At 46.3% G+C, this 144179-nt stretch overlaps 1 protein-coding gene across 1 annotated transcript; it reads left to right on the forward strand.

Annotated features, from left to right (window-relative positions):
- Nucleotides 1-3189: 3189 nt before the first annotated feature.
- fat4 (FAT atypical cadherin 4) lies at nt 3190-103085 on the forward strand. Its single transcript, XM_068592037.1, has 17 exons — nt 3190-8292; nt 53341-53472; nt 58879-59140; nt 59806-60156; nt 63114-64036; nt 65384-65558; nt 77186-77366; nt 79798-80048; nt 80302-84651; nt 86170-86274; nt 86637-86944; nt 90961-91046; nt 91987-92166; nt 92673-92797; nt 94831-95048; nt 97422-97683; nt 99901-103085. Exons 1-17 carry the CDS (start codon nt 3190-3192, stop codon nt 101814-101816), a joined length of 14928 nt encoding a protein of 4975 aa, XP_068448138.1. The 3' UTR covers nt 101817-103085.
- Nucleotides 103086-144179: the final 41094 nt, after the last annotated feature.

Raw genomic sequence — 144179 nt, forward strand, 5'->3', positions numbered from 1 at the left:
ACGGAGGTAATCACCAAAGACTTTGTAATCTATCGTTTGAAAAAAACTAAACCCTGCACATCCACCACAAGAGCTCATTACAGTATCCACCGCTGTGTGCGTATTCCTTCCTCCTCTTCGTCCCCCTCTTCATCCAAGTCCACTTTCCCAGGCCCCGTCAGTCTTTTCCTGTCCACCAGATGCCCTCTTGACTTTTCTCCTTTGCACCTTATTTTTTGGCTGTCATGGTCCCACCCCTGTTGCCCCCCCAGCTCACTCCAGCTGTGAAAACAGATTTAATAGAGTTATCTGATGATGTATTTCCAACGTATTGCCTGCGTGTTAAATAGAGCGTTTTCAAGAGACGGCGGCGCCGGGCGAACGGCCAAGAGTGTCAGAACCCAAAAGTGATGAGGGATTCACCTCTGGCGACCGTGAACATGATCGATACCCCGGCTCCACATGTCCAGATGTTTTGCTCTGGACCAAAAGTGACTGACCCACTGATTCACTGAGAGAGAACGAAGGGCCCACACGGGTCCAGCTGGCAGATAACAGGGTAAAGCTTCCATTTCGCTACTGTGTCGGTCGGCGGGGCCCATCGGGGCGACATCTCCATCAGTCAGCGCGAAAGGGAATTAAACTCCAACATAACGACATCTTGATATTTATATCAGAAGCTTCCTGAGAGCTCCTGGCTCGTGATCAGGTTAGCAAAACGTCTCCCGAGGGGGGAAGTAATCTACTTTGATGTTCTGTCTGCAAACCAAAACATTGCATCTGCGTCAGGCCGCCGACCCGTCCAGCCCGCTCTGTAACTCCATTACAGTTGACTCATGTCCTACTTACCGTCCAGGCCGCCGCCGGCCTCATCACGGAAGCCACCGATGGTCAAATCCCAAAAAGACAGCGTAAACACTTCTGTCCCTCTGTAACTGTAAGCATCTCTGTAATGTTGTTCCACAGGACGGAGGAAGTGCAGCGCAGGGGTTGACTTCCAGATCCATCTGCGTATGAGATGCAATGAACTCATGTGACCCGGGCCTGTCGATTGAAATATGCTTCTGGAAATTTTTAACGTGATGTCTTGTCCACACATTGCAACGAGTGGAGGCCGTGCAATTACTGCAGGCGCTTCATTCAGACGTCTGTGTTTGGTCTTTTGTGGGAAAGTGACTGGATATTAATATTATCTGCCTTAGTTCTGCTGTTTGAAAGCTGGACTGGGACGTGAGCGCTGCTGAAAACGTCATGAAGAGTGAATATGAAGCCATATTGCTCTAATGGGGATATTCTAACTGTATCAAATCATATGAAGATCTGCTCATCGAGCAGAAATGGAAATAAATATTTATGGAATTTGAGGTAAGTTCAAGCTTTGCAGGACTTGTCTCATTTTAGGAAGTGTTGGTCTCTTCAGACAGCTTTGTAAAGCCATAACAAAACAAAACAAAAACTAATTGTCCAAATACTGACATATAATATTGTATTCATATCAACCATGTATTTCTTTTCTTCCAATGACAGTATTGTGTATTTAAATTAAAGTAAAATGGTGACACAAAATCTGAGTGAAATTAGCTTTTATTCACATTTTTAATCAGCTATTTTCTGGTTTTCATAGATCAGTAACTATGACAGAGGACTCTGTCATTTCATGTTGATTGAATGTTTAAGTTGAGAATATGATGCTGAGTCAACTCAACATGAAGGATGAAGGAACGTCCGCTTGTGTTTTGCAGGGAGATGATTTGTGTTTTACTGCCAAGTAGTTTAGAAACAATTATTTTCACGTGTCGATACGTTTCCAGTAAAATATTGATCAGATGAGATATGGCTCCCCTCACCTTTCATCTCATGCAGGAGGAAGTAAAACTTTGGCAAGAGTAAAGATCATACTCTTAATCTTCACATGATATTGTTCTCATAACTTTTTGTTTCCATCCTTTAATGTGAACATGGTTCACACATGCCTGAAGACAAACAAAAACTACTGAACACGACACCAAAGTGTTTAAATGTACGGCCCTGCGCTTCACACTGAAATATGTGAAAAATGTAATTACCCCCGTTTGGCCACTAGATGGCGCTACTTACCAATAAATGAAGCGTCCTGCAACTTCCGTTACATGCAAATATCTAAACGATATTAGGAATTCTGGAGATTACACTAAACATTGAACTTCATTAGAAACCTACATACATTAAGAAATACATATCTATAAATAGTAATAACTTTTAGCTCCAAAACACCTGAAGAGACCACAGTGAGCACATTTTCAGCATTTCTTCATTGTACTAATAACATTCCAAACATGACTTTTTGCTACTCAAATTTGATTTCAAAGTAACTTCAAACATTCAATGTGAACGGACCACCTTCATTTATTCATAGTATTATTATATATGTATTGCGAGCATGATTTGTGTCGCAGGATGTGTGTGTTTCTGTAGGTTTTATGAATGAAAAACCAACAAGATCCTTAATCCTGAGCCTATTGAGAGCTTTTTAACACACATGAAGCTGTCAGAGCAGCGATTAGGAGCTGTGGGCATCGTTACCTGTCTCTTTTGATTGACACCCTCTGCCCCACTGGACACAATGGGGAGCGGAGGGGGAGGCGGTGGGAGGGCGCAGGAGCGCCGCCATCCAATGGGATCAGCGATGGGAGGGAGTTTGAGCAACTCCAGCTTTGTCCTAATTTACAGGAACTCCTGAGCGCAATATGACTGAAGCGCCGTTATTCCACGGGACGGTGCGTAACGGCTCTCCACGCCGCTCACCCCGCGCGCTCACTTTGGATACACTTTTTTAAATTCTTTTTTATTCCTTTCAACATCATAATTGGTTTTCTTTCTCCCACGCATCTTCCCGGAGCGAGGAAGTTTAGTTTGTATATCTTCCAAGGGATCACCAGTTGTCCTGCCTGAGCTCAGTGCGCGTTGGTGTTGCTGCTGCGGAGTTAAATTGAAACTTTGCAGATCTGCAGGAGTCACTCTCTCCATCCGAGGAGGATCGCTGCGGGATAAAAAAAAAAAGAGCACTTGTGGACTACTTTGGGGCACTTTGTGGAAAGAGACGCTGCTTTCTTTTTTCTTTTTCCTTCTCTCCCGCTGCACATTTGCTGGATTACAAATGCTCGAGTGAGTGAAGTGGATGCATCACAGGCATGGACTCAGTCTGAGCAGAGCTGGACCGGCTAACTGACCATGGCGCTCGCAGGTAGGGGCTCCGGCCGGCTTCACTTGATTCTCCTGGCTCTGTGGACTCTGTCGCGGCACTCCGCGTCCAGCCAGGTCCGCCAAGAGTTCCAGGTCCTGGAGGAGCAGCCCGTCGGCACCTACGTGGGCACGATCGAGACCAAGCCCAGCTTCTCGTACCGCTTCAGCGAGAGCCACAAACTTTTCGCCATCAACGGCACCAGCGGAGTCATCTACACCTCCGCGGTGATTGACAGGGAGCTCTTGCAGAGTGATGTCATTAACGTCGTGGTGCTGTCCAGCCAGCCCACGTATCCCACCGAGGTCCGGATCGTGGTTTTGGATATTAACGACAACTCCCCGGTGTTTCCGGACGCGTCCATCGTCGTGTCCTTCAAGGAGGACGCGAGCAGCGGCCGGCAGGTGATCCTGGACACCGCCACGGACTCTGACATCGGGAGTAACGGAGTGGATCACACCACGTACAGGATCGTGAAAGGCAACGAGCAGAGGAAGTTCCGCCTTGATATTACAGTCAATCCGAGTGGAGAGGGGGCTTTCTTGCACCTCGTCTCCACCGGGGGCCTGGACAGAGAAGTCACTCCCTTCTACCAGCTGCTGGTGGAAGTGGAGGACAAAGGAGAACCGAAAAAGTTTGGCTACCTGCAAGTAAACGTCACTATTCAAGACATAAATGACAATCCCCCGATGTTTGACCAGGATCAATATCAGAACAGTGTTTTTGAGGACGCGGCGGTGGGCTCCAGTATTCTGCAGATCACAGCGTCCGACCAGGACGAGGGGGCCAATGCTGAGGTCAGGTACTTTCTAGATGAGGGCACGCCTTTCCAAATTGACCCCAAAGCCGGCACTGTTGTTATAAAAGAGGGTTTGGACTACGAGAGCAAGAGAGAGTACTCCCTGACTATCCACGCGGTGGACAACGGCGTGCCCGCTCTGTCAGGCAGAACAGAAGCCACCGTCAAACTTTTAGACGTGAACGACAACGACCCCGTGGTGAAGTTTCGGTATTTCCCCACGACCTCTAAATTTGCCTCCGTCGACGAGAACGCACAGATCGGCACGGTCGTGGCTCTGCTCACGGTGTCAGATTCGGACTCCCCCACGGCCAACGGCAACATATCTGTTTCCATCTTAGGGGGCAACGAGCAGCGGCACTTTGAGGTTCACACGTCCCCCGTGCCCAATTTGAGTTTGATCAAAGTGGCCAGCGTGCTGGACCGGGAGAGGATTTCCTCGTACAACCTGACCGTGTCGGTGTCGGACAACGGCACGCCTGTTGCCAGGTCCTCCTTCGCCAGCTTGGTGATTTTTGTGAATGACATCAACGATCACCCGCCCATATTCCAGCAAACGCTGTACAGGGTGGATATCAGCGAGGACATACCGAAAGGCAGCTACATTAAAGGGGTTTCTGCAACCGACGGGGACTCCGGGCAGAACGCCAACCTGCGCTACTCCCTGGTGTCTGGAAACGCTTTGGGCTGGTTCTCCATCAGTGAAAACAGCGGTCTGGTAACCAGCTCCGCTTTGCTGGATCGCGAGATAGCCTCTGAAATTGTGCTCAACATTAGTGCCAAAGACCAGGGGCTGCAGCCCAAGATGTCCTACACCAAGCTGATAGTGAACATCACCGACGTGAACGACCAGGTGCCCACGTTCACACAGGGCACGTACCACGTCTCGCTGGTGGAGCACGCCGCCGCCGGCACCGAGCTGCTGCTGCTGTCGGCCCTGGACGGCGACGTCGGGGCCAACGGAACGGTCCGGTTCTCGTTTGACGCGGAGACTCCAGCCGGCGTCCAGGAGCTGTTTCGCCTGGACGCCGTGTCGGGGCGATTAAGCACGGCTGCAGAGCTAGACAGGGAGGAGCAGGCCTCCTTCTTGCTCCACATCCAAGCAGCAGATGCAGGCAGCCCCCCTCTGCACTCTGTGGGGAAAGTCAACATCACCCTGAGGGATATTAATGACAACAGGCCGGTTTTCTACCCAGTGCAGTATTTTGCCAACGTGAAAGAGAACGAGCCTTCGGGCTCTTATGTAACCGCCGTTTCAGCCACAGACCCCGATTTGGGTCGAAATGGCACACTCAAATATATAATTACGGCTGGAGATGCCTCCAAATTCCGCATTAATAGCAACACGGGGAGAATTACCACGCTCGTTCCCCTGGATAGAGAGGAGAAGACCGCTTACCAGCTGCAGGTGACAGCGGCAGATGGTGGCGGCCTGCGCTCACACACACAGGCCATAGTGACTGTGACCGTCATTGACACACAGGATAACCCTCCAGTCTTCAGCCAGGAAGTGTACAGCTTTGTCATGTTTGAAAATGTGGGCATCGGGACAGCCATAGGAACCGTGTCAGCCACGACTGTCGATTTGAACACAAACATTTCATATCTCATCACCTCGGGCGACCAGAGGGGGCTTTTTTCAGTGAACAGCGCAGGTCAGATCACAGCGTCGAGCCAGATAGACCGGGAGGAGCAGAGCTTCTACCAGCTGAAGGTCGTAGCGAGAGCAGGGGAGATCACAGGAGAGGCCTTGGTGAACATTACGGTGAAGGACTTAAACGACAACGCCCCCCACTTTATTCACGCCGTGGAGCATGTGAGCGCAGTGGAAAACTGGAGCACGGGCCACGTCATCTTCCAGGCCAAAGCGTCGGATCCCGACGAAGGCACGAACGGCATGGTGGTTTACGGCCTCCGGCAAAACCCCAAGGGCCTGTTTCACATTCACGAGAAGCACGGCCTCATTACGCTGACCGGGCCGCTGGAGGTCACCACGAGCTCCTACGAGGTGGAGGTCATCGCGTCGGACACCGGGGTCCCCCAGCACACCTCCAGCCTCGTCCTCATCATCAGCGTCTACGACGTCAACGACAACTCGCCGGTGTTCGACCAGCTCTCGTACGAGGTCATCATCCTGGAGTCTGAGCCTGTCAACAGCCGCTTTTTCAAAGTGGAGGCCACGGACAAAGACTCCGGTCTCAACGGGGAGATTGTGTATGACATTGTCGGTGGCAACACCGGCGACAAGTTTGGCATTTTTCCAGACGGGCAGCTGTACATCAAAGCAGAGCTGGACCGAGAGATACAGGACCGATACAACTTAGTCGTTGTGGCCAAAGACCGGGCGGTGGAGCCGCTGAGCGCCACCGTCAATGTCAGCGTGATTCTCGATGACGTGAACGACAACCGCCCCCTCTTCAACAGCACCAATTACGTGTTTCATTTTGAGGAAGAGCAGAAGAGGGGCTCGCTGGCCGGCCACGTTTTTGCCGAGGATAAGGACTTTGGGCCCAACAGCGAGGTGAGATACACATTCGAGGCTCCGCAGCCCAACTTTGAGCTGAACGCCATCACGGGGGAGTTGACCAGCACGCTGCAGTTTGATCGCGAGACGCTCGTGAGGCAAAGAGGCGCCGCCGCGTTCAGCTTTGTGGTCGTCTCCTCGGACCAGGGTCTCCCCAAGCCCCTCAGGGACCAGGCCAAAGTGCAGGTTTACATTCAGGACATCAACGACAACCCGCCTAAATTCACAAAAGACATTTACCAGGCCTCCATCTCGGAGTCGGCTCAGAACATGACTCAACTGCTGCGGGTCTCCGCCTCCGACGTGGATGAGAACAAAAATGGTCTGGTTCATTATCACATCTCCGAGGGCAACGAGGAAGGACAGTTCACTATTGATAGCGGCTCCGGACAAGTTACTTTAGTCGGAAAGCTGGACTATGAATCTACATCCTCCTACTCATTAAAAATCATAGCTGTTGATGCTGGAGCCGTGCCGCTGTCCTCATCCTGCATGCTGAGCATCAGCATCCTGGATGAGAACGACAACTCACCTTCCTTCCCTAAATCCTCCGTGTCTGTGGACGTCCTGGAGAACATGAGGATCGGGGAGCTGGTGGCCTCGGTGACCGCCGCGGACGCAGATTCTGGTCCGAACGCGGACACGACGTACAGCATCACGGCCACAAACAACCACGGCACGTTCAGCATCAGCCCCAACACCGGCAGCATCTTTTTGGTGAAAAAGCTGGACTTTGAAACTCAGTCCCTTTACAAACTCAACATCACCGCAAAGGACAACGGCAGACCGCCCCGCTCCTCGTCCGTCCCCGTGCTCATTCACGTCAGGGATTTTAACGACAACCCTCCCATATTCACCCCCGGGGACATTTTCAAATCCATCCCCGAAAATCTTCCCCTCTCAGCTTCAGTCATGACCATTACGGCCCACGACACAGATGCAGATATAAACGGGGAGCTGGAGTACTCCATTGTTCAACAGATTCCCCGGGGAGGCCACTTCAGCATTGATTCAAGCACCGGGCTCATATACACCAGCAAAGAAATCGACAGGGAGTTTTCCAATCTGTTCGAGCTGACGGTCAAAGCCACTGACCAGGCCGTTCCGGTTGAATTTCGCCGCTTTGCCCTGAAAAATGTCACAATTTGGGTCACAGACCTGAACGATAATATCCCCACTTTCATGTCCCAGAATGCGCTCGTGGCGGAGCCCAACATAGTCATTGGCTCCATCCTGACAACGGTGTTGGCCTTTGACCCCGACGAGGGCTCCAACGGAGAAGTGGAGTACGAGCTGATGGAAGGGGACTCTGACACGTTCATCATGGACCGATACAGCGGAGATATCCGCCTGGCCTCCCAGCTGGTCCAGTCCCGACTCATGTACACGCTCAGCGTGTCCGCCACCGACCACGGCAGCAGCCGTAAGACCTCCAGGACTGAACTCACCATCCTCCTCCAAGGGCTAGACGGGCCGGTTTTCTCCCAGCCGAAGTACATCACCATCCTCAAAGAAGGCCAGCCGCCGGGCACCAACGTCATCTCTCTGGGGGCCTCCAGCCCGCGAGGCTCAGCGACCAAAGTGGAGTATTTCATCGTGGCGGTTCGCAGTGGCGGAAAAGCCGTGGGACGCCTTTTCACCATCGGCCGGCACACTGGAGTGATACAGACGGCTGCAGAGCTGGACCGAGAACAAGGCTCCGACCTCTACCTGGTGGACGTGTACGCCATCGAGACGGAGGCCAGCCAGCCCAGAACGCAGCGTGCTGAGGTGAGTACACTGCTGACTTTACTATTCTCTGAAGGTACTGGAAAGCCACATTGTACGTAGCTATTGGTCTATCTGATCTGTTTGGCAGGGAGAGGGCATGAACTCACCCACTGGCACTAGTGAGAGAAATTTGGATGGAATAAGTGGGAGAGGAGGGGGGGAGTGAGGCTGTCCAAGTCACACATAAAACAGAGCCACCTATTGCATGTGCCTGTGCATTGATTAAATTCCTTTTTCATGCTTGGATCTGCATTGGATTAAATTAAAATCATAGTTTTCTAAGACATGTGTAAGAAGGCCCTCGTTGGCAAGATATCTTTATTGTTCCCGTTTCCAACAACATGTGAGCCATAACAATTTGTCCTAAATGTGCCTACTCTCATATTCAAGCAGTTTTGGAAAAGAGAAATGAGTGTTGCATGTCTTCTGCATAAGCTGCTCTCCTGCTATTGTGAAGTGAAATATTCTTATCAGCGGATATGAACTGCACAATTCAACAAAAAAGAAAGGATCACTTTTTAATTTCCCCACTGTGGACGTAAATCATTCAAGGCTGCTGTTTCAGGTTCGAGGCCCCTTGATGGTTTCCCCAGTTTCTCCAGTTGGAGAGTAATTCATAAGGTCTTCCTGTGCAGGTATGCATCATCATTGCCAGTATTACTCTGAGCCCTTGAGCCCGAGGCTGTTTTGGCACTGGGGTGGTCTTGGGGTACCATTTTATACCACAGGGAACTGCTCCACAGGCAATAAGTGACCATTAAAATTGGGTGACCTCTTAAGACTCTGTGAAAAGACGCTGAGGTCAGAGTGAGTGAAATTTAAGCTGTCCACTGAGTTTGCATTATGCGATGCACCTTTTTCAGGCTTTCCCTCCAGAAAGAGGGAGTTAAATTCTCTGAAGTGTAATGCAGGAACCCTAAACCCACATTTGGGTGGCTAAGGCCGCCAGTGAAATGAAAAACAAATGTGAGTCTATATATATATGTTTTGGAAATTTTAACCGGGACTTGAAATGCCATATTATTACAGGCTTGGTGGCACACACGCTGCATATAAAATTGACTTCCCAGAGCAAAAACAAAAAGGTGTAAGCTTCTTCTTTTTTTAAAGAAATGTGTTTTGTGTTACTGCATTTTTTTTTTTTTAAAGTCAGCAGAATGTCTTTGACAGTTGTTATTGATGCCTCCTCAGCCACTGCAAATGTTGAAGCTGAAATCTAATACAGCAATCAGTTATTTGGAGACAAACTCAACACGTTATAGAAATCAAGGATTACTTGGCAAAATCGTGTTAGCTAAGTTAACTTAAAGTTTTTTTGCTCGGGCCAAATGGGAATATCAAATGTTGGCTCGCTTCGCCTGCAGCGAAGATGGCAATCTGCTTTCCTGCAGAGTCTACTGTCGGGCTAATGAGAGAATATACAGCGCTCCAGTGCTCCAAACATTAAACTCTAGATTGGTTTCATGCTAAGCTTGAACTTTCTCACCCCGTGGAGAGATGACTTTACCATACCACCTGGCTGAGTCTACAGTTTGAGAAGCGTGAGATCTAATAACTTGGAGGAATTCAAATTACCTTTCACATTTTGGAAATGTGGGCCGGTTTTGTGCTGAAATGCAACACCCTTTACGGCCGGCGTTTTTATTAGCAAAAATTGCACAGGTCACATTCATACTATTTGTATCCCCTCTGTCAACGGGATCTCAAAGGACTGTGTGGTACAATAGTGTAAACCTTCAGACTTAGACTAATGTTTTTCCAGTGCAGTGTTTATACACCAGATACCCGGTAGCAACTGGGGGATCATTTCCACCCCTGGGGTTGTGACCCTTTCACATTCTCCATTTCCCATTCTCCCCATTGATTGCAAGCATGAGGGAAAGCTGGCATTTTCTCTCCTCTTGCACCATGTGTGATGTTTTGGAAATACTCAAACAAAGAGAATTTGGCTGGACATGCGTTATCGACAGTCATGATCTTAAACAACTCTGGGCCGTGCAGTGGAAAGATTTTTTTCTTCTTTTTCCTGAACCTTCTTGGCTTCTTAGAGAGTTTCATTGTCAGTGATTGTTGATTCGATCTGTCATTGCATGACTGATGGGACTTTTGTCTCACATCTGGGTAATATGTGATGTGTGCTGTGGGCATTTCTTTTAGCCAGACAGTGTTTTCAAATTCTTACTTCAGCAGCTTCTAAGTGTTAGCTTGGAATGTCGTGAAAATGACTTCATCACCCAGAAATCTTTGTGTTTCTTCCTTTTAATAGCTGCTACAATTAACTCGGCTGAGAGAAAACCTCCTGGCAGCAGAATAGTCTATTGTTGTGGGAATCCAGATTCCATTCATGAGAGTTCAGGAGGATGTTTTTTTTTTATTTATTTCACTCAAAGTTTTGATTCATCACATCCTGCAGTGTTTGGAGTTGTAACCCTTTCCCCCCATAACTCAACAATCTATTCCATGTTTTGGCCTCAACGTAATCAGTGATGTGACAGCCGGTGTTTCCCATCAGCTGCTGAAGACAAAACACCTGCATGTCACAGATTGGGCAATAAGCAAAAGTCTAATAGAAAGCAATTACTCTTTTTAAAATGTCCATACGTTTATTTCCAAGATGAATGATCTTAAGTTGGGGATGTTACTAGAAAGACAAAGCACACAAAAGGCACATAGAGGACTTATATTTATAATGTGTTTCATGTATAATGTGCTTTAAAGCTGCATTCTCTCTACTGACCACCAGGTGGTGACTCATCTGGTTGTATAGAAGTCTCTATAAACGACTGTCCTCTCTTGATTTATTCCCTCAGTGAACATTGTTAACATGAGTTTATGGTCTCAATCTCAGTTTTGAATTTTCTTAATACAGCATGATGTTCATTTAGTAAATTATGTCCATTTAATATCAAATAACACCATAAAGCAAGTTAAGCTTTTAGGGGGGTGGCTACCTTATGATTGACAGGTCGCTATCACAGCATTGAGAGCGCTCTGACAGAGAACAAAAAGAAAAAACCTCTCTCATCTACTCTCTCCTTTCCTCTGCTCCCTCTCAATAAATCCCTCCAGCCTCTCAAGACCAGACTGCTACAACTGTTTTCTTAAACTCACTGTGAATAAAAATGAAGTGCTGTTTTTTTCGGGGAGGCCCGCAAGTGCCACATCAGTCCTCGTCCCCTCCTCTTAAAGGCATTGTCCTCCCCAGAAAGTAAACACAGTCGGAGTGTTCAACAGGCCTTCCTTTGTTTTGCTTTCGCAGATAAAGTGTTGCGCTGCCCCGGCCGCGGACCGGGAGGCTTTTTGTTATTTTTTTTGTCTGTGCCAGAGTCTTGCCCTGGCGGATTTAGGAGTGTGTATGGATGCCCCTGTCAGCCAGCTTTCCTCCCCTCCCATCACCAGTGAGAGACGTATGGCAGGGCTATTTTGTGAGATTGAAGAAAGAAAAGGGTTTGGGAGGGTTCTGCACATGTGAGGTGATATTGGGAGTTGTGGGAATGAAGGAAAAAGGGGGAGGAAGGCATTTTTAGGAGGGTCCTGGAAGGGCCAGACGCAGGCCGGTGTTGCAAGGAATCATGGGAAGGAAGAGGCAAGGACAGAGCTCTTGATCATGTCCACAGACAGGTGGGAACAAGAGCGCTGTAGCCTAAAGTCTGTAGCCTTTAGCCTGTAGTCTGTAACCTGTAGCTTGTATCCTGTATTTTGTATCCAGCATCCTGTGGCCTGTTGCCAATAGCCTGTAGCTTGTAACCTGTAGCCTGCAGCTTGTAGTCTGTAGCTTGTAGCCTTTCACCTGCTGCTTGTAGCCTGTAGCCTCTAGTCTGTATCCTGTAGCTTGTATCCTATAGTCTGTTGCCTAAGGTCTCCAGCTTGTACGCTGTATCATGTAGCTTGCATCTTGTAGTCTGTAGCCTGTAGCTTGTATCCTGTAGTCTCCAGCTTGTCACCTGTAGCTTGTTGCCTTTAGCTTGTTGCCTGTAGCCTGTAGCTTGTAGTCTGTCACCTCTTGCCTATAGCCTGTAGTCTGTATCCTGTAGTCTGTATCTTGTAGTCTGTATCTTGTAGCCTGTTGCTTGTAGCCTTTAGCTTGTCGCCTGTAGCTTGTAGCCTTTAGCTTGTTGCCTGTAGCCTGTAGCTTGTAGTCTGTCACCTCTTGCCTATAGCCTGTAGTCTGTATCCTGTAGTCTGTATCTTGTAGTCTGTATCTTGTAGCCTGTTGCTTGTAGCCTTTAGCTTGTAGCCTGTAGCTTGTAAGCCCGAGCTTTTTGGACCTCACAGTGAGGGAATGCATGATGGCCAAGGCAGATATAGAGGCAGATATAGAAATAAGTGTTGCTCTGCATGGCCTCAGCTCTGTTATATCCACTCTCCTCTTCATTAAGTTGTATATCTCGATGTCTTTGTGTCTCTTTTGTGTCTGCCTGCCTGCTCTTTGCCTGTGGGACTCTGTTTGTGTCTATCTCTGTGTTGTGGATCCGTTTGATTCATAAATCTTGTCGTCGGCTAACTTCAAAGTCTGCTTTTCTTTCTGCACTTCTTTCATTGAGTCTTTTGCTCTCCCCGTGTTTGTGTGATGCTGAACGTCCTCCGACATGAAGGGAAGATTAGATTAGGACATCAAGAGGCGGTAATGGAGTTTTTGAGAAGATGGAGGGCAGGGTGAGATGAAACGCCAGTCGGGTCAAAGAGGCAGGAAGGAGAAGGTCATGAACGGCCGGACAATACGATACGGATGCTGGTTTTTGTGTTCTGGCTGTGTGTGTGTGTGTGTATTAATACAAATTGAAATATTGATGACTACAGTTCCCAGAGAAAGGTCATACAGAGACACTGATACCCCCCTGTGCAGCATTTACTGTTCTTTCTCCAATGAAACTGAACAAAAAAAAGAAACGCTTTGACTTCATTGGATTCATACACAAGCTCAGCATTAAAATTTCATGTTCCTCAGAAGGGACACTTTACAACAACTGGATGAGGAATGATGCAGAACAAACTGCCTCCTTGTGTATTGTAATTCATGGTCTAATTGGGATTTGTGTGTGTGTCAGTAAGTGTGCACATGTGCTTGGGAAAGGGTGGTAACAGTCTAGTCCGGCCGTGACCAGGATAATAATTCACAGAGTAATCTGTCTGGACACGCCTATTTTTCTAAATGGTCATCGAGGAGGTGAGCATCTGCTCGGCCTTCCTGGTGGGTGGTCGCTCCGGGTGAACCTGCCGGTGAGCGCAGGTTGTCCCAGAACGGCCGTCCGTTTTTACGAGACAATCGCCATAAAAGTTGGATAAACATTCGCTCATGCATAGATGCGTGCAAGCAAATGTAGCCAAATACACGCACACGCACACACACACACACACACACACACACACACACACACACACACACACACACGCACACAAAGTTCAAACTCCCTCTCAAGTGCAGGAAGACTTTGAATGGCAGCCAAAGTCAAAATGATTCAGTTCCATTTCGATTACTATGATTATTTGTCCTTGTCCTGAGATCCTTGGGATACTTTACGACTGCTTTTCTGCAGACTCAAACTGAGATTTCGTGTCTTTCTTTTGTTCCATAAGACTGCGTGTTGGTTTTTGTCTTTTACAGCTCTTATAGTCACTAAAGTTTGAACTGTAGTTGTTTCACATTTCACCATCTTTGCCTTTTGTTTTTCTCATCGGAAAGTACTGCCTGGCATCGGGTCACAGTGCACATTTGTCAAACTCTTGGGAGCTGAGAGGTCGTGAGCAGGGTCATATAGTCGTTCTACCGTGTTCTTTAAAGTTAAGCCAAGTCACGCTAGAAATGAAAGAGCAAAACTAACTTTTGTTTTGGCCACAAGCCATAATGGCTGTTAAGTCAGTTTTGGATATTTGACAAACCGGGCCGAGCTTCAGGAGAGATTAAGATCTTTGTACACGGCCGGTTACCTGCTCGAGTGACCGAGGAGTCACATTCATCATCCATGACATTGTTTCTCAACATCAGCTGTTGTGTTGCTTTGAAAGAAGCCTTCATTGTGTGAAGCTGACCTGGACCAGGCTGGGTCGTGTGAGAGGTTTCTGTTAGCACCTTGCTACTGTAGCGATATGACGACTGAATACTGATACTAAAACAACTTTTTCTCATTTGTCATACTATTCAAATTATGTTTATTTGGAGACCTTAATTTGTGACTGTTTTTTAACAATGTTTTTATAACCACTTAAAGAGCAGATACAACCCAGTCGGCAGTATTTTTTGCGTTGTATGTTTTTAGAAACTATTGGATATGCTGAATCTCAATGTTTTATAACTATGTTTCATATTAGCTTTCAGACTGCTGAAATTATATGTAACGTTGCGTAACAACGTAGCGTAACAACGTAGCGTAACAACGTAGCGTAACAACGTAGCGTAACAACGTAGCGTAACAACGTAGCGAAACAACGTAGCGTAACAACGTAGCGTAACAACGTAGCGAAACAACGTAGCGTAACAACGTAGCGTAACAACGTAGCGTAACAACGTAGCGTAACAACGTAGCGAAACAACGTAGCGAAACAACGTAGCGAAACAACGTAGCGTAACAACGTAGCGTAACAACGTAGCGAAACAACGTAGCGTAACAACGTAGCGAAACAACGTAGCGAAACAACGTAGCGAAACAACGTAGCGAAACAACGTAGCGAAACAACGTAGCGTAACAACGTAGCGTAACAACGTAGCGTAACAACGTAGCGTAACAACGAAGCGTAACAACGTAGCGTAACAACGTAGCGTAACAACGTAGCGAAACAACGTAGCGAAACAACGTAGCGAAACAACGTAGCGTAACAACGTAGCGTAACAACGTAGCGTAACAACGTAGCGAAACAAGGTAGCATAACAACAATAAACATGCAAATAATGTAAATGTTAATGTTCACTGTTGGTTTATGAATGATTCTACATGAACAGCGGTTGATGCAAAGAGAAACATATTTTGGGGGGCCCACAAATATAGACTTTGCTTCATGGAATAATGTTAAAGAGTCAACATTTGGTTCAAATGGAGGATCTACTGGTTTAAAAGAGTCGGTGAAGGAGATTATGTATCCGACCAGACATTCAATCCCAGCTGCGCTGCTGCGGACACGTTTCTGTCCCATGTCACAGCCTGGAATCAGTCAAAATCTAGATATTGTTAGATCTAGTAAAAGTAAACTAAAGTAAAAGTGCACACAATTACCTTTGAGATATAAATCTCTCCGTCTCGCCTTTGTAGCACTCATTGTCTTCTGTGGCAAACTGAATTGTCTTGTTGTGGTAGCTCCACCCTGCTGCTACTCTAAACAGGTTAAAACTGAAATTATTTACACACTCTATTTTTATACTCGGTATACCGCTAAATTATGTTTATAAAGGGAATGTGCATGTATAATAAAAGAAAAGTCTTTCAGCTCTGCGGTTGGCTGTCCGCAGACTTTTTTTTTTTTTTACTTTCATTTTTTTGCCCCCTTCCTGCCTCATGCAAAGTCAATGCAAAGACCTTGGGTTAGAATAATAAATGAATGTGGCCGGAGCTGTGCATGCTCCGCAGAGTTTTGCATCATCAGGTTTATTTTCACATCGGAGATACATTTCCCTGGTTCTGCGACATCGATTGTCATGCTTCATTTGGGGAGGCGCGATTCCTCCATCTCAAGCGTGCACATGCTCGGCCCAAATGTGCCACTAAAACAGTATTACGCTCCGCTGGAGGATGCCTTTCCTCTTTGCTGCCGCAGATTCAGGCGCCATCAAAAACGGGGAGCGCCGGCAGGCAGAGAGTCCTTCAAGTGCAATCAAAGGACTTTATCGGAAGCTGTGATTGAATGTTTCCAACCTTTGCAGCCTCTCGACCGCAGCAAGGTTGATTGGGGAGTAGTTGAAGTGGGAATGATCAGGTGTAGTTATGATTTGGTTGGTACGTTTTCCTCGAACAAGAGCTACGCAGGGAAATAAATCTTTGCCTCGGTATGACTGCATCCCAGAGATTTCTTCATCACTTTTCTCTGCGCTGTGAAGGGACCATAAAATATGCCCAAGTCTGTCCAGCTTTTGAGAAAAGAGAAGAAATGAAGAAAAAAAAGTAATGTTCCACTACTTTTACTTGTAAAATGAAGGGAGGTAGGGAGAAGGAGGGAGAGTGGAGGGTTGACTTTGGCACAAGCGCTCGGCGGTAATAATGGATCCCAGCTACAGAATGATTTGTTCTTCCACGTGACTCACCGAGCGCTCTAGCATCAACAAACACTGCAACACATCCACATGCACATCCACATGCACAAACACATGCACATGCACATGCACATGCACAAACACATGCACAAACACACGCACATGCACACGCACAAACACACGCACAAACACACGCACATACACAAACACATGCACATGCACAAACACATCCACATGCAGTGCTTTGCTATTGTGATCAGAACTTGAGCTTCTCGCGCTGCCTCTCTCTCTCTCTCTCTCTCTCTCTCTCTCTCTCTCTCTCTCTCTCTCTCTCTCTCTCACTCTCTCTCTCTCTCTCCCTCTCTCTCTAATATTTATATCAAAAACAACAAAAAGAGCTCCTGCTCTCACTTCTCGCGGGTCGTCCATCAACGAGCGCCTCCATAAGTGACATTGAGTGCGGTCGCCTCCTTCACAGATCCTCCCTCCTCCGGGGACATGCAACGAGAAGGAGAGAGAGAGTTTCTGCATCGTGTGCAGAGTTCTCCTCACACACACACGCATGCACACACGCATGCACACACGCACACACACAGAGAAACGCGCATACACACCTCATCTGGTAAGACGAGCGACCCCGTGGCAGGAAGGGGTATCTCCCACAGCCCGGACAGACAATTTAGGAGCTAGATGGGAGATGGAGGGAGGAAAAAGAGGGAGGAAAAAGAGGGGGCAAGGGGGCTGGAGTAGGGCTTTAGTGTCAGAGGCAGGAGACAAGCAAAGATAGACTGGCACCAGCGAGCGAGAGCCGTGTTATTGTTATCTCCCCTCTTATTTTATGAGTTTTCCATCAGGAGATCCACTGCAGCTCCGGCTCCCGCTTTTATTAGGAGGTTAACCATGTTGTGATTCAGCATCCGTACCGGGCTTTTTTTGCATTTATTGTTAATGTTTTCAAGTTGTTTTGTTGTGATTTGTTGCTTTTTCAAGCTTTCAAAAGTCCTTCCCTCGCTTGTGAAGGTCCTAACTCGAAAAGGTCCCAACTCAAAATAAAAACATTTAATAAGCCAAGCCGCAGTCGGATCGCAGCTGTTTTCAATTTTGGAATTGAAATATTTCTGCTTTCAAAATGTCCCAGCGTGACTTTTCCGGCACTCGATTTCGATGCAAGTTGTGAGATTTTAAAATCATGCACGAGTGTCGGTCATGATTCTGTTCAGGCTCTCCGTCAGGCAGCTCGTGACCTCTACAACGCACTGACCTCATGTTTGTTATTCATCCATAGCTTCTTATTTTCATCACGCTTTGTTCCCTTTGTTTTCAAATCTTTTGCACCTTTCTTTTATAAAGAGGCTTTTGTGTTGTGTTATTTACCTCTAAATCCCATCAAGCCAGCAGCGAGCAATTAACTCTGAAGTCCTGCTGTGCAGACACACATTGTTCAAACCCGCAGATCCATTACCAATTCTACTGGAGGTCCAGAAAGTTCCCAATAAATGCCAAACACATGAGGCACCATTGTGGGTCAGAACAGTGAACTCAATGATGTGCTAATCATCTCAAACTTTTCCCTGCACTTGGATAATGCAGCCGGAAAATAGTCTTCAATGTTTCACTGTGAACATCCCATATCTTCATTGAAGAGCTGGAACAAGTCGTAGTGTCTCAAAGCTACAGAAGATACAGAACCAGAGAACCTAAAGTTAAAGGGTCCATTCACCTGAATGAAAAATAAAACCTGTCTCATTCACCTCCATGCCTGCAGATAGATTGGTTATATTTTTGGTTGCATCTGTCTCTGAGATGTCTCCCTCCAAAACTGGACAGATTATGCAAATTTGAAATGCATTATGAAATATTATTCATATAATTTTGTGTCAGTTGGGTGCACTGACAGTTATTGAAGCGGCAGGTGCTTCCCGTCAGGTGTTTCTGTGCAGCGTGTTGACCTGCAGAACCTCTCCGGGCTTCACCTCCTCGTGCGCATCATCCTCCCACGGGCGGTTCTGCAGAAAGGTTCTGCGGTTGTTTGAGCACGTAGTTGAGGGGAACGTCTCGGGGGGGAAATAGCTCGTGGTCCACCAAGACAATAACTGCAGAGCACGAGCCTCACTTTGCAGGATTATTATCTCATTCGAGGAGATTCTTGGATCACAGCTCTGGCGCGGCTCCACTGTGTTTCCGAAAGTGTATTTTGTGCTTTTCAGTGAAATGACATGGGGTGTGTGTGTGTGTGTGTGTGTGTGTGTGTGTGTGTGTGTGCGTGTGTGGGGGTCTTCGATGGCAAAGACAAAACACTGTGTTTGGAGCAGAAAGAACTCCTGGCTCCACACCAGAGAGACCGTTTTGGTGATGGCGGCCTTCCTCTCTCCTCTCTAATTGAAAACAGCTGCTTGAGGGTTCTGGGCAGCGATGTGCGGGTCCAGTCGACGTGACTCAGGCCCTCCTCACGATGGGGGTGTGCATAGGGGGTGAATGGGGTGAGGAGGGTGTGGGGGGCACCTGAGCCGCCCTCCCCCTCGTCTCTGTTGCCAGACCTGTTTTTATTAAAGCTGGTGAGATCTCAAGCTGCAAAACGAAAGGAAAGTGTGACAGTTTCTGAGCTCTGGGCTGTGGCTCTGGTTACACTCTTCTTGTGTCTTCTTTCCTTTCTCTTCTTTTTAGCCCACTCTTGTGATTTTCTCTATGCAAATGCATGCAGTGGCCTAATTCCAGCCGGCTCTATTGTGTGTGGATGTGGAGGTGTAATTTAACGAAGTGCGGTCTCCTCTGAAAGTTGACTTTATGGTCTCTTCTTTCAAACACGGGGCTCTCCTGACTCCGTCTGCACCGCTTGTGTTTGTGCTCACATTCGTATCCTATAACGCCGCATGCGTTCAGCCTTAAACGCCACAGCTCTCGCATACCTTTTTTGCACAATCTACTAAATCTTGGCGCCCTCTCCTCATTTCTCTGCAGTCATCACGCTCGGCGTCTCTGGCACCGACGCGTTGCTCCCCGAGATAGAACAAAAAATTCCAAAAAATAGCAGTCCACCGAAAAATGATTCATCCAAAAACTTTCTCTGAACTTGGCTGGCCGGCTGCTGACAGACAGGTCGTAATGAAGTCTCCCTCCCAGGACATTGTGTTCTTATGGTATTACACGGAGGGTGATCAGATATTACATCTCCTCCAGGGGGATGCTCATGCTCTGCTCTGAGGTCTGCAGCCGGAGAGAGAGAGACGGCAGCAACTCAACACGTGACTTTACCACCGAGAGGTTATGAATACACACATCTCTTCAAAGTATTTCAACTTGTTTTCAATACAAATATGTTTTCCCTGGAAATGAATGAAAAAGACTAACTCAAGAAAACATTTTTTTTAATATAAAATCCTGAAACAAATATGCACTGAAATCATTTTGCATTTTTTTAAATTTTAAATAGAAAGCCCAACTTAAAAATGAAAAATACGTAACGTTCCTCTTGTGTGATGTGCTATTTTGTCTGGTTAGATTTAAAAAGCACTACAGGTGAGAGGAAGAATATATTTTTTTTAATATTTTGGGGTGAACTGTCCCTTTTAAAGGGAACCCGCACTGACTCATCATGGGGAGTATTGCTCATCCCATAAAAACATTAGTGTTTGATGGCATTGTTATGATGTCTTCAGCGGCTCCAGAGGAGCTTTGTCAAGTCTGCCAAAAATAACCAGAGTGATGTCATTGGGGTCATGGCGGCTTGGACTTGGGAAACTTCAACCTTTCTAACAGAAAGATGGCAGAAAGAGAGCGAGGCAATAGCAGAAGAGAAAAGCCAGACGTGTGAGTGAGTGTGTGTGCGTGTGTGAGAACGCCGCCATGTGTTTCTGAGTGTGTTTGTGTCGTCCCTCCTCAAAAAACCGCTGCAGTCGTCCGGCTCGCCAGCTGCCTCGGCGCTAATCCCTCCTCCCGCGGATTCGCACACGATCTCTCGGCGGCTCCGTGCCACTCGTTGCCGTTATTCGATAATGAGCGAGCGATCCAACGGAAAGCGACCACTCTCAGGCCCTTCCCCAGTGAAATCGCGTGACCTTTGACCCGGCTTGGCAGGGCTTGAGCGGAAGCGCTGCCTCTCGCCTTGGCAGCGAAACAACCGCGCTATGTGTGTCTCTTTAAGTGTGTGTTGGTGTGAATATGCTCTTTGAGGGGAAAGCGCGATTGTGTTTCATCAGGCCGATGAGTGTTTGTGCGTGTGTGTGTGTGTGTGTGTGTGTGTGTGTGAGCGCATGCGTGACCGGGTTTCCGACAGCGCGGCAGACTGGCAGCCCGAGTGTGAACTCCGCATGCTTCCTTTATCCCCTTGACGTCTGACAAGGCCGAGGCGCAGTCGGTAATGATGTGGTTATTACTTCCCATCATGCCTCGCTGCAGGCCGGGCCGTAAAACAGCGCGGCGTGTTCTCTTTTTGTCCCGCATGGGCGGCCGACAGGAGACCGGCGCTCTGCTGCTCTTTGCCTGATGAAACGCACACCGACGAACGAGGCGCGACCTCGTTCGCCAAACTGGTGTCCAGGCCCCTGATGTGTGAGTTTCATGACGTTATCCTGTCAAAGGTTGTGAAATATCGCCCTGTTGACCCTTTCGCAGGTCTTGGGACAACGATAGTGTTTTTTAGCAACAACAAAAAAAAATTGTCCACATTGTCGCTTTGATGTTGGAGATCAAGTGATCGAGTGAGGGATTCAAACTCTCTTCATGGGAATCAATCCGTAACAGGGCGTGGGCGTCGGGTTTCGAACCGTCTTTGAAACTCAAGATTTCTTCTCGGGCTTTACACGCGGGCTCCGCCCCCCTCCCCCTCGCCCCCTCCCCCTCACTCCCTCTCTCTCACTCCCTCCCCCTCACTCCCTCCCCGCTGATGGGTTGGCGCGGCCCTCTGCTCGGACCGCTCGTGCTTGCTGCCCCCCGGGCCCGGAGTGATGCCAGCTGTGGTCATATGGAACCAGTTTGAGCCCCGGACTGTCAAAATGTCTTGCCCCCGGTGTTGCGCTCCATACGGAGGCTGCGTGGACATGCTGCTGTTTGGTATTACCATAGCGAAGAAAAAAAAAGACGCCAGTCTCCGCAGGGGGGTCGGAGGACGACGGGGGGAAACGTTGTAGCATGAAGTGGATGTGACACCGACGCCGAGTATATATTCTGATTCACGTTGACTGGAGAGGCCTGCTGGTGCTGTTCTCATCGTTACAATAGACGTCACTTTAATGCAAACACATTGTTATTGATATCGTCTGTCAGCGCTCTGTCACTTTAGTGTTATAGTTTCTTGCAAAAACGTTGCCATACATTTTAAAACAGGCGTTGTTTGGATAAACTGATCACATATTGTGAATCTAAATGATTACTTTCTCATATAGAAAATATTAAAACCTATTAACAGCTTATTTTTAAGCTTAAAGGGTTGTATTGGGGCCAGTTAACGATGTTAAAGTGACGCTAAGCAAACTATTAGCTGAGGTAATATTACAAACTGAGTGCAGAAGTGCCTCGTTCAGGAGAATAATAAGGTGATTAGAAAAATTAATTACAAAATGACAGTGACAATGGTTTTGCAATGTTTAGCTAATTAACTACAAACCATTACACATCATAGCTAATCATTTAGCTAACCGTTCCAGGCCATCAGTTTGGAAACATCTATGTGTGAGTCTAATTCAACACAAAACCTCAAGTCTGGATACATCTGTGTCAAAGTGACACAGTTCAATTATTAGTAAGGAAATGCAAGCGCCACATGAACTGCAACGCAGTAACTTAACGCTGGCAGACATGAATGGATTCATTGATGGATGACCCAACTTGAGAGAGCTTGAAGAGTGTGTTTAATAGTGCAGAGAAACATATGAAAATGCATAGAATGCAAAGGAAAAACATCCTGAAAATGTGAAATGGTTTGCAAACCTGTAAAGTACATAATGTACACATGTACATACGATACATGTGTTGTTAAAGAGTTAAATAGTGAATACACGTAGTAAAAACTGTGATATTGGTCGTCAGATTTTCTTTTCTTCTTCTTATGTCTGCAGAGAAGAAGAAGAAGAAAAGAAAAGCAACCTCTCATCTTCAAAAAGCACTTTTGTTTCCCTCATTAAATCTTCTCAGTTCACAAAATCTAATTCATATCATTATGACACAATTAACCCGCCGCATTCATTACCGCATTGTCGGGGGTTGTTTATTATATTCATATTGTTGTTTTTCCACCGCTCTGCATACATCAGTTCGCTCTGGCGTTAATTAGTTTGTGCACTGATATTAACTTGGGAGAACTCCCGGGACGATTCACTTGGGGTGTGTGTATGATTAGGACCGGCCTGGAAGATCACAGGCTCTTTTTCATCCGCAGCGCCCATGCTAATTCATCCTCAAGCCCCTCCCCCTTCTCTCAAGCCATTCCTGTCGGGTTGCAGTTTTATTCTTTCTCCTCCTTGGTGTCGAATGGAAATGAGGTTTACCCATTTCTTTAGGGATGGAGAGGATAGATCAATGGATGGATGGATGGAGGGAGAGAGACCCCAACACCCCTCCCTCCCTCCCCATGTCTCCATTGAGTGGAGATTACATCGTCGGTTGGTGGCTGTAAAACGCAGCCCTCCGCTGGCAGACACCAAGCAGGACTCACAAGAGTCCTTTCAAACCTCCCTCATTGTTAGCGAGGGATTATTCTTTGGGTTGTTATCCCATTACGCTGTAATGGTCGCAATTTTCTGCTTAGGAATTTGTCTTTTTCGGGGGGATGATGCACGCCAGAAAGTTTCTGAATCACGCATTTATCATCTGTGATTTGGAATAAAGTGTTAGGTTACTTTTCTACGGCTCTGGACTTTTTTTTTGATCTGAAAATACGTTTATGTATCCTGTATTTTAGGTTAATAAAGCACATTGTGCTTTATGTTGGTTAAAAATATGCAACTTAAAATAAAATAAAATGACAAAATGCGAGAAGAGGCCGTTATTACGGGATTGTTGTTATAACCAGCTCGACCAGAAGTCCTCAGCGCGCTGCTGAAGTCAAATTCTTGAAATATTTGAGGTATTAATTTTTCCCCTGACGGGAGCAATGGTCTTTTCTCTCTTATGGGACATCAGCAAGGCTTTTCAACGTAATGCTCTTAACAGGTCATTACGTTTTTTTTCCCGTTTTTTTTTTTTTTTTGCTTTTTCTGTACGTTTGCCCAAACACTAAAACCTTGTGTCTCCCTCGTCTGATTAGTGACACTTTAATAAAGTCGTTTAAAGTTCAGCGGACTGAATTTTCCACCTTTTCTAGTGTTTCTATGGTCACGGGGGGAAACGACCTGCATTCAGGCCCTGTACGCCATCTTTTAAATGCAAATCCTTTAAAAGTAACTGTGTAATTCTGTCTATGGGGACTCTCCCGACTTGGCCGCGAGAGAAAGTGTTTTTTTATATAAGGCAACCACGGCTGTTTTCCTTTCTGTCTTCTTGATCTGACAGCAATTGACTAAGCCAGTCCTTAAAGCGTGACAAAAGCTTGGCAAAATCTTTACATTTCTTTTCCTCCCCCCCTTTCCTTTCCTTGGCTAACTTTCCTTGGATGGGCCAAGGTGGACAAAGCCTGTCTTCTCTTCCACTTGATTGGGTCAGAAGGCTGAAGTTAAATGTTTGGTTCAAAATTGTCTTAGCATTCCCGGCATCATGTTTTCTCTTTCTTTCCCTTTTTTTTTTTTTTTTTTTTTTTAATGGCGCTCGGGGAAGCTCGGGAAAACTATGTCGAATCGGCCACAATCGAATCATTTACGGTGAGCTCACAGAGAAGGAATTAATGCATTTTATATGAGGATGCCGAGTCCAACGCAAAGTCCCCTCAGCAACATGTGGGAAAGCGCCCTCTCTCTCTCTCCATTACTCTTTACTTGCTCTCTCTCTCTCTGTTTTACTTATTGAAATTATAGCTGTCACCCACTTCACGAGGAGGAGAGCCAGGGGAAGCAGGTCATTGACTTGATTTTCATGGGAAGGCTGATTCGGCCATTCAGGGTCTGATAGGTCCAGTATTGACAGCCCTTTTGCGGCGAGGGGAGGGGAGCATGCCGCCTTCATTGTACCCACGGTTTGCTGAGGAAAAACAAGAGAGCGCCCGGGAGACAAAGACCTCAATGGGAACAGTAGCCCCTGTGTCCCCCCTTGCCTCTGACTGCTGCTGCTGGGAGGCTTGTGTCTCCCATTCTGGCCTCAAGTGCTACTCCCACCCTCTCTCAGACAGCCCGCCACCCCTCGTCTCCCGCTCTTTTTTCATCCTGTCAAGTGGCTGCAGAGGTGTTGCCGTTTCATTCCCTGACCCCCGCCCCCTCCTCCCGACACCCTCCCTCTGAGGCCCATCGCCTCTGAGTGCAGAGGCTGTTTGTCATCTTCATTTGCAGGAGAGCGCTCTTGTCTCGTATCCGTGGCGAGCCGTACGGGACGTAGTGGTGAGACTCGCCCGCTATGTCTGTTTCTGTACCACGAGCTGATCCCATTGGTCTCCTGCGATACAGATTTCAAACTCCAAAAAAGTCCTGTTCTCTCTCTCTCTCTCTTGTCTGCTGTCAATCAAAACTGTGACACAATCCAAACCTTTTGTTTTCTTGCAACCTGATGAAATGTCCATTTGAAACACTCTGTGAATACAAATATAGTGCAGATTCTAAATAATGGGTGAAAATAGGAGCATATTGCCAGTTTATATCCCCCCCCTCCCCCCCCAACCTAAAATAGCATGTGTCTAATCAACATTTTTGTATGTCAAGTCCTGCCTTCAAGTGCTCGCTCTTGTTTTTACATGCTCATGAGTGTGTCGTACAGCGGTCTAGGTTGAAGGTTATCTGGTCACTTTTATCAAGGCCTCTCTTTGAAGTAAGCCCCGTCTCTGTTTCCCTCCTGATAAATGCTGCATGTGGGCCGAGTCTGGGCGGACGTCCAGGATCCGTGGAGGATGGAATCATTTCTGCTATCGTATTTTCCAACCTTGTTCCAAAACACCAACTAATGCGTCGCCGAGGATTGCCAAAAATAGTTTAAAACCTAGTTTGATGCTGAGGAACTCGACGGTCCAGGTCTGGACCTCAGAGCGTCATCGTGTTGCTGTTTCTGCAGACCCCCCAAAAAAGCCTGACATGATCACGAGGGCTGACAGTCACCGTCAGGCTTATTTATATTATCCCTCAGATTAAAAGAACAAGCTAAAGCAGAAGGATTTAGAGATGATGTGGGGTGGAAAGTGATCCTGCTAGTGTGTGCAGTTAGTGTTTTTTAACAGGGGGGGGGGGGGGGGAGGCATCCCTGTGGGTTTATGGGGAGGAAAAAGAAATACAACTGCGGGGGCTGAACTCTAACCTCTCTCCTGACTTGGCTTCCAACCTTTCTGAGCGCTTTCTGACCTCTGACCTTCGAGCTAACCCAGGAAACCGCCTCCCCCCCGACCTTCTACCACCTTTCCACCGTTTTTGGTGAAAGAGCCGTTACGAGGAAACAAAAACAATCAAGAGTTCACAACTCGGAAATCCCGCGTCGTTGACAGTAGGAGATCACAGTCCATGATTTTTTTGGGGGGGTTTGGATACATCAAAACGACGATAAGCCAACTGGTAACCATTAGGCCATTTGAACCGCGGCTCGGATCCTTCAAAGAATTTCCGTGAGCGCACATTTAGATTTTTTTCCTTTTCCTTTCTACTCCTCTTGGTGACCACAGTGGATTGGCATGGCAGACTTTGTCGAGGGACTCTATCCTCTTTACATCCCACACACCCAAACCCCCCCACCCCCCTCCAGTCTAATACCGGTTCCTTTTGAAGTGTGGATTTTTCTGGAGAAGTGCTTCGACGCCACCCCACACCCAAATCTGTTCTATTGATGTATCAGGGCCCCTGCTTTCATACGCCGGAATATGGTCCCTCCATTTTTTTATTTTTTTTTTTGGGTCGTGAGCTCTTTATCGTAATTTACTGTATCAGGGAGTGCTTCTCTCCTGGTATGTGGGGATTGAAAGGAACGGTCATGTGCTGAACTGATTAAGAAGTTGGTGGTGACCCGAGGTTAAACCCTCGGAGAGGAGGGGCAAGAACACAAAAGCAGTCGGAGCGAGCGCAGTGGACAGATTGAGGTGGTAAAGTGGGTCACACAAAGAAAAGGTAGACCCCCCCCCCCCCCCTTCCCACCTCTCCTCTCTCATCTTGTCCCACTTGAGAAGAAGTGAAACTTTGCAGACTCCGGGGGTCAAGGATTCATCTCGCCCACCGCTGCCGAGGCCTCCGCCCAAACAGAAACCCATTAAAATGAAACCTTTCCATTGTCATCTTGACTTGTTTTAGTAGAGACACTTTCTTCCTTATCATATTCCATTAACTTTGAGATTACCTCACTCCCGTCTCTCGGCTCTCCGTCCCCTCGCTCCTCCTCGTGGTCCCAGGCTCCACCAGACTGTTTTCGTAGCTGGCTTGTCTCTTCGGGAGGACTGGTGCAAACTCAACGGTGACAGCTTTGCCTGCCAGGCGAGTTGTGTGGTGCAGTGTCTGCATTGAGTCGAGGCTTGAGTTTCTTCTTCTCCCCCCCCCTCCTCTCTCTGTGTTTGGTGAGAATCAGAAAGATTTAGCCGAGGTCTGTGCAGCGCCGCTGCTGCCATGCTTCCAGTGGCACAGCCTGGGACCGCTGAGATTACGTCTTACCAGGCCGGGATGTCACAAGCCCGGGGGGCTTTTGTTGCCTTCAAAGGGACGCCGGGTCCGTCTGTTCCACCATTAGCTATCTCACTGCCTCGGATGAAACAATGCAGGGGCAGAATTAAGAGGAAAAGGAGTCGTGAACTGTGACACATCAGCTGGGCCAATGCAAGTCCCTTCTTTCTTTTTCTTTTTTTTACATCCCAATTTACAGCCTATTGACAGGAAAGTCCTCTCGAAAGTCTCATTGCAGGATTTCCGCTCTCCTTTTCACAATTAATTGAGCGCCCTTGTCCTTCCTGGCAACACCAGTCACATTAAAAAGCACAAATATCCTAAAAGCACTGAACCGTTCTGATGGTTAACTCGACCCAGCTGAGCAAAAAGCCCACACCAGCGATCAGATGTAGCGACATATTGCGTTTAATTTGGAAAAAGTGTGTCCGGGACGTCTCTTTGAGCCGTAGTTGCCGTAAAGAGGGCGGGGGGAGGCGGATCGGAAACTTTCTCTTTGCCAAATTGGTGGTCAATGCGGCGGCTCCTCTGCTGCGGCAGCGTGACAGTCGTCTTATCAAAACTTTTTGAGCGACTCTCGACACAGAAGTGAAGATGTCTCAATGCCGTCTTTGTGGGGGAAACTCTGTCACTCAAGCGCTCATTGGAAAGCGTGCAAAATGGCGCTAAGTGGAATTAATGAGCGAGTTCTGCCCTCGAGACCCGAGGCCGCCTCTGTCTTTGTTTGTTAAAGTGAGCGTTTTTCACCGCGGCCCTCTTGGCCGCTGGCATCCAGGCTCGCGGAGATCTCTCGGCTCCAACAGGTAATTCCCAGGCATTTCCCCCTTGTTTGGGCTAAAGGGGAAGACGAGGAAAAAAGTAGCGTCTACCCCAGTCTACCCATCCGTGAATGTTAAAGTCATCAGCCAGTTGGGGGAAAAAAAGACTGAAAAAGATTGAGGTTAATGTGCGCAAGAGCGTCCTTAATGTTCATTACTTCATTCAGAAAAGATGCGTTCCATCCTGGGAAATGTTTAAAACAGAGACATGGACACAAGAGCCTTGTCATCTCAATGGTACATTAAGTTCAGGATACATTTAGCTCCTGGTAATGGGAATAAAGTTTACTCAAGGAGGAGACGTGTACATATTAATTGCAAGCGTTTCCATTTAGTTCCGTGTACATCTGAAGAATAAACATCTCTTTTGATTTTGCTCAGATCTATTTCATCTGAAGGATGACCTCTCTGCAAATGAATAGTGCCATCAATTCCCTCTGTCTTCTCCAGAGGCGTACATCCCAGTATTTGTTTGCATGAAGCTTTTTTTGCGGTTTGGCTTGTTGCTTTGGCAATTTTAGTTTCCAACTAAACGTTCTTATCCCATTGCGGATCCGGAGAAAAGACAGAAGAGAATAACATACAATGTACTTTCTGCTCGTGTGTTTCCCGACATCGTCAAGTGCACTTGAAAAAAAAGGGATTTGATCATTTTGTGCGTTTCATTTGTGAACGATTACAGGACTGCGAATACAAACAAAGTTGTATCTGCCAATTATTTTCTCAACTAAGGAATTCATTATTTTGTCTTATAAGTGTAAGAACAGTACAAAATAAATGAATTACAGTTTACCAAAAGCTTTAATCAAACATATTCAGTTTACCATCACTTTAAGCTGAAAGTAAAACATATTGTTTTTAATTTTTGTTTAAAAAATGACATCAGCAATTAATTGATTGTAAAAAATAGTTGCTGATCAGTTTCCTAGCGATTGATTTACCGATTAACAAACTTATCATTTTAGCTCTAAAAGCACACAAAGACTGAACGTCTTGGTTTAATTCATCTGAAAGTAATCTTAATGTTATAGCAACCGTCATATCTCATGTGCGTGTGCGCGTCTGTGTCTGTGTGTGTGTGTGTGTGTGTGTGTGTGTGTGCTTCTTTGTGGGTCTTAGTGGGGATCCTCGCGGGGCCCAGTGATGAAAGCCTTGTGTGACACTGAATCACTGGCCTTTAGAGGATTTCCACGGCCCTGAAAGGCAACTGTGATAATTCAGGGACAATCCTTCCCCGGTGGTCCGCCATTTGGCATCCCCTAATAACTGTATTAGCAATTAAGAGACGCGACTGGAGTCGCAGCCCGCGGCCGCCTCTCGGTGGATGACGCCGTCTCTCCTCATCTTGCGCTCGCGGCCGGGCTTGATGGGCTGTGAGACGACATCATCCATGTGCGCGTCGCCCCTCGATCATTACGGCCTCACCATGAGAGATAACCGACTCCAGATAAGTTCACTTGACGATAAGACGCCGTGTTTATTTTCAGTCGCCGCCCCTTTCCACAGTTGCACCAGATAATGAATGAGCGGATCAGAACAGCTGAGCCCGGCAGAAATTTAGAGGTTGAGCTTACAGATACGGGATTATAACCCCCGGTTTCAACACCTCCGGGCCCCGGTGAGGGATGTGGGGCCCAGGCAGGAGCCCCTGAAGGATTCTGGGTAACATTCTTTCAAACAGGCATTAGCGCGGTTTAGTTTTTGAATAATTCCGCTGGGACACACTAACATTTATTTTAGGATTTATCTCTATTTAGATTAACTTTAAAGACATTTATCAATGTTTTACTAATGTGTGTGTATGTATATATGTATATATATATATATATATATATATATATATATATATATATATATATATATATATATATATATATATATATATATATATATGTATACATATATATACATATATACATATATATAGATATATATATATATATATATATATACATATGTATATATGTATGTATATATATATATATATATATATATATACATATGTATATATATATATGTATATATGTGTATATATACACATATATACATATGTATATATATATATGTATATGTATATATGTGTATATATATACACATATATACATATATATATATATATATATATATATATATATATACATATATATATATATATATATATATGTATCAGTTCATTCTTGTTTTTCATTCATGATCTCTTATAAATATCTGTTACATTATAAAAAACATCTTGAGGTAAAGTAATAAGTTTAATTTTGGCGTACATTCTTTAGAGCTTTAGTTGTTTCTTTGCTCCTGAAAGAAACATACTCATAATAAAACCAGCAGAACACACCGCAGGAGTCTGAATGACTTGGTTCCCTTCTTCTTCTTCTTCTTCTTCTTCTTCTTCTTCTTCTTCTCTCCTCTGTATTTCCTCCGTGTCACTTTGACTCTCACGGCGTCTCACAGACCGTGTGGTCAGCGAACGTTACTTTGTAGTTCTGGATGAGCATACTGATTCCTCCTCCGATCCGCCGTCCACCCCCAGAGGCCCGTGGTCGGAGATGTGTACGGTGGGGAGAAACCAAGGATGACAAATAATGGCTGAACCCTTGAATGGCGAGGTTCTGCTTCCCGTGGCTCTGTTTGCAGCGTGGACCCCGGAGGCCGTAGCCCCTCCGCCCGGGGGGTTGTCAGTTACTGATGGCACTGTTGTTGGTTCCAGCGTGAAGGGGCCCGAAGAAGCCCCACCACAATCCTGCTTGTTAAATAGCATGAATTAATGAAGTGGCGGAGCTGGGAACTTCCTACCCCTGAGCGGCTCGGGGGGGGGGGGGGGGGGAAGAGAGAGAGAGAGAGAGAGAGAGAGAGAGGGAGAGAGGGAGAGAGAGAGAGAGAGAGAAAAAAAGAGTGCCACTTCCTTAGCATTTCTATGGCCCCCAACTTCTTTTCATCCTGTCGGCTTTTTCCCCTCGAAACTCTCCCCCCCCCCCTCCCCCCCCCTCCCCCCCCCCCTCCTCGCCCTCTCACACCCTCAAAAACGAGTCCTTTAATCCTCAGGATTCATGCCGAGTCGGGAGCAGCGACTGATAAGCGGCCTCAAAACGCACAAACATAAGATGGCTGCTGCAGAGTGCTACGAGTCAGCGCTAATGTGAACAGTGTCGCGGCGAACGGCACGGAGAGATGAGATGAGGGGCAGGTGAAGATGTTTCGTGTCATTGTTTTTGCTCCCTCACTGAAACACACACACACACACACACACACACACACACACACACTGCAAACGACTTTTTTTCTCAAACCGTCTTCAAACCTCAATGCTTTTAATCCTAAATCACGCTTCTCATGAGCGTCTATAAGGGATACCAAAGCTGCCTCAGCAGCAGGAAAGAATTCCCATGGTGCACCAGTCTCCTTTGTTTTATTGCCACCTTGCGTTATTTATGAAACTTCTTCAGTTTTAGTCGCTGCTTTATTGGTCTTATTTTACGTGTGATGTCAGCTTTCCACGCACCTGATTTACAGACAGGCAAAGACACAGCAACACTTTAATAGATCTGGAGATGCTGATGGATGGCAGCAGCAGTACAGTACCTCTAGTGTTGCACATGAGGGGTCCATTCGAAACCCCCTTGAGTCCCAAACCCAGGACAATATTTATCAACCTTTTAAATGGAGCAGCCCAAAGACAGATGCCACCGGAGGGAAGCGCTCCTCTCAGCGGCTTCATGACCATGCTGCACTCGCAACGCCCCACCAGGCTCATACGTGTTGATTTAATGCACGCTTCGAAAATGCAAAGTTCACACGTAGCAAGTTTCAAACTACTCTCTGCGAGGAGATGCGCGAGGATCCAAGCACGCTGACGCCGCTTGTTCTTTGGTTTTGGACCGAGGCGAGTCCATTTTTATGGAGACAGATTGGCCTTCAGCGCGGCAGCAGCAGACCTGGCTCGTCTCAAAGCCTCCGCAGGTCGCTGCAGTGAATCAGTCGGCCGCAGAGCGAGGCCGCTCGGCAGATAACGCAGATCCCTTTGAGGTGAGCGCTGGTTGGCCGCCAGTTCCCTAATGGGAGCTTGTTTATACTTTGAGGGTTTTTTTATATATCAGCCGTGAAGGGCCCTCTCCGCCGTACAGAGGCTGGGATTCCTCTCGTAAAAGCTGGACGGGAAAAAAAATCACGTAAATAAATAAAGGAAAGGAAGAATCGGTCAAAGCAGGTGAAGAGAGAAGAGGCCGCGGTGCACAACGGGGCGGGGCCTGGACGGTATCTCCTCAGTGGACCAGCGTGCATGCTGGGTCTCGGGGCAAAAACACTTTCAACACTCTGATCCCGAGCTTTGATAAGCAAAGTTTCCAAAGGGTCTTTATTTTCCAAAAAGAGCATTTCCACAGCGGCGAGTAACTGATGCAGACGCTCCGACGACGGCCGACTGCCCCGCTATCACGGGGCGGCCATTTAAATCCAGTTATTCTCTGGCTGGTTTGTGGGTAACGCACAATTATGCTTCACTCATTGGACGTCATGTCAAGCGTGTCACGTCCATTTTCAGCCTCATGGAGAGGAAACAACTTCCTGGCAAATGAACATTAGCACAAATGACTCCCTTGTATGGAAATGATGTGGTCGTGCCAGAGCGCGTTTAAATCCGAGTCTCTTCAGCGAGTGAAGCGGGCGGAATAGACCTTCTCTGTGGCGACGGCGGTGAAACGAACACATATAGTCATGTGTAATTTGGCGTTTGAGAGAAATTCAGCAGAGCGGCTCACGCGCTCGGCGACGAGGAGCCGAGTGTATTTCAAAACGGTCGGTGTGGCGTCCAAAAGCCCGGGCCTGCTCTGTCCCCCCCCCCAAAAAAACCAGCTTGTTAGCCATGATACCGCGGCGGCGCCCCACGAGGACATAATGAGCAGGTCATAGACTCTTCCCGCGGACAAAACACTGGGAAGTGACCAGCTCCACGCCTCCGATCCCAGTCTGGCCCCGAGCAGCTCGCCCATTATCTCCCTGCGGTGTCTCACCCCCCCCCCCCCCTCCCTCTCACCCCCCGCCCCTCTGCTACAAAGGTGCAGTGGCTGCAGGTAGCGATGCTAAACCGGGGTCCTGCTTTTTGTTTTTTTTCACTGAAAAGGGGGGGGGGGGTCAGTGAGCACCGCTTTGAAAAGTTTATGAAATTAACCAATTAGGACCTGCAGGGAGAGAGATAGAGACAAGAAAGTGGAAGAAAGACCCTCTCTCGTTCTTTCTTTCTGTCTTTCTTTCTTTCTCACACACACACACACACACACACACACACACACACACACACACACACACTGCACACTGTCCCAAAGCCCAGCATGGATTAATCACTCTGTCTGGCTGAATGAATGGCCGTTCACATGGCTGAGGCCTGTTATTTACAATTAAGTAGTTAAACAATAAAACTCTGGCCGTGGAGTCTGCTCAGTCCTTCACGGCCGGCTCTCACCGCGCTATTTTTTTCTACCCCCACCTCCTCCTTTCTTTCTGTCTTTTCTCACTTTGTATTTATTTTTCTTCTTGTGTCACTCTTCTTAATCCGTTGCGTCTTCTTACGTTATCTCTGTTTCTCCTCTCCCTCGTTCTTCTGCTGTTTTCTTCATTTGTCCTCCTGCTTTCTCTCTTTTCCCTCGACAGTTCTCTCCATACCACTTCCAACTTTTTCCGACCTTTGTGTCCCGTCTCTCTAACTCCCTCATTCTCATTTAAAAAAAAAAAAAAAGTATCCCCCCCTTCTCTCCCTCGTCCTCTCATATTCTGCTGAGAAGGAGCAGGAGCAGATAATGAGGCGAGGAAAAGGCCGCGGCCCATTAGCTTCTGCTGGAGGAGAGCGGCCGACTTGTATGACTCTGTTTAATGCAGCGAGGTCAGATCACTCTCTGGTTAGCGCGCTGATATCCCGACTCACTCCTCCAGCGTGGATCTGCACAGGCGGCATTCGAGGTCGCGGCCGCTCGCCGTCCGCTGATACGCCGCTGGTCGCTCTGCGTCGCGCGCTGGAGGCGTTTACTTTCATCACATTGTTAGAGTGTGAAGAAGCCGAGAGAAAAGAACCGGAGCTTGTTGGCGTCGCGTGAGAAGTCCTCTGTCATAGGCCACACCCACACTGCTACAACTTCCTTCCGTGCCTTCTGTACTTCAGCGCCTGGAAAGGCACATCACGTGACCATGCGGGCACGCCGCGCGTGCACATGCACTTAGCTAGTGGCAGAAAAAACACGCGGAGGAAGAGCAGCAATGGCGCCAACACGGACCAGAGGTCTCTGCACTGCCGGGTCAAACTGCCGGCGTTGCATACGTTACATACGTGGCAGCACGCCATCCGTTATTCTGCTGTTCTGACAGCGAGGTTGAGCCAGCAACGTGACTTCCACTCCAGCGTCGCCTCAGTCGGTCTTAATTGCTCCGAAACAGTGAATCGAGGGCCGACACGAGGGCCGCTAACTCAGTGCAGTCACACTCGCACTAAGCCGGGCAAGACAGCGGCGGTCAGAAGGACAGACCGCAACTTGTGTCCAGCAGTTGTGGTCCTTCCCCCCCCCCCCCTCCCTCCTCCACTCCCCAGAGTCAGCATTTACTACAAAACAAACAACAGGACGTTGCGCTGGCTGCGCTGCAAGCATCCCAACAATCGCCCCCCTTGTGTGGCGCTCCTTCCCTTCTTCTGCTGACTTGACTTTACGACCTCCTGCGGCCTCGCTGGGGTCTGGCCTGAAGTGGTTTGACACGGAGCAGTGCAGCGGGGTATTGTTTCCATCCCATTGTGACTCAGGGGCTTTTTCCTTTCTTTCTTTTTGCCCTTATTTAGAAGCGTTGGGTCTCGCATGTGCAAACAATCTTCATGCGAGAGACAATCAAAAGGAGAGGAAACGTATCTGTTGCTGCAGGGCTGCAGGTTTATTCAGCAGCGGTTCAGCCTCGGCTGCTCTTTGTCATTTATTTTTCTTTTTTCTCTCTCCTCCACGCTCTTTATTCCAAGTCGCAGAAGAGTTTGGAAACTCTCGGTGCCATCTCAGAGCTCCCCCCCCTCCGGTCTTTTTTTCCACGCAGATTTCTTCCAAGTCATTTGTAAAAGTGGTCTGCTAAAAGCTTCTCTTCCTCTCAGGCATCTTGTTCTGAAATGGAGAGGAAGAAAGAAAAAAAAAGGGTCACATGTCCTGTGACTGGATTGCTGTCGACATCACGGTAAAGGATGACTTAGTGGGCTGTTCTGTCCGCTCTAAACATTCCTCTGATTGATAATCAAGCCAGCTGTTGGTCTCCAAACCGGCTCAAATGATATTTTCTTATTAAACAAGTGTGGAATCGTCGCGTTGAACTTTTTTTTTTATCCTCCGCTGTTAATCTTCACACGTATAGAATGTCTTATACGAGCATATAAGCGTCCAGCGGTGAGTCCGCATTGGTTTGGTTGTAAATCGCACACACAAGTTGTAAAGTTGATTTACAGACACGACGGCCGCAGTCGATTGCAGCTTGAACTAAATCTGGCTCGGCTCTGTTTATCTTCTAAATCTGGACGCTGGAGAACGTTTAATTAGTGTCAATAGCGGTTTAATGATCCCATTCGTTTTCATGTCGGAGGTTACGGGCGGCGTGCTGCGCAGCATAAATACACTTGTGTTACACTCGAGGAATGCGTGGAAAATCACCAAAATGTAGTCCTCTTACATTTGACGTTTGAATAGATCTTTATCATGCCGGAGGAGAACGTTTAGTTTAATACTTTGTATATTTAATTTGAACAAAACGCAGACCTGTTCTGACAGTTTCTTTTTTTCTTTTCTTTTTACTATAATCCAGCAGCGTGGATTTGGAAGTCCTGATGAACCCAACTTTGGACAATGTCATGGAGATAGAAATAAACAGCCGGGCTCCAGCTTTTAGACAAACTGATTACAGGCCTTCCATATCGAGCCCACACTTGACCAAAAGAATCAACATATTTACTGGATAACATTTCAGGAATAGATGAGAAGAGAAACCAGACCAAAAGCAGACAGAAAGCGTGTTGGGCTCTTTGGATCGCCAGCTGCAGGGCCAGTAACAACACGGAGGAGAGCAGCGCTCTCCTTTCTGGATGGATCACCTTCACAATCTCTGTTGAACTCCGCCCAAGAATAAGAAGACATAAAATCAAAAAAAAAGAGATGGCTGTCACCCTCTTGGAAGCCAAGACGTCTCATCTCGCTTCGTTTCTCCTTGAAGCCGACATTTAGGGTATTTGGCTTGAAGGTTGTTGTTTTTTTTTGGTTCCCTGCCCTCCGTTTGACTCACGGAGGATAAATGGCATCTGTGAGCCGCGTTTGTTTTCATACGCGCTCGTGTGAGTGGAGGTGAGATAATGCAGAATGCATCAGCCGGGCCTTAGATTAGCCGGAGACCATGTTGAGTGATTTACTTCTGGGTTATCTTAATTCTTTAAGATAAGGCGGACAGCTCTCAGACTCCCTCACTATTTCACCGTCGTCACCGACTTGGCTCCCACCTGAAGCCTGGACGGGACTTTTAATGTCGTCGATGGGAATTTGGCATCGAGGCAGATAATTGGTTGTGTTCCAAGCGACCACACACGCACCGCACATACACATACACATACACAGACACACACACAGCGACGTGACCCATTCAGTGCGTGGCGTTCCCGTGGCGTTCCCGTGGCGTTCCCGTGGCGGCCAACGCTGCGTCCGCATTTGGGTCGGGGTGCCGAGCAGCTCACAGTCGATGCCTCGGCCAAAGATCTCCGAAACATCGTAAAACCATTTATTTTCCTAAACCTGGCCAAAGTATAATGAACATCTGCAAAAATGACACGTCTTAATAAGATTTTCCAAGCGGCGCTCCACCGTTTTGCTTGACGTCACTTCAGCCGCTCTCTCTCTCTCTCTCTCGCTCTTTTTTTGCCCCAAAAATTCACATCGTGCTCTTAACAACTTCCCCCCGGCTCCCACCGGGCGTCCCGGCTCCCAGTGACAGACTCCCATTCATTAGCGGGCTGTGTTTGTCCGGGCTGCTCAGCCCTCTCTAAACAAAAGGAGATGGAGAAAACACCCCGGAGTGTCTAATGGGCTCCCCAGCTGCTGACGCACTAATTGCGAGAGGCCTCCGAGCGCCGCGTTCCTGTCGCGTTGAGGCCGTGATGGATCCCCGAGAGCGGGCGCACGGCCCAACGCGGGCGCGGACGAGACGTCGGGGTTCGCATACATCACTCCTGTTTTCTTTTCTTCTTTTTTTTGATGAATAGCTTCCTTTCCCAAACACAGCTGCCTGGTCAGGTTTTGCATCCTTTATCCCCCCTCCCCCTCCCCCCCAACACTAACCCCACCAAGAAGAAAAACCAAGACAATCTGTTCGGCAGTCCCGTCCGCCCTGCATCGTCCTCCTCGGCTCTCATGTTGTATGGAGCAGCGGCCCTTATCGGGTGTTTTTAAAGCCTTGAAGTTGGTTGAAAACAGGAAGCGGTTCCGTCTCCGCGGAGCAAAATAACTTTATTTATAATTGAACACTTAATTGTGTCTTGTCACGGAGCGGCGTTGCACGAGGCGCACACGATAACCACTAGCCCTCCATGCTAACACGCTAACGTGGGTTTAGCTCCACGCTCTCTGCATGCGGGTCACTGCTGCATAGCAGACGGCCGGCAGCAGGTTTAAAGTGCAGCACTTGATGCCATTTGTCACTGTTCAAGAGATTAATGCAAAGCACCTCAAAGCACCACGGGACGTTTATGAACCTGCCAGTGTGCATGACGTACACTCATAACTAACGCGGCCGCTCGTTCACATGGACGCAGCAAACCAACGCTTTCACATTCATAACATGAACATTAGTCATCCTGGATCAGTAGTCAATTATCAGTTTCTGTCAAACTATTTCAAAGGTCAAGAACAAACTCACATGAAGTTCATTTGTATATTTAAATGTGATATTCATATATATATATATATATATATTACGCCACACCATATTGAGTTATTGTATCCATATTTAGGTGTGTATTTGTGTCTTTGTCAACAGCTAAAAGTCAGTAACAGGATGCTGACATATAGACGATAATGATTGACAATAACAAAAAGAAGAAAAAAAAATACAAAATATGTATATCCACAGGAAAAGTTGTAATTGTTAACAAATACTTTACATTAATAAATACTTCACACGTCAGTGTGATATAAAGCGTTTATGAAATGTTTCATACGGCTTGCATGAATGCCAAGTAGCCGGTCACGCCCCTGCAGAAGTGTGTAAGCCGCATCGATGCATATTCACGTTTCATACTTTCACACACTGCGCTGTGAGCGCTGTGTGAGCCCAGACCAAATGTCCCGCTGTTGCATTGATGTGACCAACATAAATGACATAATCTTGCCATTTTCTTGGCGAACAGGATTGTCACCAGAGCAACGAGGGAACTATTTGCACATTTTTGCCGATCAGCGCCGCTGGCGTTCATTAAGACACGTCGCCGCCCCTCGGTGGGAGGAGCTAAGAGCCACGGAGGAAGAGAGACGGTGAGGCGAGGGTACCGTCGGGTTTGCGGGAGAAAGTGTGTTTGCCTGAATGCAAACGATAAGAGACCAAATAACCCTGCGTCTGCTCGGAGACCGAACAGCTCTCCTTTACCACCCTGATCTCTCCTCAGTTTGTATCCTCAGTGGAGCAGAAACAAGCAGTCGCTGCTGTGAGATTATGTGGAAACCTTCTCACGGCGTGACAAAACCCCTCCTGTCCGCCGGGTGTTTGTTTCACGTGAGCGTGTTTGGCTTCCTAGTAATGAGCCAGATCCTTAAAAAAAGGTGCCCAGCAGGCCCGGGGGAGCGCTTTTCACAACTCCATCCCCCCTCCCCCCGTCTGGCCAACCTTAATCTGGATTAGTTGATTTTCTTTCCTCGGATTAAAAGCTTGCGGTTCAATTAAACTTCGCGCAGCCCAGCGAGCTTGAATTGCAGGACGCGGCGCGGAGCTTCGGGGGGCAAAACTGGAAAAAGGCGCCGGCTTTCCTTGGTGGGCAGCCTCTGCCATCTGGCCCGGGGAGCTTCTTTTTTCGGGGGCCTAGCGAGTCTTAAGGGCTACCGGGCTATGAAAAGGCATTCCTAGACAATGTGGAGACATGCAGAGCGGCGGTAGCTGCAGAGTCAGAGAGGCTCTCTCTGAAATACACTTAACTATGAAAACATTCCTCAAAGGTAGATTTTCAAAGCTGCATGCGTTGAAACAAAGAAGCATTTCTTTACACTGGATGTGTCAGACGAAAGCAGCGGAGCGTTAGCGCGCTTTTGAGATAGTTTCTGATTAAATGTAGGTCGCTCAAACAAGCCACGAGCTCACAGCTGTGAAGGTGAAGCGGGTACCGAACCCATCGATCCAGAGTTACAAAATGCCTCAGTGTTCCCAGTTAGCTTCTTGCACTGAGCTTCTCTAACGGCACAGTTAAGTTTTAGGAAAAAAAACTCAAAAAGGATGCATTCATCAACCGTTTTATGATGTCAGAATAACAAAAACTGGTGTGAAGCTCATCCAGTGACATGATAATGTCAATCAAAAAGGGTAAAAACCAGAGAGTGCACATTTAGTTTGATTCCTGGACGTTCTGGATCCACATGGAGAACTTGAATGAGAGACACCTCCTCAATAAACAGCGTGTCGGAGCCCTTCAGGAAGCCACTTAGCAGCTCATTCGAGACACTTTACTGCTGGGATCAAGAGAAACCCTTCTCCCCCAGGTCTGACGATGAGAAACCTTCAGCGGTCCAGACTGATGAACCAGATTCAAGTCAGATGGACGTTACATCCACCGTGATGGAGAATAAACATCTTGTGTTAGCGGTGTCTATCTGTCTTCACTCTCGGCTATCGGTGGAGCAGAATACGAGGATGAACGGCGGCGGACCGGAGGCAGACTCACGTGAAATCTGAGCCACACGTCAAATGAAAGAGGAGCTCTGGCGTGCGGTGGAAAAAATAGAAACAGGAATTAAGACCCACAGAGGGGGAGTGGAAGGACCAATCAGTGGTCAGAGAAGAACCAGCTCTCAGTGGTTGTTGAAGAGAATGAGCCCAACATGAGCCGTCACTCGATGGATTGAGTGGATGAGTCTTTATTCAAGTTGGACTCATTCACTGAGTAACTTCCACAGTAAATAGTAGCACTTCCTCACGTGATCTACTTCCTGTTCCAACAGGATGTGCAGGCGCTGGGTAATACAGCGAGGGATGGATCTCAGTGGTGAACCAGTCAGTGGGACGTTTCAACAGAGTTTTATTAAGTGTTTTTTTTGCCACGCCAGCAGCGTGGCTGCAGGGGCTGAATGGTCCATCACGGGAAGAGGATTGAAGTGTGATGGATTGCCATGAAATTTGGCACAGACACTCCTAATCCCCGGAGTTTAAATCCTACTGACTTTGGCGATACGCTGACTCTTTGTAGCTTTGTCCGGAGAAAAAGGAAAACATCCGTCTTATTGATTTCTGAACACTGAGTGAGAGGTGTGACGTAGCAGTCCATCAGCCAACAAAAAGCTCAAATAAGAGAGAGGAGGTGTGTGTGTGTGTGTGTGTGTGTGTGTGTGTGTGTGTGTTGGGGGGGATAAGAAGAGGGGAGAGTGAGGACAGAAAAGGAGCAGACGGGAGAGACAAGAGGCCCAATTGACTTTAGGGCCTCTTGTCTTTCTCTAGTCTCTCAATTGCTGCCCTCCTTCCCCTTTTCCACTCTCTCTCTCTCTCTCCTTCTTCCTCCCCCCCCCCCCCCCCAACCTCTTCTCTTTCTGCCCCGCCGTGCCAAGTGGTTGGTTTCGTCCATGCATACCGGGCCGGTGCGGTGAAAGGGGAGGGGCTTGAGGGGGTGGAGCGTCGGTCAGACGGGTGGTGGTGGAGGTGGTGACTGTTCCCGTCGGTGACTAGATCGTATGTGACACTGTAAGCCCTTCTGGCCCCGGCTTGAATCCTTTTCTCTGCACTGACTGACACCAGACGTCCTCCAGCTTATCCCCCCCCCCTCCTCCTCCTCCACTGCCCCAGATGACGCGCAACCGTCAAACCGATGTTTTGATTTCTTTTGCCTTTGCGTTGCAGCGTCCAGGAACCGGCCGCACGGCAGCGTTCTGCCGGCGGTTGGTGGTCAGACGGGTGTTTTTTTGTTTTCTTTTGGGGGGAGTTACAAGTGATAAAAGTGGCTCCGACAGTTCTGTGGGTAAATATTGGTTTAATTATGAGGGCTCATCGAAAACATCCCGTTAAAACATTCCCCCCAAAAACACTGTGACAGGGAAATGAAAGCAGACGGAGCACGAGCTCGGAGTTCTCTGGCTTGTATTTCCTGGTGTATTTGTGTTGTTTAGTCCAAACATATCTCGTAAAAAAAACATAATCCGCTTTTTCCTGGATGCATTGTTTAAGATTTGTGTAAATGTTGTATTAATATGTTTACTCTGTTTGCGTGTGGAGCGATACGATCTAAATCTTGTGTTTCATCCCCACGTTGTCTGCCAAAGATATTGATCATTACTTTTTATTTTGGATTGTTCCCAGACTAAACTATTTCTTCACTAGTAAACAGCAACTTTGTCAGACTTTAGAGTTCACTGTTTTTAAGAAGGCCTTTGTTGTTAAGCGTATGCTGATTGCTGGTTTCCCTTCACTCAGGACAGCGCTGCTCTTTTGTTGTCTGAGTATTTCAAATGCCCACAAGTCTTGTTGTCTGGGCGGCTTGTCCTTTTTTTCGGAGGTGAAAGTCTGGAGAATTTATTTAAACAAGAAGCGATCGAAATGAAGTACAGAAGTCGTCCGCCCCGCCGTCTGCTTTTCTTTCCCTCCAATCCACAAAATACATGTCAGAGCTGCAGGAAGAGGTCAACTAACAAATGACACCCTTGTGCAAAACTGAGGGTTTTGACCCCCGGAGTAACCGAGGGCTCCCACAATGCAACAGTTCGCGAGGAATTAATCATCACCTTCCGACCTCGCTGCGCTGACCCCTCTAAACCCGGGAGGGAAGCTAAAAGGTGTTATGGATGACGGTCGAGGCCGAGAGAGAAGAAGAAGAAAAAAAGGAGGCCGGGAGTGAGAAAAAAAAGCCTTCCTCTCACGGGGGGCGTCTATGGAGCCTTTATGAGTTGACAATTAATAGTCTCTGTAGGTTCCCTGAATGGGGAATTGAGACGAATTGTCTGTTGGCCATTCAGCTGCGTTCAAGCGTGCCGCCGGACAAAAAGTAAGAAAAGAGAAAAGGGGAAAAAAAGTGATGGCTGTGAAGGCGAATTACCCATAAGGCTGTTTTTTTTGAAACATTTCCTTTTTGTTTTGCAGACACTATGGGCCCATCCCCCCACACACTCACACACAAGTGAAGGGACCATTTCATTTAAATAGACAGAAATCTGCCACTCTGAAGCATATTTAACCCTTGCATGGTGTTCGGGTCTGTGGGACCCGTTTTCATATTTCATCAAAGCAAAAATAATATGATTCATTCATTTTTCAAACTCAGACTTATTGGCCTTGGCTCATTTTCTGCTAAGAACATATATCAGACAACATGCTCATCGACCGCACAACTTCACCCTCCTACACATTTATATTACACACAGGGTGTTCGGGTCCACTGGACCCGGGACAATGAAAGTGGGGAAATTGTGTACCTGAATTAAATTAATAACCATATTTGCTTTTCATATTTCTTCAATTGGGATGAAGAGAACATCTGTTGAGTATTTTAACATAAAATTGATTGATTGTGTTGAATTAAAAAAAAACAAAATACAGCGGGTCCAACAAAATAAACACCATACAAGGGTTCTTCTTCTTCTTCTTCTTCTTCTTCTTCTTCTTCTTCTTCTTCTTCTTCTTCTTGCGAGCCGCTCCTCCGCTGGCCTGGCGAGGTGAAGCAGAGCGCACTGAGGCTGACATTTTGTTTGTCCGCGCTGAGCGTCGGGCGGCAGAGCGGTCGGCGTTCGCTCATTTCTCGGGGGCCGCGGAGCGACATGCTTTATGCGTCGTCGGTCGCTCCGGCGTCACAGGCAGCGAGGCATTGATGGCACGGCCGTAAATCACCAAGAGAGTGCCTCATATTATGTGGAACTCCAAAGGAATGGGAAGCGAGGTTTCTGGATCGCGTCCGTTCAATTGCAAAGGGATGAGGCTGGGAATCGCCAACAACAGTGGGAGATAATGAAATGTGCAGGCAACATGGGAAGGCCCATTGAATTTGTTTTTCTTCCCTTAAGCCGCTAATGATGTCTTAGAGCCCGAGAGTCCGGCCACGGGATTTCTTCCCATGCTATTTCGTCTCGGAGGCTGAAGTGCATACAAATGGCTTGTTAATTAAGATGGATGGTACTTCCAAAAGGCCCATCTTCATGATAATAAGAGGAGAGTTAAACATGTGAAGCCTTGTAAGACCTCGTTGTAGCGACGAAGTGCATGTGGAGATATGTGCGCTGTGTGATGGGGCCGGGGGGGTTGGGAGGAGGGGGGCGGGGGGGTCTTTACCATCACACATGTATGAATGAACATGTCATAGCCTACCGTGTGATTGGTGCACAGTTTAGCATTTTCATCCATTTGTATCTGTGTGTGTGAGAAAGAGGAGAGAGGGGCAGAGCTCCAGTCTGTTTCCATGAATGGCCCTCAGCGGGGGAAACTGTCCCTCATTGTCAAGTCATTTGGCAGAAGTCCTTTTTTTTACGCCACCTCATGTTAAATTCATCAACATTTCTCCTTTTGATTTTTTTGTATCTTTCGATTGCCCCTCCGAATGTCTTCAGACGAGGTTTTCTTGCCAAGCTAAATGACCGCGGCAGATGTACCGCGCGCCAAAAAAAGAGCAAATTCTTTCATGACGATAAAGCAAAAACAAAAAAAAGAAAAGGTGATTTCTTTGCTCAGGAATAACCAAGTTGACTTTTATTTCTAAGAGCGTGACTAAGCTGCATTAATCAATGTGGCCACTAGGGGCAGAACGGCTGCTACGAAGTTGTTACGGATAACACATCAGTCAGTAGCTATTTATTAAAGAATAGAGTTCAGTTAGCTCAAGAAACATCTTGTTTCACAATAATTCGCTCCAAAAAAAAAAGCCAATGGGATTCCTTAAAATTATTATAATGATATAATTATTATAAAAGGATATCAAATATAAGCTCTTTGGCAAACAAGTGTATGACATAATAATCGCCACAAAAAAAACACCATGTTTATAATTTTTGAAGCGTGATTGCAGTCGCAGGAGTAAAAAGCTGAATAAGACTATTTCCTGCAGCACTCCGTTGCCTATTTGGATGTTTCCATTTCTTTTTATTTCATTTTAAATATATGAAAATCAAAATGCATCAAACTGCATCTCAGCCTCCGTGTGTTCTCTGAAGCTACTTTCTCACTTTCAGCCCGATCAGCGGGAGCTTCTGGTGGCAGTTGGGCTTCCTATTGAAGCACAGGTCAGCCACAATATCAACTACTGCATGACCCTCCCCACACACACACACACACACACACACACACACACACACACACACACGCCCTTCCCTCACCCTGTTGCTCCTCCCCCACCTTAATGTTTGCAGGGTTTTCACATCAACAGGCTGCTGGGGGTTTCGCACAACAATCCGAGGCCTGTTTTGTATTAAAGCTGGTTTCTACACCACACAAACACACAAGCGCTCACATTCCTGACTCGCTGTCCTGCACTCATGCTTGTTTAAAGGAAGTAAACAGCAGTTAAGTATCATCTTTTTTAAAATTTCTTGTTCTTCTCACCTCAGAATGTGTTAGTTAGGTCAACTTCAGTTCAAGAGCTGGATGGGAAACTGAACTTTATTACGCTCTTCTTTCTCTATTAATGTGCAAATAAAGTCGACGTTGGAAACCCTGACAAAACAAATGTTTTGTGTAACAACAAAAAGAGACAAAAATCTCAGATTTTGTCAACAACCCCCGAACCGTGTCAACAACAAACAAGCAGACGAGGGAAAGTCTGGGAACGCCGTTTTCTTTGAAGCTCTCTGAACTTCCAACATATCCGCGCTGGAACCCAGATCTAATGAATTGATAATCAAATCAGCCACAAACAACGTTACAATCGGCTAATTATTTAACCTTCCTTCATTTCTAGGTTAAGGAATGTGCTCACTTGCGATGGGGGACGGGTGTGTGTGTGTGTGGGTGTGTGTGTGTGTGGGGGGGGGGGGGTTCTGGGATGCTTTGCTAATGCGTCTTTTCATCCTGGAAATCTCGTGCATTCATCACCGTTCGACAGCAGTGATGAAATGGATGCCGTGATAGTCTTTAAAGCCTCTCGCGGATCTTCCAGAAGTCTTGGAAAGCAACGTTGGCTCCAGATGAAGATGCCTGATATTAGCATTTATATGTTCAAATCCCAGTGACGTACATGCTGGGCCCTGTGGAACAATCCCCCCAGTTGTATATACATGTATTCATGATGGCTACACACACACACACACACACACGTCGCGTCACATTTGCATCAAAAGAAGACAATACTTTCTTAGACATCACCAGCAAAGACTCAAATCTCTTATTTCAGTACGTAGCTGTAGCCCAGTGGAAACACAGGCCATTAAAAGTGAGTGAAATGCACTTTACTCCCTTTCAGTCTGTTAAATTATAGGTGTATTATCCTGTTAGCTACATATATATGTATAATATATATGTATATGTTTTATGCTACGTGGGCCAGGTGGCGCTGAGTCTGACTACTTCATTATACTTCTGGAGGGTTTAAGCTGTCGGATGAAAGACGACGCTTGTATCTCCAATTTTGGGGGATTTTCCCGTTCCTTCTGTATCGGTTGAAGGATGACACGCTTCTCTCCGGGCTGGAGACGCTCTCTTACCTCTTCATCAAAGGTTTAAGGTATAAAAAAAAAAGTCCTTTAGCTTCAGAAGTCGGAATAGAAGCAGAAACTTTAAGAGCTGTTCCAAAAATGCTAATACACACTGAATCTGTAGGTTTTCAGCCGCAGACATTGTTAAAAAAATGAAAGAATTGCTGTGTTCTCTGATCTATTTTTAGGGGTATTAGGGTCTAGGTTGCTCCCCTTTCCATGGTCGGCATGGTTTTGAGAGCCGTAATTGGAGGTAATTGAGGAGCGAGCTGGCCGATAAGGCCGCAGACTCACGCAGAGTCAGTGGCACCAACGCCGATAGACGGCTGACTCCAGTTATGGTCTCCTTCCATTCTTTAAAGAAGTCTCCCCAAAAAGAGAGATAACTGATAGGAAAAAGAAGGAAAATACATTTCCCTCCCTTGCATCTTCAAAGCATACTTTTCACAAATAAGCTAATTATTTTGTTTTTTTGTTACCTTTCATCTCACAAGAAGTAGAGAAAATGCTTGTTTTGATGTTCCCGTAACCTCTCGATCCGGGGATACCGAGCGCGATGCGTTTAATGGGATATGGTAATTTGGTGATGGCTTTGAATTGTGCTCGCGCTTCAAGGAGAGCTAAATCTTGTCTCGCCTCCATTAGCTCGACTCTGATCTTGCGCAAGGTCTAATTAAACTTTCCGTCCGACTCTCTCAGGTAGGAATACGAGAGGAAAGATTTACGGCTGTTTATAGTGAAGAAGAACCCCGGTGTGCCCCGGATGCTGGCGCCATTAAAAACACACACAAAAAAAAAAAGGCAATCCATCACGATTAGTTTCCGCTCCAGAACCTCGACCGGACAACACGCCGGGGTTGTTCCTCCTGCTCAGAGGGAACCTCGCTTGGCAAAGGGCTTCTCAGGGCGCTTGAAGAGGCCCGCTGTAGACAAACAATCCTTTACCAGTCGGTGAAGTGGTCCGCCGAGAGGACAGTGATCCCCTTTATTGAAACCACTTGTCCCGACATTGTCTCCCCTCTCGCCCCCCTTTGTTGGTAACATACGGCCGAGGTGCTTTGTGATCGCTTGCAGGCTCTCCCGTTTTGTTTTGTCTGTCGCTCTCTCTTACTCACTCGAGCTGTGTGTGTGTGTGTGTGTGTGTGTGTGTCTTTCCATGGGACTGCAGATGGTTTTCGGGGTGGTGGTGGGGGTATGATCGTATCCTGACTCCTCTCTCGCACAGTGAGGTTTGGCCGACGTCCAGCTTTGTCTGCTTTTTTCCCCCCTCCTTCTTATTCCCGGGCACATTCCCGACCCCGGCACGCTCAGATTCCTGTCTCGAGAGCGCGCACGCTCGACGCTCACACGTACGCACTCGTACGCACAAAGATGAACCGCCCCGCAGCCAGTTAGCCGCTCGACGCGTCGAGCCGGTCGCGATCACACACGTGTTTAGAGAAACCGTCCATAAGAGACCCGCATGACCTCGTCTCTATGATTCAGTCATGATTTTTTTTCTTCTCCCTGAGATGGCACTTCAGCGGCCTGCTTGACCCTCCTCGAAACTCCCCGCGAAGAGTCAACGACGTCCCATCTAAACAGTCAAAGCGGGGGCGGGGGGAAAGGAGGTGAAGATGAAGTGAAACCGTGGCGGTCTTTGTCTGCTGGTCTCCGGCGCTCGCGGGGGAAGTCACTACGCTGAACGCGGTGCTTCATCACGCGCTTTACATTTCTCTCCTGGTACAGCAGAGCATCCATCAGGCGTGCACGGATCACGCCATGCGGGCTTCAGATTAAGCAACGCAAACACAGGCGCGAGAGTCTGGGCTTCCTCGAGACGCTCGGTAATCCATCTTCAACGTTTATACGCTGACATAAACCTCCGTCCGACACGGAGCAGGGACTCTGCACGTCCGTTAGTTCATGCTTTGCTGAAGCGGCCGTGGGGATCCTCCTGACCGGCCGGCTTGGGTTTGGCTTTCTTAACGTTTTGGAGGAAGTAGGTGGAGATGTCACCTCTCCGTCTGCATACGAGAGGCCCGGCGATGACTCTCTCTTCTTTTTTTTTTTAGACTCACAGCAGTTGCAGCTTTTGTGTTTCTCTGCTTCTGTTGGATCGCTCTGCTAACCAGCCCAAGCTGTCCCGGCCTGCGCCGCGGCCCCGAGGCCTCACGTTACACGGGGCCCCCGCTGAGCACGTCCGGCCCGCGTAACCTTAGATAACCATCACGTCATTGTAAACAAACAGCACACTCGTACCTCAGATTGGATTATATTTGGTTATTTACTCTCTCTCTCTTTTACGGCATTGCAAAAATGCCGCCGTGCCATTGAGCGGTTTGTGCCGCGCCAAAGTCTGACTCACACCTTCTCACAGCAAACCCTTCTGGCCGTGGCTCTGTGATGAAGTGTTGCAGTTGGAGTTGCTTCGTCATCCCGGCTTCTTTGGCACGTTCGGGTGCTACTCGGCCTCACGTGCACATCAATGAAAATCAAATCAAATGTGAAAGCCCGATGTAAAAAGGGGGAACCGTTCAATCTCTGAGGCCGAGCACAGCGAGAGCTGGAAGTCTCGACCCCCGACTCGTCAACAGCATCTAATGAGACATTTAATCATTTTTGAAACGACGGTTTCCTGCAGGAGGCGCACCCTGCTCCGGTTTTTACGATCAGATGAGCTCAGCATTTACAGGCCAACTGTTGCATCAGTCCACTTCTTCTTTTTCTGCTTTTTGGAAGAAATGTCTGCGTTAATAACGTGCATTTCCAGCTTTTCACTCAGAAGTTGGAGGTGCTCGGCGTCGCGCTGTATTACTCATCTGTAATGCGAACCAGTCCTCTCTTAATTAATCAGACCCTCGACCGGTTATTAGAAATAACCGAGCGGGTAACTGACCAAATATGTGCGCAGTGTTCATGGGACCGTGCTCGGCGATGGATCCCCGCCCGCCTGTCTGCAGAGGTTTTGGCAGAACTGAGACTTTTTTTTTAAAAGCTGGAAACATATGAAAACTTTTGTTACTTCCTCTTTTTTTATTTTTTTTTTAGGACGTGGGGTAACTGGCGATGGTTGTTTGCGCTCTGGGACGCAGGCGATGCTTTTACCTTCAGCTGCAACCAGAAGTGCTTCTCCTCACTCACGGATATCACAGTGTGTCGGTGGATGGAGTGGGTTTTTTGTTGGTGGATTTCGTTACTCTTGAGGTGAAAGTGTCTGCACTTTGATGTCTGCTTCACTTCCACAAGCGAGTCCCTTTGACAGAGCGCAAGCGATACGCCGATACTTTTTGTAGTTTTGAAGGTCAGCTGACCCAAATTACAAAAACACACATAGCCACGCAGATACTTTTTGGTATTGTGTGCCTGAAACCTCCATCCCCGATACAGTGGTTGATGGAATTTCATTTGTACTCCTCAAAGCATTAAAAATGACACTTTTCAAAACTCAACCGCATCATGTCTTTCCAAAATCAATGTTTTGGTTCCTCTCTGGTCATAATCCGCAATATTAAAACCAACCGGGTCGTTTTCTTTCTACTGCAAAGCCAAGTTCTTTCCCCGTGCTTTGAGCATAACACAAATTAATTATCCGCTCTTTTGTATTGAGGTCACTGCAGAAAGCCCCGGTATCTCAAAATGCCGGCACATGAAAAAGCGAAGCTGTGTGTCGAGATACGAGCAGAGGTGAGTGGAAAAAACATGCCCTTCTGAAAAAAATAAATAAGGCTGAGCTTTCAATTTAAAGTCTGGGAAAAGCGAGAAAGGAGACGAGATTCCACAACATAACCTCAGACAACTAAATTATCCCACCTGTCAGTCTCCGCGTTCATCATCTAAGCTCTAGTGAATTTTGTGACACCATTAATTTATCGCCGCCGAGTCTCCGGCCCCTTGGACAAATACCTTCCATCACTTAAGGTCTCATAATCGACAGCGCTCAGGAACCGCTCCACGCGTGAATCATTCATACCGCCCCATAAATAATAAAACTCTGGCAGCCAGTTGGAAGCGACTGCAACTCGAAACAGTAGTTTGTGAAACACAATCTTTTACCTTGTAAACTAATGTGTTTCACCTGCCTCGGCCGGGGCGTCGGGTCGGCAGGTAGAGGGAGCAGAACCGCTCTTCCCCCTCACCCAAACCCCATCCTAACCTTCCTCCTCCTCCTCCTCCGATGCATGTTTCACCAAAGCTCTTTGATATCCCTCCGGTCCCGTGGGATTCTGGGTAATGCAAACTGGAAGTGTGAGGCGTAATTATTTCTCAAAACTGCACTTCTGCCCTAATTAGTTCACTCCTCTGAAGTGGGCCTTGCATTATTTACACATCAAGGGACACACACACACACACACACACACGGGGCGGGAGATAAATATTCATTGTTTGTTGACTCTGCCCTCGGCCCCTGGGCCCGGGCGCCAGTTGAGTGGAGAGCCGCTGTCATTGTGGCTCGTTCGTGTGCGACTTTTGTGCGTCGCCGGTGCCCGGGACATAATCTGTCTTGTTCTCCTGTAATTGTCTCCACTCATGCAGACGGGGACCTCGGAGTCGGTTTAATAAGTTGGACGACGTCCTCGGCACAAGCGGATCAGATGAACGCGTGTCGGGCGACGGGTTTTAATCTGTGACCCTGCGCATGTGTCATCACGGCAGTAAACTGCAAGGAGCATATTTTATTCAGCCTGACGCTGACACCATTTCAGCTCCCTCAAGCTTTTTGTTCTGGGTCATCTTTAATGAACTGAGCTTTTTTTGTTTTTTTAACGGAGTCTGTGGCAGCTCTTACGAAGAGTTTCCTGCTACTGTTTGGCTGTTTTCTTGTTTTGTGTGGGACATGTGAAGTCTGCTTTTCCTGTCAATAGCCGGGTTTGAATAGGCTGCTGTATCGGACCCCCCCCCCCCTCTTCTCCCCTCACACACACACACACACACACACACACACACACACACACACACACACACACACACCTCGGTGGTCATACGGCCTTGAGGCCTATTGTCTGCTCTATAAATGCCCGCTGGGAAACTCTTGTTGCCTCAAAAAGTTGCACCCATTGTGGACCTTTGACAACTGTTCTTTCCCCATTTCCTATTTCATCTCACACGTAGCTTCATCTGTGTGTGTGTGTGTGTGTGTGTGTGTGTGTGTGTGTTTCATGGGGTTGGGGGGAGTGGATGTTAAGGCATCTTGTGACGCCTGGCACAAGAATTACCATAATCACTGTCAACATTAATGGAGATCCTATCGCTGGGGAATTGAAACACGGCTTTTCCATATTTATAGAGTCAATAAACAGAGAATGCGCAGCAAAATGTGTGTTATGATTCAAAAAGCGAGCCGTGTTTACCGGCTTTGAAATGCATATTTGGGTTAGTGGATGAGGCGGAGGGGATCACAGTTTAAGTTGTGGGATATGAGTGGAAATGTAATATCGCCACACGAGACACCGAGCATCTGCAACCGTAAAGGTCTCACTGTCTCTGAGGTTTCCACTTTCCCTCAGACATTTGCACAGCTGAGCGACACGGCCTCCCCGTCCCGCGATAGGTGGCCGGTTGAAGTGAGTTGGTGGGACTCCAGTTGGGACTGTAGCAGTAAATGCATACAAAGCACTGCTCTGTCGGGTGCAGGGCCGTGTGCAGGCCGGGCCAGTTCCTACAACCTGGGCAAGTCATTCCCCCTGAGGACCGGGCTTTGTTGCATTTGGCTCATTGTCATGTTAAAACCGGAAAAGGGCCTCGAAGTTGGAAGCACACTATTGTCTAAAATATGTCATGCTGGAGCATTAACATTTCTCTTCATCAAAACTAAATGGCATCTTTGTCACGGTGAAAAGGAAAAGCACAAATAAAGGGATGTGGGAAAGGGCCGTGCACATATCTTTGGACTTCTAGTTTGTAAACCACAAACCAAGAGGGGGCGATGAAGGGTTCTCCAAGTGTGGTGAAAGAATCGTTGGGGATCCGAGAGTTGGCTCGTCTTATCTTTTTTTTGTAAAATGAGTAAAATTGCAACGCCACTTTGATTTACTGGGAATCACATTATTCGTAGAAACAATCAATCTAATCATAGGTTTCACTCTTCCCACCGCTGCTTCTGTATTACATTTAGGTTCATCAGCACGTCTCACTATACAGGACAAAGTCTATCCTCATGGGGGGTCTGCGGTCGACAGTAATGTGTGTTTATTTTGGTTTCAAAGACATGAAAGTGAAAATCCCAGAGCTGCAGTTAGTTTGCTCTACTGTTACACTCGCTGTAAGTCTCTATGGAAATAAGCCTCCAGTCAATTTGTAAATTGTACAGTTTCCATGATCTCCAGTGACAGTGGGCCATATGAGCTCTACCCACAATGCAGTTATCTTGATATATTGGTTTACAGGAGTTGAACATGTGGGCTATTGTATCTGGAGCGGTGCGACTCCTACGGTAGCCTTTCAACACACATGTTCTTGTTCCCTCTTCAGCTTCCTTTTCTCATGAGTTAGTTTGAGACATGTTTACGTATGTGATTTATAACTAGTTTACTCCCTCAAACCACACGAATTCAATAGTGTTTAGACGGAGATGTAAGGGACTGCTACTGCGCTAAGCTAGGCTAGTAACCTTTTGGTTTGTCTGGCGTTACTTTTTCCACCATGTTGTGATTATTTTTAGTCACGTATTTGTTAATATAGTTCAACAAATTCTAGAAGTTATGGTGACCAGACGTCCTCTTTTTCCTCGACATGTCCTCTTTACGAGACCTAAATAATGCGTCCGGCAAGTTTTGAAACGGTATTTTACGTTTCACCTTCTTGCGCGAGCTCTGACTGCAGAGAGAGCTGTCATTGGTCGACCGATCTCAGTGCTGCCAGATGCAGGATGATTATCCTCCAAATACGACCACCGCCCCGCGACGAAGTGTCCTCTTTTTCACAAACTCCAATCTGGTCACGCTATAGAAGTAACGTGTTTGACCATTAATCAAAATTGATGATTCAGTTACAGGAAACGAGTAGGAAGTGGGTAAATTAGCTTTAGTTAACGCTATCTTACCAGCTAGCCTTAACTAGCCGGTGCACTTAACTAGTCCAGTCTGCTAAGCTAGGCTAGTTAACTGTAGCTACTACGATCGATATTCTCTTTTTTTCACGATTATAACTATAATTTCAGTAGCTACTGCTGTTGTTGTTTTGGTATTTCAAAGGTGTAATTGTTAGTAAAAAACAAATGTCAAAAGATTCTGGTCTATTTGACTATTAAGACAAAAATAATGCATCTTTAGGAAAAATAATAATTCTGTCTCTTTAGTTTTGACCTTTTAAGTCAGTATAGCACACTTCATCATTCCCAAGCTCTTCCTCTCCAGGCTCCCTCTCAATCAGCTTCTTCATCATCCGAAATCCAAGAAGATGGACACGTTTTTTTTTCTTCCTTCTTCTCTTTTTCTTCCATTCTTTACAGCGATCTTCACAGCTGCACAGGCCAAGTGAGGCAGAGCGCTGACGGAAACTGTGGTGTTTATTCTCTTCCTCTGCAGGTGGAGATCACGCTGCAGGACGTCAACGACAACCCGCCCGTTTTCCCCAATGATATTCTGGATGTGACCATTGAGGAGAACGTCGGAGACGGCTTCAAGATAATGCAGCTAACAGCCACGGATGCAGACAAGGTAATGGCTCCCCCAGTTTCTATTCCGTCTGACCGTGTTTTTGCACTTTCCTCTGCCCGTTTTCCACTCCGCTGCTTTCCGAACAGATATCCTGGGAGTGATTTAAATTGAAAATAAGCTCTGGTTTTTTCTTCCCTCTACAGTGTAGAAGCCACTACGAGATTCAAATGGGATTTAGAAGCCAACACAGCTGTCAATAATGGAATGAAGTCAACATTTAGTATCTTTAAGTAAAAAAAAAATAGAAAAGCCTTTGAAACAACATTTAGACATCACGAAAGGAATGATGTGCACATGAGTGATAGAATTTATTCCATGTGGGAAGAGAAGGGAGTTTAAAATGTTACAGTTCCTAGTTGGACACGAAGCAAAGGGTGGAGAACACATAGAAGTAGCCCAGGGGTGAAATGATGAATTAATTGAATGATCAACAACTGTGTGCAGGAAAAACATCGGAGGAAATATTCTAGTTAAAGAAGTCCTGCCTCTGGGAAAATGTTCAGACAACTTGCAGACTAAACAACACGTTTCGTTGCATTAGCAAATGAGAGTTCAGTGCAATTAATTGACACAGTGAGAGAGTGTGTGCTCCTTTCACCCTCACACACAACACAAACACACAGACCACCACTTGAATCAATCTGTCTTCATACATTTTTCTCCTCCAGACACACACACACACACAGAATTGTCTCTGTCCGTCTCATGTTGACGTTATCTGAGACGCGTTGAGGCGCCGGTGTCACAGAGCCTGGAGGAGAACGGCCAGCGATTGATTTTTTTTTTTTTTTTTTCCGAGGCCTGCCGCTCCGATAGTCCCTCCGCGGCCACCATAGTTCACATTACATCAGCAGGATCACTCTCAATTAGTTAAAGGCTCCATCTCGAGCTGCTCGAGGCAGGATGTGGACATCAAAACCTGCAGCGGGCGAGAAGCGCCGGCCTCTCCGGAGCCAAAGGACACAGTTGAAGTGAACGCAAAAAAGTACGGCCGTTGAGGGAAGAGAGATTAGAAAGAGAGAATATGGATTTAAATTGAACGTTAAGGCAGCGCGTCTTTCACAGCACAGCTGTCGCCTCGCCCTCTTCTCTCTTCACCCCGAATGTGAGATAAAGTCGTACAAAGTCTCACTTCTAGTCTTTTTGTCAGAGTCCTATAGTGACTGTAAATCTCATCGGGGGATTTTAAGGACATTATTTGATTATTTATCTCTTTTTTTTAAGCGTCAAAGCATCCACAGCTTTGATCTCGGCACACAGATGGTATTGAAATCAAGCCGCGCATTCGTTGACTTGTTCCTCTGTCGGCCGGAGCCGACGGGTCCGTGAGACGAAACTTTGCTCCTCGTTTCAGAAAATGAAGCGTTAATCTTTGCATGCGCAGGTATGAATGTAAGTCTTTCTCGATCGATTTAAAGAACTCCTAGCGGAGCAACATTTTGCTTCCTGGATTCAAATGCAAAAGAAGAGCGTACAGACGCTTGAAGAGAATGTCGAGTAGCTTTTGTTTTGTTTAAGAATTACAGATTCAAGAGATGTTTACTCCAAACTTCAGTTGCTAAATAGAAAGCTGTACTTCATTCCAGCTCCCACTGGCAGCCAGATACCAGGCCGGCCAAGTCTTTGCCCACATCCTTACGCAGGAAACTTAAGTTGCGCTGACACGGAGCGTACGGAGCGCTCTGCAGCTCCTCGCTGAGAAAGCCACATGTGTGAGCCAGCGCCAAGCAGCCAAGAGTGCAAGCTGTTGGCCAGCTGACGGGCTGAAGTCAGACATCATAATGATCCCTTCCAATTTAACAGCGCTACATGTGGGATTCATGTGTGAGGGTATTAAAATGCTGTTTCTCGGCATCCGGTTTTCCGCCATAGGTCCGATTTCCAGCCCCGAAAGAGGAGGAATCAATATAAAAGTGAAAGCTCTTTTGTCTCGTGCAGGCGAGGCCTCGCTGACAAATGTTTCTCACCTCATTTGAAAGAAAAGACTGGGAATGTTTTATTAGAATTCTGACCTTATGTGGAAAATATGTCACAGGTAAAAGAAGAAAAAAAACGTACTTAATGAAGAAAAGTGCAACAATGGCTGTTGTAGGAGACTCTGAAAGTAAGAGTAGCCCTCCAAATGAACGCTAATGTGTTCCAGAGGCTGGTTTTTTTTGTTTTTTGTAGCAGTTGTGAGCCGGTTGGTCCACCCTCTTCCTCTTTTTTCTTCGGAGCTTCGTGTTTGAGCTCTCGGTGACACGGCGTTGCTTGTTTTTCAGGAGTCTGTATTATGATTGGCTTGTACGCGCTCGCTGCTGTTGCCTCCAGGAAGCCTCACTATCCCTGCCGGCGCTGTCTGCTTCGCACTTCTCGCTCCCAAAAAACCCCTCATCTGCTAAATGAGTTTCCTTGCCCCCACCCCACCCCAAACAACCGAAGCTGTAAAGTAGTCAGACCCTTAAGTGGAGGTCAAGAGGTCAACCAGTGTGTATGTAAGTGTGTGAGTGTTTGTTAGATCTTAATTACTTATGTTAGTTTAGTAAAGAGAAAGAGAGAGAGAGGAATTAGTGCATTGACACACAGATTTATGTGTGTGTGTGTGTGCGTATTAATGCATCCCTGTGTTAATGTGTGTGTGTTGGACTGTGGTCTAGATGGACCCCCCGACTCGGCCTCCCTTGCTCTGCCTTTGAACCCTATCAGAAAATTAATTGGCAAAACCGCGGGTGTTGGGTTCCGGCCTGCGGCCCAGGTGGCTGATGGGATTGCCAGATCTGGAGCCACTGATTGATGACAGCAGGGTAGCTCGATGAGCGGGGCCTCGCTCCTTTCCTCCTGCCCCCCCCCCCCCCCAGCTCCCTCTCGATTTTACTGGGCCTGGATCTGTGACCGGGTCTCTGGAAATGCAATGAGAGACGGGGTCAAGGAGACCGAGGTTTTATTCGTGGTAAAAAAAAACGGCCACGGTAAAGAGATAAGCCCGAGTCATGAACTGGGCCTTTACGATATTGACTCCCCTCTGCAGCTTTGTGTCTAGACTTGTTGGTTTACGCACAAAGTCTGACAGAAAATATTCATTTTTTCCGTCCCGTCCCAGAAATGATATGAACCAGTAACACCTGTCGCCATAAACTAGATTTTTGTGATCCTTTTTTTAAAAGAACCCCTTGTCCTAAATCAAATATAAGTGTTCAACGACAATTTTTCCATTTTTTTAACGGATACCTTCCACAAAAAGATGCTCCGACGTCAGAAGCGGGCGAAGATGCGGAGCAGCGCGGCGAAAGAGTCGAGAACTTTACGCTCACGTCCTGAAATAGCACCAGCGTATTGATGGCCGAAGAGCCAAACCTCCTCTCTGGAGAAAAAACACTTTTGAGAATACAAAAAAAAAAAAAAAAAACATTTTCTTGCAAAATGCTATTTGTTGATGATACTCAATACAAAATTCCCAAAATACAAAAAATACAAATACACAAAGTGCAAATGGGATCATTTTGCCCGAGTGCTTCAGATTGCGTGGTTAGTGAGAGACAACATTACCTCACACACTTGATGTCAAAAGTAGTGTGTTGTGCGTTAGCACTGTTTTGTCCTCCGAGGCCGTAAATGTGTGGAGTAGCAGACGCAGCGAGCGGCTTGCGGCAGCGCCTCTCCGCGTAGAGCCGCTCCATTGTCCCGGCCCGGATCAAAAAGCACCTCGCACACACGGGGCATGGCTGAAAGAGTCCCTTTTAGCCTCCGCTCTTAACCAGCTTGTAACCAGAGCTCCATCTCGCTGAAAAGCAGTTTGCTTTTTGATGTTGCCTTTTTTCTTTCTTTTTTTTTTTTTTGCCATAGAAGTCACCGAGTGAGACAGTTGTCTGATCTCCGATTGTCCCGGACACAAATATAAACGTCAGGCTCTGTCGCCGGGCCCATTCAGTTGTCATATCACGTTCGGTCATTCCTCTCCTCTTCCAAAGCCTCCCGCCGTGGCCGGCGCATGTGTCACGGCGCTTGTGCTCGTCCAGGGGAACAGGGGATCTATTAGCTGCATTTATAGAGGAACCCTATAGCCCACCAAAAAGTTCAAAGGCTCACCAGAACATCGCCGTTCAGCTTCTGCTCTTCTTCAGCTTCAAGCTGGAGAAGTGGTGTGCTTCTGACATGTTTCAGAGGTTAGCTTATTCTAGAGCTGCTGCACTTCCAAGAGTATTTATTTTATGACTTTTATGACTCACATTTTCCCAAAACATGCAAAGAAATGTATAACTTTGGCGACATAATCTCAAGCTCAGTCCCACACAAACTAGATCCTTTTAGATCGGCAGTTTGAAGTTGGCATTGTTCGCTTTTTTCAAACCACGGATCCATTGCTCATCAAAGTTTCTCCGTCCGCCTGGATTCAGTTTAGCAGAAAGACGCGCTGCTCACTGACGTTCTTCTTGCAAGGATCATAGTGTGTTACAATCACCCCATTTGTAGTTCATTGTAAATGCATTCTGAAGGGATTATAGTTAGCATAGGGTGCATGAAGCGGCGTAATATAATTCCTGTGGTGTGAGGCAGATAAAGCGCAGTGCAAGCTGCTGCTGCGTCACCATGCTGCGTGAGTTCAGGGTCCATTGGAAAGTTTACAAACATCATCAATATATGCAAGAACACTTTGATCATGAATGTATTTTTAACGTGTTGTAACGGAAATGAAATACTGAATGATGAACAATAACAGTTCAATAAGTCAGAAAAAGTTTCAGGTATTTTTATATTTTGAGTCAATTGAGTGTTGAGAGAGTAAAATTACTTTTATGACACTTCACTTTTTGAAATGCTTTGTATTGTGTTATAACTTTAATCATACAAGTATGTAAGCATCAACATATGTGTATAATGCTTTTAAGACATGGATGCCACAGAAAGCATATACACTTTTAAAAAAACAAAAACTAAGTGTAGGGGTCGTAACACACATAAGTGACTCGATCAGATGATGAGTTGAGATTCCTGTCGGTCTAAACGTTTGAGTTTGTGTGTTCGCCAGTATCATTCTCTTGTTATGGTGTTTTATTCTCGGGTTCTAGTCTGCCTCTTTCTGTGCAGGTCAGCAGGGTATAGGTTCACATCCGTTTGTTCTCCGTCTTCCTCTTTCGACGTCTTCCTTTGTGATCTTTGTGATCTGCTGTGAAGTGAGCTTCCGTCCGGGCTCGACACGCAGGCCGTTCGATCTGCAGACGGGATTTCCTGCCACATTAGAGTCCATTTGATGCTCGTGATCACGCCGCTCCTCCTCTTCGTCACCCGAGTTCAGCAAAATGCGTCTAACTCACTTGCAATGAGCATGAAAGCACATTATTCCGCTGTTCACTGGGTGGTTGTGTGTCAAACTCCTTTCCTCGCAGTCACTTACCGTAACGTCACTTTTCCCCCGGCCGTTCCCCTCAGGGCCCCAACGCTCTCGTGACGTACACCATCATCAGCGGGGCGGACGACAGCTTCCGGATTGACCCCGAGTCCGGCGACCTGATCGCCACCAAGAAGCTGGATCGGGAGCGGCGCTCCAAATATTCCCTCCTGGTGCGCGCCGACGACGGGAAGCAGTCGACCGACATGCGGCTGAACATCACCGTCAAGGACGTCAACGACCACACGCCCAAGTTCTCCCGGGCCACGTATTCCTTCGACATCCCCGAGGACATGGCGCCGGGTGAGGTCTTCGTTGCAAATTAAAAAAAAGGCCTCAGACAGGCAATGTTTTGTCTCAGAGCGAACTTCAGCCGCTCTGGTAAGCTCATCAGGAACTCAAATTATTAAGAGCAGCGTCTTTGTAGCAGTTTATAAGAGCACTTTTTGAAAGGTTTCTGAGAACACTTTCATATGAGCGTGGTAGCTTTCCCACAATCCTCTGTACTTTCCTTCAGGGGGAAATTAAAAGAGTTTAAGAGGTCGAAGGGATGGTAACTGATATTTGATTTATATGGAAATCTATCAGCGACCGGCAGGATTTACAGTGACGCTGACAACCGTCTGGCTCGGCCCTTTCCTGTCCCTCACACCGCCCCAATCGCAAGAAATAGAACAAAAAACAAGTTTGGAAAATGACAGAAGAAGGTCAGGTGAGGGTGTGGTCAAGATGCAATGATGTAAACACGAATAAAAAACACCGAATCACTAGCTGTGAGGCATTGTTGTCATCTGGACATCGTCTGGTTTAGTACCAGGGATGGGCTTTGGGTTCGGGCCAAGGGAAGCTGGCAGGGTGATCCCAGAGTCACTGGTGTTATTAATACACAGCCCACACCATAATAACTCCCTGTGGATGTATTAAAGTCATTTTGTTCTGTCTAACTTCTCGCCTGTGACTCGCCGCAGGCTCCATCGTGGCGGCCATCCTGGCCAGCGACTCCGACTCGGGGGTGAACGGCGAGGTCACCTACTCGCTGGAGGACGAGGACGAGGACGAGGCCTTCCTGCTGAACCCGGTGACGGGCGTCTTCAACGTGACGCGCCCGCTGGACTACGAGACGCAGCAGTACTACATTCTGACGGCGCGGGCGCGGGACGGCGGCGGCCAGGCCAGCGCCGTCCGGGTGTATTTCAACGTGCTGGACGTGAACGACAACCCGCCCGCCTTCAACGCCAGCGCGTACAGCGCGTCGGTGTCCGAGAGCCTGCCGCCCGGCTCCGCGGTCGTCGCCGTCGGGGCGAGCGACGCCGACGACGGTACGTCCGAGGGATTAAAACCACGAGGGACGGATGCCTGTGTTGTTAGGGAGGATATTTCACCGCCGAACAATACGGTCAGAAATGACTTTCACCGTCATTTTCAGATCACAACTGATTTAAAAAAGTAATTAAAGTCAAGTGATGGAGGGAGTAGCACCCAAACGCCGCAGAACAGTTCAAAGGATATTTAATTTCAACAAAAAAGGGTTTTCAAGAACAAACCAGATTCAAACGGAAAAGGAGAAAAAAACAGGGACAGGACCACGCAGTACACACAGTACACAGTACACACAGTACACACAGTACACAGTACACAGTACACACAGTACACACAGCGGGGTTACACAGTACGAACCGACAAGGAGACAGCAGACAAACAGGGTGTAAATCCAAGAGGGAGGTGACGAGCAACAGGTGGACACAACGAGGGCAGCACAGGTGAAGGAATACACAACCAGGAACCAGGAAGACACACAATCCCAGACGTTCACCAGGGCAGGAAGTGCAGAGACACAGAGGACACAAGACTACAAAATAAAACAGGAAACAGAAAACTGAAATCATGACAACTAAACTGAACTAAGAAAGAATGAAACTTGAAGTTTGTTAAATGTCAACCAGCTGAACGTGCAGCCTGTAAAACCTGAGTCACCGCAGATTATTTTGATACTGATGCAAACACTTTGGCTCATCACGAGTAGACATATGTGAACAAATAGATCTATAGTCAATAAATATATAGAAGCAATATTCCACTATATAATCAATCTTGTCTTATTTTCTTACTTTAATATTTTGTTAATGAATTTTGACATTTTATTATTTATCTATTTTCAACTTGAGGCTTTTGTATTATAATAATAATAATAATAATTATTATTATTATTATTATTATTATTTTTATTATTCATAATTAATTAATTATATTTGTTTTAAATTGTGAGGTTATTTTATCGTTAAACATCAGAAAAGATCAGATTTTGACACTGAATTGACTCTTAATAACTTTCAGATTACTTTTCTTAATAAGTTTATCTCTAGAGACCAATAAGATGTTTTTTTCTTTTCAAAATTTGGACACATTTGGCGACTCTCTTGTGCTCTTGTCCAGGAGACGTCCGTGTATATAGAAGTCTTGTATACTCTCCTCCTGTATAAATCAAGTGTGAGTTTGCCAAAGCAGATTAATATAATCTCAGTTCGTTGTGACAGCTGGTCACACAGAAGCTCTCAAACTTCCATTTTCATTTTTCATGTTTGCATTCAGCGCGTCGTGCGCTGCAGTAAAGCCACACCGTGTGATTAAGCGCCTCAGAGTTATTTCCGCGTTCAGGTGGCGGGGCTTCGTGCATGTGAAGTGCCGTGCGGTATCTGAACGCTCGCCGCTGCTCTCCTCCGCTGTAATTACCGCTTCAGCCAGACCTAATGTGGTTATTGTGACCTACATTCCTGGGAATATACGCCGCCTGGTTCTCAAACCGGAGTCTGGCTCCTCCACTGTCCACATAATCTGACCCCGGCCGTTTTCTACTGTCAAAATAAAACGCCGCCATTGTTAGCGCTTCCCAAACCGCGAAGACCCCCCCGACCCGCCGACCCTGTCTCCAGACGCCGCGGCCTGCTCTGGGGTGGAAGTAGCCCTCCAGCTTTTGATAAGGGATTACTTGTGTACTGTAAATACACGCCTGAGTGTGGGAAGGTGCCGACGCTTTCCACATGAATACCCCGTTGAGTTGAATTACAGACGCTCAATTTAAGCTCATTTCAAACCCCCTTAGTCCCAGGGCAGCGCTGCAGATTAGGCCAGATTTCAAGGAGAGATAGTTCACAACATCCATTAACCCGGTCACACTGCCTCATTTCAATAAACGCTTCAGTCGTGAGAGGTTTCTTTCCTCCGAACTGCCACAGCTTTGCCACTATCAGCTCAGGAAGTGGTTAGCAGCGGTGTTTTGATCGGCCGTGCTACGCTACATGAATGCATCGGCTACTTGGAGGTCGCGAGCGGCAGCCAGAGCTCCAGCTGCTGCTCATTGACACAATGTGTGGAAATGGATGGAGATAACCCATATGATTGAGACGCATACGGGATATTTAACAATCGCATCTGGAACAATGGGCACTATTAAGAAATATCAACATTCGACCTCCACCACGACACACTGTGTGTTTGTTATCTGGCTATTCTTTTAGTTCAAGGTCATACTAAATAGTTCCTAATAGATTTATTTCTCTTTTGGCACCGTGAGTGCCACCAGACACCTTGTGTTAGTTCAAAATACACCCAAAGTCTCCGCCTGATTTGTACAGAAAAGGAGATTTAATAAGAAAGAGTCTCCTACTTAACTCCTGACCCGACCACAGATTCCTCCTGTTAACTCAAATTAAATGTTGGGTTCAGGTTTTTTTGCAAATTCTACACTCGAGAAAAGTAACACATTTAACCCTCGGTGCAAAATACAAACATCATTAAATAGTTCACAGAGCAGTCTTGTTGAGGTTAAGTTTATTTTGGCAGGAAGCCCTTTAGTGACACGATGTTTTAATCAAATCCTTTCAGTCACTTTTTTAAGCAGTACACATATTAAATACTTAAATTATTTGCCGGATTTAAGTAAATGTGAGGATTTTATGTTTTTCTTCATCATACATAAAAATGTTAATGGCCTTGACGTCTGATGATGTCACCTTGGCTTGTTTATAGTCCAACAGCCATTTTTATGATATATAATTAAAGGAGTGTTTACAGAAAATGATTTAGTCCATAATGAGACAATCATTGTTCAGTTATGTATGAGTGCTGAAGATGGGAAGTTAATTAAAAACCCTTTATACGGCACTTTGTGATAAATGACCATATATGGTCACTTGCACGACAAAGGGCGATTTTGAAATCATTCATTTATCGTTATTATTGTCTTCTGATTCCCTCTTTTTATTTATTTTTTTCCCAGGCCCGAATGCCCAGCTGCTCTTCAGCATTGCGTCTGGAGATTCCCAGGGCCACTTTGTCATCGGCAAGGACGGAGTCCTCCAGACCAAGAAGGCCCTGGACAGAGAGACCCAGTCCTTCTACAACCTGGTGATCACGGTCAACGACCTGGCTCCTCCCCCCATGACCCGCTTCACCAGCACCGCCCAGGTGTCCGTCATTCTCCTGGACATCAACGACTGCCCGCCCACCTTCACCTCCCAGAGGATGACGTACATCCAGGAGAACACGCCGGTGGACACGGTCGTGTTCACCGCCAAGGCCGCCGACGCCGACAGCGGACCCAACAGCTACGTCGAGTACTCGCTCAAAGGGCCTTTCGGGAACAAGTTCAGCATCGGTACGATCGACGGGGACGTCCGGCTGGTTGGCGAACTGGACCGCGAGGAGCTGTCCAACTACACCCTCACGGTCATCGCTACCGACAAGGGCGAACCCCCTCTGTCCTCGACGATGGACGTGACCATGACGGTGCTGGACGTCAACGACAACACGCCGAGCTTCTCGCAGAACATCTACGACATCGAGATCGAGGAGAACACCCTGACCGGGATCGACGTCATCCAGGTGTTCGCCAGCGATGCAGACGAGGGCACCAACGGGCAGATCCGATTTTCCATCTCGGGGGGCAACGCCAACTCCGACTTCAGGATCGATTCGGTCACAGGGGTGATTTCCGTGGCCAAGCAGCTGGACCGCGAGGCGCGCCCGTCCTACTCGCTGGTGGTCCAAGCCGCCGACCGAGGCAGCAGCCCCAGGGTGGACCGCACCACGGTCAACATCGTGCTGCTGGACGTCAACGACCGCTCGCCGGAGTTTGAGCTCTCTCCGTACACCGTCAATGTTCAGGAGAACTTTGAGAATCTGCCGAAAAACATTTTGCAGGTCAGCATGTTTGTTTTCTCGTTTTAAGCCGTTGGGACGTCATTAAGATTCACAGACAGGACGTGCTGAGTGAAAAGAAGGCAGTGCTTTGAATGACAGTAATAAGACCTCAAGTGCCTTAACCAAATTTGTAGTAATACTAACTTAATAAGTGCAGGTATGTGAGCCGTATCGGTGCACTGAACCACTTCGCATGGTGGTCTCATTTAGCTAAATGTCATGACAAAATACGGGACTTAAAATGTATAGAAACGATATATATGACTGCAATTTGCTCCGCGTAATTAGGTCTTTATAGGATTTCACCGAAATATGAAACGGGGCTGAATTGCATCGAGAGGGCAATTAACGTCCCAACCGCCCCTGATGACTTAATGAGCCGTGGATAAAAAATGGAAAGGGGAGGACTGAATTGCAATGACGCCGCAATTCCAATTTTCTTTTTTTTAGCGCTTGTGTACCTTGTGAGGAAATGAGGGTACAGTTATATGGTGGAGGGGGGGGGGGTCCAGCCGCGGTGAGCTCCTGCCACACAAGAACTCACATCTGTGCGTCTAACCTGGCATGCATGGGAGGGGGGAGCCCCCACAATGCATTTGGGCTCACCAGTGAAATGTGGTAGTTTAATGCTGCAGCAACAGGGGGAAATTACTGAATAATAGTTTCGTACTCAGTGTTTTTTTTTTGTGGATTCCCGTGGAAAGTCTGATTAGACAAAGTGAATAAAGTAATGATCTTCCTTCCCTCAGCAATTACCTTCACGGTGCCACCCACCACCGTGATGGTGATTAGCCCGCCGCTGCTTCAGTAGAAAGGCTCAGCAAGGTGGTCATACTGGGTTACTGCCAGCTGCACTTGGGTGTGTCCATTAATTAAGAAACAATTTTCTACAACAGGAGCGAAAACTGCAAGAATGAGACATTTTTGGGTTTAGTGAATGTGGAGCTGAAGCCATTGTTACTTTCCAGAGATTAACTAATCCACTAAAATGTCAATTTATACATCCCAAAAACACAACTTGATCTCCATTGATGGAAAGTAACTCAATAGTATATGACTATAACACTTTTAATACATAAAAACTCACAGTCGTGACTCCCGGGTGACATTCTTTCTCGTAGTATTTCATCCGATGCTGCACTTGAAACACAGAAGCTAAACTGTACTTAACTGTACATGCGACTTTCCATCGCCGCTGCCATGCCGTTAAAGCTCCGCTCTTCACTGTTTATTCCAGACAACCTGCAGGTCGGCTGCTGGGAAAATGAAAAACACATTTCCTGCTCAAGTAGAAGAGGTTTGATACCCAGAATCCCTGAAGAGGCTTGTTTCTGTCGTCTCTTCCAGGTTGTCGCCAGAGACGACGACCAAGGTGCCAACGGGCAGCTCAGCTACATGCTCAGCGGCGGCAACGACGAGGGCGCCTTCAGCCTGTCGTCCAGCGGTCAGCTGAGCGTGACCCAGACTCTGGACCGCGAGGCTCGGGGGAAATACATCCTGCTGGTCACAGCCACCGACTCAGGTGAGACCGCGGCGGAGGTCCCGGTAAAAGGGTCTTTTGTGCCGACCTTGCAAGTGTTTCGTTTAAGTTCATCGGGTGGTTTACGTCTTGTTTACGGTGTCCTTACACGGCCATCGTTGATTATTGTTCTCTCTCTTTTTTATGTCGCAAAAGCTCGAAACATATTTCGTAATCAGCCGGGCCAAAAGAACCGAGCTGAAAAAGAATATTTTCATAAACAAACAGCATTTTGAGTTCACAGTGTGTGCACAAGCCTCTTTTTTTTTCTTCTTTTTTTTCGTGTGGCACAATAAACTAAACAATCGGGAGTTTTTAGCTTGCAAAAGCTTGTTTTTTTTACCTTATTCCCCAGAAGTCCTTTCAGCGGGCTGAATTGAACAGCATCCTCTGTTTATTTGGATACGGCGGTGGAGCTTGTTATAGCCAGATAAAAGGTTAACTTGTTGTTGCATAGAGGCCAGTTAATGTGCAGTTTAAAGGAGTACATGCGTATCCCCGTCGCAGCCAAATCACATGCTATCCCAGCTAAGTATACGTTTCCCCCGAGCCGCTCTGGCACGGCCGTCATGGTCTGAGGGTTCTGTTTCATTCCTGCGCTGACCACGTGACCCATCATAACGCGGTGTATTTTTGACCGTGCACAGGATTTGGTGAGAATGGAGGCAATGTTTCACAGGATTGTCTTTTGGAGCAATTTGCATCTTCGTCGTGGGCGATTGTTCCATTTTATGTCATTTCACGCTCTTCAATCAAAGAGCTGTGCATGAGCATGAGATGTGCGGATGCCTTGAGTAGCACGAAAAAACGGGTATTTGTTCCTCACGCTTCGTCAAGATAGTCTTGCTTCCCGTACTCTTCCGAGGTCTCTGCCACATGGACAAAGTTGCCCAACAAGCGAACATACTAATTAGGATTCGATCCCTTTTTGTGTGCGCTTCACAAGGAGTCCATATTTAGAAGCCCTGACAAGAATTCCAAAATATTTTGACAGGACGTTTCATTGCGATGCTGGTGAGAAGAAGAAGAAGAAGAAGAAGAAGAAGAAGAAGAAGAAGAAGAAGAAGAAGAAGAAGAAGAAGAAGAAGAAGAGAGAAAAAAAGAAAGAGGGATTTGGGGGTAGAATATCAAAATATCAAAAAACCCATAATCACAGTCCAGGCCAAATTACCCAGCAGCATTTTCTCACATTTTTGAGGCCTCGGCTGAGACGGCGGGGGGAAATGGTTCTCCCAGTCGCTATCTGGCAGGAAATGTCGAAGGTGGATGGTGCAGACATGTCTCCAGTGCTGCCGTCTACCATGACCCGTGTTCAACCACAGACATCCATCTCCACATGTTAACGTCTGCTTTTATCTTCCTGCGCCGCCAAAACCCAGAGAGACGAGGGCAGGACGCTCCGCAGAGATGCAGCCTGTACGAGTGTTACGCTCCGTTCCTTAAAGAAAAGAAAACGTTGTCGTATTCGGTATTTGTCCGACAGCCAAGTCGGAGTCCTGCGGATACAAACGCTTCACCGCGATCGCTTTGTGTTTTTAACAAACGCTGAATGACTTGCAGACGAGTTCCTCGCTTTTGACGCTTTGTCTTCCGTATCGAGTGCTCGAGTGCCGTGCTGCAGGGCGCCATCTTCCCCGGACATCTTTAGTGCTTCAGAGGAAGGTAACCTAGTTAATCGGTGCAGGTAACCTGGTTAACCCGCACAGATAACCTGGTTAACCTGTGCCGGTAACCTGATTATTCAGTGCAAGTAACCTGGTTAACCAGTGCATGTAACCTAGTTAATTGGTGCCGGTAACCAAACCAAACCTGTGTAGGTAACCTAGTTAACCGATGCAAGTAAACTGGTTAACCTGTACAATCAACCTAGTTGATCAGTGCGGGTAACATGGTTAACATGTGCAGGTAACCTTGTTAACCAGTTCTGGTAACTTGGTTAACCGGTGTAGGTAACCTAGTTAACCAGTACAGGCAACTGGTTAACCGGTGGATGTAACCTAGTTAACCAGTACAGGCAACTGGTTAACCGGTGGATGTAACCTAGTTAACCAGTACAGGCAACTGGTTAACCGGTGTGGGTAACCTAGTTAACCAGTTCAGGTGACCTCTGTCACCTGGTAGAGCTGCAGCATCGGGCGCTCTGTGTCTGCTGCGCTCGCTGCAGTCTGTCAGGAAGTGGATGGAAACATCAGAGCTCACCGGGGTGCCGATTCCCAGAACGGGTTCTGGCTCGGTACAGCGTCAGGATTTTGGCAAACGTCGGCCATTATTGAGTCAAATCTGTGCGCTACAGCACCTTCACTCTGCGGCATCCGCGCAATTAAAGGTGTTTTACAAGGCGCCTCGCTGAGAGGAAACTCAAGAGATCAGACCTGGGACGCGTCTGCTTTCTCTCTCCTCCTTGTTTATGGAAAGTTGTTTACCGCATTTCTGAGTTAACAAGTTGCGCTGATACCCGGAGACGATTGGCAGCTGCAGCGTCGGAGGCTGATGCCCAACGCCGGGGCCCACATCTGGACCAGCTGCAGGATAATCCCGTTAGTGAGCTGCTGCTCAGCAAGTCATGCCCCCGCGGAAGAAATGTGAAACCGTCCGATGGCCAAACACAGGAACATACTTGTCCCACTTGTTGATGGAATAGTTTTAAGTGGTCGAAGAAAACATATTTTTATGTGTCTGGCAGCTGGTCAGGTGTGTGTGTGTGTGTGTGTGTGTGTGTGTGTGTGTGTGTGTGTGTGTGTGTGTGTGTGTGTGTGTGTGTGTGTGTGTGTTGGCAGCTCATTCACCTTTTTATGAGAAGCAACAAGTCTGATAGCATTCTTTCCATTCTCTAAACAATTCAACCTCTTGTCAGTGTTCATAAATGGAAGGACCTTTTTCTGTTTCCTCTCTCTCTCTCTCTCTCTCTCTATATATATATATATATATATATATATATATATATATATATATATATATATATATATATATATATGTCACTCTTTGTTTCATTGCAGACATTTGCTAAAAATCTAAAAAGTTCATTTCATTTCTCATCTTGACAGAAATTTTAGCACATTTATTAAAAAAGAAAAACTGAAACATCACATGGTCATCAGTGTTCAGACCCTTTGCTGTGACGCTCATATTTACTCACATGCTGTCCATTTCTTCTGATCCTCCTTGACATGGGTCAACTCTTCATTCTTCATCCAGTAAAGTTATTATTGAGTCATCACCAGTTTAACATTCTTGAGTCAATTATGTTGTGCATTGATATGGATAATCATCTATTGTATTTATAGGTTAGTTTATGCTGGTTTGGGTTTGGAGGATTCTTTTTTACATCGAAGATCTTAAAGTAAGTGATCTCCTTGTGAAATTGACGTTGATAGAAGATTCCGATGAAATTGCAGAGATTGAACGGGTTTGTGTGACACTTTGAAGAGCTTTGAATTATGATATTATTATTGCACATGCTTGTGTCTGCACAGTTACACACAAGCATGCATTCTCTGCTCGTCCTGTGCGTTTGTTGAGACATCTGTGTCTGTGTGCGTCTGCATGTGGCGTTGAGAGAGCGTCCTCGGGATGCATCGATACGCCTCATATTTGGTCACGTTTCTTAAAGGGCCGGCGCAGTGAAGCCTCGGCCCGGGCCTGTTGTGGTGGATGCGGTCGCATATGGAAACGTCTCCAGCATCCCTCCAGCACGTCACTGTTTGCATTTGGCTTTTCGACCGGTGGGTGAGGGAAAGTTCTGCGGCTGTATAGAAACATCCTATAATAAAACATCACTGCTCTCAAGCCGCATCTTTTATTCTTTTATTCTCCTAAATGGCTTCTGTGAATCTGGTGCACGGACCCTCCATTGTTTTCCAGCTTCTTCCCCTCCTCTCCCACGACTTGATTGATTCCTTAATGATCCGTGGAGCTTCTGTCCTCACGTTTGACCAAAAGCATTAACGGGCCTGTACGTATCTGTTCATCTCCGGCATGTTAAACAAACACAAAATGTCGCGCGAATGAAGTCTGATAAGAAACGTGGGCGGGGCATCGGCGGATCACTGTCCAACACTTGCCATAATAAATCTTTTATAGGGTCCGGGCTTCAGCCAGTCTGCAGTCTAGTGGCAACACAAGACTTAGCCAAATAAAATATCAGGTTCCTCAAGTGAACTTTAACAGAGCAGTAACATTCTGGATTAGCTCTTTAAAAAAAAAAAGCTGTGCAGCAACAATGTGCAGCTTGCAAAGTTTTTTCCTCTCGCCTGTTTTCTCTCTTCCACTCCCTGGTACACGTTAACAATAGCTCCATCTGTTTGTGTAAATAGCTTTGGTAAGTAATGTGGGTTGGGTGATTGGCTTGGCAAAACCCTCTTTTTTTAATGATGTTTATTTGCTGTGTTTCTGTGAGGACTTCAAGTTCCCTCAGAGCAGCTTCACCAGAAGTCTTCCTCGCTGTTCCCGACTGGCTTTTCTATTTATTACACTCTATGTGTGTGTCTGTGTGTGAATATTGTTCCCTCCTTACCACTTTTCCAATGTCATATTTCAGATTCATGTGGCCAACGCATGAACATTACAGCGTGGTGTTATGAGCGGGCGGCGCTGCCAGCGCGGGTCCGTCACCCTTCACGCTGGTACGGATAGTACAGAACGTTTCACAGATGCCCCGCTCATGAGGGATTTACAAATATTCAATAACACACAGCAAAAATAAAAGCGCCATTGTAATAAAAATAAAAAAAACACAAAAGGCACATCACTTCATAAAACTTCACCACAGGCCCTAAAAATATGAGGAAAAAGCAGCACTTGTAGTCTGTCGATATCCCTCCCCCGCCCGCCTGCGAACCGCCAAAAAACCACCCGTGACATATGGGGAAGAAATTATGCAAAAAGGGAGTCAGACGCGGCACTCCATAAATAACTGGAAAGCAGTATAACATTAGATTTAATTTGACGAATGCCTCCGAGATTGCCGTATTATTAGAAAATATTCCTTCCCCCTTCTTTACGCCGGCGGCGTCGAGCGCTCCGCTCAGATATCCCTTTCGCTCTCTCGCTTGTTAAGTGTGAGAAAACCTCTGTTTGCTCTGTTGTGTTTGGCAAACGGAGCGCTGGGACCGCTTCGCACCCGGCCCTCCGCTCCGCCGGGGCCATTCACCGGGGTGCCGAGCCGGGGTCGCATTAAAAGAAGCTTTGTTGCAAAGCAACAGGTTCTCAGAGGCGAAAAAATGTCAATTTTGCCTTGAAGGCAGCCAATCCCCCCCCTGAGTAATGATGTGTTTTATTTACGCTGTCCCTTAAGAGCACAATCCAGCCGCAGTCCATAAACCGTAATTAACCGTTTAGCCTTAAGCTTCAGGCTACAGACGGGCTGTCTCATAAATTTGCACATTCATCCGTCTTCCCTAAGTCAACCTGTCCTGGACTGGAGGGAATCCGGTTGTTTGGGCGTCCGGGCTTCCCCCTTGTTTGTGGAAGTTTGATGAAACATCAGTCGATCATATGTTGAAGGAAGAGATTATCTCTTGTGCCAGCAGAGACACTCAAACCGGCTTCTTAGCGCGCGGCTTAGGCCGAGCAACTCAGCCTTTTCCCAGGCGGTGGGTGCTGCCTCCCCCCCGAGGCGCTCGCAGCAGTGGGCTTCCCCGTAGCAGCTGCAGCGCTCAGAAAACACATCGCTTAATCGCCACTAACACGTGTATTTGTACCCCCTCCGGTTCAGAGAGGACGGCCACTGGCACCTTCCTGGAGGTTAATGTGATTTGTCCGCTGGTAATGTACACTAATAAGGTGCTTATTGGGCCCCGCCATATGTTTGTGCGAGACAATACTTTCTGGGTTGAGAGGCTTACAGAGAAAAACTGTCTGTGGATCTTGAGGGTGGAAGAGGAGGCGACAGATGGTCAGCTGGTCTAGTTTAGTCTCAGGGTCCTGAAAGCTTGTTGTTTGTCTCTGGGGTTACTCTGGGGCCTCCGGTCCACGGCAAAACAAACGCTCAAAAGTCTCACAAGCGCCTTTTTTAAGTTCTGTTTCGGGATTATTGTGAAATATCAAACAGAGGGCTCTGTTTTCGGTTGTCGCTGCCCGACTGTGTCCAACCCGGATGTGAAGGGCCGCTCTGCCTCACCCGGTCAATGAAACGGAGTCTGGTGGTGGCTCAGGATTTAAATAAAGCGGCGAGGAACTTTAGTTGCTTTGTGTCGAAAGGCGGCGCGCTGACGCCAGCGCGCCTCTCCTCCATCCCATAATGTAATGGCTGCTCGACAGTTATCTGAATACCATCAGTCTGAAGTGTTCCCGTGGAGGACACCACCTCAGGGTAGCACAAGGTCCACTGTTTGCTTTACTGATTGAGAGATCACGCTTCTCCTCTCGTGTGCAATAACAACCAAGCTTGATTTTGGATCCAACACACACACACACACACACACACACACAAATGAGTGTTTTTACACCTAAGTCTCCGTGTAAAAAGCCCATCGTTTTCTTTCGGCGTAGAAGACTCGTCGCCGTGCGGTAAATACAGACGAGGCGAGGCTGTAATCTCCAGGAGAGACGTGTCGGGTTGCGGGCAGTTTGCTTTCCTAAGTAAGGAAAGATTAACCCCTGAAATAAGATTATGCTCGTGGCACGAGCTCCAGACCGCGGTGAGGTCGTGCATTGATTGCCTTATCTGTTTTGGCCGACGTTACCTCAAACACGAGTTCCCCCGCTGAGGAGCGAGCACGAGCAGCGTCACCGGATGTGTGTTTGGAAGCTCACATCTCCTCATTTTGTATCGTCTAATGAAGGCTCAGCTGTGTGTTTTTTGTTTTGTTTTTCGCAACCACTTGAATGACGTCAGGCAGATGAAACAGCTTTGTAAAAAAAAAAAAAAAATTCAATAAAAGATCGACAAAACTGCTGGAAAGGAGTGAAGAATGGAGGGTCCAGGGACGGGACCGGCCAATGGAAAAAAATACTGCTCCAACCGCAGAGAGCTCGGCAGCCGCCGGTCGGCAGCTGACTTTCCACCGGCTCTCGTTCCATGACAAAATGATGTCATTTGTCATATAGCAGCGGGCCTGATTGCACGCTGCCAAATTTAGGCGCACTCCCCTCGCCGTATCTCCCCGCCCTCGCCTCACTCCGCTTGAGCCGTGGAGCGCGAGGCGACGCCCGCCTTCGACTCCAGCCACAGGAATCATGGGCTCCGACTCTCTTTCCCCTCGGCTTCTCCAGATTCCAGCTCAGGCTGTTTGGAGGAGATGCTGGCATTTTCTCAGCGCTCTGGCAGAGCATTCCTCTCCCGTTAAGTCACTCTCCCTCCTCCCCCCCCCCCCCAAAAAAAGAAAAGAAAAGCGCAAAGGCATGAAGATTATTGTCTCCATCATAAAAAGCTTTTTTTCTCACATTCACAGGTTCGGTGGAGATCTAAGAATCGGAAACGGGCGGCGATGTGGATCCCGTTATTTATTTAGCGGTCGTCGTTGTCTGAATCTTAAGAATGTCTCACTATTTGAAACAACTGCCATTTACATACATTTGCATACCTGCCAGGATATAGTGTTCCTTGATGACTAAATCTGTCGGCCCACGCGATGTAACAGGATAGATCTGAACTATTTACACATTGGAAAGCAGGTTTTGGGGCGTGGAGGGGGGGCGAGGAACAGCTGCCAGGGGTTATGCGATATCGGTGAGGCCCAGGAGGCTAAGAAGGCACGTCCTGAGGCTGAGGCTGCACGGAGGCGCGCGATGCTATGAGAAGTGATACACCCAGAAAAGACGTGAAAAATGCCCCCGCTTGAAACAGCGGCTGTTGGCGGCGGGGTCAGCACAGGTTCAGGGTCACACAGGGGAGCGTCAGGGGGCTTTAGAGGGCGTTTGAGCGCAGTTTGGGGCTTCGCTGGGGGGGGGAGGGGCTCCACGCTTACCGGGGATTAGCCATTAGCTCGGGCAACAGTGTCCTGCGCCTCGGAGGCCCTGACGCGCTCTGACAGACGCAGCGCAGGTCGAGAGGTCACGCGGTGGAGGCCGCTCACTCTCCAGCAGCACAGGCAGTAAACAGGTTGTGACATCACGTCCTGTGCAAAAGTGAACCGCCTGGAAGGAGGCCAGTGTGCTGCACACACACACACAGACACACACACACACACACTGGGCTAGCCCTGTAGCTTGGCTTGCTTCCGCTCTTAGTGGGGAAACAATGCTTCTGCAAACTGCCCTCCCTGCGTAACCGAAGGCAGTTTGAGTTCAGAGCAACACAGCAGCTGGCTCGATTGCTCGAAACCAAATATTTTCCTCATTCACTCCGCCTCTTGGCGGGCGCTAATGGCGTTTGTGCACAAAGCCACTTAGCTCCCCGAGCCACTGAAGTATCAGTCTGCACAGAACATCTTTGAGTCTTAGCGAGCTGATCACATGTCAAACAGTCTTTGCCCGGCGGCGGCGGCTCCTCACCGGTTAACTTGTGATACGGACACCTTGCTGACCTGGATCACATCGCAACTAAGAGGATCAGCTAAGGAGGACGCAGGGCTTCTTCTAATCTGTTCCCATGACATTCCCACAAATACTGATGACTCATGTCAACCCACTTGAACGCACTTGAACCCGTGACGCCGCGGTCTCAAGTGCATGCGGATTAGACGGCTGCATCCAGCACGACGCCGGCTGACGGATCCTGCTGACTGCTTTTTGTTCGGGACACTTAGCCACACGTCGCGGTCGTTTCATTCCTTAACAGCGTTGGACCGGATGCGTATTTACATTAACCACGTGGATTCAGTGTTTCGGTCGCTGCTAATTCTTCTGCATTCGACACCAAAATGTGTCTACCGACCCGTCGCCCTGTGTATATCGCCCGGTGATTTTCTAGTATTTTGTTTGGAAGCAGAGTTCTCCTCATCGCAAATATTTGTAAAGGTAGAAATACATAATCACCTCAAACTGCAACATTGCCTATATTTGGTTATAAACAGGACTCTTGAAGGAAAAAAAAAGAGCTTAGCTGGAGCTGCAGAGCTCATGACTCATTTTGGTAATGAGTCACCAAAGATTAGTGTCGTATGGGATCTGTTCCTCCTTTGGGATAAAAAAACATTTGTTTACTTTCACCTCTGTTTGTGTCATTTATCTTGCTCCTGGATCTCAGCTGTGTTTACTCTAAAAGCTGGTCAGCCACTTCTGTTCTGACCAGAAAACCTGGACGCATGACAAGCTTCAGGTTCGAATGTCTGTTTATCATCACGACGCCCGGCAGCGACGTGAAGTTCCAGTAAAGTAATCTCGTCCGGTGAGGAATCCCCCTGCCGTGCCGCAGGAGGCCGCGTGGGCTCCCAGCCCCACAACGATGTTACACTGTGTCGCTCCTCTTCAAGGGAATCCGGTTCCTCCTCTCCGCCCACGGCGGGGAGGTCACAGTTCAGCGGCAGCAAGTTAGCGGCAGCCGCAGAGATTGTGGGGAATTTCATGTATTTTTTTCCCAAACACACTCCTTCAGTTTGTGCGACCCGGCCGACCCGACTCGCTCCCAACGTGTCGTGTCCCGAGACTCAAAGCCCACCCGAGTCGTGAGGAGACGGCGAGAGCAATGGACGTGGTTTAAATAGCGAGAAAGTCTCCGTGGGATGGTCGGGTCACACAAACACACACAGGAGTTTCACGCAGGCGACCGCCGTTCATGTCCCGTGTGAAACCAACTCTATGACGTGTTATTTTACCAAAGTTTTGTAACTCACGGACTTTATTTACACCGGTTACGCAACAAACGTTCTATTTCAACCCGAAACCACAAACCTTTCACAAGTCTAACCAAGTAGTTTTGTTAACTTACGTTGGGAGTTTATTGTGTGTGCAGCAAACAATGGAAAAACTGTACGCTTCCTTTGAACGGGGAAGTTTATTTTGAAAAGACACGATGCAAAGTAAGGTTCTCTTTACCTGTTAACTTCAGAATTATTATTAAAATACATCCATCCATTTTCCATCAAGTCAGATATGTAATCTGCTGGGGACCATGAATATCTGCACCGAGGATGACGGCAATCCATCCAATAGTCTAGAAGTCTGAATCAAGTTGAAAGATAATAACTTAACTTCCAAATGAGAAGACTTGGCACCAAATCTAATGAGCGTGTTAACCACATTTTTATCAAATTGAAGAGCTAATCCTCTCTGGCTAAACAAGAGATCTGTAGTGTCCCTGAAGCTTTTCTTTTCTCTTCTGACCCTCCAGCCTTTCAACACCCTCCATTTCTTCTCTCATATTGCTCATGTTTAGATGTCTGCACAGCTCCGCATTAGGAGAGAATTGTTGGTGGCCCCCGTCCAAGTGTTTTGTATTATCTGTTAATAATCCAGGCCCCTACGGTACGCAAGTTCAAGCATCTGATGTTTTCAACAGCTGAGAACACAGGCGCCGGGGACACGAGTCTGGGATTGTGTATGTTTTTGGGTGCGATATAGTTGACACATTCACATGGAGTCCTGGAGCGAGCTGCAGGAGGGAACAACTACAAGTTAGAGGTGGGAAAAGAGAAAAGAGCCTCAGCAGCTTTCCTGCATCCTCAGGTGCTTCATGTCCTCATAAACAATGGAAATGTTATGCAGATTATTGAGAGCTCAAAATACCCCGAGCCTTTAAATATGTCCCCAAATCCCACATTGTGACTTTCAGTAACGAGGCTGAACTTGTGTGTGTATAAATATATAGTGTGTGTATATATATATATATATATATATATATATATATATATATATATATATATATATATATATATATATATATATATATATCAATCAGGCAATGCAGTGTGCCTTTTAGGAATGGATTATAAAGGCCAGCTCAAGCAAGGCAGATGTCTGAATCTTTCATTTTTTTTCTTCTCTTCAGGTTTTTTCTGCATTGCGGCTCGTTTTCATCTGCTATTGATTTAAATCCCCCCCCCTCCACCTCGGGGGCCCAGCGAGCCCCGTTTCGTCACCCGCTCAGGGAGAAAAAACAGTTTGACTTTTTTTTTTACTTGCTGAAAATAGCACTTCTTCCGCGCTCAAATTCCACAGGCTCCCTCTCTCAGTGGCGTGCACCTTAAAATAGATACCTCGCTGTGGAAATTAAATCTATGAGTGTCCAGGACCCCAGGAAGGACGCCTGAAAGATTCGGTTTCAGAGACATTGAGCCCTCTTGATGTGCTCGGCGCTGCGTTGATGTGGCGCTGCGACCGACGGAAACCCAAACCCGCTGCCCGGAGACATTTGCCTGTGTTAACGCAGCCGGGGGAGATCGTGGCTGAACCCTCGCAGGAGGATGAATTGGTTCAATGTGAGTCTCGCTGCAGACGACAAGTCATGTGCAATGAGTCTCCGCGTGTCCAAAGTCAGAAATAAGAGTCTTAATGGTGCTCACATGTTAGCGTTCCCCTCCTTTACCAGCTCGCCGTGGCACGAAAAGGAGTTCCTTAATCCCGTCAGTTAGACAAGGCTCCGTGTTCAGCTGCGTCATGTGAATGGAAAGTGTAATGAGTCGCTTCTGTCCTGGCCGGCGAGGCGCTTTCTCCTTCACTTCTTCTTACTTTTCCCGCTGAAGGAAAAGCCAACTGCTTATTTGTCACTGATAGATTTTCCTCCCTCTTCCTTCTCCTCCCCTCGTCTCCAGGTTCCCCGTCTCTGAGCGGGACGGGGACGGTCACGGTTCTGGTGGACGACGTGAACGACAACGTGCCCGTGTTCACCTCCTCCTCCTTCCACACCACCGTGATGGAGAACGCCCCGACGGGAGCGGACGTCCTCATGGTCAACAGCTCCGACGCGGATGTGGGCGTCAACGGCGTGATCAGGTACCCAGAGGCCTCTCGCACCGCTCCGGTTCCTTCACGCTCATTTTCTGATCTTTTTTTTTCATTATTTTTAGGAGATACATTTTGTACCAAATCTTTGAGAATTAACAGTAAATGTTCCCTTCTTATTCTTTTTAAAAAACATTTGACCCCAATAAAAGTAAAACATGATAATACATTTTTTTCTCATAGCACCTTGCATAGATATGGAAAAAAATAAGATCATGTAATTTGAGAATTTTTGAGAATTAAACATAAACGAAACTTTGACGTGCAAGATTAATATTTCGGTATCGAGGCCTCTGAGGCCAGACACAAACAACAACCCTCCAAATTTCCCAGCAGACACCAGTTCACGACCAGCCTCCATTACACTGATAAAGATTGCTTTTATAAGAGAGTTCAAACTGAAATGTGACGACGTGCAACAAATGTCAAAACGAGTTCAGACTCGGCTGCTTAATCTGATCCTTTAAGGTGCAAAAGGAGTCGCTAACTAAAATGACATGACCAAAAATACAATCTTAACTCAACGTGAGCTTGTGTGTCTAAACCCTTTTCCTGAACAGACGACACAAAAGTGAATGTTTTTGACTGAAATTGCATTTAAATCTCCTCTTGTAGATTTGGTTAAGAAGAAGAAGAACGAAAAATACACCAGGAATGACCTCATAGTTTGATTATTTTTTACAGGGACTTCTGAAGGAAACAGTAAATCATTTGCACCGAAGGTTTATTTCAATTTTGCCAAATTAACGGGGGAATAAAATGTATTGTGTGCGTGAGACTAATGAAAGCAATTAGTTTTTTAACAATCCAGAGGAGATCTCTGCAGTTCCAGTAACTGCAGCGAGTAATCAGGTCAGCTTTACTTTGCTTTGATTCCCTGGTGTGAAAATATCTTTCAGGGCCATACAGGACTGGCTTTTGGCTTTCCTCACGCCTTCACCGAGACGTTTTACCTCATCACCAGCTTTGTGAAATTCCAGGCCGATGTTGCAATCGCTGACAGGAGTTTAGCAGCAGAGTGCAGAGTTTTAGTCAACACCCGAAGTCATTGTTCGGGGCCTGCGATTCTCAAAAGCTTTTCCACACGCTCGCAGGCCTCTCCACAGGGGGGGACCAAGTACGAGCTTCTGGTCTTTCTCAAGCCGGACCCTGACTCAAGTCCGACCCGTCCTCCCTCCTCCGTGACCCCACTGGGTGCACATTGGGGGGGGGGGGGGGGGGTACTGCAGTGCGCTCCAGTTTCCCAAAACATGATAATGAGGATGATAATTGTCGATGACAGTATGAGTTGTGCACATCGGGGGTTCGAGGGGGTTCGAGACCCTTAGCGGAGACAAGAACCGGTTACTCGTTATTAGTTTGATTCTCGCAGCCCATTAGAGTCCTGAACCTGGACCGTGTATCGGCTCTGTGGACAGTTTATGTTGACGACGGCGTCCAAATAAGCTTTGCATTCTAATTTGTCGTCCCGTCTCTGGAGGGCGATGCTTTTTACAAGCAGCCTTTTCAAAATATGCACTGGTGTGTACATGTATGTGTCAGTTTACATTTACGTCTGGGCCCTGCTGGTGAAACATGATATGAGCGTTGGGAAGCCAAAGGCTGTGGCCCCTCAGTCCCGAGGAGTTGCATGTTATGTGGTCTTTTATTTGTGTTTTTTTCTAGTATTTTTTATTCAAGTTCTCCAGCCTGAACCACAGTGGCTTTCTGTGAGCAGTGGAGCAGAAAACAGTGGCTGGATCCGATACAGTATGAAGCTAAATGCTTCAATCAGTTAACCAGCCAAACTGATGTTAAGCCAGCACAGTGTGGTGACCATTACTGGGCATATTGTTCTATTAAATATGATTTTGGGAGGCTAGAAACAGTGCCCTCTATAGACCACATGAGGACGGTACTGAACATAAGTCAACTGGCAGTGCAGCAAACAATTTTCAGACTGTTTAGGAGAAGGAGACGGTCATTATTTATATAAGAAACACTTGTAATAACACAATTTACTCACTGTAACAAAAGATGTGCACATGATGCAGAAACTGAAGAAAATAAATAAGAGGTAAAAGAGTGATTATGTGTAATTTCATTCTTTTTAGTTTCCTTTCACTATATAATAAGTTATGTGGAACACACAAAACATATAAATATATACAGGTGCAGTACAAAAAAAAGATTATGACTCAGGTTATAGGTTTGAGCTGGTTTTGGAAGGTTTTCACTTAGACAAATTTAACTTTCCATCTGCAAAGACCAAAAAGATGTGCAGTCGACCGAAGCGAATCCAATCACGATGTGTTGGGATATTACTTTCCTGACAGAATCAATTACTGTGATCACACATAATCCAAACTCAATTTGATATCTTGCCTCATCAAATTCCCAAAGCTTTCACTGAAACTTGTCCTACTTCTCTTCTGTCTCACAGCTACAGTCTGACCGGAGGACACGGCCAGTTCTCCATCAACCCGGCCACAGGACAGATTATCACCAGCTCCCTGCTGGATCGGGAAGACAGAAACAATTACCAGCTGCTAGTTGTGGCAACAGACGGAGGACAGCCCCAGGGCTTGTCCAGCTCCGCCACCGTGTCGGTGACGGTGGCGGACATCAACGACAACCCTCCTCGCTTCCACCACCACCCTTACGTCACCCACATACCCGCCTACACGGCAGCAGGTCAGTACATGCCTTTAAAGGCCCCGGACCAGGTTTAGATAAGATCTCAGTGAATAAAACATAATTTTGGTTCAAACATGACTTTCCTTTTTTTTTAAGGTATATGACTTTAACTTTCGTCTGAAATTGATTGAAGAAGACATCTTGAAATAAGGCCTTATTTTTACAATATTATATATATTTTATGCAGGTGTGTGCATATCAAGAAAGACAAATAAAGACGATTGATCATGAAAACAATTTCTGTCTGTAGGGTCCCTGGTCTTTGCTGTTACTGTCACCGATGAGGACTCGGGCGCCAACGCCCAGCTGCACTACTCCCTCGTCGGGCGTAACTCTGAGAGGTTCAAGATCGACCCCGTCAGGGGTGCCATCATCGCCAACGAGAAGCTAACGGGAAGCTCCGAAGTTACCCTCACGGTTCGAGTGAAAGACGGCGGAGTGAACCCCAAAACGGACACGACCACCGTGACTGTCCGCTTCGTCACGGGAGGAAACTTCCCCGTCATCAAACTGAGGGATCGCACGTTCACGTTCCCGGAGAGCCAGCCGACCAACCACGTCGTCACAACGGTGACCGGGTCCTCCATGAGAGGCGGGCCGTTGTCCTATTACATCTCCAGCGGCAACCTGGATAACGCCTTTCATATTGACCAGCTGTCGGGCGAGTTGTCCATCAGACACCCCTTAGATTATGAGCACGTTCAGAAATACGTTCTCTGGGTTGAGGCCAGAGATCAGGGCTTCCCACCATATTCCTCATATGAGAAATTGGAACTAACAGTGCTGGACGTGAATGACAATCACCCGGTGTTCGATAAGGATCCCTTCCACGCCGAGATACTGGAGAACCTCTCACCTCAGCGGGTACTGGTGGTCTCTGCTGTGGATCTAGACAGCGGGCCTAACGGGCAGCTGGAATACGCCCTCATTGATGGCAACAAGGAGAACAGCTTCAGCATTAACAGAGCGACCGGTGAAATACGAAGCACTCGGCCACTGGATCGGGAAAAGGTGGCTCAGTACACCTTGAAAGTCAAAGCCACCGACCGCGGGTTGCCGCCCAAAAACTCGGCGGTCAAAGTGCTAATCAATGTACTGGACGTGAACGACAACGCGCCGAGGTTTTCCAAGATCTTCAGCGCTTCGGTGGCTGAAAATGCCCCGGTGGGTTACACCGTCACCAGGGTCACCACCACGGACGAGGACGCCGGTTCGAATGCCGTGAGCCGATATTCAATCACAGACACCAGCCTTCCGTTCAACATCAATCCAAACACAGGAGACATAACAATAAGCAGGCCACTCAATAGAGAAGACACAGATCATTATATTGTCAAAGTGTCCGCCCACGACTCTGGCTGGACCGTGAGCACCGATGTCACCATATTTATAACAGATATTAACGACAATGCCCCCAGATTTAGTCGCCCCTCTTACTATCTGGACTACCCTGAGCTCACGGAGGTGGGCTCCCTGGTCACACAGGTGTCGGCCACGGATCCCGACGAGGGTTTTAACGGCAAAATCTTCTACTTCATTCGGTCCCAGTCAGAGTTTTTCCGAATCAATGCCAGCTCCGGAGAGATATTTGTGAAGCAGCACTTAAAATATCAGAACTCGACGGGTGCTAGCAGCATTAATATAAATCGCCACAGCTTCATTGTTACGGCGTCAGACCGGGCAGTAAAGCCTCTGATGAGTGAGACAACTGTGATTGTAAACATTGTAGACAGCAATGATAATCCGCCTGAGTTTGATCCACCGAGCTATTTCACTCCCGTCACTAAAAGTGTGAAGGTTGGCACCAGGCTGATTAGAATTGTAGCTCACGACAAAAAGGACTTTGGCCTTAACTCCGAGGTTGAGTACTTGATAACAGGAGGAAACAGCTCCAGTAAATTCAAGCTGGATAAAACAAGTGGCTGGATTACTGTTGCCTCTTCCCTCACATCTGATATGAATAGATTTTTCCTCATTGACATCACAGCGAACGACAGAGGAAATCCTCCTTTGTCATCGCGAACGTCAGTTCGGGTTGCAGTCACGGAGGAAAACCACCACACACCTGAGTTCTCACAAAGCCAAATCTCAGCTACCGTGCCTGAGAGCCTTGTTGTGGGAACGGCAATAAGGACTCTGTCTGCCAGAGACAAAGACAAAGAAATGAATGGCCTTATCACATACAATATTACTTCAGGCAACAACAAGGGTCTGTTTTTGCTTAATAGCAAGACGGGTGTGTTATCCCTCGTTCAACCCCTGGACTTTGAAGACAAGCAACAACATGATCTTAGAGTTTCCGCCACTGACGGTGGCTGGATTGCAAAAACAAGCTATGTGTCAGTCATAGTGCATGTGAACGATGTGAATGACAACCCTCCTGTGTTTGACCCTGACGAGTACTTCCCCGTTGTGCAGGAGAACGTTCCAAGCGGCACCACTGTGATCAAAATGAACGCCACGGACCGCGATGCGGGAGCCAACGCGGTCATGGCTTACGTGATACAGTCATCAGACAGTGACCTCTTTGTTATTGACCCGAACACGGGCACCATCACCACCCAGGGCTTCTTGGATTACGAGGCTAAGCAGGTCTACCATTTAACAGTAAAGGCCTTCAATGTCCCAGACGAGGAGCGCTGCAGCTTCGCCAATGTCAACATTCAGCTAAAGGGAGCCAATGAATACGTACCCCGCTTTGTCTCAAAACAGTACTACTTTGAAATCTCTGAAGCCGCTCCAAAAGGCACCGTGGTCGGGGAAGTGTTTGCCAGTGATCGAGACCAAGGAAATGATGGACTGGTTTACTACCTTATTTTTGGGAAGAGTAGAAGGAAGGGCTTTGGCATCAACAGAAAAACAGGCCAGATTTATGTCACAGGTACTTTAGACCGTGAGAAAGAGGAAAAGATTTCACTGAAGGTGTTGGCTAAGAACGCCGGAAGCATCCGGGGGGCCGATATTGACGAGGTATTTGTTAACATCACGATTCTTGATGCCAACGATCCTCCTGTTTTTACCCAAGAACTGTACGATGTGCAGGTTAGTGAAGGTCTATCGCCCGGTGGGCTTGTTACATTTGTGAGTGCCGAGGACTCGGACTCCGTCCCGAGCTGGAGCCGATTTTCATATTCCATTGCAACCGAGTTTGAGAAAAATGTTTTTACCATCAACCCCAAAACTGGCCAAGTGTCCGTGGCTGCAGAGCTTGACAGAGAAACAACTCCTGTGTATAATCTGACGGTCCTTGCTGTGGATACTGGCACACCTCCCGCAACCGGAAGCACCACCCTGATTGTGAATCTGGAAGATATCAATGATAACGGACCAACGTTGACAACCGCCTATGCCGAGGTAATGGAGAACCAGAGGGCTGGCATTGCCGTTGCAACATTAACAGCATCGGACACGGATCTACCACCAAACCAAGGCCCTTTCCTGTTCAGCCTCCTCGGTTCTGGCTCTGCCAACAGCTACTTCACCCTGAGTCCAGCTGGCGTGTTAACCACCAGTCGAGAGATCGACAGGGAACAGATTAGCGACTTCTACCTCTCAGTTGTGATCAAGGACTCTGGTGTGCCTCAGATGTCCTCCACAGGAACGATTCACATCAAAATAAACGATCAGAACGACAACCCCTCAGAGCCGAGGTCCGTGGAAATCTTTGTCCACTACTTTGGGAACATGTTTCCTGGAGGTTCATTGGGAGATGTTAAGCCCCAAGACCCTGACATTCAGGATAGATTCCATTGCTCCCTAATTCCTCCGTCCTCCGGCCTGTTTAATATCCCAACTGGATCGTGCAGCCTCAACTCTAAAGCCCGCTCAACAGATGGAACTTTTGAACTAACCATCCGCAGCAGTGACGGCGTCCATGGTTCAGTCAGCAATACAGCCCGGGTCCTCTTCATGGGTTTCACCAATGCCACAGTGGACAACAGCATACTAATTCGACTCCACGCTCAAGGAGTCAAAAGCTTCCTCACCAACCACTACCTCAGCTTCCTACGCATTGCCAACTCTCAGCTAGCAGGACTCGGCACCGGGGTGCTGCTTTATGGAGCATTTGAACTCAACAATCAGACTTTCCTAATGGCAGCTGTGAAACGAGGCCACGGACAATATGTCAACCCCAGTGGTGTGGCCACATTCTTCCAGAGTATCAAAGACATTTTATATAGACAGAGCGGAGTGCAAATAGATGCGGTGGACCATGATCCATGCACACGCAATCCGTGCCAGAATGGAGGCAGCTGCAAGAGGCGTCTCAGTGTCGGGCCCGACATGAAGACAGAAGAAAGTGTCCCCGTGATCCTTGTTTCCAACCACCCCCTGCAGCCTTACGCCTGCAGCTGCAGGCCAGGGTACACAGGAGCCCTGTGTGAGACAGACATCAACGAGTGCCAGCCATCGCCCTGCCACAATGGCGGCACCTGCCACAATCTGGTGGGGGGTTTCTCCTGCACCTGCCCTGAAGGTTTCACCGGGATGGCCTGTGAGAGGGATGTCAACGAATGCCTTTCCAATCCCTGTAAGAACGGGGCGCTTTGCCAGAACTTCCCCGGCGGGTTCAACTGCCTCTGCAAGTCTGGCTTTGCAGGTACGACACATTTTATGTCCAACCACACAGTCACTCATGTTAGACATGTGGGGGGACACTCACACAATAATGTCCTCAAGCACACATGGCTTTGGCTTCAAGGAAAATATTTGCTTCTCAATGTTTTCAAGAGGTGTTGTAGCCACAGCATACAAGCATAGCTACAACACAAAACAAAGTTTGTTTTTCAGATTACTCCTTGGGGGGTATCAGCTGTGATGCATATCAGCCTCCCATGTTTGCTTTAATAAAAAGGATGATTCGAAGCTGACCCCTGTCAGGACTTGGAGAGTAGACTCCATACACAGCTCACCAGTATCGTGTTTCATTGTGTGCCTTCATGTGCATGCAGCTATGACCACACACAGATACAGTTCTAATCCAACTGTACACACAAGGACTACTTAATCAAGGGTTTCTCATTTGGCTCTGTTTTAAAGTTGTATGACAAATGAGCAGCTTTATGAAAGATCCAATCAGGCCTTTCATTTGGAAATGTAATGAATACATTGCGTTATTACCCTCTATGAAATGGGAGTGGATTTTAAGTGGAATTACTTAGAACAGTCATTTGAATCCTGCTTGTTGTCCAGCCGCTGACTCCAGCATCTGAAAGAGATTTTCATAGCGGGCAGCGTGGCAGGCGATTTGCCTCAAATCAAGTCATTACTGTCCCTTTTTATTATGACGATAGAAAATGACCACACATCTTTTAGGTTTCATCAAGATAAATGACCCTTGAGAAGAAATGCACCTATTGACTTACAGTAGTTTGCATGCCCTCACAGTGAACCCTCAACTTCCTGTTTCTCCCGCTCGGTTTTTGGCAGCAGAATCAATCTCCATTAAGCAAACTTGTCTTGGCAAGCTCAAATATATTTGCAGCAGTTCATTGTCTTTGTATTGTGCCATGCCTGGATCATTTATTGTCTTGCCCCAGTCCATTATTTTTTATTATCAATGTCACATTCCTTATCATGATGTTAACATTGCAACTGTTTGTCTCTCTGCACTGCAAAAAAAAAAACACACACAAAAAACGCTGAAACGTTATGTGATCTTGCAGCGAGTTGAAAATTAGATTATTTTTAGTGAGAAAAATTCTGCCAATTGAGTGAGATCATGTCTTTTTTTTCCTATGAAAGTTTCAAGATGTTTTGGATCAAATGATCTCATCTTGGACAAGTGATTTCTATTCCACAATAGCATCGCTTGTGTCAAGAAACATTTTATAATAGGTGAAACGGCATTAAAACAGATGAAATTACATCTTCATATTATACATTTTATGGTTGTTTAAAAAAAATAAAAATTAAAAACACGCTACAACTTCAAATGATTTGTTGGAGCCCAGATTATTATTTTCCGTCTTTTTTTTGCAGTGTATTTCTCAGCTGTGAGGTGATGAAAGGCCGGCATGACTTGGCCTGTGGGGGAAGTGAACTGTGTTCCCTCAGGGTTTTTCCTGTGTTGTCTGCCACCTCATCCATTTTAATTTGTGTTGTTCTGTGAACCCAGGCAAAACGTGTGATTCCATCATCAATCACTGTGAGTGTAACCCATGTTTTAATGGCGGGTCCTGTCAGAATCGGGTGGACGGATATTACTGTCATTGTCCATTTGGTAAGTAATAGTAGGAAACTTTGGAGGTGGGAAGTCGAAAACAAGATGTTTCAGTCGTACAGTCTCCTGAAAAGAAAATAAAGTCATGCTATTATTAATCCATGACTTAAACGTGGACACTGACATTTCATTTTGTCTCTCCATTTGTCATAATTTATCTCCAATTTGGGCAAAATTTACTTTTTCGAGGATCCAAGATTATGACCTGACCGCATTTAAATCTGCTTTGTTACTCCTAAATACATAACTGATTATATCGCTCGATAAAGATTCTGTTTTATCTGTAGATATTTTTACACAGCAGCGCCATGAATCATTCATTGGCTTCCTCTCTGATTGCTCCTTTGGTTTTCTGTCCTCAGGGGTTTTCGGCAAACACTGTGAACTTAACAGCTACGGCTTTGAGGAGCTCTCCTACATGGAGTTTCCGTCTCTGGATCCCAACAATAACTACATCTACATCAAGTTTGCCACCCTGAAGAACAACGCGCTGCTCATGTACAACCACGACAACCAGACCGGAGACAAGGCTGAGTTCCTGGCTCTGGAGATCTTCGAGGGGCGGATGCGCTTCTCCTTCAACTTGGGAAGCGGCACTTACAAACTGATGACCATGATAAAAGTTTCAGACGGGCAGTTTCACACGGTCATCGCCAGGAGAGCCGGGATGGTGAGCACGCCTATTTGAAATGGTAGCAATGAGAGTCGAAACGTTTTTTCACTGTGCATTCTTGAAAAACATTGTGTGGCTTCATAGTTCCTATGGGTTTAGTAGCAAAAACCATTCATGCTATTAACTAGATGGAAGCTGCATCCAAATGTGGCCTTATATTCTTTTTTGCACCACCAGATGATAATTAACCCCTCCCCCTCAAACCACGGGTCGCTCAGCTTATGGTTTTTACGGTTTGTAATTATACTTTATTGCTCGTTGTGATATACAATGTGCGGATCCAAAATGGCCCTGAAGATTGAAACTCTGTCTCCTGTGCTCTGAATGAGAGGCTTCTCCCTGCCAGCAATGCAGTGGCGAGGAAAGGGGGGTGGGGGCGGGGAGGCCCTGTCAAAGCTGCTATAATGTAGCTCTCCTGCTGGACTTCAAATCTGTCATTTCCCACCGTGCGCCGAGAGTTTCATAGGAAGCTGGTAAAATCGTTAAATTGTCAGTTTTGAGATGGTGCAGAGTGACAGGATGGAAAAGAAACACAGCGCACGGAGGGAGCCGTGATTCTGTCCGCATATTGTGCCCAGCGAGTGTTATGCCGAGGCGGGTCGTATGACGGCTCTTGCAGAATGAGACAGAAATACAAAGTGAACCCGATCACTGAGTCTGCAGAAGGTGCTTTGGGTCACTTCGGTGGTCAGACTCGAGGTCTGTTTCTTTTATGCCTCCTGGACTCTGAGTCAATGTCAAAAGCAGACATGAAACCACGGACACGGTCACGCACTGCTTCATCTGGAAGGCTCCAAGTAATCAGAGGCAGCGGAGAGTTCACAGATTCCGTTACAGTTGTGATTACGGCCATCGTCCAAAACCGTTTAATTGTCAAATACAATAAATAGCACATGATTGGTCTCGTTGCACAACAGGCGATCATTGTTTGGGTCGGACCAATGCAGCAGTTTGCAAATGTCTTTAATAATGAATGCGTTGAATATGTAGACTGATGCGTGACATTATCACAGGTTCCAGTTGCACTGTTTGAACCTGCGTTCATTGGTTTCATCTTTGTTGGTCATGCAACATTGATTGGGAGGAATATCTGTGGACCCTAAAACCAAAAAAGGATTCACATTATACATCCACATTATACAGTTTTTAAAGGCTTTAAACTTCATCCTTGTAGCTATTGCCAGAATCAAAACAGACACGACTGCAGTTTTAAGGTGCATGCTTATGATTTTACTCAATTCAATGGATCTCAAAGTGCTAAAACATAGTTTAATGCACATGTACTTGTATTGCAGTTTTCTAGTCTTCTGATTACTCAAAGCACTTGAACACTACATGACATCATTTACCCATTTACACACTGATGAGAGGAGCTACCATGCAAGGTGTCACATTAGTATCATCAACCATTCATACACCGTAGGTGCAGCTACGGGAGCAATTTAGGGTTAAGTGTCTTGCTCAAGGACACATTGACGCGGGTTAGAGGAGCCGAGGATTGAAGGACAACCCTGGTCACCACTGAGCCACAGTCGCCCACCTGGAGCTAACAGTGCCAACAGCGCTAACAGTACAAACTATGGCAAAAGTGCTGACAGAGCTAACAGTGTTTTCCTGAGGGGGGACGGCAGGGTGGGCGCCGCACTCCCGCAACGACGCCATGAGAACCGTCAAAGCCATATCTGTGGGTCATCCTGAGTAACTGGGGATGTCAGTGTTGCAATGCTTTGAGCTAAACTAATGTAAAGTCCATTTAACTCCAGTGTGCTTTCGTAGAGTATAGAAGAATAACACATGATCATCAGTCTGATCATGTGACAGCAAATGATAGTCTGGAAAAGATCACAGCTAAAAACATCTAATCAGAGAGCTCAGCTAGTTTATTTTTAAATCAGGGGTTTCGTCCTCGCTATCGCTGATTAGCGCGAGCAGCTAATCATGAAGGTTTTGAGTCGATTAATTAGTTTTCCTCGAAATGTACAGAAACCCTTGGTTCTGTGTCTGCACCACAGCAGAGGGCAACGCTCCCTCCATTACATTCGTCACGGGGAAAGCAATGGTCTCCAGAGAAGGCTCTTCCTTCACATATCTAAGGGTTTTAATTTCCATGGGGACGCCCTGGACAGGGGCTGCAGCGCCTTTGATCACAGGAAAATACTTCAATGAAATGTTTGTGTTGTCCTGAAGTTCTTTACGGCGCTTGAGAGGGTCACAAATGTGTTTTCGAGGCAAGCGAGACCCGTTATCCCTGGTCTCACGTCTACATTAGTGTCCATGCGTCGGACTCAAGTGTGGTGGAAGTGAGTGTGCACGCTCCTGGTCAGGGTCGTGCTCCCAGGGATGATTTGTGTCGGAGATCCGGGCCGGTGGGGGTCCGTGTTTATTTAAGATCCAGGAGAGGTGGAGCGTGATTGCCCCGGTTTTTCAACACTTTCACACACTTTTCCGGGACATTTTCCTCACCAGCCCATTTCTTTTCTTACTCGTTGGGTCGTTCCCTCTCAGAGAAAGAGCGAGAGACATCTGGACGAAAGCTTTAGTACCATTAACGAGAAATAGGAAATGTTTCACTGTAATGTATGGCTTTTAAAAAAAAAATTATGTCACTTGCCCGTTAACCACCGTGATGAATTGATGAAAACTAATTGGCCTACATGCCATTTGATGGACAACGCTTACATTAACAACGGGGTCGGAATACTCTGGGAGAAATAACGGCTGCGCTTGAAGTAACCCTCAATGGGTTGAGCAGAGTCCCGGAGTGAAAGTAATGCTGCAGTGCATAAGAAGATATTTAGTCTGGCCCACTTCCAGTTCCAGTGATAGAGACGTGAATGCAGTCAAATTATATTTCGGCAAAGGAATTGTGTTGACAAGATGCTTTTTGACGATTTTGATATTAAATCATAAAACCTCTGCAGCAACATGCATATGGTATCACAATGAACGACGCAGGATGTGGCGCCTTGTAGTCCTCACTAGAGCCTACACTATATGTATATCGGATTCAGAGAATTAAAAAATACTCATCTGCAATGTAAAAACATTGGTTACGCGGTCATATCTGATAGCGCCTCCTTGTGACTTTGGACGCGCACCTCCAACCCTCCGGGTCCCCCCAAGGCTAACGCTGCTCCGTTAGCACTGCTGCCGTCGTTTGCAACTTTAGCACTGTCAGCACCATTAGCTGCTAGCCGCCGGCTCAGCCGGCGCCATGTCGAGAACTGTGTGGAGGCAACGGAGACGCTCTGAGTTGATGCATCGAGAGCTTTTTGAAGGAAGTGGTCAACATTATATAAAGGAATATAAAGCTAGCACTAGCAGCTAACTTAGCTTAGCACAAAGACTGGGAACAGGGGGGAACAGCTAGCTGGGCGCTGTTCAACGCTGACAAAATCCTCATACCAGCACTGTTTTCTATGTTGTTCTTTGCTTTAAGTAATGAACATGTAACTTATGTGTTTCACAGCATTCCTTCAAAATATACACAAAATAACATCTATTTCCTCAGAGAAGATACAGCTGTATGCTGTTATGCAGTTGTCATGGCCCCAAAAAGTGGGTTTTACCTGCTGTAAAATAGTTTTGCTCAATCTTTGTCTATTTAACTACCTCAGATGGATTGCTATAAAGTGGCCATGCAAGGCTAGTTAGCTTGTTAGCAGTGAAAGAGCAACTTACTTGCTAACAAGTCCACTTTCCCCGAGATCTCATTCGGCTCCGTCCACGCAGACATTGACTTAAACTAAAACCTCAAGTTTGCTGAGCGGCATCTGGAAGAGAACAGTTTGCGTTGAACCAGCACGAGTGACACACTCACTCCCTCGCGACACGGATTATAAATGAATTGAAACAGAGTGACGACAAGCAACTACGTCAACCGCAGTCCACCAGAAAAGATGATGTGACAAATGACCAATAGTTGACTGAGGCGGTGGGACTTCACAGCTATTGTTTTTAAGACAATCACATGTAACATGTGTGTGTGTGTGTGTGTGTGTGTCATCCTTCAGGCTGCGTCCCTGACTGTGGATCTGTGTGGCGATGACCAGGAACCAGGCTACTGCGCCGTGAGCAATGTGGCCGTGCACACTGACTGGTAAGGAAAACCACACACACCTGAAGGAGACAGATGTTCTGTCCCTGTGATCTAGTAGTGTTGACGGTTTCAGGTCCGAGGCTTGAAAAACTCCACGCGCAAAGACATTTTGTATGTTTGGCTAGAAAGTGGGAAGCATTGCAGAACCAGCAGGAACATCTTAGCAGATTTTTTATGTATTTATTGTTGCAGTTGTTTCACTTTCGCCTTTAGCAACATTGTAAAAAACAATGTCTCTGTGTGTGTTCATCCACACTGTGTTTGGCTCATTTAAATCCTAATTAAAGTGAATCGCATACACACTTTTTATTTTTAATCATGGATCTGAGTGTTTATTATCTCTTACTAACAGCAGAGAAAAGACTGCAGCATATAAAACAGCTCTGTGGAAAATACACGCTTTTACTTTGACCTATTTGCTCATTTTATTACTTCCTTTCAGTCAAAGTATCTGGATGAAGTCAAAATGGAGTCATGTGTTCAATATGCAACGTATGATGTAAACCTCTCATCCAATCACTGGGTGACCATTGCTTTCGCACACCACTGAGCCTTGTGGAGTGAACATTTGACACACGTGTGTGTGTGTGTGTGTGCGTGTGCGTGTGCGTGTGTGTGTGTGTGTGTGAGAGAGAGAGCAGAAGGTTTTTATTTTGTAAGGGTCTCTGGACCCTGTTGTTATGAAACTCGCTGACCCGCGGTGTCTTTCCTTATAAGTGTGTGTGTGTGTGTGTGTGTGTGTGTGCGTGTGTGTGTGTGTGTGTGTGTGTGTGTGTGTGTGTGTGTGTGTGTGTGCGTGTGTGTGTGTGTGCGTGTACTTGAATGCATTTGTAAGCTTTTGGGGATTTCTGTGCATATGCACTTTTGTCGCTGCGTGCATTTAAGTCTTTGTGTGCGTGTGTTCATGTGTGTGTGTGTGTGTGTGTGTGTGTGTGTGCAGGATCCTGGACGTGCAGCCCAACAGGCTCTCGGTTGGAGGCGTCAGGTCAATAGAACCCGTCCTTCATCGGCGCGGTCAGGTCGCCACCCACGACTTTGTCGGCTGCATCATGGAGTTCGCGGTCAACGGGCGCCCGCTGGAGCCCAGTCAGGCGCTGGCATCGCGTGGCATCCTTGACAGGTCTGCGTACCCAAACTCCGCCCCCTTTCTTTCCTCCGGCTCTCACCCTCTCTCCATCATCTCCCTCTTCTTCCCATCTGTCCGTCTTCTCTAACCTCCTCGACTCTCGCTGTGGGACATCTGTTCACGATCCCAAACCCTCTCCAGAGTTTTTAAAAAGACGTGTTGTTTTGGGATTTTTTTTTTTATACAAATGGCAGATTTTTTTGACGGGGCGGTGAAGAGGGAGGAGGGGGGGAGAAACCAATTGCAGAATTCCGGAGATTTTTTTTTCTTCTTCTTTTCTGTCCCGCTGGTGAATAGTGAGGCGAGAACAGATCTTTTAATATGCTAATCCTCTCGGGGTTCTTTATGGTTGTTTTTTTGTATTGCAGCACGGGAGAGAGAAATCACAGATCATCTGCTCCCTTCTTTTTTCTTCCCCCCTCCCTCCCTCCCTCCCTCTCGGCTGTCGACTGTGCGGCTGACTTGTCAAACTGACGTTGTGTTTGTTGTCGTGTGTGTAGATGTCCACGACTGGAAGGAGCCTGCACCGCCAGCCCCTGCAGACACGGGGGCACCTGCCTGGACCGCTGGTCCTGGCAGCAGTGCCAGTGTGTGGACGGCTTCACCGGCAAATTCTGTGAGAAATGTAAGTATCTGCCTGTTTTTCTTCTTCTTTTTCTGCTGAAGTTGCACTGATGAAGGCATGTTGTATCATGACTATCATGATAGATGAGTCATCCAACTGCACCTCGCAGCCTAATGCGAGCCACGTTTGTGCGTCTGACGATATTAATACAAAGTAAAACAGGCAGAGGGACAAAAACTGCCAGAAACATGCAGCTACTGTCAGATGCTACTTTATCTGCGCTTTGCTTTTTTCTGTTTGCTGTCGGTACTCTCTCTACCACTCTCTCCCTCTCTTCCTCTCTCTCTCTCTACCACTCTCTCCCTCTCTTCCTCTCTCTCTCTCTACCACTCTCTCCCTCTCTTCCTCTCTCTCTCTCTACCACTCTCTCCCTCTCTTCCTCTTTCTCTCTCTCTCTCTCTCTCCCACTCGCTCCCTCCCAGTGAGTGACGAGGTAACATCCTCTTCCCAGGAGGAAGAAATGAGGTTCATGGGAAGATCTTAGGACATAAGTGGTGAGACTTAGACGCTGCCATTCCTCTTGGTGTTGCGGTTACAGGGAATTGAGCTTGAAGTACATTCTTCCTGTCAGTCAGCGCCTCGCAGGGCTTGTTGGGGAAGTAGTTGTTTGTTCACACAGTTTATCAAAAAGACGGATTTGCGCCATCAGCGTCCCACATCCAGTGTTTACAGTGTCTACTCCAACAGAGCAGAGCTTCATGAAAGACTAAAAGCAGCTAAGGCGGCAATCATTTCTCCCCTAAACCCTCCAGGATGATTGAAAAGCCTGTTCTCTTTCAAACAGGGTCAGAATTACAGCACTTATCACAGCCAGACGCCGTGAAAACAGACAGTATCGCTGTCAAATGGAGAAGCAGTCAAAGTGAACGTTACAATCACTTTATGCACATTCAACACGTATCCATAAATAAAGTGTTTGCTCTACTTAGAGCTTGTAAAAATAAAATATTAAATTCTGCGCTCCTTAGCGCCACTTGAAGCCACGATGGACTCAGCTGAGACCAACGGTCATGTGACAGAGGCTGAGAGAGAGGATGGAATAGATATAAAGCATGTGGAGCCTCAGTCTTGTTTTTCCAAAATTGGTTTCACTTGTGGGAACTTGGAAATGGTTGTATCCAGATATTGTATAGAGATATTCCATTGTTTTCCAGTGTTTTGCATTGTAACTGTGTTATACTGCACACAAGAGCTGCTTTAGTTCTCTCTTCTTGCAGCCGTGATTGTGTTGTTTCCGTAGAGGTGCAGCAGGACTTTTATATGTTGCAGTGAAGTCAAGGCCACAGTGAGTACAATAGTAGGAAACTTTTCCTTTCAGCAGCAGACGTTTGCATTTCCATGTCCACCAAAGTTGAAATAAAGGTGCACAGATGTACAAAGCCCCTGTCGGCTGATTCACTCAGCAGATTTGGATGTTGCCGGTGTGGCCTCGTCGTAAACATCTCACCACGCGTTCCATGAGCGTAGGATATTGTAGTACATTCAAGAGCACGAAGAGAAGTGCACAAACACAAATACATGTGTAGTTTTAATGGAAAGCATTATTCTATAAACCACAAACATTTAACTTCCATCGACTGTTTGAAGACGCATCTTAACTGTTTGAATCTATTTCTGAACGTAAATGAAACCGTTCTATGGATCTTCACTCTGTAAAAACAGATTTATTTTGAATTTTCATTCATATTTTTAATAGCTAATATGCACAAAATAAATCCACACCATCACATCAATGTTTGGGGATTACGTTCACTTGTCAGGTACTTAGACGAAGCTGCGAGGCGAGTGGAGTTATGGTGTCTTTGTCTTGCTCAAGGGCACGCAGCCTTGACCTTCATCGTTCACTGGCAAGGTCTTTGAAACCAGCAGTGAGGATGTGAGGACCAATTAGTGGTTATGGCAGAGGGATTGGGAAATTCATTTCGGGCCCCGAGTGTCCGCCAGCTCCATGGAAATATCAGTTTTTACAGCCGCTTGTGAAACCCGTGTGAAGTTGGACCGGATTGAGGATGTTCTCCGTCTTGCTCCCACAGACATGACGGCAGACACGGCCCTGTCCCTGGACGGGACCGGCCGCCTGGACTACTCCCTGAAGCAGGGCCCAAAGCGCGACGTCCTGCTGAGGCGGTCGCTGCAGGGCGCGACCTCCGACCCCGCCGGTCCCAGCAGCCTGGAGGTCAAGTTCAGGACTCGCAGCAAGAGCGGCACTCTGCTGCACGTGCAGGAGAGCAGCAACTACACGACCGTTAAGGTGAGAGAGGGGCGTTCACTGACAGGAAAACGTACCGTACGTTTGTATGAGCGCTACACAGACTGCACTGCAATGGCTCATATGGTAAATCCGTCATTCTGTGTGTTCCAGTTCTCCCAAATACTTTGTTTTTTTACAGAAATATCAGATTTTACTCCCTCTCATGCACTGTTTAGTAATTGAGACCTCTAAATAATGAATCGCAGCACCTCAGGTCGTGGTTTCACAATAAAAGCCTTTCATGGAAGCGGTCATGGGAGGAAGTCTGGAGTTTGCATTATCAGCACACAACAGCAGCAGCACATGGATATAGCCAACAGGAGACGATCAAAGAATAGCAAGGCAAATTAAAACACACTTCATTAAACTACAAATACAGTTCAGTTCAGGCCAGTGCAGCTCCCGCCTTCTGCTACTGTGCTGTTTGTCCTCGTCGGTGCTATAGTTTTGTTAATATTGTGTGAAGCTGGAAAACAAAGCTGCTAACTAACTAACTTAATAACTAATTGTAATAAGGTACCATCTTCAATGCCAGGATCCATAGTGGAAGATTACTTTATTGTATTTATCGTGCTTTCTTATCTATAAATAACATTTGAAACTAAATGTAAGATATTGTATCACACAACCTCCACCAATAGCACCAAAATAAACAATACAACCAAAATATGTCATTATAACTGTTAACGTTAAGCAGCACTTGTTCTAATAATAGCTAGCTATGCTAATGTATTTGGCGAGCTATGCTATAAGCTAACAATAGTTAGCACAACAACACCACACATTAAATGGAAAACTATGTTTTATTTCAGCTAAAGTTGGCATTAGTTTACTACATACATTAGCATAGCTCGCTAACTCAAGCAAAATCATAAGGTTTGCACAACTTCATAAGTTCGAGTAAATATACGTTAAATATTAAGCTAGAATTGTTTCCAATGTTGGAGGTTGTGGGGATTATTCAGATTAATGAACTTTCAGTTTTCAAATCTCCCTTAAACTCCTGTGGGTTAACGGAGAATCAATATAAATCAATCAATCAATATATAAATGTATAAAAAAGGGCAGTGAACTTTGCACAAAATGGGGCATTTACCCTCCAAACCTGTTTGCATGCAAGCTTCAACCCGATGGTGTCCACACAAACATGCAACTTGGATTCTGGACTCAAACCACCTCCAATTCCTCTTCATCGCTCCTCGTCTTGTTCGCCCCCCTCTCCCTCTGACTGATCCCGGGCAGCTGCCCAAAGAGCGCTCATTCATTTCATTTTTTTACCCTCACCACCCTTCTCACTCATAGTACCAGACTTCCTCCCTTGAATGATTTTAGTTTTTTTCCTCCGACCCCCGAGCTCATTGAATCACCAACGCAGCTTCTTAAACAGTCCGAGAAGTCTTACAGGTACCATGATGCCTAAAAGAGCAAAACAGCAGGGGAATACCCAAAGTATATGTACATATGTGTATATGTACATATATGAGTCTGAACTAAATATACTGATATATATATATATATATATATATATATATATATATATATATATATTTATATATATATATATATATATATATGTTATACAAAAAACCTTGTTTCAAGATGTTTAACAGATAAACTTCATGATTGGTTTTCCAGCTTTCGAGCACAGTTTTCTTTGGCTTAGGGGACTTTCCGCTTTTCCCATTTTAAATCAATTCTTCCGGAAGCTACTTATCATTGCTGATTTTTTGAGGTCTTTGAAAAAGGGAGGAAAACGGGATTACTTTTCCATGGAAGCCGAGAGTTCACGTATGAGATTACCATGCACGGGGAAAGCCACAAAATGTGTTGTCCAGGCCAAAGTGAGCTTGATTAATTTCTTTTAAAGACGCGCGCTGTCCTCTTTTTCTTCTGCAGGGCGTTTTGAATAAGCAAGCTCTGTCCCTGAATTTGTTATTGGCCAGCTTCTGGTCATCATCCGGCTGAATAACATGAGCCGGGGAGAACATGATTGACTGCGGCGCGTCCCGCTGGGAGGAAGATTTACGGCCGACGGGCTGCATTTTTGTTTTCGATCTCTGACCTCAACATCAGATCCCGAAGGCGAATGCAGCGCGGTGTTATAGTTTTGCGGAGGCCGAGAGAAGACTTCCTCTCATGGTTTATGATTGATGCTGACATGATAAGCCTGCGCATTCATCTGAAAACGCTGCCTTTTTTTCTGCTGCTCTTCTCAAGAGAACATTATTCTTCAGAGGCTTGAAATTAAGAAGGGATTGAGGGATGGAGCCGTTTCTCTCGTATCTTATGCAGCCTGCATGTCCTCATCTCTTATCTATGATGCGCTGTTTAATGTGGGGACCAAACGTATAACGTGTCTGTTTCTTCTCTCAGCTGAGGAACGGCAACGTCCACTACATCTCGGATGCGGGCGTCGGGGGGAAGGTGGAGCGGACCGTGGGAGACGCGGTGCTGTCGGACGGCTTGTGGCACACGCTCCGGCTGGTCAAGAACGGCTCGGCCACGCTGCTCCTGGTGGACGGCGGCCACCTGCGGGTCATCCAGCACGCCACGCAGGACTTCGGAGGGCTCGCCGTTGAGACCTTTTCCCTGGGAGGGATCCCACCGGGACCTGCTCAGCAGAAAACTGCAGCAGGTGAGGCTCGACGGGACAGGACGTCAGATATGTTTTGTACAGTGTTGTTTCAATTCCTCTATGCGGTGGGGTTTGGTTCCTTCCATTCAAAACATGGTTTTAAATACACAGGTCAGTTTTAAGACTTCCATAATCCAACATAGACATTTTAAGTGTGTGTCTTTGTCTTTTGGCATCTGTAGTTTTCTCCTAAATTCTCCAAATGTTTTCATAAGATGATGGATCTTTTGCACATTGGAAATTTCTGAAAACTTCTCATACACAAACAATCTTGTATTTGTATTTGCGTATTGAAGTGGGGAGGTTTCATGGTGATATCTAATCCGTTTTTTTAACCTATTCACCTGTAGTGTCTTCCCTGGGCCTTTTTCTCTAAATGAGTTTTTGTCAGATATATAACAAACTTTCCAGCTTAATTTATATCAATATTTTGAAGTTTTTTTTCTGAGTAGTTTGTTTATACATCATTCATAGCGTTAATTTTATTCTTAAAATCATGCTGAAATTGTTTTTCTTATTGCTGTTGACGTGCAGTATTTTTGTGACTTATGGAGCGATACAGGGTGAAGTCCAAGATATCCAGATCTTCATCCAAATCAGCACTCATTTAAGATTGTGCCTCATTTACATATTTAAACATCCAATTTCAAACAACTTGTTTCACAAAATGTAATTGTCTTAATGGAAATAAACTGAGGAAGTTTCATGGTGAGATTCCTCAGTTTTACCCTCTTCACAGTAGTTAAAGAAGCTGCTCGCCCCGCTAGTAGAGTTAAAAGATAGCTTTAGTGTCCCATGATGATCTAAATACTTTCCCCTTTCAAGAACACATTTCAAATGTTGTGACAACAAATGTGTCATTTTTCAAATCTAAAAATCACAGTTTAGATAACGTCCCCTCCAAAACAAGCGGTGGCGGTCAAACCCCTTGTCCAATGTACACTATATTTATGTGTATGTGTGTGAATGCACATGTGTATTTACGTGCTGTGTAAGCTGTCCTCACCGGAGCGCTGTGTGAGCTTTCAGAAATTGGCGTTTGACCAAGAAACCCGGCCACTCTTTGCCTTCTGTAAATAACTAATGCAGGAGCACATGTTAAGGAAACCACTTGGATACGATAAGTGTGTGCACATGCACAGACTGTTCGTGTGTGTGACAGAGCGCTCCAGTACAAACCACCTTTTTTCACCCCAAAATGAATTAATAGCCTGCTGCTCAAACTGCTGACCATATTTGGTGGTCGTCCAACTAAACTTCTGGCCTGAAATTTGGTTGTATTTGCCGCTGCTCAGATTTACCTGCTATGAATTTACATTACTTCAATAAATATTCCTTTATCAGAGTATCTTTTATGCACAAAATAACTAATGTTGATTTAATTCAACTTTCTCTTGGAACCGCCAATGAGGACTTTTTTTTGTGTGTTTTTGTCCTCTTTCCATGGACTCTCATCTTCGTCTAGACTTAAATCTCAGATCAGATGTCCTCGAGCGTGATCTGCTTGGAGAAGGTGAAAGAGGGGGTTTCCAAAGGGACGTAATGCAACACGGTGCATTTCAAAACTTTATCAGGAGAAAAACTAACCTAATACTTTGCACTAATATGGTAAAAAATGAGCAAATTCAATTATTTGTGGACCCTTTTTTACACAAGGACCGGGGCATAAATAAAACAGGCTGTCTGTGAACCGACCTTCTGTTACACTCACTTTTCAAGAGCTAATGAAGCAGGCACAAATGGATTTAATCTGCACAGGGATGAATTCAATAAAAATCTATTTACATCGGTGAGGCAGTGCTGTTGGGCTACACGCGAAAGAGAGAAAATAGAATTAGACACATTCATTCAACCCAGATGTATGTCTTTAAGCTATAATGGCTCCGACGATGGATTCCCTGTTTGAAAAATATTAAATCAAGTCAAATTGGCCAGTGATGTATTTTTTATATTAATTGTTTGAGGAGTTCACTTCTTGTTTTGGTTTTGTCCTAATCTTGAACCAATTTCCCGTCTAAACAAAGTAGCTTTCGCTCCGATTATTGCTCCAAGTTCCTGATATTTACAAGGAAGCGATCCAGTGTCGGCAGACATTTTGGAAAATCAATCTGGTGGCAATCGGAAACGATTCTCCTCCAGGCCGCCCTATGTGCTTGTTAGCTGCTGATGGCTGCTTCTTGTTATCTAAACCAGTCTTTCTGTGCTACTCATTTGCAGGGTTTGACGGCTGCCTGGCCTACGTGAAGTACAACGGGCAGAGCCTGCCGTATACTGGAGACCACAGCCTCGTTACCTTAACCAAGACCAGTTCGTCCGTCAAGATCGGCTGCAGGGGTCCCAACCTATGTGAGAGCAGCCCGTGCTGGGACGGCTTGATGTGCGTCAACCAGTGGTACACGTACCAGTGCGTCCCGCCTGGCGACTGCGGCTCGAATCCCTGCCAGAACCACGGCAGCTGTGTGCCGGACCCCCGCTCAGGCTTCACCTGCGTCTGCTCCGAGTTCTACACGGGCAAGAGTTGCGAGACCTTGGTGGCCTGTCTGGGCGTCCAGTGCCCTCAGGGTAACGTCTGCAAGTCGGCCAACAATGGCGGGTTCGTCTGCAGCCCGAGCCCCACGGCGGAGGCGATGGTCCTCCCCATTTGGGCGGTGCCCGCTATCGTTGGCAGCTGCGCCACGGTCCTCGCCCTGGTGGTGCTTAGCCTGATCCTCTGCAACCACTGCAAGGGGCGCAACAAGACCAAAGTGCCAAAGGAACCCAAGGAGAAGAAACCCAAGGAGAAGAAAAAGAAGAAGAAGAAGAAAAAGGGCAGCGAGAACGTGGCGTTCGATGACCCAGACAACATCCCGCCGTACGGAGACGATATGACGGTACGGAAACAACCGGAAGGGAACCCTAAACCGGACATCATTGAGAGGGAGAACCCTTATCTGATCTATGACGAAACAGACATCCCCCACAACAACGAGACCGTCCCCAGCGCCCCCTGCGCCCCCTGCAATGGCCCAGAGGCAGACATCGAACACTACGACATAGACAATGCCAGCAGCATCGCCCCCTCGGATGCAGACATCATCCAACACTACAAGCAGTTCCGTAGCCACACGCCCAAGTTCTCCATCCAGAGACACAGCCCACTGGGCTTCGCCAGACAGTCCCCGTTACCGCTCGGTGCGACGAGCTACAACTACCAGCCTCAGTACACCCAGGCGTTGAGGTCCACCCCGCTCAGCCACTCCCACTCAGCGTGCCCGACCCCGAACCCTCTCTCCAGACACTCGCCTGCCCCGTTTACCAAGCCGTCCTCCTTCTACCGAAACACTCCAACCAGGGAGCTCAACCTGGCTCGCCGCGAGGGCAGTCCGATGGACATGCACAATGACATGTGCCAGCCGCCGCCCATGTTCAACTACGCCACCCGGCTGGGGAGGCGCAGCAAGAGTCCGCAGACGATGGCCGGCCACGGCCACGCGTCCAGGCCGGGCAGTCGGCTCAAGCAGCCGATCGAGCAGATCCCCCTGGAGACGGGGCCTCCCGTGGGTCTGTCCATTGAGGAAGTGGAGCGGCTGAACACGCCGCGACCGCGCAACCCCAGCATCTGCAGCGCTGACCACGGGCGCTCCAGCTCGGAGGAGGACTGCCGCCGGCCGCTGTCGAGGGTCCGCAACCCCGCCGATGGCATCCCAGCCCCAGAGTCCTCTTCAGAGAGTGACTCGCACGACTCCTTCACCTGCTCGGAGATGGAGTACGACCGGGACAAGCCGGTGTCGTACAGCTCCCGAGTTCCCAAGCTCTCGCAGGTCAATGAGTCGGACGCCGACGACGAGGACTACGGCGGGAGGCTCAAGCAGAGGCGATACTCGAGTCGGAGGGCGGAGGGAGGGCCTGGAATTCCCCAGATGCCCCCTACTGAGCAGCACTACACCCTGCCTCACAAACTGGGCCAGCAAGCCCCCGGGGGCTTCAACTGGGACAATCTGTTGAACTGGGGTCCCGGCTTCGGACATTACGTAGACGTGTTCAAGGACTTAGCCTTGCTCCCCGAGAACGCCGCGGCAAATGACATTGAAATGAACAGTGGGGATGGCTCGGTGACCATTCTAAACGAAGGGGAAGCGGAGCAATATGTATGAGACTATTTATTACAATGTAGAATACGGTGATGATCTCCATTTGAGCGAAACACAAAAAAAAAAAGAAGGAAGACTGTATATTTCAAGAGAACATTGGACTACATGGGTTTTGTTTTTATTCATAATGAAAAGACGACTTTCAATGCAGTAAGGCAGAAAAAATGGCACCTGTAACATGACAGACTTTGTCATTAGCCACCTTGGAATAGTTTACCAGTCTCTTCTAGGTCCAAAGTCAACTGTACAATCGTGCATTCATCTCTCCGAGGCCTCATTACAACGTATCCATTGACACTGAACGGCTGAAAAAAAGAAAAAAAAGTAAAATCCATGTCTGAATTTAATTTAGTGACTGCAAAGCTCCATTCCTGTTATCTTGATCAAACTTATTTCTGTTTTGTATTACCATAACTGCCTCTCCTTTTCCTTTTAAAACACTTCTGTCGCATTCACAGCTGAGAGATAAGACGGGAGATAACATTAACACTCACGGGAAAGAAAATTCCAACGTGGGGCCGCCGAGCAAAAAGGAAACTCCCGGTCTCCGTCTTTTTTGGGGTCAATTTTTAATTCACTTAAAAGGAAGCATGTGCGTTTGATGTGACCCGCACCTGCAGGTGACGGGACTCGGCCCCTTGGAGTGTGAGTTAGCACGCCGCTCTGCTCGCACGGTACGGTCCGGCCCCGCCAGTCCTGACCAATTCCCTCATGTCTTTGCCCTGGTGCTGTTTTTTTTCTTCTTTTTTTTTCTTTCACAGAAGACTGGTTTAACGCTCCAAGAGTGAGGATTAATCATGTCGCCTGCCTTACAGACATTTGAGGATTTCAGTACAGGGGGTGGGGGGTTTGGGAGCGGGGTGTTAGTGTTGTTTGTCACACGTGCGTTTTCTGACCAGCCAAGCGTTTAATGATGTATGGATCCTGTAAACATGTCCCCAACTAAAACACTATGAAGTTGTGTACATTTTTTTTTAATTCATGAAAAATCATGGAGTCATTTGTTGTTGATGTCTTTTGTCCATTATTTTGACATATATGGTTTCTACATTTTTTTTTGTACTGTTTATTAACTTAAATTACTTAAGCTGTGTTTTTATGGATATTTTCATATGCTGAAACGTATGTTCTTACTTTCGGGGAAAGTAAGATTGAAGACTTATTTTTTACATTTGTTACATATGTAACATCAGTATTTTCCACTTTTGATAAAACTATAACATGCCGTATGCTTTGTACCTGTAAAAAGCCAATAACAGAATAAAAAAAAAAGTATTTATTTAAAAAACACTGCTGCATTAGGAACTTTCTTTTCTTAACCGTGGAGGTCAGCATCTGATGTCAATGCATGTGGGCACTTTAAATGTTCACCTGCGAGCTCAAACCATTTGGGTGGTGAGGTATTTTTCAATTCAAAGCTCACTCTGTGCAGTCTTTAAATAAAAATGGGGTCAGAACAAAACATTTAAAAAAGCATTTCAGGACCTGAATGAAACTGAGCCACCTCGCTGGTGGCCAAGCAAAACATCAAGTGGACTCCACGACGCAAGGCCCAATATTGCTTTCAACAATTATTTACATCTGGCTCATTGAGCAGAACTGCTTTTTTAGTTGTTTTTTTGTCAAAGCTCAATGATTTGGTATGCAACATGCTTATCTCCTCCGTCATCGAGGGGGAGAGAGAGGCCACGAGAGAAAACGCAGGGAGCAGTGAACGCGGCGCCGAGTGACAGCCTTCGGATCTGGGTGCATTACCGCGGGCTCTCGGCCCCGCGGAGAGGCCTGTTGACCGAAAGGCTGCACCACGCTGACGCCGGGATAATAATAACACTAACAATGATAATGAGAGTGCGAGCGGCTGGCCGGGCCAGTAAATAGGAGATGGATTCAAATAAACCCTCACAGCGTCTCCTCTGCAGAGCAACACACACACACACACACACACACACACACAGACCTCCTCCCAGTAGGTGAGCAGCAGAGGCTTGTATACACAGAGGGCACATTGTTCTACAGTATGCTGGGATGTAAAACACTCACGAGGACTGACATGAATCTGTCTTCCATGACTTTCTTTTGCGGGCAGGTTGGTGTTTCTCTTTTTTCTTTTTCTTTTTTTCCCCCCTACAAGTGCTGTTTTTGGATATTATCCAGATGGCTGCTGGACTTTGCTGAATGGCAGAGGAGCTTATGATGTGTTTAAGGATTAATTGCAGTATTTACCCAGAGTGTGAACATTGCACGTTACATTACAGGACATGGACCCCTCAGAAAAAAAAGAATACAGCGTGTGTTATTCCTGTCTACTCAAGCGGTGCCTATTTGTGAGTAATGACTCCAGAAACATGCTGCAGTGCACACACACACACGTCTTGCAGTGAAGTCATCGCGTGTGTGCTTCAAATTAGTTTTTTATGTATTCATCTTGATTGAAGGCGCAAAAGAGTCGGCGTTCGATTTTCCCATGCAGCTCCCACAGTATTTACTCTTTTTTTTTACCTCTGAGTGCACAAATGTCATCAAAACATAATTCCCATTAAGACGATTTCCATGTTGACTCAAGAGTTTCCCCAGTATTTATAAAAGGATGTGCCACTGAGCTGCGAGTGACTTCTTTAAAACACAGAGCCCCCCCTCCCTCACCCCCTCAACCTACTCCCCCCCCCCCCCCCCACCCCCCCCCAAACAGAGTAAAAAATCCTCCTGAAAGCTTGTTTATGAAGATTGATTATTCTGAGCTTCGGAGTCCTCAGACAGCTGCAGCTCCTCTCTGAGTTTCTTTTAAATGACTCATAATTAAAAGCACGTTCATTGCTGGAACAAAGAAAATGTCTCACTGCAATGATTTGTTGGCGTGAAGAGACTTTTGATGTGAATGATGTGCAAGTTATAAAAACATGCAGTGTGCGTGAGCTCCATCAACCTTTAAATAAATCACTGGGAGATCCAGATATTCCATAAAACAGCTCCGTCCGTCTTCAGAGCATGTTCAGTTGTTTTATCATATTTACGTGTGACATAAAAAAAAAGGAGCAAATCAAAACATGGGACCCAGAATTAAGCGTCGCACAGCCGATGTGATTGTTTCATCGGATTTTGGATTATTGCAGAAAATAATCTCCGTGGCAAACACCACTTTTATGATTCTTTGAAGCGCAAATGCAATGGGCAGAAGTAAAAACCCAACGTGAGGCTACAGTCACATGACTTTACGTCACCACCGCTGAGCTACAGAAGGACCGTATTGAGCAGTGAGGACGTTTAGTCGTTTGACTCTTGTTTGCAACCGTGAAATCTAAAAGCTTTAAAATGCACAAGTCCCTGAAGCTTTTCTTGACCACAAACTTTAGTTCAGATAACAATCCAACAAAACAACAAAAAAAACTTCAAGATGAAGGAACCAGACGTTCAAAAATGCTGACTCATTCCTGGGTTTTAGGACTCAACCCTGCAGCCCTTCTATCTACGGTTGCCATTAAAAAAACTCAATGAAGTCAAAACTCTGAGTCTCCACTAAACACATGGACCAGTTGTTCATGTCACTCACAGCGACATGAACAACGATCTGTTTCTGTTGTATTCTCACTCTTTGCTGGTTGATGTGCTCGGCAAAGTTGGCTCAAGGTGTTGTTGCACTTCTACCTTCTGTTGCCAAACAAAAGGTCTCTTTTGCATTAAAAGCTTGCCTACTTCATCTTATAAAACATTTGTTTTTAAAGTAATCTTGTATCTTCCAAGACAAATTACGACAGTCAATGAGAACCCTTGAAGCTTCAATCAAGGTCAGTGTCTCTAAACATGTGCCTTGCTGTGTTCCCGCCAATTATTGAAATTAAATGGTCAGTGTCACTTTTCCAGAGGTCAGGGGTCACGGGATCCACACCTCTTGCACATGCTCAGCTCCCACCAGACCAGACTCCAGTGTGTCTCCCCACGTTAGCGGCGTCTTCATCCTGCAGCTCGACGGACAAATCTCCCGGTGAAACAACGTCAACGCGCTCCGCAAAGGATCACCCCGATCTTAGTGCTCGCTCTCTCCGCTTCTTCCAACATCTGCATCAAAGCTGCTCGTCTCATCTCCGCTAAGTGCTCCTCAATGCTGTCTGTACCGCAGCCAGCCGATGCCTTTCAACACACATGAAAGCTCCAAGCGAGTCGGAAACCGTTGGGAAAATGAAGCAGAAAGATAGATGTGTGTGTGTGTGTGTGTGTGTGTGTGTGTGTGTGAGGAAGTTTATGGCGGCCCCAACTTTGGTAAAAGCGACTTGGCTTTCGTCTTTGATTATGAAACTCTGCGTGGTTGTTTTTTTTTCCCTTTCTTCCAGCATCGAGGGGCTCGGGTTCAGCGGACCTCGGGGTTCGCCACCAGCGTGAGGACATTTATAGAAATGCACGACGGACGCTAAACAGACAGCACGTCGTCGTGAGGCGCCGGGCTCGAGTGTCGCCGCGCTGTCAGCGAGCCGCTCTCTCCGTCAGAGTTCGCAGAGGCAGCACATCTGTTCCTGATCCCATGTGTGACATTCTGCTGCGTCAGCCATTTCACAGTTTTGTTTTGTTTACTAATTCAAGGGGCTGGTTAAGAGAGAGTACGCTCCCAGTTGGTCCCACTGGTTTCTTTTGCTTTTGACGGAGTAGATGTGGCTACAACGTGGTAACAACCTGTCAATCAAAAGGTGGCCAGGGTAAAGCATCCCCTGCTTTATGGTCAGGTTGACTCCAAATGAGCATAATTTACTAAATAAACATCAAGCTGTATTGAAAAAGACTTCAATCTAGAGATTGAGACATAAACTCATGTTTATAATGTTTACTGAGGGAATACATCAAGAGAAAAGTAGAGTCACTTATATAGACTTCTATACAACCAGAGGAGTCGCCCCCTGGTGGTCAGGAGAGAGAATGCAGCTTTAACACATGAAGCATAGACTTCTATACAACCAGAGGAGTCGCCCCCTGGTGAACATTAGAAACAACGCAGGTTTAATTCACTTGAGTATTGGCTCCACTTTTCAGAACCGCAGGTTGCTCTTCTTTATAAGCCGCTGTTGGTCCCACCAAGGATTTAGAAGCTAAGCATGCTAATTCTTTGCTAACATGTTTGTAATTTCAATGTTGTATAGTGTTACTGAATGTTGTGTTTACTTCTTCCACTTCACCATGTGGCCAACGAAATGCACGATGCTTCAAATGCATCGTTTCATTGTCAACAAACTCAAGTTGTATTTATACTATGCAACAAAAATGGGGATATACAATTACTTCTGGTTTAACATTTTTCAAACTAAACCAGTAACATTAGGTCCTCTTTGTTCAACAAAAATGATGATGATGTTTCTTCATCAAATTCCTCCTAAACTGGCTATAATCTCTCTGTTCACTCTCTCCTGTCACTTTAAACCCTGCTATTCCTCACCTGGCCACTAGTTGCCCTCAGTGCGCTGTATTTCCTGCTTTAGTCACCTGTCTGCTCACCTGCTCTGGCCTCTGTCTACAGAAGCACTCCTCAACCAACGGCCGCTGCTTTGCTGGTCTTTTTTTTCTCACTGTACGATCGCTTGCCTGTTTTTATTTTTACTTTATTTTGAACCAAGTGAAACAGAGTTTTTGCCCCGTGGGTCTCGACTTCATTCAAGTCTTTGTTACCGTGTGAGTTTCATAAATCATCCTCTCTGATATCTGCGTGTGTTAAGATGCAGAACTCCTGAATCAGACTTTCTCACACTAAAAGCCTGAAAGAGAAGTCCAAATTCACAATTTTTTTTTTGGCAGTTGTCTTTTTTTAGCATTTGCATTCTGCTTATATCGAGGTTTTTAAACTCTGCAGCTGCAGGTCTTTAATCGCTCTGGGGTTTCAGTTTGGACCAGAACTCCATCCAACCGTCTTCAGGAGGGTTCTGGTACGTATCATTCGTGATCCCAGGCTTACACACAAAAAACATTGCATAAATGATGGTCAACAAGCATATCGCACAGGCAGGGCCAAAACCCCAAGACCAGAATACAACATGACACACACACACACACACACACACACACACACACACACACACACACACACACACACACACACACACACACAGAAGTCTCCATGTGGCCAAATACGCCTTGTGTGGGTGGACTGGCTGTCTAAATGTTTACCGTTCCTCCGGCCACTGCTTCGCTGCAGTGGCCACTTTAAAGGCCTCGACCGCAGTTTTACGAAGTAAAATATAAAGCGTGTGTTTCTGCAACGTGTATAAAACTTGAAGCAATCATGTGAAAAGCTTTTAAGCTACACGGTTGAATAATTGCAAATACAGATATCGCAATCATGATTAGTCCAGATTGGCCTTTGATTGAGGAAGTGGATTATTTAATTGCACCTCTGCAACTTGCATCAACATCTCGACTGCTTTCAACTGCCGCGGTGACTCAGGAAATGAATTTAAACGCTTCAATATTGCAATGAACCCCTTTTAACAGTTATGCAAAACAATGACGCAGTTTTGGTAAAACAAGTACGATGGAGTGCAGTCGCAGCTCGTCAGGCCCTGCAGGGACGCTGACCACCAAGGATCACAAATGTAACCTAATCACGCTGCCTCTCCAGGTCAGCGTGCCGTCAGTGAGTAGTAATCAGTGACCCGGCCTGTATCAAGGACAACTCCAGGGCGCGGCGTCCGCAGAGGCTACGCTACTTGTGGTTTGTACAGAACGTTGTGACGTAGACTCAGAGTTTGGTCCTTGTTGAGATTGACCCTGCCGACGTTTCGGTTTACCAAGTGATCGTGTTAGCTTGTGTGTTAGCTCGTGTCTTGGCTTGTGTTAGCTTGTGCGTTGGCTTGTGGGTTAGCTCGTGTGTTAGCTTGTGTATTAGCTTGTGTGTTAGCTCGTGTGTTGGCTTGTGTATTAGCTTGTGTGTTAGCTTGTGCGTTGGCTTGTGTGTTAGCTTGTGCGTTGGCTTGTGTGTTAGCTCGTGTGTTAGCTTGTGTATTAGCTTGTGTGTTAGCTTGGCTGTTAGCTGGTGAGTCGGCGTGGCGGCAGAGGTTGAAAACTCAAATGCAACATGAACAACCTGACACGTGACTATCCGACATTTTGATGCCCTGAACAGTTTTTTAGTTCAACGACCAAAACGTACCGCTTCTATTGTGAACAAACACAAACATTTTTGATGACTTTGGCCATAAAAGTGTCTATTCTGTAACTTTTCCTGACACCAAATGACCTTAGTGCCTTCTAATCCTTCATGATTAACTGTATTCCTCAACAACAAAGGATTTATTTCGGGTTTATTTCCTGTGGATTTCCGCGGCTTATGGTCGACTATTTCAGTCAGGACAGTAGCATGCCATTTTTATTTATTTTTTGCGCTGACTTAGGAAGAAGATGACTGAAGAGCTGAAAACAATGCTGGTCCATGCTGCCAAGGTCTTACTTCAGCATAACAAACATGCGGGGGGTTGTTGCTGCTCCGGCCAAACCACAATCAGAGCATCAGGAGGAGAGCCAGTTTCTATTCGCACATGCAGTGATGTAGCACGGGGATACCTCACCTCGGATGTAGCTCTTATCAAAACAATTCAACTGTCATGTCAGACACACGCACACACACACACGCACACACACACACACACACACACACACACACACACACACACACACACACTGTAAACAGGAATTTGTGGATTGCTTGCATATGTGTAGCTTCATTTAATGTTTCCTCCCAAAGTTTAACTCTGTCTAGAATTATTTTCTTTTCTTTGCTTGATTTGTTTATAACCAGGTAATTAGAAGGTCATTTGCTATACTTTTTAGTTTTTTGTCAATGCAGCTTGACGGATGATACACCCAAGATCTTATGGGTCTTGAGTCGAGCGTTACGCCTTGTTTTTGTGTTATTTGCTTTTTTGAATGTTGCTACAAGGAGGATTTCCACTCAGGGTCAATAAAGTTAAACAATCGGACTTCCTTTTGCAGTCGGACGTGTCGCCCCCTGCTGGTCAGAAGCGAGAATGTAAGTTTGTAACACTTTTGCATCGTAACCGGCGGTCGCCGCCTGCTTCGAACTGAGAAACATGGCTCTGAATCAGTCAAAACTTCCAAAAGAGACCATATAAAGAGCTTCACGCGCTCCACTTATTCTACATGACGATCCGCAATAAACGTGGAGTGGGTGTCTTCTCTCAGCGGCAGCGTGTCACGACACACACAAACAGCTGCTCTGCACTGGATGCCATCACCACGGCGCTCTCTGCAGCCTTCCTGCTGTGATGTGAGCTAAAACCCTGGTGTGTTCCTGCTGCAAGAGTGTGAATGTGTGTGGAGCACGTACACACACACACACACACACACACAGGTGTGTATGAGCACACAGCTCACATGCTGTACACAACAACAGCTGTGACGGCTGCCTTTGACCCGCCTTCATAACTCCGGATGGTTGTTAGTTCAACGCCTGAAGGAATTGTGGAAAAAAGGCTAATTGTCACAATGCACCATTGTGGAAAATCTGTTTCCTAAATGTTAAATGCGGCTGATCTGGATTTATCCAGCGTTGGGATGGAGTTACAGAAGGCTTTTCTGGGGACTGATTTAAAAAAAGAAAAAAAAGTGACAAACAAAAAGAAAAAAATTGTGCATTGTGACCTTTTTTACTGCCATTTCCACGGCACCTTATATTATCTGAATATATAAACGGGACAGTTAACTAGATGTTTGTTTAATAAATCACATGTTTTATGCATGTGTTGTTGAAAGCATACAAACAAAGCAAAAAAACAAACGGCATTTTCTATTAGATTCAATGTTATAAGTAGAATGATCAGAATGGTTAAAAACTTCTGGCTCCCCGATGTGGCTCAAGGGTGTTTTAAATGTAACATTTTATTGTTATTTTACTCTTTGTAGCCAGAATAATCCCATTAAGACCTTGAATCTCTTTCACACAAGCGTCCTGAAAGTTTCCAAACATATAAACACAAATAACAAGCTTTAAAACCAAACAGTGAAACGTTAATAACGACATAAAACAGAGGCAACAGACTGAAAACAAACCAGTAAAGTCACAACACAAAGAAATTGTCATTAGGGTCACGTTAACACAAGTTAAATGGTCGTGTTTTTTAAGATCTTGCATGCATCATAAAATAAACTAGTTTAAAATGTTCAAACGAAGAAGAGAGTCCAAAAACTTTCAAAGCGTTTTCACCTCTTCTCTGAAGACATGCAGCGCCGCCGCTTCCATAAAGCGCACTACGCGCTGTACGCAGTACCAAGAAATATGCAACAAAAAATCCTCATAGTTATAATAATTATAATGCAGATATTTTTTAGAAATATTCGGCACCTTTTAGGCATGTGTATATCACAAAATAGGCAGAACAAGAGATACATTCAATTGCTCAAAAAAGTTACGATGGTGCCCCCTCCAAAAAAAACACATTTAACTTCTCAAGCCCGCCGTGGTGCCCTTCACAGTGGCGAACTTTAGCAGTAAGCTGAAAAAGACAACAGGAGCCAGGGTCAGAAACAAGAAGTTATACTTTGGGCACCAAAATGGCGAGCAGCGGCACTGAAGACATGCATATTAATCATAAAAAAAACAATGGAACAAATTCTGCAAATGCATTTGGCGACCTGACGTTTGAAACAGACTCAACCACAGAACGACAGACTGAAGGTATGTAACAAAACAAAAAAAACGCCGGCAACATTTGAAAGAACGGCTCATTAAAACCATTAAACAATACAGAACCTCCCAGTAGCACATGACAGCCATTCAGCTGCACTTCCACAGCTGATCCCCGGTCTTTATCAAACACCTGGAGGAGTTTTCTTGCATTGAATAGTCGCCTTTCAGCCTCCTGACAGCCTCGCGTCTGCGTACGTAGCTGCAAAACAAAAGTTAAACGGCACTTTTTAGGTATGGAGGAATGCGCGAGCGCTTTGGCCGCTAATGGGAGCTAATGGGAGCGCATTAATTTTCACAAGCAAAAGAAAGAGAAACTCTCATTGCCTCATTGTTCCCCCCTTTTGCTCATTGGCTACTTCAGTCGCTCCGGCTCCCTTTTGGATTTTCCCATGCCCTGCTATCTTTTCTCAAGTCTTAATCTTTTCATTCTGTCAGGCTCGCTCTCGGCAGCCTCCGCGCGGTTTCCAAAGGTCCGGCCTTCATGCTTATTGTCCCTCAATGGCGCGGTTACCTCCCACCTACATAATGCACCTTGTTTCCTCCGCTCAGTCCCGGGGCTGCACCACTTTTTGGCTCATTCAAATTCAGGAAGGGAGGCGGACTGTGGAAGCAATGCCTCGGGCCGCGGCCATGCAAAGCAACTAGCAACACATAAAAAAGAAGAAGAAGAAAAAAATATATTCGCTTCCCTGGAAAATGTCTGTGGGTGGGCTGATTTGTACATTGTGAAGGATGAGCTGCATTGGAACACTGTTGTGTTCCCGGCTACGAGTTTCCCAAAACCAACGCTCATCACGCGACCCATCATGCCGCGGCGGCGCTACCGAATCACGCGCGGTCATCCGGGAATTAGCTTCACTTTCAGCACAGAGCGCTTCCACTGTTTGATGCCTGGCTCTCTGACGCGCTGGAAAGGGTGAAGGAAAGTCAAGGTTATGAAAACCGTAGTGACGTCGTGGGCGCAGAGTAGAAAAGGAGGGGTGAAGGGGCGAGGGGGGGGGGGGGGCACACGTAGACCCCAAATTGTGCTGTTTTTTACTTGGCTAAGATCTCAACCACTTAGGACCAAGACGACAGCCATGCACCATTAACATCTATTCAAGGGCTCATGCTTTGATCTTCCCTGAGAGGGGGGGGGGGGGGGGGACGCAGGGGGAGACAAATAAGCAGAAAAAACATCATCAACAATTCAAATGCACCCAATTATTGGACCATAAATAAAAGCCTAATTAGCATGAATTGCTTCCACATTGTTTTGTTTTTTTCTTCTCCACATTGTGTGTGTGTGTGTGTGTGTGTGTGTGTGTGTGTGTGTGTGTGTGGGCGTGTGTGTGCGGGCTTCTGCATTAGATTTCTTGACTTATTATAGAGATGCTTAATTTGGGAGGTAAAATTGCTGCGCTAATTAAAACTGCTGGATAAATATTTGCCTTTTTGCACAGAACCCACATGTTGTTTTTTCATTTGGAGCCCCCCAAAAAAAGTATTGTATGTTATCTCAGACACAAGCCGATGCCAATAGCGGCCCGTAGCAACACTTTGATCCATATCAGACAACAACTGTCATGCAGCGTCTGTGACATTTCAATCCAGAGCCTTTAGTTCACCTCTGATGTCACAGACGTTTGTTCTTGACTTAGTGGGAGCTCAATTGATTTGGCTTTTTTCCCCAAAAAAGTCAGGAACAGAGGTGAGTGTTATGGAGTGACATGTCGTGGCCAACATCTTGTGTGTTTAGCGTTGGTGGTATAGTGGTTAGCATAGCTGCTTTCCAAGCAGTGGCCTGCTGCGTATCCGCATGGAGGACTTTCCAGTCGGTACAAGAGAACAGCAGTTCAACTCCCACTTTACCAAACTAGATGATTAGCTTTGGTGGTACCATGGTTAGCATAGCTGTCTTTAAAAGCGGTTGACCTAGGTTTGTGTCCCGGCTAACGCATAGTTTTTGGGCTGTGGCTCTTGGGTAGCTCCAGTTCCTCCCCGACACTTCTCAGCTTCCAGATGTGTTAAATCCAGAGACCTAATTTCATGTATGTATGTAAAAAGTATGTAATATGACAAACGTAATAAAGTTTAAAGAATTAGCTTCACACGCCGGCCCAGAGAGGCTTTTGTTTTCCGGGCGTCCTCCTCGATGAGGCTCATAAAGGGCAGCCTGTGTGCTGGTCTGGTTTGGGTTATGAAGTCACTGTTGAATACAGAAATAAGGCGGCGAGGATCAGGCCGGATCACGCTTTCTTTTCCCAGCGTCCTCTGAAACATTGTTTTTTTGATCAGACGGACCGGGATCACCAGAAATGGAAACAATGTCTCACCGCTGCTCTCCACCGTTAACCCTCGGCAGACAGCATCTGGGCGCCTGGGAGCTGAAACCTGCACCGATTGGTTGTCGTGATGATGATGAGGTTTAAAGATGGCGTTCCCACGGAACATGGAAAACTTCCCGTCCTCGCCGCCGCGGGGTTAAGAACCTCAACACCCAGCGCTACCTCGCCGTCTTCTCCCACACACTTTCAACACGTCTGGCCAGAGGGTCGGCCTGGCGTTTGACTTTGGGACATCTTTGGTTCTCTTGTGGTCTTTGCTTTATTTCGTGTTATGTACATTTTATTACACACTACGTTTCATCTAGTTCCAATTTATAATTTGCCAGTTCGAAGTGCAGAAGGTTACAATAATAAACCATAACTTCTCTCAAAGTTTCAATGTTCGCCTTGGTCACCGTTGATGTCATTCGGCCATTAAAATGCGAAAAAAATAAATAAAAATGACATAATTGTAATTTCCATCCAAGTTGTGGAAATTACACATTTATTTCTAATTAGTGTCCCCATAGATTAGAGGAATGAGTTACTTTGGGTGGAAGATGTTTTACTGGCAGAGTGGACAATAAAAAAAAATACAATAAAAAATGTTTTCTTTACTTAAAATCAATCTCAAACTTGTTTGTATGCCATCCAAACATTTACCAAAGATGACATCATCAGTGGACCCTTTTAACTTGTAATATAAGATATATAGTTATACACATTTTTATTTTTACGAGAGAGAGAGAGAGAGAGAGAGAGAGAGAGAGAGAGAGAGAGAGAGAGAGAGAGAGAGAGAGAGAGAGAGAGAGAGAGAGAGAGAATGATGATAATAAAAAAAGAAGAGAATTCCCACAGTGTGTGTCTCTTTGTCTGCTTCCCACCGCTGAAAGGAGTTTGCGTGGAGGTCAATGTCTGCATAGGACACTGAATCCAGACCACCTCTCCACGTTGATCAATCAAAGAAACCCAAACATCCCCCCCTCCCCCACACCCCATACGTTAAAAAGCTGAAGTTCAGCCCTGCTTTAGAAAGAATCGCTCCTATCACGGCTGACCCGCCGCTGAACCTCTCCGCTGGGCCTCGGAGCCGCTGCCAATGTAAGCAGATGCCTCTTCGGGGTTCTCTTTCGCTCTCTTATTTATGCACGGGCTGATAATGCTATCCTGCGTGTGATACGTCAAGCGAAGGGGAAGAGTCAATAGCTGATGGAATCCATGACGAACAAGCACTCCTCTTCCCTCTCAGCGTGCCACCCAGGTTCTTTTTTCCGCTGATGCGCTCACCTCTGCTGAGCATCCCTCTGAGCCCACACAGGGCGCCGCAACGAGCTGCAGCTCAATTACTGCAGGTCCTGCTGGATTGAGCCCTTTATATCTCCAGCTGGGGAAGCTCACTCCTCTAAACTCCTCCAGCGGGGAAGCTTTTGGAAAGATCTATAAAATGACATCCAGCATAAAAACCTCCCTGCATTCTCCCTCCACGGCTCCATAAATACACCTTTTTTTATACGGTTTGAAAAGAAGGTATCAGTCTCTTTTAAGTCCTGCAACTGGATACTTTTCATCAGCAGAAAAAAGTTCAGCAGATCGTGAATCAAAAGTTGTGCATATTAAAAAGGAAAAATCCAGAGTTTGAGAGTCATCACAGTCAGTCAGATGTAAACAAAGTGAGGGTATGCGGCTCAGCGTTATCAGAGGTGAACATGTGCGATGCTCCCAGAGCTTTTCTTCTAAACCTGCTGTCTGGCGTCCTCACGGCAGGCTCTGTTGCAGGTGGAGGTGCCGTCAACCTGAGATCATGGGAAGGCCTGTGAATCATAGACTGTATATAGGAAGTGGAAGTAGTTGTTGTGACATCCCCCGTTGGTTTGAGTGGGTAGAGAGAGGGAGGGAGGTAGATGGCGGAGGGAGGGTGGAGAGGTGAGATGGGGAGAAGGAGGAGGAGGAGCGACTGTTCCTTAGCAGGACAAGCAGCTTCCTCCACCTTCCTCCTTTTACATTTGTCGTTTGAATTATTAATTGGCAGTAATTACTTGTAAGTGCAACTCTGTATTTGTTTCGTTCAAATGTGTTATCGCAGTGGGGCTGCACGATGGTGTAGCGGCTCGTAGCACTGACGCCTCTCAGCAAGAGAGGGCCGGGGGTTCGGTTCCCGGTGTGGCAGGTCCTTCTGTGTGGAGTCTGCATGTTCTCCCCGTGTCAGCGTGGGTTCTCTCTGGGTTCTCCGGCTTCCTCCCACAGTCCAAAGACATGCAGCATAGGTTAATTTAACTCTAAATTGCTCGTAAGTGTGTATGTGAGCATGAATATCTCTCTCTCTCTCTCTCTCTCTCTCTCTCTATATATATACATATATGTGTCTGCCCTGTGATGGACTGGAGACTTGTCCAGGGTGAACTCTGCCTTCATCCATTGACAGCTGGGATCGGCTCCAGCGCCCCGCGACCCTAAAACAGGACAAGCGGTTTGGTTAATGGATGGTGTTATCAAAGTGATGCAGAAGCTCAACTGCACCATATTCAAGCAACAGAGGCTACAACGACGGTAATAAATCAAAACACATAGTTTTGAGAGTTTAAAATTGCACATTGGCATGAACAGTAAAAACATACATGTGTACATGTGTGCAAAGCTGACAGTAATTCCCAGCGCAGGTTCCCGTGATGAGCAGTTATTAACATCTAAACACGCGTGTGTTCGTCCGGTGATTGATTTTATACGTGCACAAATATGCAGGCATAATGGTGTAATTATATCCTACTGTACAAAATGTATGTCAAACAGGCTCATAAGCGCAGTGCGGGGAGGAAGAGAGGCAGCGTCTGAGAGTTCAGCCGGTCAGCTGAGAAGGCTTTGCCGGAATATTTCCAGGCGTTTAAATCCAGTGGTGAGAGTCTTGTGAAGAGCCTCCAAACTCTGCACCTGGTTCAGATTCAGATCCCTTCGCAATCTGCTTTCTTTGGACCCCGCCGTCGTCCTCTTATTTGATTTCGGCTCTTCGAGATGTGAAATACACGCCGACGCTTAAAGACCGTCTTCATGGGATGGCGAGGTGAGCCGGAGAGACGGACCTTCTGAGCCTCTTGGAAAACAGATTTATTGAGATTTGGCAGCAGGGTGTGGACCGTCAGAAGAGTTCTGAATGAGACAGAATATCAACAATTGTGAGATGTATTAATGCCTCTTCCTCTTTTTCTTTTGTCCCCGGGACTTGAACAAGTCCATCTTGGATTCTGTTCAGGTATTTTCATGAGACGGTCCAAAGGGCTCACATGGTTCTGGTCTTTGCCGAACGGTGTCAGCAAACACGGTATCTGATCAGATGGATACCTCAGATACAGAAACCCACACGGGCCTGAATATCCATCTGTCCCGCAGTCAGGATGGTCGAGATTTAGCTTTTTTCTTTTACGACTTAGCAAACGGAGGTGGCTCCGAGGTTATTAGACTGCAGTAAATTCCTGTGATCCGTGCCACTATCTCAGGGAGGGCGGGTACTGTGGGTCGTGATGGATTTACTGGGCCTCCCAAAGTCCTCTCTCATCATAAGCATGGAAATCTAATTCTGCTGGCAAAAACAAAACAATTCATCAGAGACATGGAGGTATTCAAGCAATCAAAGATGCCAGTGTCAGCGTTACCGCGTCAGGATTTTGCAAAAAAAGAACTGTTCAAGTCCATAAGCTCCGTTGATCCGTAAAGGATTTCTCTTAGCATGCACAACCTTTATTCACCGAGACGTCTGACTCCATCCGCTGCCGGCCGGACCAAAAGCTACCTTTGGTAAACTTTTGGCCAAAAGGAGTGGATTCCTTTCAAGAGAAGTTCAGTGAAAGTCTTTAGGCGCCCCGCTGTCTCTTGTGGGAGGAGTTAGGGTGACGGGAAGCAGCCATGAGATGGGAACCCCAATGCAGGAACCCCAACGCAGGAACCCCAACGCAGGAACTAAAACACAGGAACCCCAACACAGGAACCCCAACGCAGGAACCAAAACACAGGAACCAAAACACAGGAACCCCAACGCAGGAACCCCAACGCAGGAACTAAAACACAGGAACCCCAACGCAGGAACTAAAACACAGGAACCCCAACGCAGGAACTAAAACACAGGAACCCCAACGCAGGAACTAAAACACAGGAACCAAAACACAGGAACCCCAACGCAGGAACCAAAACACAGGAACCCCAACGCAAGAACCCCAACGCAGGAACTAAAACACAGAAACCACAACACAGGAACTAAAACACAGGAACCAAAACACAGGAACCACAACCAGAAGACAGGAACCAAAACTCAGAAACCACAACACAGGAACCACAACACGGGAATCAAAAAACAGGAACCACAACGCAGGAACCCTAAAACACGAACCCCCTCTGTCAGACATGACCTTTCGGTTTGGGTTTTAGGGCGTGAAACACCCGACTGCACTAGTGTCAGGTGACCTACTTTGTGTTTCCTTTTTGTTTCCTTTGTGTTTCCTTTGTGTTTCCTTTGCGTTTCCTTTTTGTTTCCTTTGCGTTTCCTTTTTGTTTCCTTTGTGTTTCCTTTGCGTTTTTCTTTGCGTTTCCTTTTTGTTTCCTTTGTGTTTCCTTTTTGTTTTCTTTGTGTTTCCTTTTTGTTTCCTTTGTGTTTCCTTTGTGTTTTCTTTGTGTTTCCTTTTTGTTTCCTTTGCATTTCCTTTGTGTTTCCTTTGTGTTTCCTTTGTGTTTCCTTTGCGTTTCCTTTGTGTTTTCTTTGTGTTTCCTTTGCGTTTCCTTTGTGTTTCCTTTGTGTTTCCTTTGCGTTTCCTTTGTGTTTTCTTTGTGTTTCCTTTGCGTTTCCTTTTTGTTTCCTTTGCATTTCCTTTGTGTCTCCTTTGTGTTTCCTTTGTGTTTCCTTTTTGTTTCCTTTGCGTTTCCTTTGTGTTTCCTTTGCATTTCCTTTGTGTTTTCTTTGTGTTTCCTTTGCGTTTCCTTTGTGTTTTCTTTGTGTTTCCTTTGCGTTTCCTTTTTGTTTCCTTTGTGTTTCCTTTTTGTTTTCTTTGTGTTTCCTTTTTGTTTCCTTTGTGTTTCCTTTGTGTTTTCTTTGTGTTTCCTTTTTGTTTCCTTTGCATTTCTTTTGCGTTTCCTTTGTGTTTCCTTTGTGTTTCCTTTGCGTTTCCTTTGTGTTTTCTTTGTGTTTCCTTTGCGTTTCCTTTGTGTTTCCTTTGTGTTTCCTTTGCGTTTCCTTTGTGTTTTCTTTGTGTTTCCTTTGCGTTTCCTTTTTGTTTCCTTTGCATTTCCTTTGTGTCTCCTTTGTGTTTCCTTTGCGTTTCCTTTTTGTTTCCTTTGCGTTTCCTTTGTGTTTCCTTTGCATTTCCTTTGTGTTTTCTTTGTGTTTCCTTTGCGTTTCCTTTGTGTTTTCTTTGTGTTTCCTTTGCGTTTCCTTTTTGTTTCCTTTGTGTTTCCTTTTTGTTTTCTTTGTGTTTCCTTTGCGTTTCCTTTTTGTTTCCTTTGCGTTTCCTTTGTGTTTTCTTTGTGTTTCCTTTGCGTCCTTTGCACCACACACTTGCTCTTGGAGGAATGTTGGACTGTTACTAAAGAGTAGAAGTCTGAATGTGCTCTGTATGTACTCTTTCACAATAAAGGACCATTTCTGTTGTTAGTTGGTACTTTTCATCAATAAAATGTACTTGACTGCACAGGATGAGTCCAGACTGAAAACAATAAAAAATGATTTCTTTGTCATCTTGTTTTTTGCTGTGAAAATGATGTGTAGACCTGCACTCATTTAAAATGGTGTCTTGACACACTTTTCTCCTTTCAACAAAATATTGCATCATCTGAGATGCAATATTTTGCAACGTTTGTGAAAACGGCAGCTTTGGCATCAATTGTGCAGCCCTATATGTACTGATGCTCTTCTGCTGGTTAACACTGATAAACACCATTTTATGAAAGGTATCATCTCCCCCACAACATGACTTGTTTCTGACTTTAAGACCCTTGAGATGATATCGCCGCCGCACGGCGGCTGGACTCTCTCGCCGTAACGCTGCAGTGTATTTGCTCTTCGTGGTCCGTATCGCCCACCAGGGGTTCGGTCAGGTTGCGGTTAGTGCTGCCGTCGCACACACACGTTATATATTTGTTTAAATAATAGCTGGCGTCCGTCTCCGTATGTATTGGGGTTTTGGGCAGAGAAGTTTATTCTAATGTTCCCCAACCTCTGCTGCTCTGAGCTTGATATGCAAAACATGAACTATTTAAATACCTATTCAAATATTCTGACTGGAATAACTGAAAGGCTCTTGTGCTTTGCTTTGCTTGACTTTTGTTCTTGTCTTTAAGTCTAACACTGACTCTCAGGATCCCTTTGTAAGGTTTTGAATGTGAGAGACACAAACCTGCTGGCCATGCTCCAGCATGGTGTGGCATTAGTTTCCCCAAATGTATCTGTAAAGACCACAGAGGCTGTAAAGATGGCCTCACATGTATTTTCCTATAATAATACATTTTAAAACATACCTACTTTTACACAGTAATGACTCCACAGTGAGACACCTATACTTACAGCCTTCATAAATGTGTCTGTCGCTGGACTACTTTTGCATTTTGTGCCAAAAGGAAACATGCAGAACGACTCCAAAAACAACACATTACCTCAAGAAATGGGTCAAATTTTCATAAATGTTGGACATGTTGGGCAACTGCGTTTTAAAGCAGACTGATTTAGAAAAACGTTAAACTTGCAGCTGGTTAAACAATTCATTTAGTTGTTCAACAAATTATTGCCATTGTGGCCTTTTTTCTCTATTGTGTGTTATATTATAGAAAATAAATGGATGAAAACAGTTGAAACTGGAGTTATGTTTGGATGCATTGCTCAAAGGCTGTTTGAGGAATATGCTTTGACAACTTCAGAGACCAGCCCATATTTGTATTATATGTTGTCTTGTGTGTCAGGCTGCAGCTGATAATTTCCAGATCGATTAATCAGTTCTCCACTTTATCGTTTGGCCAATAAAATTCCATAACATATTGAAACATGGCCATAACAACTCCTCAAGCCTCAAGGTCTCAAAGTAAAGAATATTACAGACAACAAGACAACAATACGTTCACCATACCTGAAGACAGAAAAAAGCAAATCCTCACGACTGGAAGCTTTTACCAGATAATGAAATGAATCATCAATTATTCAAAGAGTTGCTAATGACTTTCCCTGGCCTTAAAGATTAGCAGTTCATTGTGAGGCAACAGCATCCTCGTGGTCACCTCTCAGCCGCTGCGGCTCATCACTCTGCGGTCGGTGTCAGCTGTCGGAGAAGGTAATTAGATCATCTCCAAACAACACACGCTGCGGCGTAGAGGCCCAGCCGGACACTTAGCGACGTTAAAAGACATGTGCGGCTTAAGGTCGCCCGCGGCCGAGATCCGCAGAGCTGTGGTCAAGTCATTGAGGCCGCTCTCAGCCCCCCGAGATGATTTACAGCGCCCTGAGCAGGACCTCGCCGTCCGGGAACAAAAAGAAAAAGCAGCCTTATTGTGCTCCCATTCGCTCGGACGGAGAAGACGAGAAGGAGGCTGAAAACAGGAGCGAAGCCTGGAGTCTGAATCTGTAATCCTGCACACTGGCTGATGAGGTGCAGCCATGAAACGCTTCCTCCGCAGGGTGTCCCGACAGCGCGGCCTGCTTGTGATACCCAGAGTTCTGTTGTCAGCTGGAGGGAAAAACTTTCCAATCCCAAATTATAGTCTTAAGTGCCTTTTCGTTTGGGAATCCAGAAGCTTTCCCAGGTTGAAGACCGCTGGGCGGATTCTGAGCGCTTCAACATGAGTTTTCATCAACTTGAGAAAGCTGTTAGCGTTGCCTCCTCTGGTTAGTGGTGTGTGTGTGTGTGTACATGTGTGTGTGTGTGTGTGTGTGTGCATGTGGACATTCGAGAGCAGCCAAGAGGGCCGGGGTTTTCCTGGCACACAATAGCAGGAAGTGCTGCCACACTATAAATGGACGCTGAAGCAGTGGCAGGGCTCAGTCAGCGAGCTTTCTGCCACCGGCCAGCAGGATTTATGAGCTCGCTCCACTTCCAAACTCTGATAATGAAACTACACCGAAAGCAGCACCAGGAAAGTTGCATGTTCGTGCCAGGCCGAGCAATTCAACCCACGCAGGCTTTTGACAGAGGATACAGTTGATGGTTTCAGGACGAAGCTGCCAAATCTTATAATCTGCGCCCAAATATTGCAAATATAGGTTCATGGCAGAAGATTTCTGCCATAAACCTTGAAATAAAGTTATGGGGATTCATTGTTTCCTCCAGAATTTTCTTCCTTGGGAAGATGGAAAAGTCATTAAAAAGCTGAAAACCAAAGTAATGAAGATGTTGTTGGAGGGATAACAGCTTCTCAAGGCTTTTTCTAACCGGCGAAAAATAAAAAATACATTGAAACAACATTTCACAAAGTAAAATACTTCCTACGTATTGGTGGTTGCAGTGTATTTAGTAGTGATTCTGTTAATATTGGTCTAATCCTGAGTAATTTAAACCATTTTGAAGTGAAACTTTGAAGAACTTACCTTTGAACCAAAGAGCATTGACTCCATGCATAAATCTAAGTATTTCTATGAAATGTTACACATTTCTTCACACGATGATTACGTGGACTACAAATATATTGACATACATAAGGATGAGGATGTTTATTGTCATCGAAAAAAGATATTTAGTTGGCAACTTAGTCAACGAGGAAAAAACACATTCAATGACTATATTTAAAAAATATAAAACATGGGCATCAATAGATTTAAGGTGACAAGAGGGTTGTCAAAAATGTTTATTGCTTATTCTTATTTCCCAGCAGCATAGTCGGAGCTGGGTGGGGTGCTACATATTTGTGTGATGTCTAGGAGTTACGCTGCATTCATGTTTTCGTACGTATTGCTCCCAACAGTCCGTCTTCATTAAGTAAAGCGAGCTCGTTCAGGCAGCTCGCTTCTGCTACTACATTTAATGTATGAACAATAATAAACGGGCTGCAATATAAAACCCAAAAGCAGCACATTTTAGAAGTGACCGTCGTCTCCACATTCCTCGAGCTCTTTGTGGGGAACGCCGAGGTTCGAGGCCCAGAAGCCAAACATCACATGTACATTATTCACATAATAAACACAATAATCTTTTCCTTGTGAGCGTGCTGTCCTGAATCCGGACAGACTTGTAAACTATAATTGCACGCTTTAGAGCTTGTTTTTATTTTTATTTGGGAGTTTGGAGAAGCAGCGGCGAGTCTGCGCGTGGAGCGCACGACAGCGACCAATCAGCCGGCTGCGTGAGTCAACCACCGCCTCACCCCGTGGTTTGACACCATCACGGGTTATTACAGGACTCAACTATAATAAAAAATACATATTTTTGAAAGAGTTAAGTGATCTCAACACTGTGCTGATGGACTGCAGGACACAGAGAAACCCGATTTGAAAAAAAAAAACATCTTCTCAAATGTATATCTGGATTGAAACGCTGCAAATATCCAGCAAGGGAATCGGTTTGAGCTTGAAATAACACCAACAGACTGGAGAATGTGCTGCATAATTTCATCCAGATCTGCAGATAAGTTCCGTCTCAACAAAACTTTAATGATCTCTGAGGGAGAACTGGGTCACTGCGGCAACAACGATTTATACAACGAGTAAGAAACCCTCAAATACAACACAGTGGAGATAAAAGTGCCACTGTGGTGCTGCTGATAACAGAGGAAGACGACGAGGTCAGTGAAGCTCTTTATTTACTTTGCTGAGGCTCCTTTTTGCATGTCAGCATCTCTGTTTTACAGTTTAAAGTCCCATCGCTCTGGAAAACGCATTACATCCCTCACCCCCTCCCGGCTGATGCTGTGCGGCTGATTCCCTGGAGTCCGTGAACTTCACTGCCTCCCCTGAAATGTCCAGGGTAGCCATAGTGAGAAGAGCAGGCAGGAGGCGAGAGGAGGTGGGCTCCTGGGATCTGTTCAAAGATGTCTACTCATCAGTTTGAGGGAGCAGATTGAAGGCTCCTGCGCCATGAAACTGATTATCCTCAGATCGGAGTCAGATATGTGGATAAAATGTGGTTTGCAACTTAGATAACCTCACTTGATTCCAACGTAAAAACGGGAAAACATATTTTAATTGTAGCCGCAGAGTTTCTGAGAGGTGGAGCGCTTTTTTTTCTTTCTTGGCTCATAAAACCAGACGGGGGCGGTGCCATCCTGACGTGCACGTGTTTGGGCCGCGTGAGGTCACGCTGCTACGTTAAGGATGAATTATTGAAGAGACAGTAAGAGGTGCTGTCCATAATGTTCATCTGTATGTCCATAATGTTCATCTGTATGTCTGTAATGTTCATCTGTATGTCTGTGATGTTTATCTGTATGTCTGTAATGTAATATCTGTATGTCTGTGATGTTTATCTGTATGTCTATAATGTAATATCTGTACATCTATAATGTTTATCTGTATATATATATAATGTTATATCTGTACATCTATAATGTGATATCTGTACATCTATAATGTTCATCTGTATGTCTATAATGTTCGTCTGTATGTCTATAATGTGATATCTGTACATCTATAATGTTTATCTGTATATATATATATATATATATATATATATATATATATATATATATATATATATATATAATGTTTATCTGTATGTCTGTAATGTGATATCTGTACATCTATAATGTTCATCTGTATGTCCATAATGTGATATCTGCATTGTCTGCAGTAGTCCCAGATGTATTTGTTCCCAGAGTGTCCTGATGTAGAACATCACATGAGATGAAGAAGCTGTTTAAGATGGAGAGTATGACCCCAAATGCTGATGTACTAAATACTTTGTTACAACATTTTATTCTGGCAGAATATTTTACACAAAGGTAGATCTCCAATATTTTTAAAGCATTTAAAAGTGAATACATTCTTCTTCTTTTTTACATTCTCTGACAATTTTTATCACCGGTCTGACTTTTCCAGTGAGATAAGAAAGTTGTAATTATGAGATAGAAAGTTATAATTATCATTTTTCTATCTCATAATTTTGAATTTCAAGCTCATAATTCTGACTTTTTACCTTAGAATGTGTTTCCTTTTTGTCAGAAATGGGCTTCCATACGATAGCCTCAGCTGGTGAGATATAAAACTATATTCAATCATCGGAATAGGGGATTAACGATGACCTCATCGTCTCTCCGTGCTGCGTCTGATCGCTCGCCATTGGTCGTCGAGGCCGGAGACGTCGCCGACAGCAGCGCGGCGCAGCGTCGTCGTCTTGAAAGTGAAATGCCGGCCGCTCGCTGACAGACTTCCTTTATCCGCCATTTTGCTTTCAGTCCATCCAAAAACAGACGGCTGTTTTTTTCTTCCGCGTTTTTTGGGCCACACAGACGTTAACAATGTCGTAATTCTCCTCCGCAGATACAAATAACCGCCGGTGAGCGGGCAGAGACACCTGGAGATGCAACGCAAACCAGTTAAAGGATCCAATGTTTGGACAGCAATCTTTAAAACTCCATCATCTGGATTAACCTCCTGACCTCTGTCAACCTCACAGCAGAGATACCAGATTATGTTTAGCATCACCTCCCTCTCTCTCTCTCTCTCTCTCTCTCTCTCTCTCTCTCTCTCTCTCTCTCTCTCTCTCTCTCTCACATTCCTCAGTGACGGCTCTGCCTCAGTCCTTTGTCACGATCAATCACAGCTACTTCCTCGATTTCACGGTTTTAAAAATCCACTTCTCTCCCCCGTGAAGTGAAGCACTGCGTTTGGGATACCACATGGCCACGGCTTGCCAGAAGACTCTCTCTGTGTTTACCGTGAAAGTGCTGCATTTTTAAATTTTTTTACGTTCCTCTGCTGCAGAAGCATTCTGTCAAATTACTGTGTGACAACCAAGTAATTGTGCATTAGGACTAAATCCTTAAGTCAGTGTTTTCTTCTCTTCGAACGAAAGAAGAAGAAATAAACCTCGACCCGACCTCCAGGGACTCTGTGCAGCATCACGGATAAAAACAGCTTCACCTGCTGTGCAGAAGCATATTAAGATGTTGGCATGGCAGATAAAGGTCAAAAGCAAATAGAAAGACACAAGCTGGCATTCTTCTGCTGCCGGTATCCTTTACACGAGGATGGATATTCAAGCATCCATACATTATGTTTGGAATGTGCACTGCTGCTTTTTCCAGAAACGTCCAATTGAAGTTTTTAGTGGTTTTCTCTCCTGAATTTAGAGTGAACTCTTTTATACAATGACCCCGGAGCATTTCAATCCTCTTAAAACATGGACTTTTTTTTGTTTTGTTTTAAATACAAAATCCTTTTTCAGATACTTATCTTTTGGCCGTAAGTCAGAGACGCGTTTCCTCTGACAGGGGAGTTGTGATTCCTTCTTTAAACTGGTTTCTGGCTGCGGTGCATCTCACTAGTAGCTCAGTGAGCTAAGCCGGGGTTCGGGTCACCGGGTCAGCCCGCCGAGCAGCGGCTCGGTGGGCATGTCGGTCTGCTTTCAGGTGACGCCGGCACACAAGAACTCTAACTGCGACCCTGTCTACGAGAGAGAGGAGGGAACTTTTTCATCTTTCAATGTCTCTATTCCACAAAGGCGTCGTGCACACAGTGCTGGAGCGGGAAAAACAACATACATCATGGAATGGACTGTTCAAGGAGGGGAGTACACTAAATCACACCTTGCGTATCTATTTAGGCTTTAATAAAGACAAAGTTTTGAAAATAACACTCATGTGTTATTTGCAGAACTATGTCTCTATGCCATAGAGACGTCTGCCTTCTCTCCGATATAATGGAACTGGATGGCACTCGGCTCGTGGTGCTCAAAGCGCCAATAAAACTACATTTAAAAATATCGCTTTAAAGATATCGCTTTCCAGAAGTCATGTCGCGGTTGCTCAACATAATCCCCAACGTGAGCTGTAACATGGAGGAGCGACTACACCCGCCAACCATAGTACCAGCGTATTGCAGCAGGAACGACACAGTTGCCGTTGAAGGCTGGGTCACACTTGGCTTCTTTACTTATTAAAGTTAATGTGAGGAACTTTTAACTGCTTCTGAGACAATGCCTCTACAGGACCTGTAAGCATACCAGACACTCAGCGAGATAAAAGTTTTTCCCCTTAAACTCGACAGTCAACCAGTCCACCGGGGACAGACCCGCATCCGGCTTCACTGCCGGCGTCGACTTGCTCCAGATCCTGGGAGCCGACACCCTTGGGACCCGTAGCTGGACCCGCTGGAGGCAAAGGAGGCCCCGGAGAACCAGAACCAGGACTAAGTGGTACCCTGCTGTCAGACCCGGTTGCAATACAATGTTTGCTTTTCTAAAAAAGGAATGTCCTGCATGTTGTATTGACACTACCACTTTTGTCCACAGGGGCCGCCAAAATCAACACAAAACTAAAGGTTCTTGTAGCAACTTTAAGATGATATTTTATTCATACATGTTTTTATTTCTAACCTGTGTGGTTTGTTTGGGCTGAAACCGTTTTCCAGGCATATTTTATGAGTTTGCTTCACATAAACAAAGGAGGTTCTGCTGAAAAACACTGTGGTTAATAACCACATGTTTGTGAGTTCCTGCCCAAGTTCTCCAGAAATGAACTGCTCAAAAGTCTCCAAAACAAAAATAGTGTTTTCACACAGAGAAGGAACAAAATGGAAGATCATGCAAAGTTCAGTTCATCGTCTGACCCGAGGCCCTTGGCCACGCCCCCACCACTTGGCCACGCCCCCACCACTTGGCCACGCCCTCACCCCTCAGTGTCTTGAGTCAAGACATCTTGATGCTATTCAAAGGAGCTGATTGGACATCAACACAAAGCGTGACATTGGGATTGGTAATGTTGCTAATACAGTCGGAGGAATCTTGGCCGGGCTGTGGAATGATAATCATTACGCCCGCTGTGACTCACGCGGCGTAAACATTAGCTTAGCCGGTGGATATTTCTGGCCGCGTGCACCTGTTTGCATGTCACAGGCTAATCCATAACTCCTTGAGCGCTGCGCTATGTAAGGGAGCACATGTCAGCCTTAAACGGGTCCATATGGACAAACACTCGTTGAGAAGATTTCGGGTTGACTTCGTACTCGCCATGCAAAAATTAGCCCCGTACCACTCGGGCTGTAATAAGCCGTGGCTCTAATTTGAGCCATAAATTTGCCTTGCAACAGCTTGCACAGAGGATGGACATCTAACTAAGGACTTAATAACTTAATTACTGCAACACCACATGCCGCCGGGTTTGTGGAGAGACATCTCCAGTGTTTCACAGGCTTTATAAACCCTGTGTTTAATCAGCTTGTAGGCGCTCAGGACATCAAACGCTACCGCAGTTGCTCCACCATGTGCGACTGCTCTCGTCTCGTTTTGATGTGTCGCACATTACTTAACCTGCGCTTGTGCTGGTGTAAAAGTTGATTGGGCCCACTGCGTTTCATTACGGCCCAGTTCTTTTGTGCCGTTGCTTTATTGTTTCCTTTCGTGCCGAGATGTTTCTGTCGTAAAAGTGAAATGCAGAAAAAGTGTCCAAATCTGTTTTAAATTCTCACTGAGACCCAAAGAGACGGGTGGAAAGAGTCCGTCAGACAAAGGCGTTAATCTGAATATCCTGTCGTGTAATAACCAATAAGATGACGCATCAACACCTTAGATTCATGCTCTGTCAAATTAGCCCACGTCTGTGTTTCTATGTGAAGGTTAGAGCTGAGACTTTATGGTCCGTGAGTTGAACAGTGGATTGACAGGAAATTAATTAGCAACCTTTTCTGTGATATATTAATCCTTTTAATTAAGCAAAAAAGCCAAACATTTCCTGGTTTGCAGCTTTTCCAATGGGAGGATTTGCTGCTTTTATCTGTTTTATAGACTTTTTTTTGTACACAGACTTAAAATTGACCAATTAAATCACACAATTAGTCAATTTATTGGTAAGGAAATTAAAAGAGGAATAAAATGGTTTCAGATTTCACACACTCCGCCCATCTTCTTGGAGCATGTGAAGGCCCCGCTGCGTCATTACGACGCTGCACGTTCATTATAGTGAGAATACACAGGCACTTATTTTCGCAGATGACTGAGCTCGTCATGGCGACGCTTTTCACTCCTTTCAGCCCCTTCAGCGACACAAAGCGCCGTCTCCTCTCAGTAACTTTGAACTCTCCCCAAAACAAGTTGGAAATGCCGGTTCTCACACACGACGGGCCCAGAGGTGGAATTTTGTGAATTGAGCTATAGATTGAGAGCCACACCCCCTCCCTCCCGTCCCCCATCTCCTCCCCCCCGCCACCCTGGAAGAAAGCGCTAATTAGCTCAGATGTCCGGGAGAATACACACCCAGCTGCACCCCAGGAGATTGGGAAATAACATGTTGTTGTTGTTGTTGTTGGAAATTCTGGAAGGCAGGATGTTCAGTTTCACGTTCACTTGAGTGCGAGTTACCTCGGATAAATTCATTTACCCTAAATTTGGTCCTTAAAGGAGGCATTGCCTCACAGACATTAAATCAACAGCTGAACAGTTTGTAATTACGAGCTCATAAAGCGCCGTGTGGCTCGTGAGAGCCTCCCTCGGCAGGCGGGGATGAAGCCATGCGGAAGCTTCTGTTCCGGGACCCGAAATCTGACACGCCGACCGCTCCGAGAGTTGATTTTGATCGCACTGATCAAAAGAAGCACCGTGTCTCGATATTTCACCCGAGGCAAAAGAACACGGGACTTCAAAGCCCTCCGCACTAATCCCATTTGGATTATTTAATTAAGGACTCAGGGATGCTGGAGACAAAACAAGACGGCGGTTGTCACATCGCTGAGTGACCTGTGGGGAGAGATACAAGTGCACCACCGTCACGCAAAGCGAAAGCAACTCAAGATATACATGTTTTTACTGTGCATTAAATGCTGCTCGACGTTGGCAACGACTCCCGCTCGTCCCATTTGTTTTGGTTCATTGCACAGGTTGCTCTTTGTTCCTTTAATTGTCATTCCAGGGAACATTCCCGGCTCGGTCCAGATTGGTTCATGATGGCAGAACAAACAGTGGGAAAGCAGAGAAGATATGATCGTAAACCGGGCTGCACATACTTTTTTTTTATATGTTGGATGTGGAAGTGATCTCAAGGCCGGGTTATTATTAGATCTGCCGGGGAAACGGCTCCCTGGTTTAAAGGTGAAGTTTTGACCCGAACGTTGAATCACTCCACAGGATTAGAGGGCGTTAAAGACAAAAAAAAAGAAATGGGAGCAGAGTGTCTGTTTGTTTACGCAGGATGATGACGACATGGATTATGTCAACTCTTAAAACCCAATCATGCATTGAAGGCTTTTACCGAAAAACACATTTTTTTATTGAAGTTAACCTTTTTTGATCACTCGCAGCGCTTGGATTCTTCTTTTTAATGCAAACCAGCCTCTCGCTCGTAGAGGCTCACTGCTCGCAAATGCCCAGCGCATTGACTTGTTCTGCTGAGAGGTGGTTTGATTGGTCCAAATACGTCTCAATGATCACCCCATAATCAATATTACAGGACATAATGATCTAATTATTGTTATGGCAGCAGAAAAAGGAAAGTTGACCGTACGTAAGAGTGTATTGTCGACCTCTACATGGCCCCCAGCGTCTCTGATGCCAAACGGATCTGATGCCCGTTGACCGCTTATTTCCAAAGGAAAAATGCCAAAAGATGATCTTCACCTCAAATCAAAATCTTAAATGTTCTTACCCGTTCTCTTTCCTCACAGTTCAGACAGTGAGACCGGAGAACAGTGAATCTCTTTTTGATTCAAAGTGGAAACCGCTTAAACCCCACACACTTGGATGATCCTGCGCTTGTTATTGTAAAGAAAGCAGAGGGCAATTTTAGGATCTGTTTTTGGGAACTCGACACGTTCAGATCTCAATCACTGCGATGGTTCGGGGGAGACGGCTGAGGTCAAACTGTGAGTTTGAATCGCTCCGAGCTTGGCAGTTGATGAAACCTTCCACGGACGCAGGTGATGAAATTAAAGTGCCTTGCTCGATGGTTCTCCTGGTGGGGTCAGGTGAAGGTCATACTGTTACTCTGACCTCTCAGCGCTGAACCTTTTAGGCCAGCGTCAACGCTCTTATTATAAATGTCATCGTTATCAGACGGGGAGCTCGGTTTGACTCTTAGTTTTGGGTTGAAAGCACATTCCAGGCTGAGTGGATGCTCTGCGGCACCACGCAGAAGAGAAGCATCCATGGAGTCTGTTGTTTGTTATCGTGGGTTTGGGAGAAGAACAACTGTCTGTGTGTGAGACTAAACAAAAGGGCAGGCGATGGATGTGAGGAGGTCAACGGGGAACATGGAGCCCAGGTCAGCCACAAAGACAGAGGTGGATTGTGGGCGGAGCCGACAAGCGACCTGATATGGAGCTGGACCTGGTGGAGCTGTGATGGACCTGGTGGAGCTGGTGATGGACCTGGTGGAGCTGTGATGGACCTGGTGGAGCTGTGATGGACCTGGTGGAGCTGGTGATGGACCTGGTAGAGCTGGTGATGGACCTGGTGGAGCTGTGATGGACCTGGTGGAGCTGGTGATGGACCTGGTGGAGCTGTGATGGACCTGGTGGAGCTGGTGATGGACCTGGTGGAGCTGGTGATGGACCTGGTGGAGCTGTGATGGACCTGGTGGAGCTGGTGATGGACCTGGTGGAGCTGGTGATGGACCTGGTGGAGCTGATGATGGACCTGGTGGAGCTGTGATGGACCTGGTGGAGCTGGTGATGGACCTGGTGGAGCTGGTGATGGACCTGGTGGAGCTGTGATGGACCTAGTGGAGCTGTGATGGACCTGGTGGAGCTGGTGATGGACCTGGTGGAGCTGGTGATGGACCTGGTGGAGCTGGTGATGGACCTGGTGGAGCTGTGATGGACCTGGTGGAGCTGGTGATGGACCTGGTGGAGCTGTGATGGACCTGGTGGAGCTGGTGATGGACCTGGTGGAGCTGTGATGGACCTGGTGGAGCTGGTGATGGACCTGGTGGAGCTGTGATGGACCTGGTGGAGCTGGTGATGGACCTGGTGGAGCTGGTGATGGACCTGGTGGAGCTGTGATGGACCTGGTGGAGCTGGTGATGGACCTGGTGGAGCTGTGATGGACCTGGTGGAGCTGGTGATGGACCTGGTGGAGCTGTGATGGACCTGGTGGAGCTGGTGATGGACCTGGTGGAGCTGTGATGGACCTGGTGGAGCTGGTGATGGACCTGGTGGAGCTGGTGATGGACCTGGTGGAGCTGTGATGGACCTGGTGGAGCTGGTGATGGACCTGGTAGAGCTGGTGATGGACCTGGTGGAGCTGTGATGGACCTGGTGGAGCTGGTGATGGACCTGGTGGAGCTGTGATGGACCTGGTGGAGCTGGTGATGGACCTGGTGGAGCTGGTGATGGACCTGGTGGAGCTGTGATGGACCTGGTGGAGCTGGTGATGGACCTGGTGGAGCTGGTGATGGACCTGGTGGAGCTGATGATGGACCTGGTGGAGCTGTGATGGACCTGGTGGAGCTGGTGATGGACCTGGTGGAGCTGGTGATGGACCTAGTGGAGCTGTGATGGACCTGGTGGAGCTGGTGATGGACCTGGTGGAGCTGGTGATGGACCTGGTGGAGCTGGTGATGGACCTGGTGGAGCTGTGATGGACCTGGTGGAGCTGGTGATGGACCTGGTGGAGCTGTGATGGACCTGGTGGAGCTGGTGATGGACCTGGTGGAGCTGTGATGGACCTGGTGGAGCTGGTGATGGACCTGGTGGAGCTGTGATGGACCTGGTGGAGCTGGTGATGGACCTGGTGGAGCTGGTGATGGACCTGGTGGAGCTGTGATGGACCTGGTGGAGCTGGTGATGGACCTGGTGGAGCTGTGATGGACCTGGTGGAGCTGGTGATGGACCTGGTGGAGCTGTGATGGACCTGGTGGAGCTGGTGATGGACCTGGTGGAGCTGTGATGGACCTGGTGGAGCTGGTGATGGACCTGGTGGAGCTGGTGATGGACCTGGTGGAGCTGTGATGGACCTGGTGGAGCTGGTGATGGACCTGGTGGAGCTGTGATGGACCTGGTGGAGCCACCTGTCACTCAAAGCATACCTGTAAGCCTTAATATGCTTCAAACAGACTGAGTTTGGTGTCGTGAAGCCCTGAGATCTTTTCTGTAGAGACCAACACAACGGTTGTTGTGCTTTTCTTTACTTCTGCTGTCGAGTTGAGGATACGTTTGTAATAATGTGTTAAAATACACTACAGCCACCACAAAGACACACAAAGATACCGTGATTTGTGTGTGCGTTTTATACATTTTGTAACCGCAGGCCCTTACTTGTTGCCATGTGCTGAGTTCTCCAGGAACAACATGATTTTCTAGAAACAAAAGTCACAATGTTGTTTTCCCTTTAGAGTCCTGCATGTTGTTGAGCACATTGAGAATACCTTTAATAAAACTTTGAAACATAAACGTACAGTCTCACAACTCTGTTGCACTTTGTGTGTGTCTTTCTTCTGGTAGCGCTGTATCTGTTGGTGACAATCAAACTCATCCATTGAGAGATGAAACATCTTATTCTTACTGTAGTAACTCATATATGAACATTTTAAACGTTTGAATTTATTGTTTATAACACTAACTTTACACAAGTATCCAGTAAAGTTCTGTTTGCTGCGGTGACACGGTACCCTCTTCATGTAATGTATTCACAGTTCATATTTCACGGCACACATTATGCCGTATGAACTGTATTTCAGGTTAAGATGAGTTCAAACATGAACCGTCTCTCAGAGAAAATCTGTTTATGTGACTCTAAACATTTATATGGTCAGTTCATTAAAACCCGCTGACTATAAGTTAATAGTGTAAATAAACTTGAATGAAATACATTCTTGATAGCTTTCCAGGTCACTTGTGTTTTTCCAGACTCAATGAAAGTCTCCTTAATGCAGCTGAAGTGTTAGTTCATATCCTAAAGCACAGCTAAGTTTAACAATAAGCTGAATAGCTTTGATGTCTCGTGGAGCTTCAAAAGACGAGAAGTTCTCCTTCTTAATCATTAATCATGCCCTTGAAGCCTGGAAGTTTCCCAACTGAAATGCAAAAAAGGAGAAGTATATTTTTCATAATAAGGAGGATCATGTAAATTCATCTAGGCCGGCCCCCCAGCGGGATTTCCCCCAAAAATAAATCCGGTACAACTGGACACCGAGTGTAGTCCAGCGTCAACAAACGGCCGGCTTTGTGAAACCCGGCGAGGTAATCGAATCGCATCACGATAAACAAAGCGGTCGGATATTAAAGATGGCGTAAACACCGTCGCCGTGGCCGACCAGCTCTATCTCAGACATCGGCATGCAATATCTAGTCAGCTTTTTTTCAAAAATGATCTACCGTCTAAATAAAGTGATACGTACTTCAGACTCCGACGTCGACTCCTTTTTGTTTAGCCTTAAATCCTGTTAACTAAATAGTTTGAATGGATGTCAGATGTTTCCAGGGCGGACATTTAAAACCACGTAAACTAAGTTATTAAAGTAGGAATTCAACAAGTGCAGTGAGAGCATCCTCTACATCGCAGCGAGAGTCTCCCACTTTCCAAAAGTTTAATTACTTTTTAATAAAATGTAAAACACCCAGAGACATGAAAGAACCTCCAACCCAAAACAACATTTCTATTTTCATTTTTTTTGTTTTATGGGCATTATTAGCACGAGGTCATTACATTCCCACATTGCTATTGAGAGAATCCTGGCTCCTCCGGGAGTTAAATTAACATTCCTTAATTTTGTCCGATAAATTTGGACTCATCCGCACAAACTGTGATCTGATGAAGTCTCTCGGTGGCTTTTGAAGTCTGTGAAAATGAGGAATCAATTAGGGATCGCACGCCCATTCATTTCTGTGTTGTTCCTGGAGAAGCGCAGTCATTTGCCTCAATTTGAACTGTGTCAGTACTCTGTGATTAATTAGCCACAGTGCACACAGACACACACACACGCATACACACACATGCGCGCACACACATGCGCTCACACACATGCGCACACATCCCAGAAAGCTTGCAAACGCCCTGCAGCTTGTTAGCTCAACCTGCCAACTGCAGTTAATGTTTCCACCTGTTCGTTTGAGGACAAAAACAGCTCCCTCCTCCTTTCATCTGCGTGATGTTCATCATGGCGAGCCGACTGCATGCAATCATCCCCCCTTTCGGATCACTGAGTAATACGCGATTTTGGCTACGACTATGGCTGTTAAAGTATGAACGCAAAAGTCTGTAAAACGGAGGCTTTTTCTATAAACCCTCGTGCTGCTAATGTGCTCCAGAGACGTATCAAAAGGAAATTAATAAGAGTTTGAATTCCACCTGGTTCAACTCACTATTTACTATTTGATTTTATAGCGATACCCTTTCACCTCGGTGAACTCAGACTTTGTTTTGGTTTATTTTGGTCATAATCAGATCATAGCCGAAGCCTTTTTTTTTTTTGCTTTGTTATGGTCGGCGTCCCGTTTGACAAAATTGTATCTGAATTATTCAAAAACAGCAAAAGTGAGCTTTAGCTTTCTTTTTAAATACATTGATATGCAGCAGCGCTGTGATGGACTAGAGACTTGAACTCTGCCTTCGCCCCTTGACAGCTGGGATCAGCTCCAGCGCCCCGCGACCCCAGTGAGGATAAGCGGTTCAGATAATGGATGGATGGATGGATGATATGCAGCATTTGCTAACTAGCTAGCTTGTGTAAGGCTAGTATGAGTTTTAAAGGTTCGTTTGGGTCGAGCTGAGCTCGTCACCAGTTCAGTGAGCGCAGACGTTTGGCTCTGGTTCAGGAAGTAAGAGCCCCGTTCATTCTGTCATTTTGGAAAATCCTTTGCACGAAGTTTTATCCATGAAACCAAGCCAACAACTACGAGATGAATCTTGACCGGGAAGACATTGGAAAATGTAAAAAGCTACATGTCTTATACTTTTCTTAAGAGTAAAACAACTCTTCATCCAATAAAAGCGTCCCTGCAAACTCCTGAAAACCTTTCAAAGTAACTGTTGATCTGAAAGGAAGAAAGATTCAGAAGCTGTATTTCTCATCTCAGAAAGACATTTCGGTGAACCGTTGTTTTACAATCTCATCACTTGGTAAGTTGCAGAAGAGTAACGTGCATACTTTGTATTTAATATAATACATGACAGAGAAAAACATAGTAAAGAAAACTTTCATGTCTGCTGATAGATCCTGCACACCGGGCCTTTCACGTTGTGGCCATTTGAAATAACTTTGAACTGGATTTCATTTCTTGAAGCTTCAGCCTCAGGTATTTCTTGCATCGGCCTCTCAGTGTGTGCTTCCTTTTTTAAACACACACCAGTTGGAACAAGAGCGACATCCATGTTTGTTGGTTTATTTTTTCCTTCTGGAGCTACAATGCAACTCTGCGTCCAAAAGATAGTTTTGCTACATCAGCAAAACTGATGCTCAAATTCTTAAAAATGCATTTTCTTTCTTCTTTTTTTACTCCCTCGACCTCCACAGGAGGAAAATGAAGAATTTCCTGTGGGGTCATATCTGGTCCTTGCACACTATTTTTGGCATCCCCGCTCCTTCCTGTTTTCACAGTATTGTTGGTAAAACACAAGAAAATGTCCCACACAGCAACACGCGGTCGAAGGTCGAGCAGACTGACCTGGAATTGACTGAGAGCCTCTTATCGTTGCTCCTGCACACCTCCACGCACACACTCGCACACACATAAACAACGCTAACGAAAGAAACATTAATCCCTGAAATTGACAATAGGATTACAGTGTTAAAGAGCATTGCCATCACTATTCCACTTCCTGCCCCCTCCGCCGTCTGAACTGTTTCAAATCCTTTCAAAGGCCAGACTCTGTTGTGGCGGGAGCTCGCCCGCTGGGCGCGTCCTCTGAACTGTACGCTGACGGCTGACTCGAGCAGACGGGTTCATTCGGGCAAAAACTGTAAGTCGGCACGACTGGAACTTAGAAAACGAAGCATTTGAAGGGCTCTTTCTTCCTCTAATTAGTGATTGTGAGGCGAAAAATGAGAGGAGAGGCCGGCTCATCTTTAGATTATTCACATGCACCGGCTGCAAAGAGCTGTGGGGAAGCACAACACCTGTTGACTGAGTCTGAACACAAGTTCAAGTCCGCTGATATTCCGCTTCGACACATCTGATGCTGTTTTGGCGTGTCAGGGGCTTTTCTTAGAGCTTTTGTTCTGTGCGAGTGAACCAAGACAGTAAATTAAAAAAGTAGAACGCTCCGTAATCCCGAGGAGAGCTGAAGATTCAGGCGGTTAAAAATCCTAAAATCACAAATAATATGGGAATATCCCACGCGTCTTAGTCGTTAAATGCTACAATGGGATGATACAAACGGAATAAGATGTTACCGTGAGCCATATGCGGAATAATAGTGGAATATGATTTTCCGTGTAAACACAGTTACTGTCCATTCTAAAAAAACGTAGAAACATTGACATGTTACAAGCTTTAAGGCTTGCATTGCAAAGCAGATGCAGATGTGTTGCTGAGAGATTACTTCATCCTCTCCTCTCTCAATGTTTTCCTAACTCTTCGCCTCAAGATAACTCTGACTTCAACCAAAAGTTTGACTCTAATTCTTCTTTGAGGGGATGGCCCATTTTTTCAAAACTTGGACCGCCCTCCACACTTCATAATGTCGCTGATGTCATGAAGACAACGCTGCGGGACAGAAACAGTTTCAGTGGGTCTGATGTGTGAATTAACACCCGGGTGTGAGGAACCTGATACACAGGCACCACCCGGCCGCCTCGGGCCGTCATTTATTTTAGAATTAAGGGCAGCTCCGGTTTTATTCATACCTATATCATAAACATTCTGCATACGTAATAAACGCGGTCGAGCATAAATTCAATTTTGAAATCATAACGAGCCATGATTTGCCACAGCCTTCGCTCTGCATGTGAAACAGATGTGCTCTGGATCCCGGAGCAGTGGATCCAGCAGGGAGGACGCTTCTCTGTGTCTTTTCACGTTTGAAACGTGAAATTAAGACGTTGCACAAGGAATATTCTCTCAAGAGGAGGAGGGGGAGGGGGGCTGCTCTCATGCAATGTAATTCTTCATGTGGTGTTTTATTTTTTTACTCTCGCAGGAATCCGAAGACATCATCGAAGACTCGATTTATGTTGCGGGTCGCCTCGGTTGTGTTCGCTACCGCTGCCGACGCACGCCGTCTCACATGTCTCCTTTTACAGCGCGTCAGCCTCGGAGAAAATTGTCCGCATAGCTCACATGTGTCATCCCCAACTATTCACTTGACTCCTTCCTCTGTGCAGTAATGCAGTTAGTTGAGGCACGATTACCTCCTCCTCCTGCTTTTACTCTGCTGTGGTTTACAGCTGACTGGGTTGTGTCGCTGCAGGCGTCTTTAATGCCTGCTAGCACTACAAAGAGGTAAAGCTAGCCCCCGGTCATGCTACATTTTTGAGAAATTATCTGGAGCGCTGAAACAAAGAGTTTGCACTGTGGGAAAAATAATGCAAGGAATCAACTGTTTGTTATACTTTGTTATAGACATGTTTACTGTGAGCAAACACATCAGGTCAACTTCAGATAAAGTCCTCCAATGCTTTCACTTGAGGGTCATTATTAAAGATGTAGCACTCAGTGCGTTTACATGATGGTATTAATTCGAATCTTGCTTTAGTCGGACTATGCTCACTTTCGGGGCAGCTCCTGTTATCCTAATATACATGGCAGTGAATAAATCGAATCATTGGCCGAATGCATGTCATATCCGATACGCTAGGTGGCGCTGTTTTCATTACATGTAGTGGTGATACAGCCATCTCCGCTTGACCTCTTCACTCTTCATAATGGAGAGAACCCCGCTATCTTCGGTGGTTGTCGGGGAGCTAGCGCAGAGCAAACGGGGAGCTAGCAGCAGCGCTAGCAGGCTACACCAGGGAGCTAGCGGAGACACCCACCGAAGGTACTATCGGCTCGTAACCCGACTTTTACGTTTGTTTGTTTCTGCCGGCCGTGACAACTTATCGTCTCTTTCGACTTCCGGGTCACGACCTGGGAGGGAGGGAGGGAGGAGGCGGCGGGATCTTGAGCATGCGCACAAACGCATTGTCCAGTTCCGATCCGATTCAGCGTTTACATGCAGCGTTATTCGAATTATCAATCGAATCGAATCGAGTTATCCAGGGGTGTTAATCGGATCGTAGTCGGACCGCAGTTATTCGAATAAAGGTGTTTACATGAACTGGATAATTCGATTTTAGTCGGACTAAGCCAGTTATTCGAATCCATCAGTGCGTTTACATGCTGGCATTAATTCGAATCTTGCTTTAGTCGGACTATGCTCTCTTTCGGGGCAACTGCTGTTATCCGAATATACATGGCAGTGAATAAATCGAATCATTGGCCGAATGCATGTCATATCCGATACGACAGGTGGCGCTGTTTTCATTACATGTAGTGGTGATACAGCCATCTCCGCTTGACCTCTTCACTCTTCATAATGGAGAGAACCCCGCTAGCTTCGGTGGTTGTCGGGGAGCTAGCGCAGAGCAAACGGGGAGCTAGCAGCAGCGCTAGCAGGCTACACCAGGGAGCTAGCGGAGACACCCACCGAAGGTACTATCGGCTCGTAACCCGACTTTTACGTTTGTTTGTTTCTGCCGGCCGTGACAACTTATCGTCTCTTTCGACTTCCGGGTCACGACCTGGGAGGGACGGAGGGAGGAGGCGGCGGGATCTTGAGCATGCGCACAAACGCATTGTCCAGTTCCGATCCGATTCAGCGTTTACATGCAGCGTTATTCGAATTATCAATCGAATCGAATCGAGTTATCCAGGGGTGTTCATCGGATCGTAGTCGGACCGCAGTTATTCGAATAAAGGTGTTTACATGAACTGGATAATTCAATTTTAGTCGGACTAAGCCAGTAATTCGAATCCATGTAACCACACTGAGTGTCAAACCTGTCTGATGACCTGGTGACAGACCAGGATGTTACACTCATGTCACTCAACTGTTACTGTCATACATTGTACACACTATATTTATGCATTTGCCCCATCCTGCTGGTTGGAGCCCGTCTCCAGCCACCGATCCACAAAGCTGTACTTTATCTGTGTGGGGACTTGAACTAGCAACCCTCTGTTTCCCGAACAAAGTGCATCACCAGACCAGTGCCCAGTAGACGGAGCTTCGCTTGACATTGTGGCTAACAGCGGAGAAGAAACTGTCAGCGATCACAACCCTCCGTCACACAACACAAGAGGCCCGTCACAATTACTACCAAAATATGACTATTTACTTTGTTCTTCACAAACCACATACGTTCCTGATGCGTACAGCTGAGGGGAAAGCATTTGCATGAAGGGCTCGGTCACGCCAGCGTGTGTGCCGTATGACTCTATCCATTAATTCAGCAGGATGAGCGGATCCCTTTTGAGAGAGCGCTCGCTTTCATGGGAGCAATGGAGAGAAGTGTATATTCCAAAATGGGGAACGTTTTCAAGAAGAGCCAGGACTCACCAGTACGTCACAAAGCTACCATCACAAGTCGTCTCTCAAACGCTCAGCCGACACTCTCCTGCTGTGGCGGAGCAGTAATACCTTTTGGACTGCAGTCTTTTCTTTCATCCTCCAAGATTCTCTGCTTTCACAGTTTGGCTTCAAAGTCAGCTTTCTACTTTTTTGGCGACGAGCTTCCTCTTCATGATAGACGACTTTCCGGCTGCTGTCTGTGTGTGTGTGTGTGTGTGTGTGTGTGTGTGTAGTTGCTATATGCTGTAATAACCTAGAATGTGTGAGTGATATTTAAAGCTGTAGTGTGTTTACTTTATTATCTGTTGTCTTCAGTCGCCTCTGACGTCTTTAATTTTTTCTTTGTCAGAGTCCTAAAATAAATCAAAAGGTGTCACTTTTCATGTTGGGATTAAGTGCCGGAAGTCAACACAGTTGTGGTCAGCACGGAAATGGCAAAAAGACTTAAAAAGATAGATTAACTTGTTTTAAATCACAACCGGCTGTCGTTAGTTTGCTTCTGAATGACGTAATGACAGGATGATCTGCATTTCATGATACCACACATGCACACATGCAACAGTTGACAGTATGCATCAGGTCAGACAACACTGGATTCAAGGAAAAATATTAGATATTGTTGTAAGGGAATCCACTAAATGAGGATGGAGGGCTCATATTGTTTTATGATGTTTTTTAGTTTTTTACTCTTCCTGTGTAGAGATTACGTGGAGATGCCACCCCCGTGGTTTATTATACATTATTAGCACAAAATCATCAAAGACAAACATTGTTCCTGCCCAAGAAGAAAACCATCAAAAGCAGCGTCCCGGAGGCCCAGCGGGCGAGAACGCATGCCATGCAACCCCAACGCGCTGCGTTCACGGGGATGTTGCGTGTCAAGCCCCTTCTCCCTTCCCATATTTCCTGTTGCTGTTCATTGTTATGTATTTAATTAGGCGGTAAAGAAAATACGGTGAAAAATGCTGAATGAATGGCACTCATGTATTGGCATTATTGAAGACGGCGTTGCGCAACGAAATGCAGTTGTAGTCCAAGTAAAAACATAGAATTTAAAAAAGTAGTACATTTCCTGAATTAGCATCAGGAGCAGTGACAGTATAGACGCAACAAAACGGTTCTCTGGGCGATATGGTCTCCACATTCAGGGACAAAAATTCGACATCAGTGAAAAGATCTTCCACGTTTGAGCATGAAGCGTCACAGAGTCACCAGACCGCGATGGAGCCGGGCTCTGTGAAGATGTGGCAACCGCTCGGTTAGGCCTGAACTTCCCTGACTGACCCCGGTCCAGGAACAGATCGGGCGGGTGGAGATGCCTGAGGTCCGAGCGGGGTTAGCGGTCCCTCCTGCTCTCCACTCTGCTTCTGTGTTTGGCCGTGGCAACGATGGTCTCGCGGCTAGCCCGCAACACATGAATCCAATCTGAGACTTTGAGACAGAAATGTAGCATGGAAGCTACCAGCTGCAGCGCGAACAAAACAACAACGAGAGGTAACAGAAGCGTCACTCGCTTGTTGTCGTTCCAACAAAGTGATCACTTCAGGAGTCACGTGCTTTTATGTCAAATTATTCTAAATATTACTTTTGGTTAGTCGGACACACAAACTTAATTGGGATATGGTCTAATCTCATGGTATATTATTCATAACAATATAAAATCAAGGAAAGCTGCAAACCCTTACGTTTGAGATTGTGAATTGAGTAAACGTAAAGCAATAACCCGTAACCTCCGTCGGAGGTAGAACATGCTCTGTCATCTCTTTGGAAAATAAAAAGCGCTGGCTTTCACTTCGTCACTTCAAGATACAATCAACAGTGCATAGACTTTCAGATAGATGGAACAGAGCCAAGACATTTAATAACGTCTGAGGCCTCCAGAGGTCAAGTTCAAAAATAATTTAAAAAAGGCACGGGACCGCAACAAATCCATATTTAACCACGACAGTCGTGGTTCCTAGATGGGCAAAGTGACCTAACTGTTCTATTTTGAATCTGGGTCTATCCGGACCTCTTCCACTGTGAAATCAGAGCAGCTCGTCTGTGAGATGTGTGTCAGTGAGCTATGCGTCCAGAGAGCCGGGAGTCATTTATCAGTCTGGGCTCGGGGGGCCGCCGGGACGACCAAACTCAACCTGACACCGGAGCTTAATCCGCACAGGTGTCTCTCTGTAAACCGCCAGCTGCTGCTGACATGCAAGCCCTGCGTTCGGGTTCTGCGGGTGTCATGCGGCGTAATACTAGTCCAGTCATTGATTCAGAGCCGGAGTGTTGTTTGGAAAGTCTTCAGTGTGTGAAGACGAGGCCGAGCTTTAAGGACTGGAACATTTTAGAAGTTGCTCAAAGCTGGAAAAGCCTCGTTGAGATTTACAAGTCTCCTTTTCAAGAGCGCCTCGTTCAAGGTAGGCGGAGTCAACTATAAACGAGTAGTTCATAAAAAGATGAAGTCCTCGAAACAACCGGACGATACCTTATCAAAGACAGTCTGAAGGGGCTTTCAGACACACAATGAGCGTGAATTTCTTCAAGTTTAATTAACTTTAAACTCTATTTTAATTGTCACATGGATGAACTTTGACCTCTGCATTTAGGAGCAGTGGCCTGCTGTAAAAACGTGTGGTTTAGTCCCTCGCCCGAGGACACTCGGACAGGAGCCGACCCACAGCCGCCCTCTGACATAACAACTCTGCGTTAGCTGTGTCGAACGAACGCACAACCTCAGACTGAACTCTACTCTCCAGAAACTTCAGTTCTTCCTGTTACTTTCCTCCACTTTCCTTTCTTTTCCCTCTCCATCTGTTCATGTATGAAGTTGAGTCATAAAGCCCTGAACAAAATCACATTAATCTCATTATATTGTCTTTGTATGATACTGTATCTCGCTACATCTGCAGTTACAAGTCAAACTATGAAAATAATCAAACCAAGACTTTGAATAGACATCAAAATGCTGACCTCCTGAAGAAGAATGTATTTTATGTGAGTGTTGCAGTCTATTAATCCTGTAGAGTCTCTCTACTAATTAGATTAAAGTTGAATTACATTAACATTGTTCTAATTTCTATAAACTTGAGTTTTTACTTTGTCTACAAACACACCTTTTCTCTGCAAAAAAGTCCTATTTATTATCACAACTCAATCTTTCATAAACATCCTCGGCTACACCGACTCCTCCGTGACCATAAAAACTGCGGTGCGTGTTGAAACGTGTGTCATGAGGCATACGAACGCCAACACGTGCCTTTCAGCCTCTACATCATTTTCTTTTCCAGTTCAAAGCAGAGATTAATGACAGCAGGAATAACACGGCTCCCATCGGCTCACGCTCAACTGACCCAGCACAGAGGAAGTGTAGATGGGACGGTTTGACGAGGCTCCCAGCAGTGCGGCGGTCCTGCTGGTTCCCACTGTGAAGCACAGGAGCCTTCTGTGGATTCTCAACCGAGTCTGCCCAGAAGTCCTGTGCCGTTAATGTTTCAACAGGTTTGTTTTACGTGGCTTTGGGGATGGCGTTTCGCTCTGCATGTGGGCTCCTGGCCGCCGCTCCTTCACATTAAATCACACGTCGCGTTTGTTTCTCCAATATTCATCAGAGCTTCCAGAAGCCGCATCCGAAGCGTGTTGGTCAAGTTGATGTCGCGTAAGATTACTGCGAATAGAGCCCCATGTCGTGGACTTGGACATGATTCACTGAGACGGGTGACTGCCCCTTTAAGAGCAGGTACCGTAACCACGGGAACAGGGGGGCGTTGAGGAGCCGGCTGTCCGGGTCACCAGGTATTGTTTTGGTGAGCAGAAA

The sequence above is a fragment of the Clinocottus analis genome, unplaced genomic scaffold, assembly GCF_023055335.1.
Source record: "Clinocottus analis isolate CAN_PGR_092001 unplaced genomic scaffold, fCliAna1.0.p SCAF_10, whole genome shotgun sequence".
Lineage (NCBI taxonomy): Eukaryota > Metazoa > Chordata > Actinopteri > Perciformes > Cottidae > Clinocottus > Clinocottus analis.

Bases quoted from the DNA above. Each gene is read 5' to 3' on its own strand.
- fat4 (XM_068592037.1), top strand. From the start codon at position 3,190: ATGGCGCTCGCAGGTAGGGGCTCCGGCCGGCTTCACTTGATTCTCCTG. The intron at 8,293-53,340 runs GTGAGTACACTG...CTTCCTCTGCAG, and splicing joins CCAGAACGCAGCGTGCTGAG to GTGGAGATCACGCTGCAGGA. The intron at 80,049-80,301 runs GTCAGTACATGC...TTCTGTCTGTAG, and splicing joins ACCCGCCTACACGGCAGCAG to GGTCCCTGGTCTTTGCTGTT.